The sequence below is a fragment of the Pongo pygmaeus genome, chromosome 5 (genome assembly GCF_028885625.2).
Source record: "Pongo pygmaeus isolate AG05252 chromosome 5, NHGRI_mPonPyg2-v2.0_pri, whole genome shotgun sequence".
Lineage (NCBI taxonomy): Eukaryota > Metazoa > Chordata > Mammalia > Primates > Hominidae > Pongo > Pongo pygmaeus.
Window position 1 is genome coordinate 44,589,805 of NC_072378.2, and position 106,381 is coordinate 44,696,185.

General features: G+C 52.8%; 8 protein-coding genes across 29 annotated transcripts; 4 read left to right on the forward strand and 4 right to left on the reverse strand.

The window, feature by feature from the left end:
- Positions 1–3,584: 3,584 nt before the first annotated feature.
- On the forward strand, positions 3,585–4,892 carry MYMX (myomixer, myoblast fusion factor). Of its 2 annotated transcripts, none has more exons than XM_054493115.1 (2): positions 3,585–3,627; positions 4,108–4,892. In XM_054493115.1, the coding sequence occupies exon 2, from the start codon at positions 4,130–4,132 to the stop codon at positions 4,382–4,384; it is 255 nt and encodes an 84-aa protein (XP_054349090.1). In that variant the 5' UTR covers positions 3,585–3,627; positions 4,108–4,129; the 3' UTR covers positions 4,385–4,892. The 2 variants fall into 2 exon arrangements, with proteins under 2 accessions (XP_054349090.1, XP_063521755.1); XM_063665685.1 differs by lacking the exon at positions 3,585–3,627 and adding an exon at positions 3,898–3,992.
- Positions 4,893–5,947: 1,055 nt separating this feature from the next.
- On the forward strand, positions 5,948–20,717 carry SLC29A1 (solute carrier family 29 member 1 (Augustine blood group)). Of its 12 annotated transcripts, none has more exons than XM_054490189.2 (14): positions 6,224–6,443; positions 8,236–8,335; positions 13,839–13,918; positions 15,965–16,046; positions 16,164–16,366; positions 16,482–16,621; positions 16,922–17,056; positions 17,143–17,240; positions 17,386–17,464; positions 17,940–18,037; positions 18,573–18,681; positions 18,918–19,003; positions 19,381–19,580; positions 19,992–20,717. In XM_054490189.2, the coding sequence occupies exons 1-14, from the start codon at positions 6,358–6,360 to the stop codon at positions 20,101–20,103; spliced, it is 1,608 nt and encodes a 535-aa protein (XP_054346164.2). In that variant the 5' UTR covers positions 6,224–6,357; the 3' UTR covers positions 20,104–20,717. The 12 variants fall into 12 exon arrangements, with proteins under 12 accessions (XP_054346159.2, XP_054346158.2, XP_054346160.2 ...); XM_054490179.2 differs by lacking the exons at positions 6,224–6,443; positions 8,236–8,335 and adding exons at positions 9,586–9,678; positions 12,634–12,740; XM_054490178.2 differs by lacking the exons at positions 6,224–6,443; positions 8,236–8,335 and adding exons at positions 9,601–9,678; positions 12,634–12,740 and having other exon boundaries at positions 13,836–13,918.
- A 12,286-nt stretch (positions 20,718–33,003) lies between these two features.
- On the forward strand, positions 33,004–40,388 carry HSP90AB1 (heat shock protein 90 alpha family class B member 1). The gene is made up of 12 exons (XM_054490192.2): positions 33,004–33,697; positions 35,124–35,270; positions 35,875–36,081; positions 36,180–36,339; positions 36,530–36,663; positions 36,800–37,108; positions 37,540–37,705; positions 37,911–38,101; positions 38,228–38,375; positions 38,490–38,758; positions 39,550–39,883; positions 39,994–40,388. The coding sequence occupies exons 2-12, from the start codon at positions 35,124–35,126 to the stop codon at positions 40,101–40,103; spliced, it is 2,175 nt and encodes a 724-aa protein (XP_054346167.1). The 5' UTR covers positions 33,004–33,697; the 3' UTR covers positions 40,104–40,388.
- A 217-nt stretch (positions 40,389–40,605) lies between these two features.
- On the reverse strand, positions 40,606–44,052 carry SLC35B2 (solute carrier family 35 member B2). 2 transcript variants are annotated; one of them, XM_054490193.2, is made up of 4 exons: positions 43,903–44,052; positions 43,196–43,389; positions 42,841–42,995; positions 40,606–42,153 (listed from the first exon to the last, which is right to left on the reverse strand). In XM_054490193.2, the coding sequence occupies exons 1-4, from the start codon at positions 43,911–43,913 to the stop codon at positions 41,215–41,217; spliced, it is 1,299 nt and encodes a 432-aa protein (XP_054346168.1). In that variant the 5' UTR covers positions 43,914–44,052; the 3' UTR covers positions 40,606–41,214. The 2 variants fall into 2 exon arrangements, with proteins under 2 accessions (XP_054346168.1, XP_054346169.1); XM_054490194.2 differs by lacking the exons at positions 42,841–42,995; positions 43,903–44,052 and having other exon boundaries at positions 43,196–43,276.
- A 1,091-nt stretch (positions 44,053–45,143) lies between these two features.
- On the reverse strand, positions 45,144–52,199 carry NFKBIE (NFKB inhibitor epsilon). The gene is given in 7 exon segments (XM_054490195.2): positions 45,144–45,759; positions 46,520–46,759; positions 46,928–47,016; positions 48,065–48,287; positions 48,996–49,098; positions 51,417–52,111; positions 52,113–52,199. Coding segments are annotated over 7 exon segments (1,503 nt in total). The 3' UTR covers positions 45,144–45,693.
- A 4,607-nt stretch (positions 52,200–56,806) lies between these two features.
- TMEM151B (transmembrane protein 151B) lies at positions 56,807–65,374 on the forward strand. 4 transcript variants are annotated; one of them, XM_054491222.2, is made up of 4 exons: positions 57,294–57,389; positions 57,933–58,086; positions 59,600–60,040; positions 61,908–65,374. In XM_054491222.2, the coding sequence occupies exons 3-4, from the start codon at positions 59,678–59,680 to the stop codon at positions 63,030–63,032; spliced, it is 1,488 nt and encodes a 495-aa protein (XP_054347197.1). In that variant the 5' UTR covers positions 57,294–57,389; positions 57,933–58,086; positions 59,600–59,677; the 3' UTR covers positions 63,033–65,374. The 4 variants fall into 4 exon arrangements, with proteins under 4 accessions (XP_054347196.1, XP_054347197.1, XP_054347198.1 ...); XM_054491221.2 differs by lacking the exon at positions 57,933–58,086 and having other exon boundaries at positions 56,807–57,389; XM_054491223.2 differs by lacking the exons at positions 57,294–57,389; positions 57,933–58,086 and adding an exon at positions 57,650–57,775.
- TCTE1 (t-complex-associated-testis-expressed 1) lies at positions 65,243–85,394 on the reverse strand. Of its 6 annotated transcripts, none has more exons than XM_054491226.2 (5): positions 83,789–85,394; positions 74,047–74,416; positions 72,474–73,042; positions 68,603–69,052; positions 65,243–66,874 (listed from the first exon to the last, which is right to left on the reverse strand). In XM_054491226.2, the coding sequence occupies exons 2-5, from the start codon at positions 74,321–74,323 to the stop codon at positions 66,665–66,667; spliced, it is 1,506 nt and encodes a 501-aa protein (XP_054347201.2). In that variant the 5' UTR covers positions 74,324–74,416; positions 83,789–85,394; the 3' UTR covers positions 65,243–66,664. The 6 variants fall into 6 exon arrangements, with proteins under 6 accessions (XP_054347201.2, XP_054347203.2, XP_054347200.2 ...); XM_054491228.2 differs by having other exon boundaries at positions 83,241–85,394; XM_054491225.2 differs by having other exon boundaries at positions 84,308–84,432.
- Positions 85,395–86,227: 833 nt separating this feature from the next.
- On the reverse strand, positions 86,228–100,072 carry AARS2 (alanyl-tRNA synthetase 2, mitochondrial). Its single transcript, XM_054491219.2, has 22 exons — positions 99,796–100,072; positions 98,788–98,979; positions 98,105–98,250; positions 97,710–97,877; positions 97,011–97,155; positions 93,952–94,097; positions 93,624–93,732; positions 93,195–93,233; positions 92,981–93,092; positions 92,354–92,487; positions 91,759–91,903; positions 91,353–91,525; positions 91,124–91,237; positions 90,885–91,025; positions 89,987–90,124; positions 89,767–89,876; positions 89,501–89,609; positions 89,083–89,205; positions 88,742–88,852; positions 88,059–88,142; positions 87,834–87,944; positions 86,228–87,384 (listed from the first exon to the last, which is right to left on the reverse strand). Exons 1-22 carry the CDS (start codon positions 100,036–100,038, stop codon positions 87,220–87,222), a joined length of 2,958 nt encoding a protein of 985 aa, XP_054347194.2. The 5' UTR covers positions 100,039–100,072; the 3' UTR covers positions 86,228–87,219.
- Between the last annotated feature and the right edge of the window lie 6,309 nt (positions 100,073–106,381).

Below are 106,381 nucleotides of genomic sequence, written 5' to 3' on the forward strand. Positions count from 1 at the left end.
TGGCTGGGTGCCGTGGCTCACGCCTATAATCCCAGCACTTTGGGAGGTGGAGGTGAGTGGATCACGAGGCCAAGAGATTAAGACCATTCTGGCCAACATGATGAAACCCCCTCTACTAAAAAACAATACAAAAATTAGCTGGGCGTGGTGGTGCATGCCTGTAGTCCCAGCTACTCGGGAGGCTGAGGCAGGAGAATTGCTTGAACCCGGGAAGCAGAGGTTGTAGTGAGCTGAGATCACGCCATTGCACTCCAGTGTGGGCAACAAAAAAAGAAAAGAAAAGAATAAAATAAAATAAAAGAGATTGCAAAAGGTTTTTCTTTACCTTTTTTTTTTTTTAGACAGAGTCTCGCTCTGTCACCCAGGCTGGAGCGCAATGGCACGATATCTACTCACTGCAACCTCTGCCTCCCGGGCTCAAGCGATTCTCCTGTCTCAGCCTCCCGAGTAGCTGGGATTACAGGCACCTGCCACCATGCCCAGCTAATTTTTGTATTTTTAGTAGAGACAGGGTTTCATCATATTGGTCAGGCTGCTCGAACTTCTGACCTCAGGTGATCTGCCCGCCTTGGCCTCCCAAAGTGCTGGGATTACAGGCGTGAGCCACTGCGCCCGGTCTCTAGTATTGTTTCATTTATTTTTATTTTTTGTAGAGACAGAGTCTCGCTATGTTGCCCTGGCTGGTCTTGAAATCCTGGGCTGAAAAGTCAGAACCTTTGGCTTTAACTCTGAGTGAGATGTGAGCCATTGGATAATTTGAGCAGGGAAAGGATCAGATTCCGTTCATGTTTTATAAGCGTCATTCAGGCCACTGTGTAGAAAAGAGAAACAGGAACATCAGTTAGGTGGATACTTCAATGATTCTGGCAAGAGATGATGGATGTTCAGATGAGGGAAATCACAATAGTATCAGTGACAAGTGGTGAGATTCTGAAGATTTTGAAATTAGAGCCACCAGGATTGGCTAATATGGGTAGTGATCTATAATAGGAAGAGAGGAGTCAAGAATAACTTCTAAGATTTTAGCCAGAGTAACTAGAAAGATATAAATTGCCACTTAGAGATGGGAAAGACTAGGGAAGGAGAAGGAGCAGGTGTAGAGGAAGATCAGGCTGTTTATCCGCTGTGAGGCTTTAGGTGAGTTGCTTAACCACCCTGATCCCCAGTTTCTTCGTTTGTACAATGGTTATAATAATTGCTCCCCTGCAGAGTGGTGGTGAGAATTTTGTTTGTTCGTTTTTTGAGATGGAGTCTCACTCTGTTGCCCAGACTAGAGTGCAGTGGCATGATCTCGGCTCACGGCCACCTCTGTCTCCCGGGTTCAAGCAATTCTTCTGCCTCAGTCTCCTGAGTAGCTGGGACTATAGGCACATGCCAGCACCCCTGGTTAATTTTTGTATTTTTAGTAGAGATGGGGTTTCACCGTGTTGGCCAGGCTGGTCTTGAACTCCTGACCTCAAATGATCCGCTCACCTTAGCCTCCCAAAATGCTGGGATTACAAGTGTGAGCCACCATGTCTGGCTAGTGGTGAGAACTGAGCAAGATCCTGAACTCAGAAGCTTGGCATATGTGTGTACCCAATGCACCTGTCACCCACAACCCTACGATAGCACATGGTCATCATACCTCCTCAGGAAGCAACTGGAAGGAGAGGAAGACTCTGCCTATGAGTCTATACTCTCTAGCTCCTCTCTTCTGCTTCCTTTAGGTGGAAGTGGGACAGGCCTTTTTGACCTTGTAAGTTTTCTTTCTTTAGGGTCTTACATGCTGATGGAGATGATGATGCTAGTGGTGGCTGGTGGATGATGACAAATGCTCATATTCCCAAGGCCTTGAGGTTTACAAAACACTTCATGGACAGTATCTCATCTGATCCAGCAAGGCAGGAATTATACTTATTTTATGAAGTAGAAGAATGAAGTATTTATAAAACCAAATAGGTTGAGTGCAGTGGCTCACGCCTGTAATCCCAACACTTTGGGAGGTGAAGGTGGGAGGATCTCTTCAGCCCAGGAGTTAGAGACCAGCCTGGGCAACACAGTGAGACTCCTGTCTCTACAAAATAAATTTTAAAAAGTAACCGGGTTTGGTGGCGCCTGCCTGTGGTCCCAGCAACTCAGGAGACTAAGGTGGATCACTTGATCCTGTGAGGTTGAGGCTACAGTGAGACATGATCATGCCATGGCACTCCAGCCTGGGTGACAGAGTGAGACCTTGCCTCAAAAAAATAATATAAATAAAATAAAATAAATAAAAATAAAAAACAGGCTGGGCGTGGTGGCTCACGCCTGTAATCCCAACACTTTGGGAGGCCAAGACGGGTGGAGCACCTGAGGTCAGGAGTTCAAGACCAGCCTGGCCAACATGGTGAAACCCCGTCTCTACTAAAAATACAAAAATTAGCTGGGCGTGGTGGCGGGTACCTGTAATCCCAGCTACTCAGGAGGCTGAGGCAGGAGAATCACTTGAACCTGGGAGGCAGAGGTTGCAGTGAGCCAAGATCATGCCACTGCACTCCAGCCTGGGTGACAGAGCGAGACTCCGTCTCAAATAATAATAATAATAAATAAATAAAAATAAAAAACAACATAAAACCCAGGCTATAAACCCAAAGAGATATACCCAGCTATCTCATAGAATCTCATTTAATCTGAGGGAGGAAAGCAGGTGGAGGAGAAGGTCTTGAAGTAAGCATCCAAGGGGGAATGCCACCCAGCTGTGTCCAGCTGTACCCAGCTAGGAGATAGACTGTGCCTCTACTTTTCTTCCCCCAGGAGAGGGCCCAGAGGGGCCTGCTTGGGTCCTAGTCTCCCTGTCCCAGCCACTCTGAGCATGCCTGGTGTTCAGGTGTGTGTGCGGTCTGCAGACTCACTGCTTCTGAGGTTTAGGCAAGCGGGTCTCATATATTGTCCTGTTCCAGTTACTCCTTCCAGTTACTCCCACTTACTGAGGCTACAGCGGAGAGGACTGGAGCCCAGAAGAGTCAACATTCTTAAGGAAACACAATTAGAAAGTGCAGTCTGGGCCGGGTACGGTGGCTCAGGCCTATAATCTCAGCACTTTGAGAGGTCGAGGCGGGTGGATCACTTGAGCTCAGGAGTTTGAGACCAGCCTGACCAACATGGTGAAACCCCGTCTCTACTACAAATACAAAAAAATTAGCCTGGCATGATGGCACACTCCTATAATCCCAGCTACTTGGGAGGCTGAGGTAGGAGAATCGCTTGAACCCAGGAGGCAGAGGTTGCAGTGAGCCGAGATCCTGCCATTACACTCTAGCCTGGGCAAAAAAGAGCAAAACTCTGTTTCAAAAAAAAAAAAAAAAAGAAGAAGAAGAGAAAGAAAAAAGAAAGTGCAGTCTAAGTTCCAACTCGGAGGGAAATCCTGCATATGTTCCCTTCCCTCTCCTCCCCCTAGACTGGGAAGTGGGGGCCAGCCCAGCTGCCCACTCCCCTCAATATACCAGGTGCCAGAACACAGCTGTTTCTCCATTGTTCCCCAACTCAGGCGGGCTGTAATTGGTGGGGCAGAGCAGGGCGGAGCTACCCCCGTGTTGAATGCAGTGGGGCTATCTCCACTCCCGGCAAATCCAGCCAGAGACTGATTCTGAGCAGCAGTTCTGCCCGGTGAGAGCTGCCACCGATTGGTGGGGGTAGGGGACTGAGAGGTCAGGGAGTGTCAGGTCAGGGTGGATCAGGAGCCCCAAAAGAAAAATTAGAATTGCCTGGAGAAGAACTCCTGCTAGACTGAGGGAGAAGGGTTAGGGAACTCCAGGGGCATAGAGGCTGTGCAAGAGGAGGGGGTGACTAGAGGAAGAGAGGGGCCAGGGAGCAGTAGGAATGCCTAGAGCTGGGAATGGCAAGCTGTAGGTCTTGGTTTACTCTTGCCTTGGTTCAGTCTCCCCATCTATGCTATGGTGAGAACCTTCCTGCCTCAGCTGCCTTAAGAAGAGAAAGCGCTTCATGAAAGCAAAAATGACCTACAAATTGAGGTCAGGAGCAGGAAGGTGTAAACTGAAGGGAGGGGGAACTCCTGCCCACCCCATGTCCTTGCCAGGTGAGGCAGAACCAGGACATGCAAGCCTAAAGTCTGTGTTGTCTTCCCAGGCACTGACTCACTGGCCCTGCCATGCCCGCGCCACTGCTCCCGCTGCTGCTTCGATTGCTGCTGTCCCGCCTGCTGCTGCCTGCTGCCCGCTTGGCCCGCCAATACATCCTGCCCCTGCTGCGCCGATTGGCCCGCCGCCTGGGCTCCCAGGACATGCGAGAGGCTTTGCTGGGCTGTCTGCTGTTCATTCTCAGCCAGCGACACTCGCCAGACGCTGGGGAGGCCTCAAGAGTGGACCGCCTGGAGAGGAGGGAGAGGTTAGGCCCCCAAAAGTGAGGCCACAAGTCCTGGCAGCAGCTGTATCCACAAAATGCTTTCTTTTGGAGTAGAATAATCCTAGCACCAGCACTGACCGAAGCCTGCCCGGTGGACAGAAGATATAGTGAGGGTTGTGCATGAGAGGGATCTGCCACAGACATGCCTCTCCACTCCCAACAGAAATGTCTTTCTGGAAGAATGCCTTGCATCTAGCACAAAACTGATTATTGCCCCTCTGTCCTCCAGCAGTTCCTCCCAAAGACCACTCCTAATCACCTCTGGCCTCAGGTGGGAGGGGAACTAACACCCACCCACCTCTGCCCTCCCTGCAAATGGGAACATCAAGGTTCCCAATGCTTAACTGAGGGACAAGTGACAATTTAGCAGAGAGGGAAGATTTGAATCCAGACTGTCTTCCGGACTCAGGACCTACCTTAAAATAATATCTGAGTTGCCTATGGAGGCAGACCTGCCTGCAAAGCCCAGCACTCAGCAAGTGCTCAATAAATATTTGATTTGAATTCTTTCCATGGCTTTGAAAGTCTAATCACCCAGACTGTTGCTCTGCAAAACAGTTTAACCTGGCCTGGCAGTTGGTGGGGGTGGGGGAGAGGAGAGATGGACAATTGTATAAGAGTTTATTTTGCTACCTATTCCATTATGGTTTCAGTCCTCACAGCCTGGAAGTTGTTTCCCCTGCTTAGTTTCGGTCAGTATGTCACACTGTGACCCAGAAATGGCTTGAGTCCATCTAGGAGGAAGTTTGCCTGGCTAGCTCACAGTAGGGAGGAAAATAGCCTCCAGCGAGTTTGAGGACTTCTCAGCTAGTGGTGGTGGGAAGAGGGGTGATACGTTTGCTAAGAGACTGGGTGGGAGGCCACCCAGGGAGGCAGTGCAGAAATGCATCCCCTTGAGGGTCATCCCACCCTAGAAGAGGCTAGGGGTGGGTGAATGGCCTTAAGAACTGACTTCATCATTTCCTCCTCCCTAGTGGGAGGCCCCTCAGGGGTCAAATAAGAGCCTCAGAAGAGTCAACATGCTTAAGGAAACACAGAAAGTGCAGTCTGGGCTGGGCGCGGTGGCTCACGCCTGTAATCTCAGCACTTTGGGAGGCTGAGGCAGGCGGATCACCTGAGGTCGGGAGTTCGAGACCAGCCTGAACAACATGGAGAAACCCCGTCTCTACTAAAAATGCAAAATTAGCCGGGCGTGGTGGCGTATGCCTGTAATTCCAGCTCCTCCGGAGGCTGAGGCAGGAGAATCGCTTGAATCCGGGAGGCGGAGGTTGCAGTGAACCGAGATCGCGCCATTGCTCTCCAAGCCGGACAACAAGAGCGAAACTCCGTCTTAAAAAAAAAAAAAAAAAAAGAGTTAGACACATTTGCATCCCAGCCTCCGGATAATTTGCTTATTGCTCCCAGGTAATAATCCTCTCTCTCTGGGTGAATGTTGGGCTCTATCTAGGTTCAGAGGAGGACAGTGAGGAGTACCGGACCCAGTTGGGATTCCCGTCCCCTCCCCACACCCGTCAGAAGGCTAGGTTGGGGAAGAAGTGAGCCCCGAGCTATGCGCCCCACCCCCAGCCCTGCGGGGCTTTCTGCCTGCCGCACGCCGTCCCTCCCCACTACCCCATCGGCTTCCTTCGGGAATCTTCAAAGCCAGTGTACGTGCTCCCAGGTCTCAGGGAGGCGACCCAGGGGGAGGGGCAGAGAGAAGGGAGTCCGAGCCGCTGGGCCCCTAACCGCGTCCCTTTCCGAAGTCTCGGGTGCCCAAAGGCGCCCGCCGCCAGTCCCAGGCCCGAAGGGCCCCTCCCACTGAGTCGGCTCTGGTCTCCCCGCCCCTGAGCCGCGAGGACTGGACGCAGCCGGCTGCGGAGCTCTGGGCGGGCGCTGGGGTCGCCTGTTGCAGCCTCTCTTCCGCCCGGCGGCCCACACCGGTCAGGCCCGGCGCGGGCTGCGCTCTCCAGCCGTGGCTATGGCCCCAGCCCCGAGATGAGGAGGGAGAGAACTAGGGGCCCGCAGGCCTGGGAATTTCCGTCCCCCGCCAAATCCGGATGCTCACTCCAAAGTCTCAGCAGGTGCGCGGGGCGGGGCCGGGGGGCCTGGCGGGGTGGGGTGGGGGCGAGGTCTGCGCCGTTCTCACGCTGCCGGGCGGGACAGGGGGCCAGTAGGGGGACCTGCTGGGCTACAGTGTCTTAGGGGAGTCAGAATCTTTGGTTTCTGGATGCGGGGCCACTTTTCTGGGCCTTCGAAGGCCATTATTAGATGACTGCCTCCCCAAACTCCCCAGCCATTTACAGTTGCCCCAGGAACATAGGGTAGGGGGAAGAGGTCTCGAAAATTAGACTAGAAGACCAGCCCAGACCTAGCTGAACAAAGAATTTAGTCTTCTCGAACCCCGAGCCAGTACCCACCCTGTGAACACACCTGTCTTTACTTTAAAAATCTTGATGTTTTATTCATCATGGAGTCTTTTAAAAAAAAAAAACAAAAACCGAGTCTCGCTCTGTTGCTCAGGCTGGAGGGCAGTGGTGCGATCACAGCTTACTGCAGCCTCGACCTCATGGACTCAAGCCATCCTCCCAGCCATCCTCCCACCTCAGCCTCCCAAAATGCCAGGACCACAAGCATGCATCAACATGCTCAGCTAATTTTTTTTTTTTTTTTTTTTTTTAAAGAGATAGAGTCTCCCTGTGTTGCCCAGGCTGGTCTTGAACTCCTAAGCTCAAGTGATTCTTCTACCTTGGCCTCTCAAAGTGCTGGGATGACAGATGTGAGCCACTGCACTTGGCATCATGGAGTCTTGATTTGTAGACATTGCATTAAAACTTATTTTGGTAAGGGCTGGGTGCGGTGGCTCACGCCTGTCATCCCAGTACTTTGGGAGGCCAAGGCGGGCGGATCACAAGGTCAGGAGTTCGAGACCAGCCTGACCAACGTGGTGAAACCCCATCTCTACTAAAAAAAAAAAAAAATACAAAAATTAGCTGGGCGTAGTGGCACGTGCCTGTAATCCCAGCTACTCAGGAGGCTAAGGCAGGAGACTCGCTTGAACCCAGGAGGTGGAGGTTGCAGTGAGCACGCCACTGCACTCCAGCCTGGGTGACAGAGTGAGACTCCGTCTCAAAGAAAAAAAAAAGACTTATTTTGATTACATTAAAATGTATCTTTTTTTGTTTGTTTGTTTGTTTTTTCAGACAAGGTCTTGCTCTGTTGCCCAGGCTGGAGTGCAATGGCAGGATGATGGCTCACTGCAGCCTCCACCTCCCGGGCTCTAGTGAACCTCCCACCTCAGCCTCTGGAGTAGCTGGAACCACAGGCTCGAGCCACCATGCCTGGCTAATTTATTTTAATTTTTTTTGTAGAGATGGGGTCTCACTATGTTGCCCAGGCTAGTCTTGAACTCCTGGGCTCAAGTGATCCTCCCACCTCGGCCTCCAAAAGTGCTGAGATTTCAGGCATGAGCCACCACTCCTGGCCTAAAATTTATCTTAATGAGTTTTTTGGCTCCCCCTTACATTTTACACCCCTGGCAAGTGCCTCACTGGCCTCTCCCTAGTCCCAGCCCTGTCACAAGGCCGTGGAGATACAAACACAACAGAACACAGACAGTCATGAGACATGTGCTGGTTACCAACCCCCAGGCCAAGCAAACACACTTCCAGCAAACACACATGACTTGTTGGTGACAGCTGAGAGGACACACGCCTGGGGAGAGAGAGGGCTGTGTGTGAGGTGGTGAGGCATGCCTGGGGCCTGCCAAGTTGGGGAGGGAGTCTGGGGCAAGCCATGGTCCCATATAGGGTGGTGAATAAGGTGTAGAGTAGAGGTGCAGCAGGACCAACCCTTCCCACCCCACCCCTTCGACAGGGACCTGAGGGAGCTCAGGGAGGGAGAGAGGCCAGAAGACCAGGCAGACACTGAACAGAGCTGGCAAGGCCTGGCTAGAAAAACTCCAGGCAAGGCCTGTGTAAGTTGGGGCTCCCCAGGCTGTCCAGCAGGGGGCCCTGGCACCCAGCAACCTCCTCTGCTTGGCTAGGGGCCCAGCAGGATGGATGCCAGATGGACTTCTCTCCAACAATAACAGCCCTGGCTGTTGCCATCCGCCGAGCTGGCAGGCCCCCAGTGCGGGTGGGGAGAGGAACCAGCTTTTCCCAGTCTGGCCTGAGACCCTCACCACTTCCCTCCAGTTTTCTTCCACCTCCAGCCCCCTTTGTACACAACTGCAGCCACTGGTCACCAGCCTTGCCATGCCTGGCAGATCTTCTGACCACTAGCCCTGCCACCCCCACAGACCCAGAGACCAGGAAAGGAGGGTGGGGAGCGAGGAAGGAGGCCAAGGCAGAGGGGAGAGGAGGGCTACGAGAGGAAGAGAGAGAGACTGGACAAACATGAGGGCAGGAATTAGGGGGCTGTGGACAGACATGAAGCCACTCTCAAGTCATGGGGCTGTGCCTAGAAAAATACCACCCAAACCCATCTTCCTGCCCTCTGGTTAGGGCTGGCGGGGCTGTGGGGGATGGGGGGGTGGGGAGGGTTGGGAAGGAATATGTGTGTCATCTCTGTGGGGCATGGAAACAGAAGGCTGGGGACACCCATTCTGGAGTAGCTTGGGGAGAGCCACTGACCCTAATTAGAAAAGCCACCTCTCTCCTTAGGGCCCTGTCTGTTTCTCTGGGGACAGGGTAGGACTACCTTATCCCTATGATGTGAGGTACTGCCAATTGTTAATCAGTGTCTGTGGCTTCTCTAGGGGACAAGCCCTTCGGGTCAGTGGGCATGGGGTGGGCAGCGTGGGTTGGATTTTCTCTTAGGACCTTTCCAGCCTTAGGATCATCCTCTAGCACTGAGTGCTGCTGGAAGGGCAGGGAGTGCCCCCCACCCCACCCCATTTATTGCCCGACCAAAGAGAGGGCCTCCCTCCCCCTCCCCTGAAGGGACTTGGTGGACCACCCCTCAGCACGCCCACACCTTCCTCCTTAGCTAGTGGAGGACGTGCTTAGCAAGGCTTCCGCCTCTCAGGACGGCTGCGACAATAGGATTCACTCAGGATGTAAGGGTGTTCCTGGCTTTTTCTCTTCCCATTCCCACCTGTGCCTCAGTTTTCCAAAGTGCTGGATTTAGAAAGGGTGAATTATGAGGGAGCTGGAGGGCTTTGCCCCGTCCCCCTCCGCGCGCACACACAAGCACAGGCAGAGGCACACACCCCTTCCAAGTCAAAGTTGTGGGTGGTGTGGTGTTTGCGCGTCTGTGGCTGGGACTGGATGTGTCAGGGATGGGAAAACCCATCATGCTGGTCACAGAAAATGGGAGGTGCGGACAGAAGCAGTTTTGAAAGAAAAGAAGAGGAAGGGGACTGAAAGAAAGAAGGGGCATTGAAAGGGAGGGCGCTGGGAGGAAAAAGGTGCAGTGTGGAGGAAGCGCGGCGTGGGCAGGGCTTGGGAAGAGATAACGGAATATCTGAGGTGGAGTGGGCCGTGGGCGTCGGGGCCGGTCTGAGTAGCGGGTGTGTAAATGGAACAGTCCCGAGATGGATTTTATGGGAGTCTGCGCAGGTCCTTAATGTGTGGCTGTACCCTCCAGCCCCATGTACCCCACACGATGGACAGCCTTGGTGTGGCAGGGCCCAAAGAGGTCCTATCTACCGAAATAACACGACCAGGCGGCCCTGGGGGCGCAGGGGCTCGGGATGGGAGTGGCGGAGCGCGCAAAGTCGCCGCGGGGTGGCAGGGGTGGGCCGGTGGCGGGGCCGCGGGCGTGGGGGAGGTGGCAGTGGGCGTAGGGCGGGGCGGGCTCAGCGGAGGGCGGGTTTGAATGTGCCCCGGCGGGAGCGGGAAGCTGCAGGGAGAGCGCGCGGATCTCAGCGCGGGAGCAGTGCTTCTGCGGCAGGTGCTGCCCGGGGCCGGGGACTGGGGACTGCCAGGGCGGAAGACGCCGCTGCCCGCCTGCCACGGAGGGCAGGGAGGCCGCGCCTGCCGGCTCCGCAGCCCGGAGAAGGGACGCCGGGTGGGGCCCCAGTGCGGAGCGTGCGGAGCCGCGCAGCACGTGGCGCGCACGGGCCAGGGAGCCGGAGGACCCTGCGGGGACCGGGACCCGAGCTGGGCTGGGCGGCCTGGCTCCCGGGCCTAAAACAGGCTGCGGTCACGTTGACCTCCGCAAGGGGCAGGCGAGTGGACGGGTGATCCCGATCACTCTGGTCGGTATCAGGGAGGGGCCGTGCCGCTAACTGCGCTAGCGGAGGGGTATGCGGATGGGGATGGAGGCTCGCGAGCGGAGGTGCAGGGCTATCTCTTTAACTCCGATCTTTTACTGGCTAAACTCGTATCCCTGGCGTCTCCTTCCTGCGCACGTCCTCATTTACTGATTTACTGTGAGGGTATATGAGAGGGCGAAGACACACAGTCCTCGGCTTTGCTTACCAGGAGAGAGCAGTGGTAGGTCAAGGCTGGCTCCAACCCTGCCCTCACACCTCTAGGGGTCTCTCTCCAGCCCTGTGGTAGTCCCTTTGCCTACTCCTCTCGGTGGCCTCCAGACCCTCCAACTTTCCTCCTGCTTGTGTAAGCTCCCCATGCCAGGATGTGTGTGATGGGGCGGGGCTGAGGTGCCTGACACTCAAGTCAGGCTGGGAATGATCTTGGTCTCCACCTCATTTTTCCCTTTAGTTGAATCAGAGTTCCCCCCACCTCCCAGTCTACAGGGCTAGTTGAGAAGCAGCTTTTATACCTCTCTCCATTCCAAAAGGAGCTTGAACATTTAATATGGATTCTAGCTCCTCCACTCACCAGCTCTGTGACTTCAGGCAAGTGACTCAACCCCTCTGAACCTCAGCTGGCCCCATCTATTCAGTGCTAGTACTAGCTTATGGGTGGTTGTGAAGAAAAAACAAGAGATCTGCAGGTAGTGGCTGGCCCCATGTGAGATCCTGGGAGTGGAGAATTGCAGGAGAGGTGTTGGGAGTCTGGAGGCAGGGATGTACTCAATTTGGTGGCTGCTTTCAGGGGCCCACCTCAGCAGGCCAAGGCATAGTTGAAGGGACACCAGATGCTCTGAGCTGGTATCAGATCCCTGTTTGCCGCTGGGCAAAGGCAGACAAGAGCAAAACACGAAGGCTGGCCAGCTGAATGTTAGGATATGGGCAGGAGGAGAGGGCTGGAGTTGAATTGTGCCCAAGACTGGTATGGGGACTCCTGAGAACACAGAGAGCAGGGGTGTAGCAGGGGGACAGGGAAGAAATAAATACTTCTTCTCTAAGCCTAAGCCAGTTTTACCCAGGAGAACAGGAGCTATTCTCCCCACCCCAGGCCCCTATCTGCTTTGAAGCTACACCTGCTCTTAACTGTCAGGAATCTTGCCTGTGGGGTGGAGTACAGGGTATGCGGGTATGAAATAAGAACCTAGAGGAAGAGTCCCTACTACTTAATAGAAAACCTGAGACCTAGGCAGGCTCGGTGGCTCATGCCTGTAATCCCAGCACTTTGGGAAGCCAAGGTGGGTGGATCACCTGAGGTTGGGAGTTCGAAACCAGCCTGGTCAACATGGTGAAACCCCGTCTCTACTAAAAATACAGAAAGCCGGGGGTGGTGGCAGGAGTCTGTATTCCCAGCTACTTGGGAGGCTGAGGCAGGAGAATCACTTGAACCTGGGAGGCAGAATTTGCAGTGAGCCGAGATCATGCCATTGCACCTCAGCCTGGGCAACAGGAGCAAAAACTCCGTCTCAAAAAAAAAAAAAAGAAAAAACCTGAGACCTGAGGGTTTCCCCCACCCCCACCCCAGTAATGCCCTCTTGCCTTCATCTCTCTAGAAAATGTAAATATGATTAGTCACCCCCTGGTGCCCAGGACAGTGCCTGGCTAGCATGCAGAGGTCCTCAGTAAATATTTGTCGAAGGCGTGATTGGAGGAATCCTTCTGCCTCCATCTGGAGGTGTGGGGCTGAAGGGGTGAGGATGACCTCTGAGAGCTTGGAGTTTCCCTGGGGAGGGTTGAGAGGAACTACAGGGAGGTTGGAGAGCCCATGGAAGGTCTCATGGTGCCCAGCTGCTTCTGTTTGTCGAGTGGGGCCAGAAGCAATGCTGCACCTGCGAGAGCTCCCCTGCTGAGACTCCCTGTTCTCTTATCTCCCGAGCGACTAGGGGTGGCTTTTTATCTCCTGGGTGTGCTTCTGCTTCTTTGCTTGCAAGGCTTCTCAGAATGGGGCCCCATGAAGCCTGAGAGACTCTCTCCTGATACGCCCTGTGCCACCTTTTTCATTCTGGATGCGCACCCAGGAGCCTGTGGACAAGGCCCGCTGCCTGAGTCTGAACTAGGAGCACCTTCTAGGGACTACCCAGGCTTGCTCTGCTCTGACCCTTCTGCTGGCCAGTCTGGGCACCTGGTGAGTGCCCAGAAAGGGAGAGAGGGGAAGCTGTCCTTTCACCCCAAACAGCAAGGCCTGGGCCCAGCTAGGCCTGAGTGTGGGGGATGTGTCAGTGCACATCTGCCTGGCTTCCCATGCCATCCAATGGGAAAGCTGTTTAATCTGCTGGTGCCAGGGGGTCTCCCCCTACACAAATGGGGAGCAGGAGAGGGACGCTGAGGGAGAAGGATAGGAGCTTTGGGATCCACCCCTCCAATCTTCTTTTCAAGGTCACTCTTAGAAAGGGGAAGCGGACAGGAGCCTGTGACTGAGAGAGGAACTAAGGGAGGGCTAGGTGACCCTGGGGTTGGGAGGGGGGGAGGGAGAAGGGCGGTGCCCCCACATCCATTATGAAATATTTTCCTGGAAAACCGGCCAGCAACTAGGAAGCCCCTGGGCAGTGGCTGGAAAGAAAGGTTAAGGTGTCAACAGCAGAGAGGCTGGAATCTGGGGTGCCTCCAGGAGAGGACAGCCCCACTCTAGCCATGAATCCAGGGGCTCCCCAGGGAGGGTGGAGAGACCAGACTTGCGGAGAGGGGCCTGAGGAGCTTCTCGTTTGGCCTCAGTCATCATCGATGTTGTCGCAGCTGCTGCAGATCTGCCTGTTCTGTGTCTTTCCTCCTCCTCCCCCGACCTCTTTGCTGTGTCTCCTCCATTTGTCTCCCTCCTTCCCTTGTCATCACTGTCCCTGACCCCTCTCGTCCTCTTGCCTGCCTTCTTTGACTGTCTTTCCCTCCCTCCCATCATCTTTCCTCCTCCTTCCCTCCTGCTCTCCACCCTCCTGTTTCCCAGCTTATAAACTGCTTCGGCTGCTGGATAAAAATAGCGGTGGCAGCGGCCAGGCCGGGAGCCAGGTAGAGTCTGAGCAGGCAGGGGGGCCGCGCGGGACTGGCCTGCTGGGCCAGGGGGCTGGGTGGGGGTCAAGTTGAGTGGTCCTGAGGGGCAGGGTACAGAGGGAGTCTTACTGGACTCCTCGACTGGCCTGTTCTGTCAGCCCTGCCGCCTCTCCCCCTAAGAGCCTGAGGAGGCCTGTGGCAGGGCCAAGACAGGGCCTTACACTGTTCCTGCCCCCAGCAGGCCCCTGAGGGAGGGAGCTGTCAGCCAGGGAAAACCGAGAACACCATCACCATGACAACCAGTCACCAGCCTCAGGACAGGTAAGGGGTAAGGGATAAGGGGCTGGGCTGTGGATCCAGGGAATGGGTTTTCAGGGAGCTGGGTGCGGTGTTCTTTGGAATTGCCACTGCTGGCTGGCCTTCCAGCCAGGTAGCTATGAGTCAGGTCTGCATCAGGGGCGGGGACCCCCTGTGCCTTGGCTGGGTGCTGGCTGGGGTGTCTGCGGGAAGGGCAGGGTGCGTGGGCAGCAGTCCTTCCCTGGCCTGTCTGTGTTTCCACTGTTGCTCTCCAGCCAGTTAGCGGCTTCCGGCTCCTCCCGCCACCACTGTGGGGAGAGGATACTTGGCTGCACCCCTCCTTCCAATGCACATCTGGCAGAACTGCCCTGGGGCCTCTGCCTTAGATGACCTGGCCCACCCTGGTTCTTGATCTGATCTTCCTCTCAATTCCCCGCCTCTGGAGCCTGTGAACTCCCAATCAAGTTAGACTTGCATTTATGACTGTGAATATGTATTTTGGAAGAAGAGGCTGTAGCTTAATTTAATTTCTCAAAGGGATCTGGGACCCAAGAAGGCTGAGGAAGTGATCCCTGAGATCCAAAGCTCCTTCAAAGCGTCAGGCTCTGTCCTTCCCTCCAACTCAGGCCCCAGAAACCCATCACGTCTGCCCTACCCACCCCATCTCCCTCCTGTACCAAAGGCTATGAAACTAGGCCACTTGTGCCTGTGGGGGCTTTGAGCATGTAGCTTAATCTCTCTGGGAGTTTTTTCACCTGTAAAATAGAGCTAAAAGTATCTACTTCCCGGGAAGTGGATCTAGAAGTAAGGGACTTTAAGGAGGCATGGCAGTAAGTCCAGGCCCCAGGGTGCTTCCCTGCCTCCTGTGCTCCATTCCCAGGCTGCCTGCCCATTCTGTCCCCACCTCCGCTCTCCTGTGGGCAGCTCCCTGAAGGCCTCTCCGGCTCCATTTGCCTTATTGCACAGCTCAGTCATTTCCCAGCGCCCCCCCCGCCGCCCTGATCCTCTGTCCTATGTGACTTTGGGAGTTTTTCCTTCCGCTGTGGGCCTCTGAACCAAGCCTTTAGCTTCTCCAAGGGAAGCGTGTATGTGAGGGGGTTGGGGGGCTGCAGTTGCATTCACTCAGACCTGCTCACGTGGTGCGCTCACCACGCCATCCCTGTGTGAGGCCTGCCAGTGGTCCAGGCTCCTGCACTCTGGCCAGGCCTGTCTTCTCACTGCCTTGGGCTTTATCCCTGCCATCTCTGAAGAGAGCTGGTGTTGGCTCTGGGGAGGGTGTGCAAACCCAACTGGAGATCTACATGGGCCGGGTTGGGGTTACTCAGCTTTCAGGCAAGGCCTATCTGGGAGAAGTTGGCGTGACCCGGAAGGGCCTTGAGGTATAGGGCTTGGGGCATTGCCCTGGCCAAAAGTGGGCAGCCCTTATTTACACCCTGAGGCCCAGATGACCTCCGGTGGCCCCATACCTCCTGGCCTGCCCTGTGGTATGAACTACAAAGTTCTGTTTGGCCAGGAAGAAAACAGCTCTAAGGCCCTCTCTTCACAGCGGCCCTGAGGCACCCTGCCTGCCTGCCCCTGTAGGTCCAGAATAGTATGGGAGTTTCTCAACTTCAGAATCCTCTCTGGGGAGCAACACAGTCCCTGACCAGACAGCATAATTACTTCCAGCCTGCCTGGTGGGGGTGGAAGACACTTGCTGCTTGCTTTCTCACTCATCCACCCACCCCCTGCCCTTCGGCAGGATTTCCAAAACCATCTCCGGATGTGTGGGTCACACTGGTTCCCAGCCTGCAGAGTCCCCCGAGCCTTCCAGGGCTGATAACCATGGTCCTGTCAGCCATGCCATTCAGTCCTATGACCCTGACCCCATCCCCACCCCGAATTCCAACGAGCCATGTACCCTTTTCTCCCCCCACACCATAAGAGGACACATGCAAATGGACACAAACACAGACGCCCTGTGCCCTGGGACCTAGAGAGACTGACGATGGACAGGGGCTTCCCTGGGGCGCATCGTGGAGTGGGGCAGGATGGTGCGTCACTTGGCCCCTCTTTCCTCCTCCATTGCAGATACAAAGCTGTCTGGCTTATCTTCTTCATGCTGGGTCTGGGAACGCTGCTCCCGTGGAATTTTTTCATGACGGCCACTCAGGTGAGGCTGGAGGGACTGGGCTCCATGGGGCAGTGCCCACTGTGCCTGCAGGATCTGACTCTGTGCTGGTAGGCACAGGGAGAGAGATTTCAACACTCCTCTCTGCAACCCCTGCAGTATTTCACAAACCGCCTGGACATGTCCCAGAATGTGTCCTTGGTCACTGCTGAACTGAGCAAGGACGCCCAGGCGTCAGCCGCCCCTGCAGCACCCTTGCCTGAGCGGAACCCTCTCAGTGCCATCTTCAACAATGTCATGACCCTATGTGCCATGCTGCCCCTGCTGTTATTCACCTACCTCAACTCCTTCCTGCATCAGAGGTGAGTGCCCACCCCCTCCCCAGCCCCCAGCCTGACCCTCACTGTGTCCTGCACCCCCTTGGCTGAGCCCCAGCTTTGCCCACTTGTCTCTGCCACCCTTGGCCTCTCCCGGCAGGATCCCCCAGTCCGTACGGATCCTGGGCAGCCTGGTGGCCATCCTGCTGGTGTTTCTGATCACTGCCATCCTGGTGAAGGTGCAGCTGGATGCTCTGCCCTTCTTTGTCATCACCATGATCAAGATCGTGCTCATTAATTGTAAGCTGGGCCAGGAGGGGGCCTGTGGGAGGAGGCGTGCCCAACTACCCCCACTCTTTTTTCAGACCCACTGTTAGCCAGAGAGAAGCCCAGCCTCCGCCTGGAGGGAGTGGATGCTGTGAGCAGTTGGGATTCAGAGGCCTGAGTGGGCCTGGACCAGGGCTGGGAGGGGGCAGAGAGAAGGGCAGCTCAGCCTCAAGGCTCACCGAGAGTAAAGTAGGAATGACAGGGACCTGTCTTCTTGGGCACCCCCAACGGCCAGCCCTAGCTCCCCTGCTCATGCCCACCCTGTTTCCCCAGCATTTGGTGCCATCCTGCAGGGCAGCCTGTTTGGTCTGGCTGGCCTTCTGCCTGCCAGCTACACGGCCCCCATCATGAGTGGCCAGGGCCTAGCAGGCTTCTTTGCCTCCGTGGCCATGATCTGCGCTATTGCCAGTAAGTCCGGCTGTCTACCGGCCCTGTGCCCTGGTGTGGTGGGGAGAGGGGATGGGGCTTGTCTCTGATCACTGACACCACCCCAGGTGGCTCGGAGCTATCAGAAAGTGCCTTCGGCTACTTTATCACAGCCTGTGCTGTTATTATTTTGACCATCATCTGTTACCTGGGCCTGCCCCGCCTGGTGAGTAAATGGAGGGAGCTGGGGTTTGGGGTATAGGGGTCTGGGGTTCCAGACCACGGGTGTTCTGAGGACAAAATCTGGAGGAGGCTGGGATTCTGGAGATTCTGCCTCTGAATCCACCTCCCCCGTCTCCCTTACTTGATAGGAATTCTACCGCTACTACCAGCAGCTCAAGCTCGAAGGACCCGGGGAGCAGGAGACCAAGTTGGACCTCATTACCAAAGGTCCGAAGAGCCTGAGGAAGCTGGGGTGGAGGATGGTATACCAGGCGGGGGATAGCATGAGCAAAGAGAACAAAGATGAGTGCACTGTGTTAGCTAGCAGCCCCGAGCCAGAGGAGGACTGAAGGACTAGAGTGGGGAGAGGGGGACAAGAGGAAATAAGGGCCGGCAATGATAAAATGGGGGCAGATCCTAGATGACCTTGAATGCCTGAGGTGTTTGGACTAAAGGCAGTGGGAAGCAATTTCAGATTCTTGAGTGAGGAATAACATGGCCTGAGGCTCCTGGGAGAGGCCAGGCCCCCCGGGACTTGAGCTGTAGGGATTTGGAGGCGAGGTCTGGGTTAGGGTTAGAGTACGGCTGGGACTGGTTAAGGAGGCGTCTACTTTCAAGTAATCCCAGCCATTCTGGGGAATGTTTATGTTGTCTTCTGTTGCTCTGTCCTCCCCACAACTTGGAGATTTCTTCCCCCCCGCAGGAGAGGAGCCAAGAGCAGGCAAAGAGGAGTCCGGAGTTTCAGTCTCCAACTCTCAGCCCACCAACGAAAGCCACTCTATCAAAGCCATCCTGAAAAATGTACTAGGGGAGGTTATCCTACCTTCCACCCCTTGTCCTCTTTCTCTCCTCCTTTTGCTCCCTGCCCCTGCCACCCATCTCCTCCCTTTCTGACCTGAGAGTGGTCACTCCTGGATTCTTTTGTGTGTGTGTGCCTGCATGCTGGGGGTGGGGATTCGTGGTTCCTTTTTTTTTTTTTTTTTTGAGACAGAGTTTCACTCTTGTTGCCCAGGCTGGAGTGCAATGGTGCAATCTCCACTCGCTGCAACCTCCATCTCCCAGGTTCAAGTGATTCTCCTGCCTCAGCCTCCCAAGTAGCTGAGACTACAGGCATATGCCACCATGCCCAGCTAATTTTTTGTATTTAGTAGAGACGGGGTTTCACCAGGTCAAACTGGTCTCAAACTCCTGACCTCAGGGGATCCACCCACCTTGGCCTCCCAAAGTGCTGAGATTACAGGCATGAGCCACCGCGCCTGGCCTCGATTCATGATTCTTTAATGCACGGCCACCGTGAAGACACAGGCACTTGGGTGACTCTACCCCTTCTATCTAGATCTCAGTCCTGGCTTTCTCTGTCTGCTTCATCTTCACTATCACCATTGGGATGTTTCCAGCCGTGACTGTTGAGGTCAAGTCAAGCATCGCAGGCAGCAGCACCTGGGGTGAGGATGCCATAGCTTCCCAGGATGGGAACAGACAGGATCTTGAGTTGGGCTGGAAGTGGGGAAGACAGGGAGCCTGGGTCACCTTCTCCCCGTTTCCTGGGTCCATTTGCCCTTCCCTGGGCTGGAAGCATCTTCTCCATTTTACTTTTGGGGAAGCTGAGGCCCAGTGAAGGTTAGGCTTGCTATACCTGCCTCTGTGAGCCTGATAACCACCCGTTCATCTCCTCTTCCAGAACGTTACTTCATTCCTGTGTCCTGTTTCTTGACTTTCAATATCTTTGACTGGTTGGGCCGGAGCCTCACAGCTGTATTTATGTGGGTAAGTGGAGGAAGAGGGCCCCAGGCCCCTGTGGGAAGTAAGAGTCCAGCCTGGATCCAGAGAGGGAACCCAAGAAAGTATGGTAGTAAGGGGACCATTTGTTTTAAAGTCGAGGCATAATTTATGTATAGTTAAGTACAAGTCTTAAGTGTACAACTTAATGAATATATATATATATACATACCTGCCCAGATTGAGATGTAGAATATTTCCAGCACTCAGAAGGCTCCACCATGCCCCTTTCAAGAGTAACCCCCTAAGGAGAACCAGGCTTTGAGGTTTCAGTTCAGGTCCTGAGGGGCCCCAGATGGATCCTTGGGGGCCTGGCTGTGCCCTGGGGTGGCAGCCTGGGCTGAGGCCCTGCCTGGTGCCCACAGCCTGGGAAGGACAGCCGCTGGCTGCCAAGCCTGGTGCTGGCCCGGCTGGTGTTTGTGCCACTGCTGCTGCTGTGCAACATCAAGCCCCGCCGCTACCTGACTGTGGTCTTCGAGCACGATGCCTGGTTCATCTTCTTCATGGCCGCCTTTGCCTTCTCCAACGGCTACCTCGCCAGCCTCTGCATGTGCTTCGGGCCCAAGTGAGTAGGGCTGGCAGGGAATTTGGTGGCATCAGACAGGATCTAGAGTTCCAGTGGGGGACACTCAGTAGAGGGAGGGCAAAAGGAGAGTCCCTGCTCCCAGAGCTGAGAGGAGAGATGGCTCAGGAGGGGCTCCTAGGCTGAGGGGATAGTGACTGTAGTGGAGGGGGGTGTCCAGGCTTACTTGGGTGGAGGTGGAGACGGGCTCGCAGGAAGGAGTGAAAGACAACCCCACCACACACATTCCCTCAAGGATGAGAAGCCAGGTTGGGGTTAGGCAGCTAGGATGGGTTGATCAGCAGAATGAGGTTCGACAGTCAAGTTGCCCCACCCCACCCCTCCTTCCACCCAGAGGCTGTGGGCTGGGGTACAGCCATTCTGAGGTAGCCTTGCCCTTCCTTCCCCACTTAGGAAAGTGAAGCCGGCTGAGGCAGAGACCGCAGGAGCCATCATGGCCTTCTTCCTGTGTCTGGGTCTGGCACTGGGGGCTGTTTTCTCCTTCCTGTTTCGGGCAATTGTGTGACAAAGGATGGACAGAAGGACTGCCTGCCTCCCTCCCTGTCTGCCTCCTGCCCCTTCCTTCTGCCAGGGGTGATCCTGAGTGGTCTGGCGGTTTTTTCTTCTAACTGACTTCTGCTTTCCATGGCGTGTGCTGGGTCCGGATCTCCAGGCCCTGGGGAGGGAGCCTTTGGACGGACAGTGGGGACATTGTGGGCTTGGGGCTCAGAGTCGAGGGACGGGGTGTAGCCTCGGCATCTGCTTGAGTTTCTCCACTCTTGGCTCTGACTGATCCCTGCTTGTGCAGGCCAGTGGAGGCTCCTGGGCTTGGAGAACACGTGTGTCTCTGTGTATGTGTCTGTGTGTCTGTGTCCGTGTCTGTCAGACTGTCTGCCTGTCCCAGGGTGGCTAGGAGCTGGGTCTGACCGTTGTATGGTTTGACCTGATATACCCCATTCTCCCCTGTGCCTCCTCCTCTATGTTCTCTCCATGTCCCCCTCCCAGCTCCCCATGCCCAGTTCCTACCCATCATGCACCCTGTACAGTTGCCACGTTACTGCCTTTTTTAAAAATATATTTGACAGAAACCAGGTGCCTTCAGAGGCTCTCTGATTTAAATAAACCTTTCTTGTTTTTTTCTCCATGGCTCCCTGTGTCCTCCAGCCGTGGCTTCATGCCCTGGAGTGGGTAGAGGGCTGGCAGCCTGAGTCTGGGAGATGAGCATGACCCAGCTGGGCCCTGGCCAGGACTGGACCGGGGTCCAAGGGGGAGGAGGGTGGAGTAGGCCTCTTGGCCTCAGAGGGGCTGCAGTGCCCCCTGCTGGGGCCACAGGGGAGGGACAGGCCTGGAACCAGAACACCAAGACTGTTAGCCAAGGCAGAAAGAACGGGTTTTTCTTTGCTGCTTCATTCTTTCTTTCGTAGGACAGAGAGGATGGAGATAGCTCCCCATCTTTCCTTTGTCTTCACTGCCAGCCCCTCCACTCTGTCCCCAGCCCCAGCAATGAACTCTACAAAACTGGCCAGCTCCTGGCCGCACTCCCACACCACCAGGCAGGAAGAGGCCGAGGCCTGAGGGTTCTCCCCTACCTGGCACCCAGCCCTGACACCAAAGCTCAACCTGCCAGACTTCCTGGGGAACAAGGGACCTGTGTGTCTGCACAGTGAAACCAACCCTTCTCTTCTCAACACAAACTCTGGCCTAGGGAGGGGTAGGTTGATATGGAACTATGAGAGTGTCTCAGTGGAGAGGGCCCTACCACTGGGACCCCCATCTCAAGAATGACCTGACTGGAAGTGAGACCAGAGCTCTGGCCACAGTGCAGCACCCCTGCAATCTGCACTCCCTACCCTCCCACAAGTCTCAGACTCCTCCCAGAAAGCAGAAGACATTCCTGAATTCTCAGCGCAGGCTGCTCACTCAGCCCAGGCCAGCAGATGGCTACAGAGTTGGCACCTTTATCAGCGCTTCCTTTCTCACTGGAGTTTAATTTAATTGAGAACTTCAGGCCTCATTAAGGGCTGTTAGCGCATTTTTAAGGCTCTTTGATGAGCTCTGAAGCCCTAATGGGGTAGCTAAGTATACCAGGGCACTGGGAACTAAAGTTCATATGCTATTAATCATTTGTCAGACCAGAGTATTTATCTGCGGTGCTGGAAAACAAGGTATTCCTTTTGGATCAGGCTCAAAAGCTGAGGGGTTCCCTGAGTATCCTTCCCCCAGTCTGCAGTACTGTTTGGCAGTGAGTCAAGCTGAACATACAAACCTGAGCTCTTTCTCATCCTCAGTCCTCCCGTTGTACCCAACCCCAAAGAACCCTATTGGTTTCCTTCCTCAGCACGAGCAGTGCCTCAGGATTCTGTATTTCTTCCTGAGATTGCTTTACCACCTCCTGCCTGGCCCACTGGGACTTCCAGGTCTCTTCCAGTCCATCCCACACATGGCCACAAGAATAATCTGAAAGCGAATCTAGCAGGTGCTGCTTGCTCGCTGCAGCATGCACCTGTGTCCTGAGCGTTTTCTGATCCTCCACCACCAACAGCCAGTTTGTGCAATTTCTTTGCACCTCAGAGCTTTCATAATTTTGTGACTTTTCTATCATGTTCTTATCTTACTCCAGCTACCACACGGTCATGTTTTTGAGGTTAAGGTGTACTTTTTACCCCTGTTTTGGCTTTTCAAGCTATGTCATACCTGCCTCCCAGAGGTACTTGGAAAATGTTGGCTTGACAGCATGTGCCTATCCCAAAGCGGAATTCATCTCCATAGTTTTCACATGCCCCACTCCAGCCGTGTGGTAGCATGCCTTGCTTGTGACCCTGGGGTAGAGATGGGGATGTTAAGTAGGTTCCTCTCAACCCCAGCACTGCTTTGAGAGGAAAAACTATTAAGGATACAGTTCCTTTCTCCCTTCCTGTACTTAAATTGATGTTGAAGGAAATTACTAGAATATTTTCTCCCCAAAATTTTAAAACACAAATGCTAAAAAATGTCAGTCTCTTCATTCTCCTGACCTCAGTGTTTTCACAGGTAAACCTGGAAGGGGTGAGGAGGTTAGGAAAAGCAGCTCCTAGGTCTGCTGCCCACCCAGCTGCAGGGATGGCTCCCGACCCCAAGGGGGCGCTCGCAGGCCCCTGCCCTTTGGGGAGCAGGGGCCTCCTCTGGGTCCTCCACTTTCCTGCTAGCACCTTGCTGCCTGTAAGGTAGAAAGGGCTGAGCATGAAAATCCTCCAGGTATCCCTGGCTGCCCTCGCTTGCTGCTGGTCATCACCTTCCATGTCACATTTCTGCTCAAAACAGTCAATATTCAGCTGCTGTCCCTGGAGTGGCTGCCATTGCAACACAGGAATGTCCCTCTTGTTTAATCTTTTATGATGAAATGTTGGGGCTTTAAACAGTTGAAAAGCTAAGAGCCGTAGTAAATCAGCCATCCTGGAAAATAGAAATGAAGCCTCAGGTATAATCTATGAGTCAGAATGTATCTGTATATCTATTTGAGATGAATATGGAAAGACCATGGTGGAGGCAATGTAAAGCCAGGGCTGGGAGAGCATGTGACACGAGAACCCCAATTAAAGTTTTTTTTTTTTTTTTTTTTTTTGGCGGTTGGGGGTGGGATGGAGTTTTCGCTCTTGTTGCTCAGACTGGAGAGCAATGGCACGATCTCAGCTCACCACAACCTCCGCCTCCTGGGTTCAAGCAAGTCTCCTGCCTCAGCCTCCCAAGTAGCTGGGATTACAGGCATGCGTGACCATGCCCAGCTAATTTTGTATTTTTAGTAGAGATGGGGTTTTACCATGTTGGTCAGGCTTGTCTCAAACTGCCGATCTCAGGTGATCCTCCTGCCTTGGCCTCCGAAAGTGCTGGGATTACAGGCGTGAGCCATCGTGCCTGGCCAAAGTTTTTTTTTTTTTTTTGAGATGGAGTATTGCTCTGTCATCCAGGCTGGAGTGCAGTGGCGTGATCTTGGCCCCACCAAGATCTACTGCAGCCTCCACCTCCTGAGTAGCTGGGATTACAGACGTGCACCACCACGCCTGGCTATTTTTTGTATTTTTAGTAGAGATGGGGTTTCACCATATTGGCCAGGCTGGTCTCGAACTCCTGACCTCATGATCCACCCGCCTCTGCCTCCCAAAGTGCTGGGATTACAGACATGACCGCGCCTGGCCTCCAATTAAAGTTTAACTAGAGTTAAACTATGACAGTGATTCAAAATGGATGTAAACAGAAAAATGCAGTCACCTTAAGGAAATAGGCCTGTTTGTCCAGCAAGCCCTGCCTGGAAGCCAAGTCTTCACACACAGGAAGAGTGGCAGTCCCCAGGTCAGCCAGCAGATCTGACTCAGAGGCCAGGTTGACAGTGTCCCCCAAACCGTTGAGGACCAACTGTTTCCTGGGGCAGGTTGGCACTGAGGGTGGAAATGCGCAGAGCCCAACTCCCTCTGGCCCCAACCTCATCAATGGTCCTATGTCCGGGCTGGACCCCTCCAGCCCATCTCGGTATGACTTGGCTTCCTGTGTAGATGCTCTCAGGGAGAGGACGTGCCCCCTCGGAGCCCTCTGCAGCCTTGGCAGTCCTGGTGCTCGCTAGAAGTTAGCAAGCTGGCATTCTGGCAACAGACTGCAGGGTGACCGCTAAATGTGAGTCAGCAGGGCCCCACGAAAGCCTCTGTCCTCTCTCCTGGACTTGCCCCGTACCAGCTGTGATCCCAGATTAGTCACTCCTCCCCTAGGCCCCGCCTCCTCGTCCTTACAAGGGGATGACATACGTGTTGACTTGAGGAAATTAAGTGCGGGAGAGCATGGATGCAGGAGGTGAGGTCCCCAGAGCTACGTGGCGCCATCGGTTACCAGGATAAGCCTCAGGATGGCCCTCCCCGCACCCCACGTTCCCCCACCTAGCCTATTCCAGGCTCCTTCCCACCTGCGTTCATTCCCCTCCCCCGCATCTCCAGTCCCCGGAAGCTTCGAGACCCAAGCCTCATTTCCCCTACTCCAGATATTTCCAGCGTGAGGCACCACGCGGGTCCCTAAGCCCCGCGGACAGCCGAGAACCGTGGGGCTGGGGGGCAGCGAGAGGTGCGACGGGGACCAGGCCCCTGCCCCATCCCGCCGCGAGGAGCGGAGCGGGTGACGTCACCCGGCCCGCGCGCCCCCTGGCGGGCGTCCGGCCCCACTGCTCTGCGCGTCTGCGTCCTGGCGGGTGGGTGACCAGACTGCGTGTCAGACAGACCCACGCCACTGCCCCGTGTCCGGATGACCTTGAGCCAAGCTCTTTCCGTCGCGGCGCCACTCATCTGTAAGGCAGGTATAGTCACACTTGCCCTGACGACCGCGTGGGTCGTGAAACTTGTTATTCACTGAGATAGTGAATAACAACGCTACTTGGTCCAGCCACCCCTGTACTCACTGTCTTACATGGCCTTATCTGATTTCCCAATGACCCTGTAAAGTGATGACTATTGCTATGCTCATTTTACTCCTGAAAATTGAATCTGAAAGGTTAAAGGATTGAAAAACATTCTGTAAGCTGCAAAGCACTAGGTAAACATATTTCTCTCTCTTCTCGCTCTCCCTCCGCTCCCTGTGAGAGTTCCCAGTCAGTGAAGAGAATGGAAAAATACAAGGCATCATGTGGTGTGGCACCATAATGCAAATGTGGTCCACCTTCCTCCCCTATTTTGGACACAACTCTTGTCTTCTCTTTTCACATCCTCGGGGATCCCAAGCCTCCTGGGACATTGACCTCTCATGTAATCTTGCCCAGGTGAAACCAGCAAAGTCCTTCCTGATGTCTAACCTCAGCCCCTCCTGGGTTTGATCTCCTCTCCACCCAGCAGCACTATCACAGTCCCCCCATTCCATCATCTGGGTGGGGTGGAAGTGAGGCCAGTGAATGGCCCAGAAATCCAGCCCATTGAAACCTGCATGCTGAAAAGGAATGACTTCATCCTGGGACAGGCCAGGTGGCAGGCAAAACAGTTAAGTAGATCAGGGTTGTTTGTGGTGCCACCTGCCCCCTGCACTTTCCACTGGCTATAATCTGCTCTGGGATGAACTGATTTGGGGTTAAGTTTTACCTTCTTAGTCAAAAGGGGCCTGGAACACTGAACAATGCCCAAGAGAAAAAGAGATGCCTGGTGGGCATGATGACAGAAGGAGGACAGACATTTTGGACTAGGCTGACAATGGTAGCAAGGTAGGACTTAGGCTGACAATGGTAGCAAGGTAGGACTTAGTCATACCACTTAGGCCACTGATAAATCCTTAAAAAGGTGAGACATAGTCATATGTGTATTAATAGAGCAGTTACTAAATGTCTGATTTACAATTCAGGAGTGTCTTAGACCACAATTTCTGGCCCTTTTCTCACTGCACTCCCTTAAGTGATTTTTGTCCTTGCACATGACTTCAGCCATCAGCATGATGCGTAGATCTGAGACTGCAACCCAGGCCTCTCCTACATACCCCTCTGCCAACTAGATATCTTTCCTTGGTGCCCTACAACATGCTTAAAGCAGACCTCCAACCTAGAGTGGTCCTCCATCCCTGCTTTCCCCCTAAGACCCTACGTTCTAGCATTCTTCCTCAGACAAGGCTTATACTCCTCCTTTTCCCCACCCCTGACTGGTCTCTCTGCCTTCAGCCTCTCTCTTCTCCAAGCTATGTCCTGTGCAGCCTTCAAGTAGGTTATATTTTTCTTGAAAAAAGGGCTGCACTCCAGCCTGGGTGACAGAGTGAGACACTGTCTCAAAAAAAGAGAGAGAAAAAAAGTCTCAAATACAAAAGCATGCAAGTAGTTTTTTGTGTGTTTGTTTTGAACAACACAATTAACAGGTTTGATTTAATAGATTTAACCTGGCTGGGCACAGTGGCTCTTGCCTGTAATCCCAGCACTTTGGGAGGCCGAGGCGGACAGATCACCTGAGGTCAGGAGTTTGAGACCAGCCTGACCAACATGGAGAAACCCCGTCTCTACCAAAAATACAAAATTAGTCGGGCGTGGTGGTGCATGCCTGTAATCCCAGCTACTTGGGAGGATGAGGCAGGAGAATCACTTGAACCCGGGAGGTGGAGGTTGCGGTGAGCCGAGATTGCGCCATTGCACTCCAGCCTGGGCAACTAGAGTGAAACTCTTGTCTTGAAAAAAAAAAAAAAAAAAAATTAACCTAACAACTAGTTTTTTTTTTTTGTCTCAAGCACATATGGAGCATTTAGAGATATTAACCACCTTCTAAAGTTACAAACGAAGTCTCAAATACAGGCCCGGCACAGTGGCTCATGCCTGTCATCATAGCACTTTGGGAGGCTGACGCTGGCAGATCACTTGAGCCCAGGCATTTGAGACCAGTCTGGGTAACATGGCAAAACCCCATCTCTACAAAAAAATATTTAAAAATCAGCCAGGCCTAGTGGCACATGCCTGTAGTTCCAGCTACTTGGGAGGCTGAGGTGGGAGGATCACTTGAGCCCAGGAGGTTGAGGCTGCAGTGGGCCATCAGCATGCCACTGCACTCCAGCCTGGGCAACAGAGTGAGACTCTGTCTCAAAAAAAAAGAGAAAAAAAAGTCTCAAATACAAAAGAGCCAGTAACATACACACCACATTGTATGTCTACAACATAATTAAAGGGTATATAAAAAATAATTGAAAATGTAAAACACTTTTAAATGGGTCAAAGAAGATACCATAAGAAATCAGAAAATCCTTAAAATTGAATTGTAATAAAAATATTGAATATTATTTGAAATTTGTAATATATGGAAATTTGTGGAATATAGCAAACATAGTACATAAGGAGAAATTTGTAGCCTTAAATCTTTATGTTGGAAAAACAGAAAGGCTGAAATTAATGTGTTAAGTACTAAAGTTAAGAAAATAGAACAATAACAACAGAACTAGGCAAGGTATGGTGGCTTACACTTATAATCCCAGCACTTTGGGAGGCTGAGACAGGCAGATCACTTGAGGTCAGGAGTTCCAGACCACCCTGGCCAACATGGTGAAACCCCGTCTCTACTAAAAATACAAAAAAATTGGCCGGGTGTGGTGGTGTGCACACGCACCTGTTGTCCCAGCTACTAGGGAGGCTGAGGCAGGAGAATCACTTGAACCCGGGAGGCGGAGGTTGCAGTGAGCCGAGATCGCATCACTGCACTCCAGCCTGGGTGACAGAGCGAGACTCTGTCTCAAAAAAAAACCCAAAAAAACAGAAATTAAAGAAGTCGAAAACAAATATATAAATATAAATAAGATAAGCAAAACTTTGGTGAAATTGTACAAGAAAAAAGAGATAAGACATGAAAAACAATTTTAGAAATGAAGACATACTTTATTTTTAAATTTTGTTTATTTATTTATTTGAGACAGAGTCTCACTCTGTCACCCAGGCTGGAGTGCAGTGGCGTGATCTTGGCTCACTGCAACCTCCGCCTCCTGGGTTCAAGCGATTCTCCTGCCTCAGCCTCTCTAGTAGCTGGGATTACAGGTGCCTGCCACCATGCCTGGCTAATTTTTGTATTTTTAGTAGAGAAGGGGTTTCACCATTTTGGCCAGGCTGGTCTCAAACTCCTGGCCTCCGCTCACCTTGGCCTCCCAAAGTGGGGATTACAGGTGTTAGCCACCTTGCCTGGCAGAAGATGTACTTTAGATAGAAGAGAAATTGAAAAGATAGTAAGAGTCTGGGCATGGTGTCTCACGCCTGTAATTCCAGCACTTTGGGAACCCAAGGCAGAAGGACTGCTTGAGCCCAGGAATTTGAGACCAGCCTGGGCAACATAGGGAGACCCCGTCTCTACAAAATAAAAAAATTAGCCAGGCATGGTGGTCCCAGTTACTTCAGGGGTTGAAGTGGGAGGATCGCCTGAGTCTGGGATGTTGAGGCTGTAGTGAGCTATGTACCACTGTACTTCAGCCCCCGCAACAGAGCAAGACCCTGGACCCTGTCTCAAAAAAAAAAAAAAAAAAAAAAAAAAAGAAAAAAAGTTCAATGGTGAAATGTTAGAAGCTTTCATTTTCTGATTAGGAATCAGACAGGGATGCCCAGAATCATTATTTCCACTCATCATTGTTCTGCAGGTCCTAGCTGGTGCATTAAAACAAGAAATAAGAGATACAAGAATCAGAAAAGGAGAAACCAAACTGTCATTGTTTTCAGATGATATGGTTGTACCTATAAAACACCAAAACTTTTATAGACAAATTAAGAATTAATAAGCTAGCTTACCAACTCGCTGAATCAATAAACAAAAATTCAATTGTTCAATTGCTTTTTGAACTCTGGGAAACAGAAAATGAACAAAAATTTCCATTTTCTATGGCATAAAAAAAAACAATACTAACAATACAGTGAGCAAAAATTGTGCAAGAGACTTCTCTTGTGTTCTAGTGGAATGTGAAAATGGAGGCAAAGAGATGGAGTCCATGCTGGCTGTGCAGACCTGCCCAATTGTCCAATGCATCTGAATGTCAGGCTCACTAGTATTGGAGGGTGTCAGTTCAGGGTATTCCCTCAGGAATTCAGAGAGCTAAGCCTCATGGAACTGGGAAGGCCCAGAAAGTAACGGGACACACCTGGCAGGCACTGAGCTTAAGAGGCTGCTTGTTCTAGGAGTTCAGGGTCCACAGCTACTCTCCATGCTCATATCTCTGATGTCCTGTTGCCCTCAGTTGTTTTATTCGTCCACTGAGCTTTATTTAACTCCCCTCCGTGGCCTCCGTGAACCCCAGAGACTCTGTCCAGGCTGAGTCTCTGTGCTCCCTGCAAGACTTTGCTGAGTTTTGTGTAGCTTAGGGGTCTGCAAACGTTTTCTGTAAAAGGCAAGAGAGTAAATGTCTTAGGGTTTGCCAGCGTTATGGTCTCTGTCACAACTATCGATTTTGACTTTATGTCACAGAAGCAGTCAAAGACAAGGGCTATGTTTCAACAAAACTTCATTAAAATTGGCCAGGCACGGTGGCTCATGACTGCAATCTCAGCACTTTGGGAGGCTAAGGCGGGCAGATCACCTGAGGTCAGGAGTTCAAAACCAGCCTGGCCGACATGGTGAAACCCGGTCTCTACTAAAAATACAAAAATTAGCCGGGCGTGGTGGCGGGCGCCTGTAATCCCAGCTACTTGGGATGCTCAGGCAGGAGAATCGCTTGAACCCGGGAAGTGGAGGTCGCAGTATGCTGAGATTCTGCCATTGCACCCCAGCCTGGGCGACAAGAGTCAGACTCCGTCTCAAAAAACAAACAAACAAACAAACAACAAAAAAAAACTTCATGAAAACAGAAATTCAAATTTCATATAATTTTCCCATGTCAAAATAATATCTTTCTTTTGATTTTTTTTCAACCATTATAAAGTGTAAAAACCCTTCTTGGCCCACGGGCCATTCAAAAAACAAGCAGCAGGCCCACCAGCTGCAGACCTTAGGTTGTTAATCCCTGCTTTAGCTGGCTACCTTCCAACAGCAGAAGGTTGGGCTGGGCCTAGGAGGTTTCATGGAGGAATAAAAGGGATCTTGGGAACATCAGTGGTTCCAAGGCTGGGAATAAGGCTTCGGAAGATGTAGTTGTTTGTTTGTTTGTTTTGTTTTTGTTTTTGTTTTCAAGACGGAGTCTTGCTCTTATTGCCCAGGTTGGAGTGCAATAGCGCAATCATGGCTCACCGCAACCTCCACCTCCTGGGTTCAAGCGATTCTCCTGCCTCAGCCTCCTCAGTAGCTGGAATTACAGGCATGTGCCACCACACCTAGCTAATTTTGTATTTTTAGTAGAGACGGGGTTTCTCCATGTTGGTCAGGCTGGTCTCAAAACTCCAGACCTCAGGTGATCCGCCCGCCTTGGCCTCCCAAAGGTGTGGGATTACAGGCGTGAGCCACCCGCACCCAGTCTGGAAGACATAGTTTTAAGCCTGTCTTTAATAACCTTCACTTCTCTCACTCTTAAGGTCACAACTTCTTACCAATGGCATTTGCAGCCCTCTGCGACCTAACCCCCATCTGCAGGGCTACTTTCAACTCCTTGTGCTTCCCTTTGGGGTTCCAGAGCTGTGGTTCCTCTAATGGGGCTCTGTTCCTTTCCATGCTTTCCATGTCATGGCCTGCCTAGGCATGGTCCTAAGACTGCTCCCTTTCCCAATCTGAGCTGAGGGCCTCTGCGGCTTCTCCCATCCTCCTATGGTTCACACTTGGCTGCTGCAGCCTCCAGTGGGTTGAGGGCTCCCAGTACTGTGTATGCATCTCTGCATCCCCAGGATCTCCACACAGTGGAGGCTCAGTGAGTGTCAATGAGTGGAAAAGGATGGAGTTTGTCGACACAGGTAGGCGGTCTCCCAAAAGGCTTCCTGGAAGAGAAAGTGGAATTTCTTTCCTTTTTTTTTCTTTTTTGAGACAGAGTTTCACTGTGTCGCCCAGGCTGGAGTGCAGTGGCGTGATCTCGGCTCACTGCAACCTCTGCCACCTGGAGTCAAGTGATTCTCCTGCCTCAGCCTCCCAAGTAGCGGGGACTACAGGCGTGCACTACCACGCCTGGCTAATTTTTGTATTTTTAGTAGAGACAAGGTTTCATCATAGTGGCCAGGCTGGTCTTGAACTCCTGACCTCGTGATCCGCTGGACTTGGCCTCCCAAAGTGCTGGAATTACAGGCATGAGCCACCGTGTCCAGCCCTTTTTTTTTTTTGAGACGGAGTTTCTCTTTTGTTGCCCAGGCTGGAGTGCAATGGCATGGTCTGGGCTCACTGCAGCCTCTGCCTCCAGAGTTCAAGCAATTTTCCTGCCTCAGCCTCCCAAGTAGCTGGGATTACAGGCATGCACCACCACGCCCAGCTAATTTTTAGTAGAGACGAGGTTTTTCACCATGTTGGCCAGGCTGGTTGCGAACTACTGACCTCGGGTGATCCACCCACCTCGGCCTCCCAAAGTGCTGGGATTACAGGTATGAGCCACTGTGCCCAGCAGAGAAAGTGGAATTTCTATGCTGGTGTAACATTTGAGATTTTCCCATTTAGAAAGTCTTCAGGAAGCCGTTGAGTCTTGACACTGAAAGGATCCAGCTCAGGGGAAGCCCATCCACAGGAGTGATTCCTGCTTTGGATTTAGGTTCTAGGGGTGAGATCACATCCCTGCTCCATTTCTGGAGCAGAAAGGCAGCTAGTGCAGCAAGGACTCTGAGTAGAGGGGCCTTGGGAGTCACTGAAGCCACTTCCCTGTTGACAGAATGTGCACACTGACTTTCATCCGCTCACAGGACAGTGAGAGTTTGTGAATGCTCTCTGTGAACTGGGGAGCAGATTTTTAATGAGCTCTGCTTAGAAAGAGAGGGCATGTTAAGGGATCACGCTCCCTCTGGTTTGCGGTTTTGGCCAGGAATAGAGCACCCAACGCCCCTTCTTATAGACTTCTCCCAGCCATAGGCTTTTTGCAGATCATAATGAAAGGGAGAAAGGATATAAAATCGGGATGGTGATGGCAGGCATGGCGAAGTGGACAGGGACAAAGAAGAGGAAAGAAAGGGATATCCTTTGTTCTTTGGTATTCAACACATGAACAAAACTTGTTAACGAATCGTAGACTGGGTAACAACAGGGCTGGTGAGGGAGGACGATGTGGTGGCTGTGGGGAAACTCTTCCCAAGCATCCCAGGGGTGGGCCAGCAAGGGGAGTAGATGAACATCTACAGGGCACAGAGAAGGGAGTGGCTATTCTCTCCTGGAGGGGCTGTGGGTCCAGCAGGCTTTCCGGATGAGGCCTTGGAAAGGCAAGGACAGCTTGCCATCTGGAGGGCAGGCAAAACGGCTGAGCCAGGCCAGACACGGCGTAGCTCACTGGCCAGGGGCATGGCCTAGGGGCTCTGGTGCCAAGGCTGAAGGGGAACAATTTGGCCAGCCGCTCTCTGGCCGGCGTCCTCACGCGGCCTCCAAGAGCTCCGGCTGCCCTGCACTGGTTCCCAGAGACTGCCTCTTTCCCAGGTCCAAATGGCTGCAGGAGGGAAGTGGGCGGAAAAAAAGCGAACCAGCTTGAGAAAGGGCTTGACGTGCCTGCGTAGGGAGGGCGCATGTCCCCGTGCTCCGTGTACGTGGCGGCCGCAGGGGCTAGAGGGGGTCCCTCCCGTAGCGACTCCAGTCTCAGTCTGGAAAAGTGTACGCCCGCAGACCCGCCCCAGGTGCCTGGGTGTTGTGTGATTGACGCGGGGAAGGAGGGGTCAGCCGATCCCTCCCCAGCGCTCCATCCCATCCCTGAGGATTGGGCTGGTACCCGCGTCTCTCGGACAGGTCAGAGCCTGTCGCCGGGTGGGGTCGCTGCAAAAACCCTGCCCCGGCCGCAGCCGGAGAGGCGGAGCCTCGCGGGGAGGAGGCGGGACCGCCGAGACAGGCCTGGAAACTGCTGGAAATGCCGCAGTGCCGCCGCCGCGCCTTCCGCCGCATGCCGGCAAAGAGTCCCCGCCAGCCCCGGCCGGCGCCCTCCTCCTACGCTGAGCTACCCCTCACCGCGAACCCTCCGCCCTTCCTCTGCTCCTGCGAGAGTCGGGATCTGGGGCTACCCAAGGTTGGGTCCCGAATGTCAGTCCCTCTGTCGGGATGCGAGATGTGTAGGGCAGATGCTAGGAAGAAGATTGGGTCTGGGAGCGGCGGTCGGGGTGGTTAGCTGCCTCCGCTCTTTTTAGGTGTGCCCCCCCAGCCCCGCCCTTGGGTGTAGGGACGCCTGCCCCACAAGTGTTTAGGGAGGTCAATGGGTTCCTCGCCCGTAGAGACACCGTTTATGCCAAGTGAGCACTCCTCATCCCCGACCCGCTCTTGATGGGGTCATGTCCTAGACGTGAAGCTATGGGGCTGTGATCACAGGCAAACGTGTGGGCGGATCCGTTGCTTGGGTTCTTCCCCGCCCCCTCCTTTTTTCGGACCATGACGTCAAGGTGGGCTGGTGGCGGCAGGTGCGGGGTTGACAATCATACTCCTTTAAGGCGGAGGGATCCAGAGGAGGGCGGCTGTACTGTGCTTCGCCTTATATAGGGTGACTTGGGGGCACGCAGTAGCTCTCTCGAGTCACTCCGGCGCAGCGTTGGGGCTGCCTGGTTATCAGGAAGCAAGCCCACGTTGCTCACTATTACGTGTAATCCTTTTCTTTTCAAGGTAAGGCTGAGATCTCCGCTAGACTTCTTTCTGTTTAGTGCTGTATTCGTGTTGCTCTTGTTTTTTTCTGTCCTTTAGGGAGTCTTAGCCTAGATGTCGGGGTGGCTTGTGGATAACGCCCCAGATTTTTATAGGGTGAGGGTAGTGGTAGGTGAGGGCTCTTGAGTTTTCCTCGGTTTTCTCTAGTGTGTTTGGGCGGTGGGGCTTTCTCTCGGCGCCTCCTGGCCGTAGCGAGGTGGGCTGTGGGGCTGGGGCAGTGGGCGGCGGGCAGCTGCACGTGGTGGCCGCGCGGCCCGGGACGCTGCCATTTTTGCTCCTCCACTTCCGGACGCGGCTACGGGGCGTCGGAGGGAGACCGCAGGGTGGCGGGGGTGCCCGCTCGGGTGACTCAGCACGGCCTTGTGGGACTGGCTTTGTCACTTCTCTTACCGGACGCGTTGTTAAAGCCTTCTTGGGTGCTTTGTTTCTGTGAGGGTTCATGGTGTGGGAAGAGCGCTTTCGGTCTCCAGCACCCCATACTCCCTCCTTCTAGATCTTTCTTGCAGTCTCGGTGGAGGAGGAGCGGGGAGGGGGCAGGTTCTGGAAGATTCATGGGCTTCCTCCTCCGCCCCTCCTCGAGAGCTGAGATTGTTCTGGAAGCTTCTGGATTCTGGCGCCCCGCCCCAGTGCCCGGATGCTGGGGCGAGGGAGGGTGCACTGCGGCGCCCCCTCCTCGCGTGGTCCTGGCCGACGCATGTCCGGCAGTGACGAGTGTCGGCCTGGTGGCTACGGCCACCATCTTTCTTATGTTGGGTTTGGTCCTGTTCTGTGATTTTGTGCTGTGAAGGGGTTGTGGTGGAGCTTTTGGCTTATCGATTCTTTGTCCGGATTTAATTGCCCCTCCGGCGGGTATCGTTTGGATCCCAGGTTATTCCTCCCTGCCGTGTGGGGCAGGAGTGTCCCGCCCTTGGGCTGGTTTTAGGAAGACACCTCAGGGGGAGCAGTTTAAAGTTAGTACCATTTTTATCTTAAACTAGTCACTTTGACCTCCCCCAAATAAAGAACTGTAGGTAGTGATTTTCACATTTAAATTTGTGTAAGGATTACCTGGGATCTCTAGATACCTGGGTTGGACCAATATTATGACTTTTATGTCATACTACCAGATGATGCTGAGGCTGCTGGTCACCATTCTTTAAGTAGCTGGGTTCTATGACATTTGGTTGAAGAACATTTAGCTTATTTTCTTTTTCTTCTGAATTTTCGGGATGTCTAGCCTGAGATCTTTTTAAGAGAATGCTTTTTTAGTTTCTTGGGAAGGGATAGTACTCAGGTCAAACCAGTCTGAACTCACTCTCTAAGGTCCTAACAAATGAGATGACCTTTAGGATTTTTAAATATGGAGTCTTGGTGTTCTCTTTTGTAATTAATAAGATTTTTATTTTAGATGCCTGAGGAAGTGCACCATGGAGAGGAGGAGGTGGAGACTTTTGCCTTTCAGGCAGAAATTGCCCAACTCATGTCCCTCATCATCAATACCTTCTATTCCAACAAGGAGATTTTCCTTCGGGAGTTGATCTCTAATGCTTCTGATGTAGGTGCTCTGGTTTCCACATTTGGCGTATTTATTTTTTTGATACTCTAGAAGAGGGGAAAGGAGTGGTTTGGCCTTTGTTGGGGACTACTATTGAAGGGGGTAAACTTGCAACTATTCCAAAAAGATGTGTCTTACTCTGGCCATCTTGAAGTTGAAAGGGAAGGGACTATGTCCAGAATAAGTGGGCTCATGTAACTAACTGGTTCTAAAGCCTCAAGATATAGGGGGCAATCAGATTTGAGGCTGAGAGAGGTAAACCAAGATTTTCTTTGAAGATACAGGCTTTAAGAAAGCAAAAGTGGCTGAGCGTGTTGGCTAACACCTGTAATGCCAAGGCAGGAGGATCACTTGAGCCTAGGATTTCGAGGGCAGCCTGGGCAACCGTGAGACCTTGTCTCTGCAAAAAATTAAATATTAGTTGGGCACGGTGGCATGTGCCTGTAGTCCCAGTTACTTGGGAAGCTGGGGTGGGAGGATGGCTCGAACCTGGGAGATCAAGGCTGCAGTGAGCTGTCATCCTTGCCACTGCACTGTAGCTTGGGCAACAGAGCAAGTGTCTGTCTCGGAGAGAGCAAAAGTAAGTTGCTGTTTGTATTTTCAGGCCTTGGACAAGATTCGCTATGAGAGCCTGACAGACCCTTCGAAGTTGGACAGTGGTAAAGAACTGAAAATTGACATCATCCCCAACCCTCAGGAACGTACCCTGACTTTGGTAGACACAGGCATTGGCATGACCAAAGCTGATCTCATAAATAATTTGGGAACCATTGCCAAGTCTGGTACTAAAGCATTCATGGAGGCTCTTCAGGTACTGCAGTTCTGTAGGCACACACCATTCATACTTATCTGTGTTCTTTGGTTTTTTGCTGCTTTAAAACTTGTGATTGACTTTAAACTTGTTGGCAGGCTGGTGCAGACATCTCCATGATTGGGCAGTTTGGTGTTGGCTTTTATTCTGCCTACCTGGTAGCAGAGAAAGTGGTTGTGATCACAAAGCACAATGATGATGAACAGTATGCTTGGGAGTCTTCTGCTGGAGGTTCCTTCACTGTGCGTGCTGACCATGGTAAGTTAGCTTTTCTGTTATAAGGTAGCTGGATTAGGATTTTCTGGGCTCACACCGGTGGCAGAAATTTTGAGCATCCTGTCTGTAAAGCAGTTCTTCACAGCAGTTCTGCTGATACTTTATTAATTTGCTGAAGTCTCAACTGCATATATTTTTTATCCTGTTACACGCTTGTGATTGACTCTTCTAGGTGAGCCCATTGGCAGGGGTACCAAAGTGATCCTCCATCTTAAAGAAGATCAGACAGAGTACTTAGAAGAGAGGCGGGTCAAAGAAGTAGTGAAGAAGCATTCTCAGTTCATAGGCTATCCCATCACCCTTTATGTGAGTATGGACTTTTAAACCTTTTACACTTAACGTGCAGGATGTTTCCTGCTCTGGAGAATCTCATGGTCCCTGGCTTTTGCTTTTCCTGGTAGTGTTTTGTACTCCAAGGCTAACTTCTGTTTTTGTTACTTAGTTGGAGAAGGAACGAGAGAAGGAAATTAGTGATGATGAGGCAGAGGAAGAGAAAGGTGAGAAAGAAGAGGAAGATAAAGATGATGAAGAAAAGCCCAAGATCGAAGATGTGGGTTCAGATGAGGAGGATGACAGCGGTAAGGATAAGAAGAAGAAAACTAAGAAGATCAAAGAGAAATACATTGATCAGGAAGAACTAAACAAGACCAAGCCTATTTGGACCAGAAACCCTGATGACATCACCCAAGAGGAGTATGGAGAATTCTACAAGAGCCTCACCAATGACTGGGAAGACCACTTGGCAGTCAAGGTGAGAAGCCTTTGCATGTTGGCTCAACATGCACATATGGAGAGGAATGAGTAGGTTGGCAGGTAATAGACACACGGAACTTGTCCAGCTGATAACAGAAATGTGAGAGCCATGTGATTTCACTTACTGATCACCCTGTCATAGTGAAGTGCCATCACTTCTAATGACCTCACTGTCTTAAGGAAATCTGGGTAGTGTCTGTTGGCAGCCTTACACATCCAGGGTTCTGATCAGAGGGGACTTTTCTACATACAGCTAGTACCCATCTAGATCGTTGAGGGCATTAAGGCTCAGTTTTCTCGGGAGCTGCTTGTTGTGTGTGCTCTATCCCTTAGGCTTAGGGAGGATCATTGTTCCACTTTTAGATAATTTGGTGTTGGGGCTAAAAGGCCCTCTTTTGAAATGTACCACTTATTTTTGGTTTCTTTCAGCACTTTTCTGTAGAAGGTCAGTTGGAATTTAGGGCATTGCTATTCATTCCTCGTCGGGCTCCCTTTGACCTTTTTGAGAACAAGAAGAAAAAGAACAACATCAAACTCTATGTCCGCCGTGTGTTCATCATGGACAGCTGTGATGAATTGATACCAGAGTATCTCAGTGAGTATCTCCTCGGCCTAATTTAGTTGGGTGAAGTCTTGGGAGGTTTTAGGCATTCTGCTTACGATATCCTAAGGTAACAGTTTTCTGCAATACATAGTAAGTGTAAGGGTTCAGGAGGCTATTAGAGCCTTCTGTTTGAATCTGGGTACCAGGTCTGGTCTAGCTGTTTTTTACTGAGTTTTCTCACCCTGGTTGATGGCAGATTTTATCCGTGGTGTGGTTGACTCTGAGGATCTGCCCCTGAACATCTCCCGAGAAATGCTCCAGCAGAGCAAAATCTTGAAAGTCATTCGCAAAAACATTGTTAAGAAGTGCCTTGAGCTCTTCTCTGAGCTGGCAGAAGACAAGGAGAATTACAAGAAATTCTATGAGGCATTCTCTAAAAATCTCAAGGTAAAAAGGCAAATGCTTATTCCCTTTACCACTTTCTTAGTAATAACAATAAATTCTTCCATTCACATTGAAAGTGAGATTATTGTAGTTAAGTTGGATTGTTTTTTTCTGTTCCCACCTTTCAAGCTTGGAATCCATGAAGACTCCACTAACCGCCGCCGCCTGTCTGAGCTGCTGCGCTATCATACCTCCCAGTCTGGAGATGAGATGACATCTCTGTCAGAGTATGTTTCTCGCATGAAGGAGACACAGAAGTCCATCTATTACATCACTGGTGCGTTGGTTCTGATTGAAGCTTTTTTGGAGGAGTGGGGAGCACAATCAGGGCTTCCTAGGAACTGGCAGTATGAGGCATTTTAGTCACTGAGTTCATTTAATTACCCTACAGGTGAGAGCAAAGAGCAGGTGGCCAACTCAGCTTTTGTGGAGCGAGTGCGGAAACGGGGCTTCGAGGTGGTATATATGACCGAGCCCATTGATGAGTACTGTGTGCAGCAGCTCAAGGAATTTGATGGGAAGAGCCTGGTTTCAGTTACCAAGGAGGGTCTGGAGCTGCCTGAGGATGAAGAGGAGAAGAAGAAGATGGAAGAGAGTAAGGCAAAGTTTGAGAACCTCTGCAAGCTCATGAAAGAAATCTTAGATAAGAAGGTTGAGAAGGTAAGCCATTCTGGGGCTAGGATATATTTTGTAACATACCTTTGAGGTGGTGGACTCCCTCACAAGCATGGTTCTACACAATTAGTGGTTTGAGGCAGCCTATTTACTGTTTGGAGCCTTCTTGCCTCTTGTTCTCTTCCCTAGTCAGGTTTAAGGCTATTTTAGTAAAATTTGGCAGATTAGGCATTGCTTCAGTTAACTTCTGAGAGTAGATAAAATACCATCATTTTTTTTTTTTTCTTTTTGAGATGGGGTCTCACTCTGTCACCCAGGCTGGAGTGCAGTGGCACGATCTCAGCTCATTGCAAGCTCCGCCTCCTGGGTTCACGCCATTCTCCTGCCTTAGCCTCCTGAATAGCTGCCACTACAGGTGCCCGCCACCACACCCGGCTCGTTTTTTGTATTTTTAGTAGAGACGGGGTTTCATCGTGTTAGCCAGGATGGTCTCCATCTCCTGACCTCGTGATTCGCCTGCCTCGGCCTCCCAAAGTGCTGGGATTAACAGGCGCGAGCTACCGCGCCTGGCCGATTTTTTTTTTTTTTTTTTGGACTGGATCTCAGCTCACTGCAAACTCAAGTCTCCTGAGTGGCTGGGATTACAGTTGTGTGCTACCACACCTGGTTAATTTTTTGTAGAGACAGAGTTTTGCCATGTTGGCCAGCCTGGTCTCAAACTCAAGTGATCTGTCCACCTCCTCCCCCTGCTGGAATTAGGCTTGACAGTGCCTGTTTTCTCTTTCAGAGTGGTAATTGATCTAATGTCAATCTAAGGCATTTGTGATTGTCCACAGGTGACCATCTCCAATAGACTTGTGTCTTCACCTTGCTGCATTGTGACCAGCACCTACGGCTGGACAGCCAATATGGAGCGGATCATGAAAGCCCAGGCACTTCGGGACAACTCCACCATGGGCTATATGATGGCCAAAAAGCACCTGGAGATCAACCCTGACCACCCCATTGTGGAGACGCTGCGGCAGAAGGCTGAGGCCGACAAGAATGATAAGGCAGTTAAGGACCTGGTGGTGCTGCTGTTTGAAACCGCCCTGCTATCTTCCGGCTTTTCCCTCGAGGATCCCCAGACCCACTCGAACCGCATCTACCGCATGATCAAGCTAGGTCTAGGTAAGTAGCTTTGGTACTTGGTGTGGCAAGGAATTTGTGCAACTAGTCTCTTCTATGGATTTGACTTAATGCTATTTGGTCAAGTCTCACATGGCTTAATTTTACTTTAGGTATTGATGAAGATGAAGTGGCAGCAGAGGAACCCAGTGCTGCAGTTCCTGATGAGATCCCCCCTCTTGAGGGCGATGAGGATGCGTCTCGCATGGAAGAAGTCGATTAGGTTAGGAGTTCATAGTTGGAAAACTTGTGCCCTTGTATAGTGTCCCCATGGCTCCCACTGCAGCCTCGAGTGCCCCTGTCCCACCTGGCTCCCCCTGCTGGTGTCTAGTGTTTTTTTCCCTCTCCTGTCCTTGTGTTGAAGGCAGGAAACCAAGGGTGTCAAGCCCCATTCCCTCTCTACTCTTGACAGCAGGATTGGATGTTGTGTATTGTGGTTTTATTTTATTTTCTTCATTTTGTTCTGAAATTAAAGTATGCAAAATAAAGAATATGCCGTTTTTATACAGTTCTGCTTTCCCTTGTGAAGTGGATGTTATCCTTCCCTAGCTTCTCTATCCCCCCAGCTCTTGCTGTTTTCATGAGCACAGCAAGTTGAGCTGATTTTGTAGTTAAGATACAGAATACCAGTGAGTCTTAAAGAGTTCACACACTGAAGCTAAAGGCAGTTTGGAAAAACCACCATATAATAATGCCTTTTCAGTCAACCAAAACACAGGACCAAGTCCACTGCAGTAATTTAATTTAATAAAATAAAATTATAAGAGCAAAAAGTTACATTTCTAAAGTACCAAAACCTGCAACAGGCTCATGGAACAGAGCCTAGGGATCCAGGAGCATAGGAGGTGGTGGTGCTGGGCAGGGCTCTGCATCCCCTTTCCTCAGCACAGCACCATCTTCACTTCACCCTCCTGGGAAAGCAGCATTGGAGCCTACACTGCTTGTGCTTTTCTCACCAGGGTAAGAAATGCAGGTATTTGCAGAGGGGAGGGAGTCTGGAAGGTGGCAGAGCACAGCTAGGGCAAGACTTTAGGGAACTTGTGGGAGGGGGAACTGTGGAACCTACCTATGTCCTCTGGACCCCAAACTCCCCAAAACCTCTCACTGAGGATTCTACCCCAGGGCTCAGAATAAACTGCTTACTGGAAGATGGGTGACTTAAGGCAAAAGGGAAGGCTGCCTCCTGGGCTCCCCCACGCCCTGCTGCAGAGCTGGTCTGTGATACCGAGAAAACGCCTGCATTTTGCCCTTTCAGCCAGCTCCCTCAGAGGTTACAGTAGAAGGGGATGGTGAGAGGGTCCTATTTCACTTTACCCCTCAGGCCCTCTCCACCCTCAAACCTTCTGCACAGGAGACTCAACAGGCACAGCCTTCTTTCCCCGTTGCTTTAGACGGCCCCGCGCGTAGACTCTGAGCAGGAGGGCAGCAAAGACCACAGCCACCCCCAGCCCTCCCACCACAGTGACAGTGTGGCCATAGAGAAGACAGGAAAGAAGGATGGCAAAGGCCTGGCGGAGGGTCATGATGATGGTGAAGACAGCAGCCCCAAACTGCCCAATGGTGTAAAAGATGAAGAGCTGGCCACATGCGGAGCAGATGGAGAGTAGCAGGGCATGGGCAGCAAACTCACTGTGTCGCCCCATGAAGCGGGTTCCCTCCAGGAGGGCCCCCTGTTCTAGCAGTGAGCCTACTGTGAAGAGGCAGGAGAAGAAATTGACCCCAAACATCATTTGCACCGATGACATCTTATAGGCAAACAGGGCATCCTGCCAGTTTGAGGTGAAGCTGTCAAAAGCAATATAACCTGCCAGTAAGATGAGGCCTGAGAGTGTGGTGGCTGGGGAGCTGCGGGGCTCCGGTCCGCTGGATAGCAGAAACATGCTAACCCCAATGGAGATGAGGGTGGCTGTCAGGTATTCCCAGTGTTCGTAGCTGCGCCGAGACACAAGCTTTCCCATCAGCATGACAGGGATCACCTTAGAGGCCTTGGCCAGCACCTGGGTGGGGAAGCTGACGAACTTAAGAGCTTCGTATTGGCACCAGCTGCTAAGCACATTGGACAGGCTCGCAAAGGAGTACCGGTACATGGGTGCCCCATGCCGGGGCTGCTTGCAGAGAACACAGGAGAGGCCAGCCACAATCAGTGCCAGCACTCGGTTCATTAGCACCAGGAACTGCGAGTCTGTAAAGCGCTCACCCGGTGATGTGGCTGTGGCCCCATAGCTACGGGTCATCACTCTTTCCTGCAGCACACCCCAAGTCAGATAAGACACCTGTTGGGGGAGGTAGAGACAAAGGAGACAATAAGCAAGATAATGAAAAGGTAGACAAAAATTGACCTCTCCCTCTTCAGGATGATGCCTAAGTGATTCAAAGGAAAATATACACTTTTTGGTTCCTCTGTATAAGTTTCTTCTCCCAAGTCTGGATTCACCTTGTAGGGAATCAACTGTGTGAAAAACCAATTCAGGGAGGCAAGAACTCTCAGAATCGGGTATCTGTAGTTCAACATGATATTCAAGGTGGAACTAGTACCCACTGCAAAATGCCATGGGGTCAGCATCTTAGCACTCTCTCACATGCAGTACTGGGGGAAGGCTGAATGGCTCCCCCACAATTTTATCAGTGGGTTTACAGTATGTGAGACACCAGTGCAGGAAGGAAGTATAACGGCACAGTAGAAATCAGAGAGAATAGGGCAAGAGGAGTCCTCTCTTCTGCACCAGACATCTTGAAATAACAGCATGAACTTTCAGTGACAGTGCTGGATAGGAGAAAAGGAAGAAAGAAAAGAGCATTTCCCCCAAACACTTCAAAGATGGAGGTGCAGTGTGCCCCTGGGAGGAGGACACGAAACACACCAACCAGCAAAGCTCTGGGACTGGTAAAATGGAAATCTTCACAGAATCCCTGCCCACCGGCATCCAACCCAGGAAGAGAGGCTGAGCCCACCTACCCACCTGGAGCCCTGTGGCACAGAAGAGCAGCTTCAGGGCCTGCCACATCGGGGTGGTCTCTGCCGCCTCTGTTCGGGGCGCCAGGGGAACCTCATCAGAGGCCTTGGGCTCATTGCCAAACACACAAGCTTTCACCAGGGGAAAGCAGAGGCCCCTACCTGAAGAAAGCACACAAAGTCAAGCCCCAAATCTTCTCCATAGCACTTCATCTTCCCCAGAGCAGCCAGCCTGCCCTGCTGTCCGGCCTACCGTCCTCCCTACCGTCCTCCCGCCCTCTCCAAGTCATATCCCGTTTGGACTGCTGGCCAAATACCCTCCTTCCCGACCTAGCTCACTTCCCCGCCCTTTCTTCACACACCGGTCTCCAGGTAGTTCTTCCGCCTGAAGTACTGCACCAGGAGGTAGCCAGGTACCATAAAGCTGGCATAGCCAGCAGCATTCACCACAAATCGGAAGAACCATAGCTGGGTCCATGACTCCGGAGGGGCTTCGGGAGTCTCCCCACCTGCCCCTAGGGAGGGGAATGCAGCCAGCACCACCACTGCCCACCACCTGTAAGGAAAGCGGACATAAGGATTAGGGCGCAGCTCCTCATCCCCTCCGCCCTCCAGAGGGGACCACACTGGAGTAGTGCCCGGAGTCTCCTCCCCGCCCCCTCCGCTGCAGCTCCGGCCCGGACAAAGAGCCTCTCTCTCTCTCGGGGAGGGGGTGCGTCGGCGCTGGCCAGGCCGAGCTTCCTCCCTCCCCGGGGGCGGATCCGCCCCTCTGGCCACACAGGTCTCCTCTGTTCCCTCCAGCGTTAGCCGGCTGCTCAGGTCAGAGGCAGCGCCCCTTCCCCCACCCTCCCCTCCACGTTCCGGGGCGTCAGGGTCCCCAGCCCCTCCGCCCGAAGCTCCCCAAGGAGCACAAAACCAAGCCGCACCCCCCATCCCCGCTGGCTCCGGGCAGCGATATGCTGGCCGACGGCCGAGCAGCCGGGACCCCACCCGGCCCCCGTGCCGAGGCGCGGCAGTCACGTGGCCCGGGGGCTCGATCACGTGAGCTCGCCGCTGCCCTAGCCCCCACCTGGCATCCATGGTCCAGGCCGCGTGGGGTGGAGGGGGACCGGGGAATGCGAGTCCCCGGGCCGCGCACCCCCTGCACTCCCGCCGCCGCCTCCAGGAGCGGCCAGCGGAAGTGCCGTGCTCTTCCCGCCTCCCTCCCCGCGGCCCCCTCCGCCCCTGCCGCGACCACGCAGCGCCCCGGGCCGCCGCCGGGCCACAGCGCCCCCGCGCGGCCCGGAGGCAGACGCGGCTCGGGTTCCGGGGACCTGGGCGCGGGGAGCCCCAGCCCTGAAGAGGCGCCCGCCCGGCGCGTCCCCTGTGCTTCGTCATCGCCCTTCAGAGCGTCCCAGAGGTCATGGTGACCATTGCCATCTTGTGGACAGGACATTGAGGCTCTGCATCCCAAGCCCCTCCTCTGTGTTAGTTTCCCCGTTTTCTGATAGGATGAAGGTGTCTCCTTCCTTTGTTGGCTGGGTAGTAATTCTGTCCCACTTCCCATGATCTTCGAGGCTCTACCTGGCCTCGCCCGCGTTCCTCGCCCACTCACTCGCCCGCTGTGAAGCCCCACTGGCTTGCTCTCAGTTCCTCTAATTCACAGGCTTTCCCCCAAATGCTCTGCCTCCATCCCTTTACTCATCCTTACATCCCAGTTGAGATGATACTCCTCAGGCGAGGGTTCCCGGACCACACAAAGTATGACCCTCTACCGACTCCATCCTTTTCCTTCTCACTATTCTTTTCCCTTCATAGCACCCACTGCAACTTATAAGGACATCTTTATTTGGATGTTATGCTTTAAACGGCTGTCTCTCTCACTGGATGAGATGCTCCAAGTGGTCAGCGACTGTGCTGGTTTATCGCCCCATGCTCTTCATGCCAGCATAGGGGTGACCTAGCAGGGCCCTCAAAGGTGAGGAATGGGGGGAAAAACGTGGAGTCAGCTCCCTTGTGCCTAGCCTCCCTGGGTTACCCGTGTCCCCAGGCTCCTCCAGATGGCAACCCCCAGGGCAGTGCTGAGGGCTCCAGGGCGTGTGTCCTCTCATTCTTCCTCCTGTCCCTCCATCCCTCATCATTTCCACAGCAAGGACAAGGGTCTGTGCTGGACACAGAAAGGCCTGGAACTACTGGCCTCTGACCCCACCCAGCAAGGCCCTACTGTGCTCAGGGGACAATTTCCTTCTCTCTGCCTCCACCACAAAGTCACAGGGCAGGCCTGTCTAAAAACCCCAATGCACACAGACATGCATGCGCACAAAACAGCTCTAGAAGGGAAAAACTTTTTTTTAACGTCTCTGCCATTTTAGTGTCATGTTACTGAAACTTCCCTTCCCCAGTGGTTCAGTTCAGAGCCTTCTCTGTGAAGTCTTTAAACAACAGTGTTTCAGGGTCCTCAACAGCAATAAGATGGGACACCTCTCAGGGTTCTGCTTGCTCCTATTTTAGTCTCTTCTCTCTCAGGAGAGTCCATGTTTCCTACTGGTTGGCAGTTTCAGGCTGACCCAACATGGGTAGAAACAAGAGCACCTGCCATTTTCAAGAGAGGCAAACAGGCTTCACCCAGGATACCTGGGGCTTTGGGGGTCTTCCAAGAATCCCTGTCCACCTGGAAAACTCTTCCTTCCAGACTGGCTCTCTTCCACTTGCAGTCCCTCCTCCTCAGCTCAGGACTGTACTGGCTGGCCCCAGGCTCTGGCCACAGCAGTCCCTAGGGCACCAGAAGAGCACACAGCCTGGGCCCAAACTGCAGCAGTTATGACTCCGGCTTCCAGATGGAAAGAGGTGGAGCCCCGAGGATCCCAGACCCTGCCTGGCTTCAGTCGGTACACAGCAGCAGTTTTCCTGAGATCTTCAGGTCATCAAAGGGCAAAAGGACAAGGGACTGAGAAGGAGAATGGAGAGAAGCAAGATCAGAGGACATGGGAAAAGGTGACTTGGGAAAGGGGACCCAGGGAAACCTGTTGGGCCACTCCCTCCCCACCAAATGACAGTTGAAGACCATCAGGGAACAAATCTTCACACGAATCCTCAAAATAGTGGCCCCTCTGGGCTTGGCAGAGCCCTGAGGACTTAGGCAAGCCTTCCTTTTCTAAGATAATGCCAGAATATCCGAGTTAGGAGGGACCTTAGAGGTGATCCAGCCCATGGACCTGGAATTGTTTGTTGTCGTTGGGGGGTGGTGGAGGGGGTGCTGGGTACTCACAGAACATTTAGGTTTCTTTTTTACACTGAACATTTAAAAACAGGAAAGACTGTACAGAAAATCTGAGTTTCACCTCTCAAAAGAGTCCAAGACCAGGAAAAACTGGGCCTACACTCCTGCTCTGTAAGCCTTTGCTGAAGCTGAGTACAGAGACCCTCAGGGATGGCTCTCTGGGTTCTTATAGGCCTCACCACACCATGGTCTCACACCTGGCCAACTTCACTGATTCACTTTAACTGCAGGGCCCCTGTAAGAGTCCAAATTTGGCTCCCTGGTCCTGACCAGCTAAGGAAACAGGCTCAAGTTCCCACAGTTGGTCAGTGGCAGAGTCCTGCTTATACCCCAGGACTCCTGGCTCCCTGGCCCTTTCAGCTAATGACAGAACCTCTCTCTGCTATGGGTGTGTGAGGCCCTGGAGAGCAAAGCATATGCCACTTACTTCCTCAGTCAGGTCCTGGGGCGTCTCATCCTCCACGTTCCGCAGCAGGGAGTCAGCACCCGCCTTGCACAGAGTGGATGAGATGCCCATGAGACCCCGGCCAGCTGCCAGGTGCAGGGGTGTGCACCCGTTCAGCATGCGGGCATCTACCTGGGCACCAGCCTGGAGCAGGAACTGTACCAGGCCCCGCTCTTGGGTTTCCACAGCCAGGTGCAGCGCTGTCTTCCCACTGGTGCCCTCCTGGGGAGGAATAAGGATGTCAGCCAAGGCCCTCAGAGGCAGTGTGCTGGGCCTGGGCTCTGGATAAGGAAGTGAATGCCACCACTTCTGACTGCTGGGCAGGGGACTTGGGGCTGTGTCAGGTGGGGGCAGGCCCTGGGCTGGGCAGTGCTTTGCTGGCTGCCTCACCTGCACATCAATGTCAGCTCCATTCCGAAGCAGCAGTTCCATGAGTGGTTGGTTCTTCTGAAGGGTGGCAATGTGGAGACAAGCCAGACCTGGGATGGGGTGAGGGTGAGGGTGAGGGCTGCTGATCTGCATCTACCAACTCCCTCTCTTCTGGGACCTCCCTACCACTCAGCCCCAAGGGACTCACAGCCCACTCAATGTCTCTAATCACAAGACTGTTAAAATGCAAACCCCAAAACCCCCTCAAAAGTCTAAGGGGAAAGGAACTCAAAGTTTCCACCTTTTCAGAGTCATGTTATTGAAACTTTCATGCTTCAGGGGTCAGGCTGCTGAATGACAGCCCCAAAGAACACCCTCCTCCTATACACAAACTACAACACACACACACACACACATACACACACACACACACACACCCTGCCTTCAAGCCCAGTCTGAAAGCCATCTTTTCTGAAAAGCCACCTAAGATCCTCATGCCCCCAGCCCTTTCTCAGGGGCCACTTCTTTCTGTGCTCCCCTGGCCTTTTTGCTCTCCTTTCTGGTCTGGGCACTCCCGACCTTTGCTTAGTAATAGAGATTTCGATTCAAATTTACATTCTTCACCTCCTTCAAGGCCCTATTCAGATGTCACTGGCTCCATGAGGCCTTCCCGGACCACCCTATTTAACAATCATATCAACTCTCCTACTCCCCACATTCCTTCCTCTCACTCTGCTCTACTTTTTACTACAGCACTTACTTCCTTTTAACATATTACATAGTTCACTTCTTATATTTATTGCTCATCTCAGTCTTTCTCTATTTTGCACACAGATGCAAGTGTAGCTCCTAGGATAAACGTCTGGCACATAGAAAACCCTCAGTACCTTTCTGTTGAATGAATGAATCAGGTCATCTAATCTCTATTAAACTAAGTATCTTAAGGGCAAGATTTAGTTTTCTGCTCAGCAGGCGGTAGGTACTGGTTAAATTCGAAATCAAATCATCCATTCATTCATTTGGCAAAGATGTACTAATATCTATGTGCTTACAGTGGGAGGGGCACCAATGGACAAGCTGGGACCCTCCCTTCCCCAAGAGTGGGGTCCCTATCTCCTATGCCCTCCTCATCCCACAGGCCCTTAAGACTGTCCACACCTTGCCAGTTTTGCAGCTGGAGGTCTAGAGAGTGAGATGTTCCTCTGCCTGGCTCTGGCCGCCCCTCCAGCAGGCAGCGGGCACAGGCCAGGTGCTGGCGCTGGCAGGCCACATGAAGGGCTGTGTCACCATGCCGGTCCTGTAGTGCCCGGCTGGCCCCCTTCAGCACCAGTGCCCGAACTGCGCCCGGTTGGTCCAGATGTACAGCCAGATGGAGTGCTGTCTGGAGGCACAAATAGAGGGTCATGGGGCCACTGCAGCATGCTCCCACCCCTGGGAACATGCTTGGGCTCAAGAATCACCAGCTGCCAGCATCTTCTTTGAAAGCAGCTTATAAAGGCCATAACCTGTTCTTCCAAGGAAATACTACCGAGCCCTTCCCCGTCACACCCCTCCCCTACCAAGCTCTTGGGATCCCAATTCCGGAAGCAAGGTGAAGAAAGTAGCTCCCTGCTTTTCTTGTAAGTCACCTTAGGCCCTGGAGAAAGGACATGTAGGAGAGTCTAGCCCCTCACCCCGTGGGGAGACCTCTGTTACCCCCAGGGGTTAGGCTGCAGGAGGAAAGATAGAGGCACCAGGCAGTCTCTCCCTGGCAAAACTCTCTGTTAAGGCTCCATTCAGATGTCATCTCCTCTGTAAGCCTTCCCTGGCTGCTGCACACAGACACTGGACCCTATAGCAGCTGGTATGTGTCTCTATCACAACTCTTGTCACCAGGCTGTGTATTTAGCTGTTGATACGAGTCCCCCAGCCCAGGATGCAAGCACCTCAGGACAGAGGCCATGTCTTACTTGTGTCTGTCTCCTCAGTTTCTAGCTCAGTGTCTGGCATATGGTTTCCTAAGTGAGCAGCCTTTGGACTGGTGTGGCTGCTGGGGATGGCTGCCAGGGCACAAACAGGTATCTGGACACATCCTTCTCTCGCCACCAACCTGGTAAAGGTTATTTTGAATGTCCAGGACCTCCTGGGGCAGCAAAGCCAGGCAACAGAGCAGCACCGCTGGGGCCTCATGAATCACTGCCAGGTGGACCAGCCTAGGGGAGCAGAGGCGGGGCTTAGAGTTAGGGCCCAGGCCAGAGGGAGTGGGTTGGGGTCTTGGGGTTAGAGGGAACACATCAAACTTTAACTGGCTACCCATAGGGTAGGTCCAGGAAGTGAGAGTGTCGGCCAGGAAGTGAGGGTTGGTGTGGGAAGTCAGGATCCTAGGGTTGGAGCTCCAGGTTCCCACTGCTGGCCTTCAGGAGGGCCTTGGCTGGGTGGGCATGTGGGCAGGGTGCTGACAGGACAACAGCCTTCCTGTCCAGCCTGCCCATACCCACTCCTCTTTGCCCTCAGGGCTCTGCCGAGCCAGCTGCAGCTCAAAGCCAAATTGAAAGCTGCCAAAGTAGTCCAGAGGGGGTTTCCAGGGCTGAGCACCCCACCACCCCAGCACACAGGAAAGAAGGAGACAGTTGCAGGGTCACCCCGTACCCCCAAGCAACTCAGTGTTACACATTCCAAGGGAGAGACACAGAAACTCTTGGAAGAGGAGCAAGGAGACAGTGCAGCATCCTGTCCTGCTGCCCTTCCCTGGGAGTCAAGAGGCACCTCTCAGATAGCACAGACCAGGTCGGGCCTAACAGAGGCCCTCCATTCCTGTGTGCACCTCCGAGAGGAGGTCTTTGTAGTGCAGAAAATGTATTTGTTGAGGGGGCCAAGAACCTTAATCTAGGGGTAATGGGGGCAGTTGGGAGGGGAAGTTCCAGTCTTGGGGTTTCCCCACGTCAGGTGGGGAAAATGAAAGCCAGTGCTGGAGGGTCTAGGCCGGGACAGCTGCCTTGGGGCATTAGTGAGGGGGGTAGATTGGCTAAAAGGCCCGTCTGGGCTGGGGAGGGGGCTGCTTGGGCAGGAGGGTGGTAGGCTTTGGCGGCAGGCAGCAGGAGAGGCCCAGGAGAGTGACGGAGGGAGGGAGGAACTGCTCTGGAAATCCCCTAGGCCAGGGCCTGCTCTCTGGGTCACATTCTTGCAGCCACCTCCCTCTCTCCCCCAGTATCCCCTCCTCCCACTTCCTCTTCCCACTTCCATACCTCCCACAGCCCAGACACCTCCAACAGAGGGAGGAAAGTGCCCCCTCCTCTCTGGGGACTCGCTGGGGAGCCCGGACACTTCTCCCCTCCACACACACACCCAGTCTGGACACAACACCTGCTTCTAACTAGAGATGGAAAAGGCTGGGGCTGAGAGGCTAACAAAAGATGGCAATGTCAAAAGTCCCCTCTCCTTGGATCAAAGGTCATCAGAGGTATCTTGCATGCAGCCCCCAAAACCTTGGGGTTCTGGGCCTGAGGGCTGGTGATCCAGGCAGAGTACAGAAAGGACTGGGTCACTCCTCTCCCACCCACTGGGTCCACCAGCTATCTTTATCAATGGCCACCCAGGATTAGGACCCTGCATCTCCAAAAAGCAGGTTAGGACAGCCACCTCCTGCCTCCCCTACTCCTATTTATATGAGCACCCTCGACCAGGGATTCCAGCCCTCCCAACTCTATTTCTCATCCCCAGTTCCCAAACTTTCCCTCCTCTGTCAATGTTTTCTTCTTTCAGGGGGGCTAAATCCTCAACTGGCCAACCCATCCCACACAACTGCCTTTTACTTCAACTGCGCTCTGGCCCACTCCCACCAAACTCCATCTGGGTCTGGAGGAGGAAGGGTTAAGTGAGGGAGTAAGACACGACAGTTAGTGGGACTCGGGGGGCTATGGAGGTAGAGGATGTCAGGGACGCTGACTCTAGCCCTCACTTCCCCTTTCTTAGCAGAGGAGGAAGTAAGCTGGGGCAGCCAGCCGCCTGTCTGTCTGCTGGGGCAAGAGTGCCCCAGCCTGGCTCACCCCCTCCTCCTGAGGACCAGCCCAAACCTACACCCTGCTGGCACCCCCCATGCCTAGCTTCCTGGCCCCGACTGGCAACCTGTAACTGGCACCTGTTGTTCCTTGGGACAGAGCATTCTAAGGTCAGGAACTGGGAATCCCAGATATTGAGCAAATAAGGATGTCCCCTTCCCCAGCAAGAAGAAACAAACAAACTAGACTTGGTCAGGGGAATTTTCTCTTCCTAAGGGTGGATTATTGGTAGATTTCCAAGATGCTGGCTGGGTTAAGGGTCCTGCCAGCTCTGCCCACCCCGAAATGGGAGGACAGAGATGATTCCATGGCCTGGCTGGACCTCAAAAGTGGGCTGAGAGTTAAGTCTGGAGTTTGGAAGAGCGAATGGGGACTTGAAGGATCTTCACGGGGGAGTGGGGGTGCCCGACCTGTTGCGGCTCTTGGGCAGGCCCAGAGTTTGCATCCCGATTCAGCCTAGCCCCCATACTCACGTGTCTCCGTCCTCGGAGATGTAAGTGAGTGCTTCCAGCTGCTGAGGGCTCAGCGCCCCCACGTGGGGGAGTGGCAGGCGTGGGACCGGGTCTTCAGCCTCAGGGCCCCCCAGCAAGGACAGGGTCTCGGTGAGCGAGGAGGAGCCATAGGTGGAATCAGCCCGCTCCCCATCCGCGTCTTCCTTCTCCTGCGGTTCCTTGGCGGGCCCCGGAGGATGGGTGCAGGGCTGGGGGCTGCCGTCCGAGGGCCCGGAGGCTGGAGCCGAGGTGGACTCGGGTAGGGAGCGCAGAGAGCGCAGAGACTCAATGCCAGAGTCGTACTGGCTCTCGTCCGCCTCGTCCGGCCCCTTCCGCGCCTCCGACATGCCCGCGGCTCTGGCCCGCGGGGGCCGGGTCTGAGCAGGATCCGGCTCCGGGCTCCGCCGCGCCGCCTTTCCGGGTTGCGGGTCCGCTTGGCAGAACGGGCGCCCGGCCCGCGGCGGCCTCCTTCCCGGGCTGTGGGGCTCCGAGGGGCCGGCGCGCAGCGAGGACAAGGTTCGGAGCGCTGGCCAGGTCCACCCAGCGGTTACTGTGGCCAGCCGAACCGCCCAAGCGGGTCCTCCTCCTCGCCCCGCCCCTCCGGACCAACAGGGTCGCCTCACGCGGATTGCCCCGCCCCCTCCCCGCCCCCGGCGGGCGCTTCCGGAAAGAGGGCCCCGCCCCTCCGGAATCCCCCTTCCTGGGCTCTGCGTAGGCTTGGAGTCTGTGGTTCCCGGGCCTTGACTCACTCCTTCGTTGATTCATTCACTCATTCATTCATTCATTCATTCATTCACTCACTCATTCATTCACTCACTCTTTCCCCCTTCCTCCTTCATTAATTAGTTCCACGCATGTACTGTTTCCTTCTTTCGCTTCTATTTCTTAATTCATTTGTTTTATTTTTATTTTTTATTTTTTTGAGACGAAGTCTTGCTCTGTTGCCCAGGCTGGAGTGCAGTGGTCGATCTCGGCTCACTGCAACCTCCGCCTCCTGGGTTCTAGCGATTCTCCTGCCTGAGCCTCTCGAGTAGCTGGGACTACAAGTAGAGACGGTGGGGGGGAGGTCTCGCCACGTTGCCCAGGCTGGTCTCGAACTCCTGGGTTCAAGCGATCTGCCTGCCTCGGACTCCCAAAGTGCTGGGATTACAGGCTGTGAGCCACCGGGCCCGGATCATTCATTTGTTTTCAAAGAAATATCTATTAATTGTCTGTACAAGCTGGCATCTTTGGGGGAGGGCACGTAGGCGATGGGATGGGGAAGCACTGCTTCCTATCCCCTGCCCATTTATCTCAATGTCTCTTGCTTTCTCATCTTTCCCTATCAGTGCCCAGGAGTACGGGTAGGGAAAGGGGACTCCCATTATCTTTAAAGGAGCAGTTCTCCTGGGTCCTGGAAGACAGTCTCCTGTGTTAACGTCCCACATCACATGGAATTGGGCATGAAAATGTTTTTGTGGAAAGAGCGTCTTCTCAGGGAAACTGTTGTCTAAAAAGCAAAGTGGTTGTGGAGTTTCTTCTTCCTCAAAGGGTGAAACCCTGGCCTTGGGTAGTTACAGTTTCTGGTCAACCCCAGCAGTCAAGGAAGTGGGGTCAGGTTGGGGAGGCCCCAGACATGCTGGGGTTGCACTCTGCTCAGGTCCCCAACACAGCCCCAATCTTAGTCCCAAAACATCTTTCCTCTTTCGCTGTCTCTGGGCCTAGGAAGGCCGTGGGAGCACCCCACTACAAGTGAACCCTAAGCCCATGCCCCATGATTTATTCCCTCATTCCTCCCCACTATTCCAAGTGCTATCAGCCTAACGTCAGCAATGCCCTTAGAGGGTTATCCCCAAGGGAATATGTAGCTTTTCCATCTCCAGCATTGGGGAAAGGAAGGTGGATGAGTGTAGACAGCAACGTTTTGCAGGGGGGAGGCCAGCTTTCCCATGGCCCTTCCCCTGCAACCTCATTTTATTCATCCATCATTCACCTACTTGACAAACATGTATGGAAGGTCTCCTGTAATGTCTGACATTGTTCTTTCTACTGGAAGCAAAACTGACTATCACAGTAATAACCAATAACCACCCGCCATGACCAACAAAAAAATCCCATGGTCCTAAAAAAGCTCCTTGGCAATTACAGCTCAGAGTGGTTGGGATAAGACAGAAGTGAGAACAGGGTGTTGTGGGGGCACACAGTGGGGCCAGCTACTCAGTAGGGTGAGAGGCAAGGAAGGTTCCATTTGAACTGAGAATGGGAAGGGAAGAGAGATAGGGAGAGGAGAAGGACCTAGTCTCTGGGGGGTGATTGGAGGCAGAAGAGTTGGGGGAGGGCTGAGGGGAGAAGATGGCCCACTGTTCTTCAACCCCATGTAGGACCAGAGTGGAAGGATGTGATGAGCATGAAGCCCAGTGAGGAGCCACGAGGGGAAAGGCCTGGGAAATTGAAGCATCTCCTTCCCTTGAGTCAGCATGATTTCAGATGTTCTCAGTCTCCTCCTCTGACATGTTCCTCTCCAGTCCTCAAAGTCTGCAGCAAAAGTATAGTAATAATCTCCAGACCCAGACCAACTGGGTTCAAAATTTGGCCGAGCGTGGTGGCTCACACCTGTAATCACGCCTATAAACTTTGGGAGGCTGAGGTGGGTGGATCATTTGAGGTCAGGAGTTCAAGACTGGCCTGGCCAACATGGCGAAACTTCATCTCTACTAAAAATACAAAAATTAGCTGGGCCTGGTGGCACATGCCTGTAACTAATCCCAGCTACTTGGGAGGCTGAGGCAGGAGAATCACTTGAGGGTGGAGGTTGCAGTGAGCCGAGATCGCGCCACTGCACTCCAGCCTGGGCAACAGAGTGAGACTCAGTCTAAAAACAAAAACAAAAACAGAAAAACCCACGCGAAATCTGACACTATCATCCCCATTTTAATGTTGGGAAACTGAGGCCCAGAGAGGTGAGTTGACTTGCTCAAGTTAAAATAGAAAGTGCAGAGTTGGCTTCTGATCTAATCCAAAACTTTTACATATTTTTTAGTGAAACCTTCTTTTCTTTATCAAGATGTAAACCACATAGGGTGGGAGTGTCTGAGCCCTCTGCAAGGACGTAAGAACTCAGGAGTGTGCAAGGACCTCCTTTTTATTCATACAGAGGCTGAATTTAAGGAAAAACCCACTCAACCCAGCCAGGTGTTTGGCCCTGAGCCATAACAGGTGTGTGGCAGTCCCTTTTATGGCCACATGAGGTCAGCATCGAGTCACCCTGGCCCCACTACCAGAGCTTGCACTCTTGACAGGAATCCTTTCCAACACTCCAGGAATGGGGAGGGGGACCGTGGCAGTGTTATCTGAAAGGGTGACCTGGGGACTTTGACTTAGGCCACAGCATGGTTAGGGACCTGACCTCGCCTCCTCAGCTCCAGTATTCTCTGAGGCTGGGCCCCTCGTCTTTCTCTCTGTTGTTTTCTGGTTCCCTTTGTGCCCCCACTCCCCACCTCCACCCACCCCAGCTAGGCTCATCTTCAGGAAACAGGCCTGGTTTCCATGGTGACCAGCCGGTCAGCTGGCTCCTTCCACCGCCCCCTCCTTCACCCCGCTTTCCTGTAGCTTCCAGGGAAGGGTACTGTGTGTGAATGAAGAAGGCAGGGGTAGCCTTTTGTCTCTTGGGAGCTCTAGGGTTGGCCAAAAAGAGCTACACTGTCCCTCCTCCAAAGCCCTTTGAAGTGGAGACAGGAAGGCAGTGGGGGTGGGTGTCAAGAGGAAGATTATGGCGCCTAAATGGGGAGCACGAGAGGATCCTCTGTGGGTTTGGAAAGGCCAAGGTTAAGGGCTCCGCTCTCTGTGGGCAGTGAGGACTGAATTGCGTGGAAGGGGTTGAAACTGGAACACGAGGGGCTGGAGTTAGCTGTGAGGCCAGCTTCCCAAAAAGCATGGGCAGGAGATGCTGGAATGAGTCACCAAGTGAGATTCTGCCTCTGCCAAGGGAATGAACAAGACCCCGCCTCTTCTGTCTGGATAGCTGCCTTCCTCTGGGCAGGGAGAATGGACCCATCAACCTGGAGAGGACCATGCAGACTGGATAGCTCTAAGCAATAGGTGGACAGAGAGCCACCTTCACTTCACCTGGAAAGGGAAGAGTAGTAAAATGAAGGCAGGGCCAGGAGTGGGACTAGAGGGGTGGGAGCAGTGGCTCTCCTGTCCCCAATAAGGGGAAGGAACATCCTGGGCAGATCAGTGTGTTTGTACCCTATCCCCCAAAATCAGACATCGAGGCTTTGCCCCAAACTAACTTCCTACCCACAAATATTCCCCATAGATTTTGAGTGGGAAAGATCTGAATTCTAGGACTAGCTGTGTGAGTGCTAGCAGGTGACCTTGAGTAAGCCATTCACTCTCCCTCTGCCTTGGTTCCCTGTGAGTAATTGGGGAGAACAGTTACTGTTTGTCAAAGACTCTAATGACACATAGTAGGATTCCACAGTGACTGTGTACGCACAAGATTGATCATGCATGGCTTTTATTATATTCTTCATAATGGTTGTTTTCATGTTCTTTTCTCCCCGTTAGAATTTGTGCTCATGTTCTTTTCTCCCCATTAGACTTTGTGCTGCTTGCGGGAAGGAAACTGTGTTTCATTTCTGTACTGGGCACAAAATAGGTACCCAACACCTGTTTACTGAATGGAGACATCCAGGAATGAATGAATGAATAAATGTCAGGGTCCTTTCTGCTGTGCCAGGGGACACAGGGAAAAGCAGTGTGGGGTGGATGGCCTGAAAGGATAGGTTGCCTGCAGTAGCTCAGCCTGGCCTGCTTCCTACACCCACAAGTCAGAGCCTTAGAAATTGTCCAGTCAACTTCCTCACTGCACAGATGAAGAAATTAAGGCTCAGAGAGAGGAAGGCACTTGCCCAAGGTCACATAACTCCTTAATGACAGAGACAGAATTGAGAATTAGAACTCAGGTTTCCTGCCCTCCAGCCTAGGGCATTGCACACACTTCACTGCTTCTCTGGAGCTGTTCTTTTAGGGAAGAAAGATGGTTCAGTGAAGGCCGGTTCCAATGCCCTCCCCTCTGCCCTCTGTTAGTCCTTTCCCACATCTAGCTTCAATCTCTTCCCTTTCCCCCTATTCCATTCCTCTGGAAGTCTAGCTTCTGCCTTAACCCTTCACCACGCAACTGGGAGTAAGGATCTTCCCTAGGGTTCCAAGAATCAATTTCCTCTCCCCACTCCTGTGCCCCGGGAACTTGGGGGAACCAGAGATGTGTGTGTGTGGGGGTGCTGTTGGTTGAACCTCGGGCACCCAGTCCACGGAGAACAGATGGAGAGGGGTTGCGGCATAGATTCTCCCAGGATGGGAGCGCGGGAGGGAGGTGCAGTGAGCAGGGCTGGGAGCGGGGAAGAGGTGTGGGGAGTCCCAGTTGCTTTTACCCCTTCGGGGGGTGGTTATTAGGTAGGCTTGGGAAGGCGGAGTTTGGGGGGCTGGGGGCGGGGCTCGGCTGCGCTGGGAGGAAAGGGGGGGCGCGCTGGCTCCAGCTCGGCTCAGACAAAAGGCGGCGGCGGGAGCGGGCGGGAGGCGGAGCGGCGCCGCGAGGGCCTCAAGGTGACACCCGCCCCCGGCCCCGGCCCCCCCGGCCCGGCCCCCCAGCCTGCCTCCCACCCTCAGTCCCCAGCCCCTTACTCCCGGTGCCCTTTCCGGGCCCCCTCCCCCCGGCGGGGGGTGGGGAGCAGCGAGGGCCCCGCCCCCTCCCGTCCTCTCCCCAGGGCCCGCGCAGGATGCCCCCGGCCCCTGGCAGCCCCCCGGGAGGTCCTGAGCTTGACGCGCCCCCTCTACGCCATGTCCCCCCCTGGCTCGGCCGCGGGAGAGAGCGCCGCCGGCGGCGGCGGCGGCGGTGGCGGCCCCGGAGTCCCGGAGGAGCTCACGGCGGCGGCGGCAGCGGCGGCGGCGGACGAGGGCCCCGCCCGAGAGGAGGTGAGAGTCTAGGGCGCCCCTTCCCCGGGAGCGGCCGCAGCCTGGTCCCCCATCCCCCATCGCACGCGGCCCCCGCTGGTTCCGCCGCAGCGCGGCCGGCGCCCCGCACCCCGAGCCGGCCGCTGCAGCCGCAGTCCGCGCCGCCGCCCCCACCCGGCGGCCGGAGCTGTCCGCGGTGCCGGGGAAGGGGCCGCGCCGGGGGCGGGGCTCAGGGGTCCCGGGCAGGGGGAGGGGCCTAGGGGCGGAGCCTCGCGGACCCTGGGCTTATGAGAGAGGGGGCTATGCTCTACCGGGGTGGGGACGGTGGCGGGGATCCTGTCTTACAGAGGGGGATGCTACCTTGAAGGCCAGGAAGGGCGACTTGTACGGGCTACAGAACGAAGAGGGTACCATGGGGAAGTGGTGGTGTTACCTGATCTGGGACCCTAAGGAGGTCAGAAGTGTACAGGGGGGTCCCGCCTGTGGTCATTGGGAGTGTGTGTGTGGGTGGGGGGGTGTGCACCTCTCTCTCACGAGGCTCCTGCTGCTTCCTCATATCCCTAGTTGGGGTCCCTAGTCCTCAGTCCTCTGAACCTGAAGACAAAGAGACGGAGGAAAGTACCAGGAGCACCCCCAACTCCAGCCTCCCATGCACACTTGTGCACACGCATGCACCCTGTACTAGGGCAGAGGCACACAAGCGGGGACGGGCCTGCAGGTAAAGCCCCTTTCAGAGGTACCCACATGGGGACAAGCACATAACCAGGTAGGCACACGGAGGGGCCCATATGTTCATACCTCCTAAGGACAAGGCTCCCTAAAAGGCGTATGTACCCTAATCTCCTTGTCCACATGTACTGTGTGCTATTTCCTAGCTCGCCTAACTATCCATACTTCTAGATCCAGGGCCCGATGCCTATTACTGTACCCTTCTTTTCTACTCTTTTCCTCTCTTTCCTGGCTGGCCTCTAGGTCAGGCCTGAGGAATTGAGGGGGTAAGTCAGGATCCCAGCAGGAGGTTGTGTGTGTGTGTGTGTGTGTGTGTGTGTGTGTGTGTGTGTGTGTGTGTGGTGGGGGATGGGTTCCTAAAGCTAGACAGCAGAGAGGAGGGGTGGGAAAACAGAAGCCACTACAAGAAATCAAACTCAACACTCAATTAGGATGTGGCTGCTGGGGGCCAGCACCATGGTAGGCACCTAGGATGCAAAGAGAATGAAGCATGGGCCCTCAGGATTACCCAATGTAGTGGGGAGCCAGACATGTAAACAACTCCTGGGCCAACCCTGGGACAGAATGTGCCAGGAGCTTTAACAGACAGGCTCCAGGAGAGTACTAAAAATAATTTTCTCTTGATAAATTGCTGGGCTTCAAACGTCGTCCTCACTACCCTGGTCCCACATCCCCTTTGCCTGTCCTCTCCTCAGCCACATGCCTCTGCCCTTCTGGATACCTCCTCCTGGACTGCCTGCTGCTCAGGGACCCCAGCCCCCTCCCTCCCATCCTAGGACAAAGGGAAGGATGTCAGGGTGCAGGAGGGAGACTCACAGGGGAACCAGGGTCCAGAACATGGGGAATGAGACAGGGCCTGGGGTTCTCTGGAGGCCCTTCTCCAAAGGAGGTGTTAGGCTAATTGTGAGGGTTAGGGAGGTGGATGGGTCAGAGGGGAGTAGCTCCTCTAGAACCTAGGACTGAAAAAAATCTGGAAGTGAGGGCCCCACTTGTTAAGTGGGGAGGTGATGTCAGTGGGTCCCTCCCCCTTTTCTAGAGGACCTGGAAGGGGTCTGGGCTGGGGACCTGCCTTCGCTGATGCCTGTCTGTCTGTCCTCCCCTGTCTTCCCTGTCCACATCTTCTCCTGTTTCATTGCCATCTTTGTGTTTGTCTTTGGATGCTCTCTGGGTACCATCCTATCCATCTGTGTTTGCTCCCTGGGCCTCTATCTCTGGCTCTGATCCTTCTCTGCCTCTTGGGGTGTCTCTCTCTGCACTTTCCTGTACTGGCATTCCGGTCCCCTTTCCTGTCCTCATGGCTTGCTCTGTGTCACTTCTGTTTCTACCTCTGGCCCCTGGCTCCCATCTTGGTCTCACCTTTTCTCTCCATATCCCTGTTTCTCTCTGCCTGTTATCTCTGGTGCTGGCCTCTGCCCCTCCATCCCTGTATCCATCTCTGTGCTGGGTCCTGCCTGCTCTCACTTCCCACTCATCTTGGCCCCTCTCCCTGCCCACCTGAGCAGCAGCGTCCCATCCAGCCCTCTTTCACCAAGTCCCTCTGCCGTGAGTCCCACTGGAAGTGCCTCCTGCTCTCGCTGCTCATGTACGGCTGCCTGGGGGCAGTGGCCTGGTGCCACGTCACCACAGTGACGCGCCTCACCTTCAGCAGCGCCTACCAGGGCAACAGCCTCATGTACCATGATAGTCCCTGCTCCAACGGCTATGTCTACATCCCCCTGGCCTTCCTGCTCATGTTGTACGCCGTCTACCTGGTGGAGTGTTGGCACTGCCAAGCCCGCCATGAGCTGCAGCACCGTGTTGATGTGAGCAGTGTGCGGGAGCGTGTGGGCCGCATGCAGCAAGCCACGCCCTGCATCTGGTGGAAGGCCATCAGCTACCACTATGTCCGCCGCACCCGCCAGGTCACCAGATACCGCAACGGAGACGCCTATACCACCACCCAGGTGAGGAGCTGGTGGGGAGTGCAGGACATTCAACATGGGAGGTGGCACTTACGTGCTGCCTCACTCCCTCGCCACCTCCCTGGGGGGAAGGTGGGAGGAGCAAAAGGCAGCAGCGAGCTCCCATGAGCAATGCAAGAGCAGGGCAATAGCAACAACCATAATCATAACAGCAAAAACCGACCAGGAGCCAGGCTCTGCCCTAAGTATTTTACACACATCAAATCATTTATTTAACCCTCATAACAACCCTGTGAGGTAGGCCTGAAGAGTTTAAGTAACGTGTCTAAGGTCAAATAGGCAGTATGTGGTGGAGATGAGACTTGAACTCAAGCAATCTGGCTCCAGGATCTATATACTGTTTAGTGCTTAATGGATCTATTTAGTGATTAATGGCAGAGTGTGGTGGCTCAGGCCTGTAACTTCAGTACTTTGGTGAGGCAGAAGGATCTCTTGAGCCAGGAGTTTGAGACCAGCCCGCCTGGCGGCAACATAGTAAGACCCCATCTCTATAAATAATAAAAAGAAGTAGCTGGTGTGGTGGTATGCACCTGTAGTCCCGGCTACTCAGGAAACTGAGGTCGGAGAATCGCTTGAGCCTGGGCAGTTGAGGCTGTAGTGAGCTGTGATTGCCACAGTGCAAGACCCCATCTCAAAAAAAAAAAAAAAAAAAAAATAGTGCTTAATGGCTGGAGCTGGCTTCACATGCCCAGTATCATAGCATGCTCTTATCTGTTCAGTGAGGTGACTGCTACCAAGTTCTCTTTCACAGGTATGGACACCTAAACTCAGTGACTTGTCCAAAGTCTGCTGCTCTTAAGTGGTAGTGCTAGGCTCAATCCCAGCTTCCTGGATCTCAAGTTCAAGGGTCTAAGAGGAGGTGGGCGTAGGAAGTCTCACTGAGGGTGGGCAGGTCAATCAGCACTTTGTGGACTCGCCAGGATGAGACATATTGGGGTCCTGGAGGAGACGTTCCCAGATGCAGGCCATCTGTCTCAATATAAGGATCAATAGACAGAAGCCTGGGGCGGGTGAGAAGCAGGAAGGAGGCTGATGATAGCTACAGCGTGAACAGGGAGACTAGAGATAGAGGGGTTCTTTAGGGAGTGCTTCTGGGGAACCCATTTGGAAACAAAATTGTAAAAGGGAAGAAAGAAGAAGAGGAGGCTATTTGTGGTGATGTGGGGGCACTTTGGAAAACAGAGACAGTGGCAAATGGATCAGGCAAGCCAGAGGGGCAGTTCATGGCCAGGGCCTGACCCCTAGAGGAAGCAGGGCTTAGTTAAAATTTAAATGCGCGGCCGGGCGCGGTGGCTTACGCCTGTAATCCCAGCACTTTGGGAGGCTGAGGCGGGTGGATCACGAGGTCAAGAGATCGAGACCATTCTGGCCAACATGGTGAAACCCCGTCTCTACTAAAAATACAAAAAATTAGCCGGGCGTGGTAGCGGGCGCCTGTAGTCCCAGCTACTCGGGAGGCTGAGGCAGGAGAATGGCATGAACCCGGGAGGCGGAGCTTGCAGTGAGCCGAGACGGCGCCACTGCACTCCAGCCTGGGCGACAGAGCCAGACTCCGTCTCAAAAAAAAAAAAAAAAAAAAAGAAAAGAAAAAGAAAGAAAAAAAATTTAAATGCGCACAGGTAGGGCTGGTTCTAGTCCGGTCCTCACCTCTGATTACGCAGAGGGCATCAGTTGCCCTGTAAGTCAGACGGAAAGATCCTAACCAGCTCCAGCCGGCACCTAAACCAAGACAGACTTAGGGTCCGACCAGGCAACCAGAGCATAGATGGGGCGGGAAAGGATGAGTGGGCAGAAGCGGGCACCGCTGACGGGCTCCCCGCGACCCCGCTGCCTGCCCCCCACGCCGCAGGTCTACCACGAACGCGTCAACACGCACGTGGCAGAGGCCGAGTTCGACTACGCGCGCTGCGGCGTTCGCGACGTGTCCAAGACGCTGGTGGGGCTGGAGGGCGCGCCGGCCACGCGGCTGCGCTTCACCAAGTGCTTCAGTTTCGCCAGCGTGGAGGCCGAGAACGCGTACCTGTGCCAGCGCGCGCGCTTCTTCGCAGAGAACGAGGGCCTGGACGACTACATGGAGGCACGCGAGGGCATGCACCTCAAGAACGTGGACTTCCGTGAGTTCATGGTGGCCTTCCCGGACCCGGCCCGGCCGCCCTGGTATGCCTGCTCGTCGGCCTTCTGGGCCGCGGCGCTGCTCACGCTGTCGTGGCCGCTGCGAGTGCTGGCCGAGTACCGCACGGCCTACGCGCACTACCACGTGGAGAAGCTCTTTGGCCTGGAGGGCCCGGGCTCGGCCAGCAGCGCAGGCGGTGGCCTCAGCCCCAGCGACGAGCTGCTGCCCCCGCTCACCCACCGCCTGCCGCGGGTCAACACGGTGGACAGCACGGAGCTCGAGTGGCACATCCGCTCCAACCAGCAGCTGGTGCCCAGCTACTCTGAGGCGGTGCTCATGGACCTGGCGGGGCTCGGGACGCGCTGCGGCGGGGCGGGCGGCGGCTACGCGCCCTCGTGCCGCTACGGCGGGGTAGGAGGCCCGGGCGCGGCGGGCGTGGCTCCCTACCGGCGCAGCTGCGAGCACTGCCAGCGCGCCGTCAGCAGCTCGTCCATCTTCTCGCGCAGCGCCCTAAGCATCTGCGCCAGCCCGCGTGCCGGCCCGGGGCCCGGTGGGGGCGCGGGCTGCGGGGGCAGCCGCTTCTCGCTGGGCCGTCTCTACGGCTCCCGGCGCAGCTGCCTGTGGCGCAGCCGCAGCGGGAGCGTCAACGAGGCCAGCTGCCCCACGGAGCAGACACGGCTGTCCAGCCAGGCCAGCATGGGGGACGACGAGGACGACGACGAGGAGGAGGCCGGGCCGCCGCCGCCCTACCACGACGCCCTCTACTTTCCGGTCCTCATCGTCCACCGGCAGGAGGGGTGTCTGGGCCACAGCCACCGGCCGCTGCACCGCCACGGCTCCTGCGTAGAGACCTCACTGTGACCTCCGGCCCCGGAGTGGCCCGCGCCGTCCTCCTGCCTGCCCCTCGCCGGACTGTGCTCCCTGCGCAACGCAGGGCGAGTCACCACGGTGACTGAGGCCGCGCGGGGGGGCAGGGAAAGGGAGGTGAGGGCCTCAAGACAGACCCGGATGGGGCCGAGACCCCCGCTGTCCCTGTACATAAAGAGACCTATGGGTGGAAGGGGGTCGGCTGCTCCCGGAGATCCCCCTGGCAGAGTCATTCTTCCAGCCCCACCCCTGAGTTCCTAACGGGACACCTCCCTCCTGTCCAGCCCTTCAACAGATCTGCTGTTAGATGACAACCGTGCCGTGGGCCCCGCGTTGGGCCTTGTCTGAAGGGAGAGGCCCTGGCATGCGGATGGGAGATTTAGAGGCTGTGGAGAAGGGAACTTGGGGCTTTCCTTCCTCCGTGGCCTCACTCCCCTGGGGCCTCTCTCTATGGAGGGGGCAATGGTTTGGTGACCAGCAGGCTGGATTCCAACTAGCTAATGCATTCAGCGGGTCTGAGGCTGGGGCCAGGTGTCAGCCCCAAGCCTCCATCCAACACCGTGGAAATGTTGCTGCCCTCTTCTTGGCGCTGACCCCAAGATTGGGGTTTCCTTTCTGCCGCTCCCTCCACTGTTGTTTATCTAACTGGGCCCCCACTCCAGGTCCAGAGAGACTGTGCTCACCGCACAGACATCACTCACTTCCCGCTCCCTGGTCCTGCAGAGCTGTTGCCAGGGTGCAGTGGGGAGGGGAGTGAAATGTGGAGGACTGTGTACCTCAGTCCTCTCTCTAAACTCCGCAGCCTCCCAACAGGGGCCTCCTCACCTGGGTTCTGAGTGTGTACCCCTTTTAGAGAGTGAGATGCCACCCGGGTGGCACTCGTTAAAGCTGGCCAGCACGAGTGACTAAGGGGAGAGAGCATGACATAGACCTGGGTGACAACGGGGACCTCTGGAAGCAGGTGGGAGTAAGAGAGGAGAGGGCAGTGGAGGGTAGAGGAAAAGGACCTCCAGAGGTGGGGTGTCTGTGGGGGCGGCCTTTGCCTCCCTAAACCTGTGTGGAGGAGCGGAGTGTGCTTGTCGCTCAAACACATCTCTGGGGGACTGAGGACGTTGTCACAAGCCCCAACTGGAGAAATAATTCCAGTGGCAGGGTCAGAGGCAAGCATTCTCTAAATCTTGCCCAACCCTTCCATCCTTCCCTATCCTATGAGCTGAAGCCCTGCTGTGTGTCACAGGGTCTTCAAAGGGGCATCCTGCCACCACCCTAGGGCGCTGGCCCCACATCCTGTTCCCCTAAAGCTCTGACACCGCCTTCTCTCCCTGTGCTCCCCCCACCACCTCCACCCTGATGTGCTTCAGTGTGCATGTCTGTGAACAGCCCTCCTGCCCTGCCAACTCCCCTGGCTAAAGTCTCCCCAGCAGATTTAGCACACAGGGATTGAGCTCACATTTCAGACTTGAGAGGATAACCCTTGGGCCACCCACATCTCTCACCCCTGATGCTTCTTACTTTGCCTGAGCCGTCAGAACTCCTCCTTACCCTCCTTCAGCTCCTCTCATCTTCCTCCAGCGCAGCCAGGCCTGCACCACCAACTGTGTGGCCTCCACCTATGCAACATCGCCTCTGGCTCCCCTTCCCTTCTTCCTAGGGGGGAGTGCGAGGGGCCCAAATTGTGGGGATACCATGGCCCATGGCTTCTAAAGGGTTTAGCTTTACTTTCAGGTAGAGATGGCTGAGTGAGGAGGGAGAAGAGGCTAGAGAGAGGGAGGCTTAGGCGGAGGAAACAGCTGCCCACCAGGTTTTCCTCGACGACAGTGCCCACCTGCCTACTAGCACTGAACCTGCCTGGACCCTGAGTCTGTGCTCCTTGGGGGCCTGGCGTTTGGAGCACCCTTCTTTCCTCTGAATGGACATCTGTGAGGTATAGGTGGTGAGCTGCAGCCTCAGGCTCCATTTCTTAGCCAGCTGACACCTGGATGTCATGCTTTGTGTGAGGACAGCCTGGCCACTTCAGGGCTCCAAGGAAGGAGGAACGTGGCTCCTCCTCCCTCAGGCCTGTTCCTGAGACAGAGCCTGGTCTCAGAAGAGGGGAAGGGGGACCTCTATTATTATTTTTGCCTGTATTGACCATTTCTGCCTAGGTCGTCTCAGACAGCCTCATCTCCCACACATGCACAGACTTAGAGAGAAACCAATTCTTTGGTCTATTTTCTTGGTAGCTTTACTGATTGCCAGGGAAAATGAAAACCAGAAAATTAATTAATCTCTAAAATTAAACTTACACTGAATGTTCTTGTTTCTCTAATTAGAACCTCTGCTAGCAGCTGTGGCTATACACACACACACACACACCCTCACACCTACACGTTTGCACTCCGGAACTGTCAGAGGGTGTCAGGCACAGACAGACTCTAGGTTGCCTGGACAGGCACACACATGCAGTCACTCCCAAGCCCCCTTTGGTGCTCTGCTCAGTGCCTGCTTAGCGGAAGGAGTCCCTGGAGAGCAGGCACTCCTGGACTGGGGTTGTAGCCCATGACCTGCCCTTTGGGGACACAGTTCTGGAGGCTCTGGGCCAATCAATCAGCCCGAGGAGGATGGGCAATGGCGCTCAACCTGAATCGGTCAGCTAGGTCTCTTGTGGCCCTGGGGGCTGATGTGATTCCTGTAGGTGTGGCCCCAGGGTGGACAGCTACAGAGTGATTGGGACTCATGGAGGGCACCTGGAAGGCTCCATGTGTCCTGGGGACAAGGGCTTGTGGGGTGGGCTGGGCCTGGCTGGGGAGAAGACAGGTCTCTGTCAATTGGGTGCATCACACTGTGGCCTTTTTGTCGTGGATTTAAGCGCAAAGATTGTACAAATCAAACTGGTGGATAATAAAGTCGTGGATGACTCACTGACTTCCTGTCCCAGTGTGGTACCTCTTTCCCTCCCTCCCAGGGAAGCTCTCTGGGGTGGGTGGCAGGGATTGTGTCATCCTTCCCTGGAAGTCGTCATCTACAGCTGCCTCCCCAGAAGAGTCCACTGGGTCTGAGCCCCTGGTGTCAGCTCGTTGTCCCCTTCCCAGGTTGGGAGTTGGGGAACTAGGGGATGGCGTGGCCTGTAGAACTGGATCACTTGAAGCAGAGTCAAGCAACAGGGAAATGCATCTACAGGGATGAGGGTGGCAGAGAGAGCCAGGCATAGCTCTGCTGTAGCCAGAGGGCGTGTGTGTGTGTGTGTGTGTGTGTGTGTGTGTTTGAAGATCAAGGATCTGTTTGGTAGGGAAGAAAATGGTGGGGAGTCAGGGAGGCAGGCAGCTCCCATGGGAGAATCTGGCAGGTACAGTCCCTCAGACACCTCTCTGACTTCCCTATTCCTGAAAGAAGTTGGTCATTTGTGAGTGCCCAGTAATATCCTTTCCCTGGGCACAAAGGCTGGGTCCCTACTGCATACCCTTTCTTCCCCAATGCCAGGCTCCCTTCCCTGCCTCATGTCTCCATCCATACAACCCTTGATCACTCCAAGGTTATTCACGGTCCCTCTCCAGCTCCCTCTGAACCAGTGTGATACTCTGCAAGCAGGCATGGCAGGGGTATGAAATGAGGGATGGGGCTGGGGCCATGATCCAAGTCAGGTCATTTTATCCCACAGAGTTCTCAGGGCCATTGGTAGTGATGGTTGACATGAAGTGGCTGGGATTCAAGGCCCGCTGGCGGGCTGCTTCTCGGTTTGCGTAGAGGGCCTGGCCAATGAGGTACTCGCTTTCCTGGGCCACATCTGACAGGCGCAAGTCAAATTCCAGGAGGGTCTTGTTGTCTGACATGCCTTCCAGGAGCTGCTTCCCACCATCCTGGGAGAAGGGTGCAAAGGAAGGGGTCACTTACATCACTACCCAGGATCTGACACACATACTACACATTTTCAGGTAGATGTGACTAAAACAAAAGTTTCACAAAACAATACTTAACCTATTTGTGATGCATGTTGACATATTCTGTTCTTTTCCATTTGAAAAATGGTAGCCAATACCCATTAAATTGACTTCTCAACCCTACTAGTTTGAAAAACATGAATCTCTGGCAATGATGATAATTCCATTCCTTTGGTTCAGCCGTGGGCGTGTGGGACAAATCTAATGAGATGTGAGGGGGAAGCTGAGAGAGGGTGGCTTCTGGGAAGGTTCTCCTCACTCCGAAAAGAGAAGAAAAGGGAGCAGGTGTTCTCTTGGTTTCTGCCTCTGGGCATGTCCCTGTATGAGATGTCAGAACTGTGGCAGCCATCTTGGGACTGAGAGAAGCACTAGAGAGGCCTTGGCCGTGAGACTGGGGTGGGCAGAGCAGAGGGTGGCACTGAACCCAGGGGTTTACCAACCCTACAACCCTCTAATTCTGGTTGTGGGAGACACTGAATATTCCTCCTGCTTAAGCCATTTCTGATTAAGCTTTTTATTACTTGCAGTCAACAGCACCCCCTCTAGAAACTGTGTGTGTGTGTGCGTGTGTGCGTGCGCATGTGTGTGCGTGTATGTGCCTGTGTAGGTGAGCAAGGCTGTTCTCATGGGGAGGTTTAGTAGAGGGTTCAGTGACCTAATGGAGGGCCCCGCTCAATGGTCATCACAGCTCCAACCCCTGCTGGGCTGGGTGGGCTAGCCCCAGTGTGAAAGAATTTCATGTTGGGAGGCAGAATGCTACCGTTCTGTGGTTGTGACCCAGTAGTGTGTTGCAAAGTCAATTTAATGGGTCACAGAAGCATTTTAAAAAATGCAATAGAGTGGAATGTAAAGGAAAATATCAGCATATATCACAAGTCATAAATTTCAATATTATGTTTATGTCGGTGTTCATGTAAATTGTATTTTTTTTTTTTTTGAGACGGAGTCTCGCACTGTCACCCAGGCTAGAGTGCAAGGGCACGATCTCGGCTCACTGCAGTCTCCGCCTCCTGGGTTCAAGCAATTCTCCTGCCTCAGCCTCCCAAGTAGCTGGGGTTACAGGCGCATGCCACCACACCGGGCTGATTTTTGTATTTTTAGTAGAGATGGGGTTTCACCATGTTGGCCAGGCTGGTCTCGAACTCCTGGCCTCAGGTGATCCGCCCACCTCAGCCTCCCAAAGTGCTGGGATTACAGGTGTGAGCCACTGTGCTTGGTCGTAAACTGCATTTCTTACTCTCAGACTTGGTTAAGAAAGTTTTAGAGACACAGTCTATCAGAAAGGACTCAGGCTTTCAATCAATCTTGGGTTTGAATCATAGCCTTGCCACTTGCTACTGACTTGATGCCCTTGGGCAATTCACTATCCTCTCTGAGACGTAGTTTTCCATCTAGAAAGTAGGGTTAAATATACTTAGTTATATACTTAAATATATTTAGGTTTAAATACGCTTAGGGTTAATATACAGTTACTTAGGTAACTGTAAGGATTAAAGGAAAAATAATAATCTTTGGGATACACAGTATGTGTGCATACTTGATGCAGTATGTAGTATGTAAAGTCTGTGATCTTCACAATTATCCCACAAGTACCCCTGGCAGTTGGATTCCACACCCACCCTCACAAGCCCAGAATAGGTGGCTCACCAGCCCGATGTGGTTGCAGGACAGGTTGATGCTGGTGAGTGTGGTGTTGATGGCGAGCACCTGTGACAGGAGTGTGGCGGTGGGCTCAGACAGCTCATTGCCACCAAGATGCAGCGTGGTGAGGCACTTGTTGGTCTGCAAGGCATGGGCAAGAGCCTGGCCACCCTCATCCTCGATGCAGTTGAGACGTAGGTTGAGGGAAATGAGGTTGGTGTTGTGTGCCAGAGCGTGAGCCAGGGACTGGGCACCGGGCGCACGCACCTGGTTGTTAGCCAGGTTTAGCACACGCAGGCGGCTGTGGCTCAGCAGCTTGGCGGCACCTCGTGCACCACGGTCCCCAATGAGGTTTTGTGACAAGTCCAGCTCCTCGAGGACTGGGTGGTCCAGAAGGCTTCGAATTATGATGCGTGCCTTGTCATCATCCACCTTGCTTCGGGTCAGCTTGAAGATCTGTGGGCAGGCAGAGGGTCTATAGCACCTGCCAGCCAGGGATAATCAGCCTGCCCAACTAGATCTTTGGCAAACTTGGCTCACCTAGTGTTGGCCACCTGGCTGGGTCTTGGAGGGGGCCAGGCCTACCAGCATGGCAGAGTACTGTAGAATTGGTGGCAGGTAGCAGGGGGAAAGAGATCACTGTTTATTGAGCAATTACTACATGCTGGGTATGCTGTTTGGGTCTTCCTTTTCTCTTTATCTTTTTTTTTTTTTTTTTTTTTGAGACGGAGTCTCGCTTTGTCACCCAGGCTGGAGTGCAGTGGCGTGATCTCAGCTCACTGCAAGCTCCACCTTCCGGGTTCACACCATTCTCCTGCCTCAGCCTCCTGAGTAGCTGGGACTACAGGTGCCCACCATCATGCCTGGCTAATTTTTTGTATTTTTAGTAGAGACGGGGTTTTACTGTGTTAGCCAGGATGGTCTTGATCTCCTGACCTCGTGATCCACCCGCCTCAGCCTCCCAAAGTGCTGGGATTAAAGGCGTGAGCCACCGTGCCCGGCCGCTTGGGTCTTTCATAACCATTATCTCTAACCTTCAGCATCTTGATGAAGAAGAGAAAGTTCTCTCCATTTTACAGATAGAAAATGGAGGCTTACATTATTTCCCCAGAGTAATACAGTGATTGAGGCAGTTGAGACAGGTTTGGAATCCAAGCCTGCCTGAGGCCTCAACCCCTCACTGCATCCTCCTCTCCCAGCCAAGATCCACCAGGGCAAGGAGAGGACCTCTCTGAAGGAGGTTGCCAGGGCAAGAACCAGGGAGACCATGGGGAGGTGGAGAAGCAGGAAAAGGATGAGATAAAGGAATGAAGGAAAGGGGATGGGGCTGGCAGTATGAATATTGTCCATGGGAGCCTCTCCCCCTCACCTTCCCGCTGGCTTGTCCCACCCCTCTCTCTCCCTTGAGACCTCTGAGTGTCTGGCCTCTCTCTCCCTACCCTTCAGTTCACTCCTTTTATACCCCTCTTACCCAGCTGAGTCTTTTGTGTCTCTTCTCTTTTCATTGCGTCTCTCTGGCAAAGCCCTAACCCTGGATCAGCCCCACTCTCTATTTTCTGCATGCCTGTGCGCAAGCAACTGACAAAATAGAAAACATCAGCTGATGGGACTGGTTGCTATCGCTGGAACCACCAATAGGCTTGTAACGCTGCATGCCAATCTAACTATATTTCTCTGGCCAAAATACCCTCTTATAATCTACAACAACTATTTCAGCTTTTTGCAGCCTCCTCAGAATTCAGGGGCCCCCTTGCTGAGCCCCCTCTTTCAGCAGGTGAACTCTCCTCTTGTCTTCTCAGCCATTGAATGGGAACCTGTCATTTTCCTGATACCAAGCACTGACTTATTGGTCTATGAACCCGTGCCTCTCTTCTACATTCATCCCCTTTCTTGCAACTGGATGGAGCCTTACACTGGTTTTAAACATATGTGAGTTATTCTGAAGGAACCCAAAGCTCTCATCTGTTATGGCTGTACCTTTTCCCCTTTGCAGCCAAGTTCCTGAAAAAGCTGATCACCGCCACCCATTCCTCACTTCCCGCTCTCCCCAGAAACCACTGCTATCTGGTCTCTGCTCCTGCCACTCCACTGAAATAGCTCCCCCTCACTGACCTCCACGTTCACTAAATCCAGTCCTCAGCTCTATTCCACCCCATTGCTCACTCCCTCTATTTGAAACATACCCCTCCCTTGACTCTGTGACACAATGCCATGTCCCCCATTTCCTCCTCCCTCTGGCTTCCTGGCAAGCTCTTCTTCTTCCACTAAGACCACATGCCAGGCCTCTTCTTGTCTTCCTTTTGGCTCTCCCCTGTGAGACTCCATCCAAATCCAGGGCTGCAACTGCCACCTTCATGAAGACGGCACACATTTCCACATTCAATTCAGACCTCTCATCTGAGCTTTGGACCCTCTACCCAACTAACGAAATGACCCCTTCTTTGAGATGCCTCAAACTGAAACTTACACTCTTCCCCCTCAAAACTGATCCTCTTCCCACATTCCCTGTCTCTGCAAATGGTCCCTCCAGCCATCCAGCCTCACAAGCCAGAGGTCTTGCACCTCACCTCCTTCTCCTTCCTTCTCCTTCAGATCCTCCCTATGCCAGTGTGGCCAAGTGCATGCCAGACATATGTCTGCCTAAATATGTCTTGACTTTCCACTCCTTTGAGTCTCCACAGACACTACCCTCGCTGAAATGACCCTCACCCTCACCTGGATTTGGCAGTGATCTCCTAGGTAATCTGCATGTCCACTGCTGCCCTGCCCATGCCATCCTCCCTCACAGACGGAGTGACCTTTTCACATGTGAAATCCAGTAATGGTACCTACTTTTTTGCCTAAAACCCTTGGATGGTGTCCCAGAGCTCCTAAGGATAAAGATAGCCTCCTGGACAAAGCCTCCTTCACCCAGCAAGGCTGACCACTTCACACTCTGCGCCAGCCACACAGTCTTCTCTTTCTCTTTGAGCTGGCCATGTTCACTCTGCCCACAGAGCCTGTATGCACTGCTCCCTCTGCCTGGAACGTTCCTCCCTCTGAGACTGTAACTCCTACTCCTCCTTCTAATCTCTATGTAAGTGACATTTGTTCAGGGAAGCCTTCCCTTGCAAGGTCAAACGCTCCTTTATAATCTCTCATAATAGTATCTCTTCTTTATAGCATTCATCCCAATTCAGGGGTACCAGAAAAAAGTACAGGATGCCCAGTTAAAAATAAGTTTCAGATAAATAAGAATGCCCCATGGAATATTCGGGACATATTTATACTAAAAATTATTTGCTGTTTATCTGAAATTCAAAATTTCTGGAGACAGGGTCTCATTTTATAACCCAGGCTGGAGTGCAGTGGTGTGATTGCAGCTCACTGCAGGCTTGAACTCCTAGGCTCAAGGGATTCTCCCACCTCAGCCTCCTCAGTCTCTGGGAGACTACAAGCGTGAGCCACCGTGCCTGGACCTGAAATTCACATTTAACTGGATGTCCTGTATTTCTATTTGTTAAATCTGGCAACCCTATTCTAGTATCAATTTTATGTTTATATGATTGCTGATTAGTGCCTTTATCCCATCAGACTGTTAGCTACAGAGGGCACAAATGACACAATCTTGCTCATCCTTGAATCTTCAGCACCTAGGACAGGGCCTGGAGTGCAGATGTTTGTTCAATAAAACAAACTGGTGAACTGGGAGAGCAGCGCCTTGTTCATCTCTACACCCCCAGAACCGTGTATCTTGGTGCAGGGTGCATTAAAAAACACTTGGCCAATGAAAGAGAAGGAAATAGGAAGAAGGTAATAATAGAGGAGGAAGAGGAGGGGAGAGGGAATCTGAGAGATGCTGAGAAGGGGTGGGAGGAAGGCTGGGAGCAGACAGTACCTTGAGGGTGTGGCATGCCTTGATGGCGGCTGCCAAGGAGTGGCAGTCGCGGTAGGTGAAGAGGAAGAGATTCCACTCGAAATTCATGCCGCAGTCCTTGACATCGTACACCAGGTCCAGCTCCTCCAGGTGGCTCAGGCCAGCTACCAGATCGCCCAGTTGGTAGTGGTCAACGGTGGGCTCCTCCATCTCTCCCTCGCTGCCTGAGTCGGACTGGTCGCCCGGCCGGAGCTGGGCCGGGAGCTGCACCGGCGGAAGGAACTGATCGACGTGGACCCTGCGCACGTAATTCCGGCAGAGCGGCAGCAGGTCGAGGATCACCGCAGGGTCTGTGGTGCCTGGGATAAAGTGCTTTAGCAGGTTCTCCAGGTACCGCTCGAAGAACATGCGTTTCCAGCTGCCGCCATGGTGGGCCACGTGGCACACGGGCCAGCGATGCATGCAGCAGCGGAGCCAGTAGTTCTCACTGTCTATCAGGTTGGCGGTCACAGCCAGTGGTAGGTCAGGGGGCAGGTGGTTCAGGACCCTCTGCTGGTGTTCCGGGAGCATCTGCTTCAGGATAGGGTTTTCTTTGGGAACAGAGGAAGGAACGCAGGGGGTCACAGTATTGGGGGACACCTCAACATGATGCCTCAGGCTGGGCCTGCCTGGGAGCACCAGGCAAAGGGAAGACCCTTCCCTGCTTAGGGGATAGACAGCCTCTGCTCTCAGGGGGGCTCAAACAAAGGGTGGGACACAGCCTTTAGCTTTGGGATGTTCCCTGCCTGAAGGTGGACATCTCAGCGTCTGTTCTCAGGGAGCTCCCAGACTGAGGAAGACTCTCAGTTATCACCTGGTCTGATGGGGGATACAATCCCTGAGGTCAGAGGCTTCCAATCTTATTTGATTCATCCATTTCAAAACAAGAAATTTTTTGAGCACCTACTATGTGCCAGACACTGGAGGTACCACTATGAGAGACTACTATGTCCCACGTGCTGGAGATATAAGAGTAAGCAAAACAGGGCTTTCCCTTTTGGAGTTTACATTCCAGTGAGGGGAGGCTGACAATAAACAAGTAAAATGAATGAGACTGGGTGACGATAGTTGCTGTAGATGAAATAATGGCCCTGTCCTCAGACAGCGCCCCACCTGGTAGGAGAGGCTGGCAATCCCTCTTTGGAAAGGATCAATATTACAGAGCACAAAATATGGAACAAACCAAGAGCCCTTACATGGCATGGAAGACTCCATCAGAGTGGAGGGCGGTTCACTTGGGAAGGCTTTCTGGAGGAGGAAGTAGATATGGCTCAGGCTGGGTTTTGCTGGAGAGAGTGGAAAAGGCAAGGAGAGGGCAGAGGCATGGAGGGTGCAGTGTGGGTGGGAGTCTGGTGGGACCTGCCAGTGGGAACGGAAGGAAAAACTGTCTTGGCCCTGGGTGGAAGGGAAGTGTTGAGTGGGTATGAGGATGCCATACGGGAGAGCAGGGGCTGCCCCAGGACCCAGCTTCTGCAGTCTTGGCTCCAGACAGTCCCTACCCACCTAGCCCCACTCTTGGCCTTCTCCTTCCCACCTAAAGCAGGGACAGACTCACTGTGGAAGTTCCTGATAATGTGCTGAATGCAGAGCTCTGTGAGGAGGGGCACGATGGCCAGTGACCACTCAGGATCCTCAGCAATGATCCGGCGCATGCGACGGAAATTGGCCCCAGGATGTGGGTTCCTGGACTTTGCAGGGACTGGTGTGACTGAAGGCTTTGAGAGCTGTGGGCCTGTGCTTGAAGTGTGTCCTCCAGTGGAGGACTTGTCCTGGGTGGAGACTGAGGAGTGGCTGGGGTCCAACAATGCTGATGTTGTTACAGTATCCTGCATGCTGGAGGCTGGCAATATAGGGGCGGGTGGCCCCTGGATGGCCTTATGACAAGAAGCTTCTCAGACTGGCAGGTCCTTGAAACAGGGAGGGATCTGGAGCAAAAGGAAGAGGGTAGAGGTGTTACTTTGGAGGGTCTTGGTGGGCATTTACTAAGAGAGGTAGTACAGAATAGTGCTTAAGGATCAGTCCCTGGAGTGAAGCAGATCCAGGTTATCTGTGTGGCCTTGGGCAAGTTACTGAAACTCTCTGAATTTCAGATGCTGCCTCTGAGAAATGAAGGTCGCAGTTCCAGTAGGATTATTTGGAGGAGTGGATAAAATAATGCATCCAAAGGGCATAATATAGTATCTGACACATGAAACTAGCAAGGAGCAGTCCCAAATTTTAGATAATAGCTCTACAGCAATTATAGTAATTGCTCTGTGCCAGACAATCTTTTTAGTTCTTTGTGCCTATTAATTCATGTGTCCTCAGAAAAGCCTTTTTCAGAAAAGCCTTTTTCAGATAGGCGCTTGTATTATTCCCATATTTCTGCTGGGAAACTGAAGCACAGAGAGGCTAATTGACTTGCCCAATGTCATGCAGCTTAGAAATATCACAGGTGGGTTTAAATTCAGTCTGCAAATTCATGCTCTGAACCCTACATTGGACTGGCCCTCTGAGGGTGAGGGGTGTATATTGCCAAAAGACAGAGGTATAATAAAGAGCCATTCAGCTCATAACAGGACCCTGCACTAAGTATTTTATAGAACAGCAACTGCCTGATCCGTAGGATGGGGTTGAGAACAGCTCTGGCCAACAGAAATATAATGCAAGCCAAAATGCAAGCCACATATGCTATTTTAACTTCTTTAGTGCCCACATTTTAAAAAGTAAAGAGAAACAAGGCTGGGCGTGGTGGCTCATGCCTGTAATCCCAGCACTTTGGGAGGCCAACATGGGTGGGTCACTTGAGGTCAGGAGTTTGAGACCAGCCTGGCCAACATGGTGAAATCCTGTCTCTACTAAAAATACACAGATTAGCTGGGCATGGTGACAGGCACCTGTAGTCCCAGCTACTCGGAAGGCTGAGGCATGACAATCACTTAAACCTGGGAAGCAAAGGTTGCAGTGAGCCGAGACTGCACTACTGCCCTCCAGCCTGGGTGATAGAGCAAGACTCTGTCTCAAAAAAAAAAAGTAAAGAAAAACAGGTGAAATTAGCTTTTTTTTTTTTTTTTGTCTTGCTCTTGTTGCCCAGGCTGGAGTGCAATGGCACAATTTTGGCTCACTGCAACCTCCGCCTCCAGGATTCAAGTGATTCTCCTGTCTCAGCCTCCCGATTACAGGGATTACAGGTGCCTGCCACTACACCCAGCTAATTTTTGTATTTTTAGTAGAGACGGGGTTTCACCATGTTGGCCAGGCTGGTCTTGAACTCCTGACCTCAGGTGATCCACCCACCTCAGCCTCCCAAAGTGCTGGGATTACAGGCGTGAACCACTGTGCCTGACCATGAAATTAATTTTATATTTAGCCCAGTATGTCTAAAATGTTATTTAAACATATAATCAATATAAAATTATTAATGCGACATTTTATATACTATGTTTTCATATGAAATCTTCAAAATTTGATGGCTCAATGGGCACATTGAGCCTACCGTTTCAATGTGGCTACCGTTTCAGAGAGTGCAGGTTGAGAGAGAAAGGAGAGGGGAACGAGACCCATTCCCTGCCCAGGGTGCCAGCACCCTTCTCTCCTCCTTCCCACTGAGAGCTCAAACTCCAGGTCCCTTCCCTTCCATCTCCCCATCCAGTCTTCCTCTAGCTCTCCCAGCCTCCCAGCATTCCAGACAGCAGTGGGCAAGCGTGGGAGGCGAGAAGGCAGCTAAATCTGGGGCTGAAGACAGAAGATAGAGGATGTGTCTTGGTCCGGGGACCCTCCCCCATTTGCCCATTCCTGCACCCTTGCACTCCTGCCCTAAGATCTGCTGGAGGAAAGCCCAAATGGGGCTGCTGGCACTTAGTTCCTCCTCCAGGCAGTTTCCCATCAGATGTGCACCCTGACGACTCAGTGCACTGGGTAGTGGCCGGTGGGAGGGAACACTCTGAACCAGCAAAGGCGTCCTTGGCAGAGGGAGGGACCAGATGGTGCTTCCCAGCCTGCCAGGCATCTCAAGGAGGAAAAGCCTGGTTGAGAGGCGGGTGGTGGGGAGAGGGATAGTGCGGGAAAGATATCTAGGTATTGTGACATCCCCTATGCAAATAAAATGCAAATTCACACACAGATTGTGTCCAGAATTGTGGAATAACCAGATAGTGCTTTTTGACTAATGGCATCTCAGAGTGTAGGGCTGGAGGGGGTTGCTGCTTAGCGGTACCGGCTGACTTTGCATTTCTGGCTTTGCCAGTTATGTGCTTTGTGACCTTGGCCAAGTTACTTAACCTATCTGAGCTTCAGTTTCCTTATCTGTGAAACTGGATAATAATATCTTCCTACATGGGCTGTAGTGGAGATCCCCCTGAGATAATGGTCACTTAATATTGATCATTGTAAAGAATACAGGGTGTGTGGAGAATGAAGGTACTATGAGGGGCAGGGGTCTGAGGCTGCAGAGACCACATCCAGGAGACCTGCTTCTTGAGTGCTGACCTGAGATGGTATCTTTGGGTGAGTGCAAAGTTTCTGAGGCCCTTCCCTATTTCCAGGAGCAATGTGAAGGGCAAGGAGGCAGGGTGGTGTTGGGGGCTCATAGACAGCACGACAGAGGCAATGGAGGAAGGTCAGAGGCAACAGGCTAGCCCAACTCCTGCTTGGTTTTGGCCTAAAACATTCTATAATTTCCCTTGGTCCCAGATATGTCCCTGGACACCCATGGGCCACACCCAGGGAGCAGGACCAGGCTTGGCAGGGGGAGCCCCAGGTTGCTGGTGTGCATTGCCCTGGAGTTGGCTCTTTAGTCATTCCTCACAGCACCATCCAGCCTCACCATCCTGGCATGCAGTCCCTTCTCCTTCTTCTCCTGGGGAGCCACACCTGGGAAACCCCACCTGGGGCCAGGCGGGATGCCTCTGCAATCAGGTGACTCTAGTCCCACCGTCTAGCACCTCACTTTCAGGACCTGGAGTTCTTCCTACCATCTGGTCCTAATTGCTCTTGCTGCTGTTTCGTGCCTGCAGCCTGCCTCTGGGCATGACACAGCAGGACCCATCGGGGCATGTTCCAGGGCCCTGAACCAACTTCTCAGAAGGAAGGGGCAGGGCCTCGCTCCATATCACACAGCTGCCGTGTGCATGGCTGGTATAAAAATGAGCCCCTACTACCTTCAGCCTTCATAGGAACATCCATACCATAAGGCCTGATGTCATTTTAAGGCAAATGTTGAAAAAATTAACTGCATAAGATCAGAGTTGATAATTTTTAGTTAATCATCTCTTGATTTTTTAAAAATGGATATCACAAAAATATTTTGGCAGGCAAATTATTACCAGACACACAAGATTCTTCTAAGAAGGATTTTAGTTCTAAGTGTTTTAAAAAATCTACTTTTTAAACTAACAAAATAGAAAACAAAGTATATTTAAAAGGATAACGAGCAAAACTAACTCCTTGCTGCCCCACTGTCACTGTTATGAGGAGGATACGGAGTATGGCTCCTCCCTTGGCAGGCCACCTTCTGACCCCTGCCCTTGGGGGACACCCCTTGGAGTGCCACTGTCTTGGCTCTCCTCCTACTTTCCGACCATTCTTTTTCCAAAAGTCTTCACCACAGACTTCTCTCCCTCTGCCCATCCCTCACGTGCCAAGGTCCCTCAGAATTCCGCCATGGTCGTCCACTCATTCCTGCTGATGGGTTCTAGCTTTCACCTCTTCCAGGTGGGGTTTCCCAGTTGTGACGTCCCAGGAGAAGCAGAGGGTACTGTTACCAGGATGGTGAGGCTGGGGGGTGGTGGTGTAATGCCAGACTCTCCTACATCGGCATTCCAGACTCAAGTCCACTGGGATGCTGCCTAGGTCCCTCAAACTCAATCCATCCAGACGCTGGCACCAGAAACCGGGGAGTCACCTCTCTCTCTTTCAAGCCCTCCTGCCCCACCCCACCATCTAGTTACTGATTCAGTTCTGTCTCCCACCCAGGCAGCCTCTCCTTTCCTGCTGCCGCCTTAGCTCAGGGCCCCAGTGTCTGTCTGGATCACAGCTTCAGCTGTTGGGCATGTGGTCTCTGGCATCCAGTCTGGTTCTTTCTTTTTTTTTTTTTTTTATGTGAATTTTATTTTATTTTATTTTTTCAATTTTCTTTTTTTTTCTTTTATTATTATTATTATTATTATTATTATACTTTAGGTTTTATGGTACATGTGCGCAACGTGCAGGTAAGTTACATATGTATACATGGTTCTTTCACATCTAGCCTTCACACAGCCACTGTGGCAGGCTCCATGTAAGCCCTCTAGCGGCTCACCACTGCTCACTGGGTAAAATCCAGCCTCCTCACCTTGGTGTGTAAGGCCCTCCGTGGCTGGACACCTTGTTGGAAATAAGCTCCTCTTTGCATCTGGGACACTGCAGCCCAGTTCATGCTGCCCAGCCCTTGCTCAAGTTGTTCCCTCTGAAATGCCTTTCCCACCATCTCAGCCAGGGAAAGGGACAATCACTGGTCTTCTGAGTCTGAGCTCAAGCACCACTTCCTCTCTGAAGGCGAGGTGCTTCTTTGTCCCTGATACCCCAAAACAACCCCTCCCGTTGTCAGACCCCATCTTTCCAGTACCTGCATCACTCCAGTAACCTGACTGCCCACCCTCTCCCCACACCCACACCAGACTGTGAGCTTCTCGAGGTGTAGGGGCTGTCTCCTCCTCATTTTTCTCTCCAATTTCTAGCCCAGTGGTAGGTCTGCTTTAGGCGAGGTAGCTGGTGTTTGGGGCGGCTCCACTGGCTTCTGATAATAGATTCTGGACAAAAGGAGTATCTATTGGTCAGGGCAACTTGTTCGGGGGTGGCTATCTGATATAAGCCAATCAGAGTCCTTCTTGAGATTTGTCCAAGTGGAGGGAGACAGAAGGACATATGTCCTTGAAGGATCTGGATCTCCTGCTGCTGGAAGTCATTTCTCTCCACACGTACAAGGTCTGTTTGCGGTGGGAGGGAATCAAGCCTGGGGGAGACCAGCAGAAACGATAGACAGAGACAGCATCCTGGTATCTTCAATCCCCATGCCTAGTCCCGGAGGCTCCCAGAGCTGTCTGGCTCTTTGGCAGTGCCTTCAGCTCTCAGAGCTAACTTGGCAGCCTTCTAATAAGCCCCTTTGCCAAAGCTAAGACTTGGGTTTCTACTCCTTTTGACCAAAAGGTCCTGCCCCATTTTGACCAAAAGGCTCACAGTTTGGTGAGTGAAAATATGGGAAAAATCCTAAATCAGTAGATGAAAGAGTTCAATGGGATAGCTGAGAAGGGCCAAAGGCCCCCAGGTTATTACTCACAGGACCTGATTCACTGCTGTGGCCTCTGCCTCTCTTGACTACATTGAGCCTCTAGTCTCACACCCCATCTCTCCAGGGCTGAGACAGTATCAGCACCTTACAACTGTCCAGCACTTAACAGTTACAAGGTCCTTTCAAGGTCCTTTCAGAACTATCCTTTAAAAAAAAAAAAAAAAAAAAGCTGGGTGTGGTGGCTCACACCTGTAATCCTAGAACTTTGGGAGGCCAAGGCGGGAGGATTGCTTGAGGCCAAGAATTCAAGACCAACCTGGCCAACATAGTGAGATGCCGTCTCTAAAAAATAAAAAAAATCTTCTCATGTGACTCTTCAACCACCCTATAATGGAGCTAGGATAGGCTTCCTTATCCCCATTTTACAGATGAAGAAACGAGGAAACAGGAAATGACTGGCCCTGAAACACCTATGAGAGCTGGGGCCAGCGTCTGACGGCAGGTCTCCTACCTCTAGCCACAATACACTACCCCTCCACAGTCACTCAGTATGTCCCCCTCCCCTCACTGTTCCTGCCCTCCACTAGGAAAGAAGAAGCATATTCTTGCTCCTTGGGAAGTGGAGAGGGCCTCCCTGGGCTGAGAGCGCTCCCAGGCCTTTGGCACTCCACTAGGGGAATTTCAGGGCCCTAATGTACAGTTTTCATCCCTGTTACGGTAAATGCATTTTCCCCCTAAATGAAACAAAATTTAATATCAATACTTGTGTGCCTATATCCATATGTTAACCTTGAACTGCTTTTTAAAAACACATCTCATCATTTTAGGTCAAACAAAAGCATAGTAAATCATAAAATGTATACTGACACTAATGTAGCAAACTTTTTTTTTTTTGAGACAGAGTTTCACTCTTGTTGCCCAGGCTGGAGTGCCATGGCGCAATCTCGGCTCACCGCAACCTCTGCATCCCGGATTCAAGTGATTCTCCTGTCTCAGCCTCCCGAGTAGCTGGGATTACAGGCATGCACCACCACGGCTGGCTAATTTTTTATTTTTAGTAGAGACGGGGTTTCTCCATGTTGGTCAGGCTGGTCTTGAACTCTCGACCTCAGGTGATCTGCCCGCCTTGGCCTCCCAAAGTGCTGAGATTACAGGCATGAGCCACTGCACCCAGCCTAATATAGCAAACTTTTTAAAAAGTAGAAGTTGTAATATATTGTTTCTGACAGTTTAAGTGTGCAGAAATTACATATATAATACACATTACTATATATAAGATATCAGGATATATATATTCCACACCTTAGTGTGAATGAGTTTCAGATACAAAAAGCAAAGTTAGAAAGGGGACAAGGGAGGTGGGGTATGGTGGCTCATGCCTGTAATCTCAGCACTTTGGGAGGTCGAGGAGGGTGGATTACCTGAGGTCAAGAGTTCAAGACCAGCCTAATCAACATGGTGAAACCCCGTCTCTACTAAAAATACAAAAATTAGCCAGGCATGATGGCACATGCCTGTAATCCCAGCTACTTGAGAGGCTGAAAGAGGTGGTTTATAAGATAATTAGGGGAAAAAAATGAAGGGTGAACCCAGGAGGCAGAGGTTGCAGTAAGCCGAGATTGTGCCACTACACTCCAGCCTGGGCAATAAGAGCAAAACTCTGTCTCAAAAAAAAATAAAAATAAAAATAAAAAAAAAAGAAAGAAAGAAAAAGAAAGGAGGCAAGGAGAATAACTACAGAGAGGAGAGGAGGTGGGGAGTGGGCACAGGAGAAGAAGACAGGAGTCTGAGAGAGCTCTGCCTGTTTCACAGGTTGGTCTTAGTCTGGCCTGGCAGTCACCAGCCTGCAGCTGAGGGTGCGAGTAGGTGGCACTATCTTCCCTGGGAGCCTGCAGGGATGGGTGGATACCCAATAGCTGGGGGCCCTGGGCACATGGACAGTCCCCAAGGACCCACAGACGGCAGTCCTGGAGATGGCTGAAGAGTCACCTTCCTCTCTGGAGCTTTCTTTCCCTGGGTAACCTGTCGGGCCAGTCAGAGAATCCCAGAGTTTGAAGACCAGGAGCACTTTCAAGACTCCAGTCTTGAATATGGGCAGGGCAGGAATCCTGACATTCTAGAGAGGTCAGGGCCACCAGGAGTGGGTACGTCTTGTGCCACCACCTGGTGTCTCCATCCAAGGATGTGCTATGCTCTCAGAGGGGGAAAGCGGGAGAGTGGGGACACATGCAGTGGACTTTCACTTCTCTGGGGCCTGCCTCACCAGCTTGTTTGGCTTCACATGGTTGTGTCTCTAACCCGGGACCACAGTCCCTAGGGAAAGGCCAATCCTCCTCCCCTGGGCCCCTACTCTGCATCCTCAGGACCAGGGTCCAGGGTCCTGAAATCACACACAGGGAACAACGTCCATACCAGGCCATTAACTCAAAGGACTGGGTGTGAAGGACTGCTCTTTCCATGCCCAAGCACAGGTAATAGAAAGTGACAAGATGCTCCAGTTTGGCCAGGGTTGTCCTCATTTCTGATGGCTTGAATCTGGTGGACAGGTGTTCTGGGAACCATACCCTTGGCTATATATAGCTATGATTTATTGAGAGCTCTAGGCCTTCAATAGCATATACATAGCAGGAGGCAGGACAGCAGCTGGCTAAGTACTCAGGAGTTGTGCTGCTGCCTCAAGTCAAATCTCCACGGTGCCCCCCAGTATCTGTGCAACCTTGGGCAGGTCCCCACTTGCCTCAGTTTCTTCATCTATAACGTGTGGACAGTACTTAATAGTATCTATTTCATAGGATTACCCAGAAGATTAAGGAGCTAATGTGTGTGAGACATTTCATATAGGGCTGGGCCCAGAGCCAGCACTCAAAATGTGTGTTAGATATTGTAGTGAAGATGCTAGATGCCTTACTACATAATTTTTATTAAATTCTCAAATTAATTATTGAGGATTATTATTTAACACTATTGTCCCCATTTCACAAATGAGGAAACTGAAACTTAGAAAGCTTAAGTAACTTACTAAATGTCACTAGCTAGTAAGTGGAGAAGCTGAGGTTTTAGTTTGTGTCTGTCTAATGCTCTTACTTCCATGAGATGCTGGGGTTGCTTATAAATTGCTCCCAACTCAGTCATTCACAGCACTTTTCCAGTGGGTCTCCCACTTTCTCCAGCTCATGAGCTCTCTTGTTCACCAATATGGAGCCCAGGGTTATCCCCTTGGTGCTGACCTAAATAGTCCAGGCTCACTCTCCCAGTTCACTGCTGGGCATAGGAGACTTCCGCAAGGCTGGACCACTGCCTGCATCCTTTGGAGGGCGCAAGGAGCCCAACAGAGTGCTGCAGAGTGGTGCTCTCCTGCCCCTGGCACATTCCCTCCACAGGAAGTCTTGGGTCTTCTCCATCCTTCCTCAGGTCCCCAGCTAAATCTAACCATTCTGGGCAGGAGCTCCTTCCACCTGCCCTAATGGGAACACGAGGAAGATGCTGTAGGGTTACATTCTCACCTTCTTGTGCATCACAGTTCTGGTCCTCAACTGTCCCCTCCTCCCTTCCTCTTAGCGGAGAAGTGGAGACACCCAGCCCTCTTTGGGCAGAGAGCGCCTCTGTGCCTGGGACACTTCCCCAGGAGCTGGCTTTGCACCCACTGCTCTGACTGCCTTCTCAGCCGCTCCCACCCCAGATCCCTTCAGGAGAGCCCTCCTCTGTTCTCAGGGCTCTGGGCTTTTGTCTACACCCACCTCCACATCCTTCATGCCCACCATGTCTTACTTTGGGGTAAGTCACTCCCAAGTTGGGAATTCCACTTGTGGAAGGGCAAAAAACTTTCTCCAACTGAGCCTCGGCCTGCGTGCTTGGACTTGGGCTGGGTGAAACCGCCAGGTCACTTACCACAGCCCCTGGGCTAGCCTCCTCCCAACTCCTGACCACTCAGGTCTGTTGTCTCAAAAGGGACTCCAGCGGGTCTGCTCCCACCCCTCCTCCCTACCTTCAGCTCAGGCACCCCAGCAGGGAAGCTCAGCTCCAAAGGCCAGGAGTCCCTCCCCCATCCTACCTGGGGGTGTAGAGGCGCTGGCTTCTCCTTGGTAACCCAGGGAAACCGGCAGTGCAGTGGGAGGTAGGGAGATGAGGAAGCTTCCGGACCCGCGGGAGGGCGGGAGGGATTACAGCCCTCGGGTGATGGGAACGGGCGGCCTTTGGGAGAAGCCTGGGGCCCCAGGGCTTGGGACCGCTGTCCTCCATGCCCTACGGATGCCCCACTTTCCCCCTCTTCTTCCCATAGTCCCTCCCCTCGCCTCACTCGGATCCCCAGCCCCGGGCCAGACGGTTTGCAGACAGTGACTGTGGTGGGGAGGAGGCGCGGGGCGTCCTCGCGTGGAGGGCTTGGGGTCTCTCGTGGGTACGGACCGGCGCTTCCCCGCCACGGAAAACGCAACCCAGGCAATGGCCGCCTGTGGGCTTCGGGCCAGTGTGGGCAGAGGACGCTAGAGGGGATCCCGGGCCCAGCTGGCCTGAGGGGGCCCCGATAAGGGAGACCGGGGCTGGGTGTCCCCACTCCCGGAGGTTGCCTCACCCGCTCCGGGAGCCCCGGCGCTCGTCTCACGCAGAGTCCCGCGCGCCGGCCCCGGTCTTTGTCGTTGGGGACGCCCCGCGTTGCTAGGAGCGGGCCGGGCTGGGAGGACGAGCGCGCCGCGGCTCGGACGAGGGGGCGCTGCTGCTTCCTCGGCTGCCGCTGCGCGCCAGGCACGCGGCTCATTCGCGCGCAGGGTGGCCAGGCCCGGCCTCAGGACTGTTCCGTGGAAGCGGCCGCTTTGGGGCTGGTGGGACTGTGGCCTTGCGCTATGCCCTGTGCTTCCGTGGGACGTGTCTAGGAACGGGTGGGCTTTCTGCGGGAGGCGGGGGTCGGGCAGGGCTGCTGATCTGGAGTGCTTGTGCTCTTTTGGTAGCTTTTGTGTGGCAATGGACAGGGAGCTGGTCCAGGAAAGGCGTCTGTGGAAGATGAGGAGGGTGGACGCACCTTCTACAAGGCACCTGTAGAAGTCACTGGAACTCCCGTGAGGCCTCCTGTTGACCTTAGGCCCTGCGGGAGGGCACCTTCCACCTTTCCCCCAGCTGAAGGTCTGGTACCAGACGCAGGAAGGTTCCAGCCAACACAGCGCTCCTTTACACAGTCCATGCCCTGTGCCAAACTCCCTTCCAGCCCTGGCGCGACAAGATGTGGTTGGGGCCCCAGATCTCCTGGAGGGCGAGAAGGACAGACCAGAGAGACGGCTAGTAAAAAAAAGAAATTGGCCTTCAGGAAGGGACAGGCAGCCAGGGTGGCGGGGGTTTCAAAGGGTAGCTTTGATTTCAGCTCTGCCGAGGACTGCTAGTTGGTTACCCAGGATGAACATCTCGAAGCTCTGTTAACTCATCAATAAATCAGGGGTGCCACAACTCATCTTGGCGCCCGCGGAAGAGCTTGAACCTGGGCCTATGGTGAGCACTGCTGAACAGAGGCTACTGCCCCAGTGGCCAGGATGCTGCTTTGCAAGCAGTGAGGGGCCAGGCACCGGGGATTGGGTCCCTTCAAGCCCTCACCAGTGCCTTACCAGCAAATCATCAGTGCCTTAATTAGAATGAGAAACTGCAGAAAATGATGCCAGGCGGGCCCACGCTGCTCGAATAATTTTTACTAGACAGAATTTGGTAGCCAGGGAGCCCTTGATTTGAAGATGGGTCCCCTGAGGCCCTTTCCTTCATCTAGCAACAGAGATCTAGGAACAGAGGCAGAGGTCCAAAGTCTGGCTGTCTGAGGTGGACTCATTCTGGTAGGGAAGGAGGGCTTTCCTCCATCTCTTGGCTTCCTCCTGCTTTGAGGTGCCAATTTTCAGCTTCAGTTGAGGCTTGAGGCAGGTGCTGTACAATTTGTTTTAATAAGTATATTGTTTGTCTGACCCCGCTCTCCAACCTCATCACCTGCCCCTATCCCAGCTCACTGCGCAGTGGCACTGGCCACCTCACGGCCTCTGCGTTGATTGTTCCCTCAGGCTGGAATGCTTTTCCCTCAGATTTCCACATGGGTCACATCCTCACCTCCCAGCTCCCTGCTCACATGTCACCTCTTGGTGAGGGAATGCCACCATCCACACTCCTGATCCCCATTCTCTATTTTCCCCCCAGACCTCATCACCATCTGACACTTTCTCCCTTCTTTTTTTAAGACAGGGTCTCACTCTGTTGCCTGGAGTGCAGTGGTGCAATCACAGCTCACTGTGGCCTTAAATTCCTGGGCAAAATGATTTTCCCACCTCAGCCTCCCAAGTAGCTGGGACCAAGGTGTGGGTAGTCTCAGCTACCTGGAAGGCTGAGGCAGGAAGATCACTTCTTTTTTTTTTTTTGTAGACAGGGTCTTGCTGTGTTTGCGCAGGCTTGTCTTGCACTTCTGGCCTCAAGCAATTCTCCAACCTCAGCCTCCTAAAATGCCAGGATTATAAGCATGAGCCACCAAGCCTGACCCTCTTCTTCTGCTTTATTTCCTGTTTCCTCCACATGAAGCAGGCTCCATGAAGGAACTGTCAGTTTAGTGCCCGCCACGTTCTCAGTTGCTCAATTCATCAACAAACCAGCAGGGCCCAATTTTAATTAGAGGTCATTGTTAATGAAAGAAGTGATAGCAAAGAAGGTCTCCACTGCTGAAATGATTTTCACAGGATGGTTCTGTATCTTCCCAGTAGCCAGGGAGCCCTTTGTCGGTGCCCACTGTTTCCTGGCACGCAGTCTGTCTGAGCACTCATGGCAATGAAGATGGCCCGATTTGGATCCTGGGTGGCCTTTCAGACAGTGTGAGTTCAGACTGGTGTTAGGGCACCCATACCAGGTTGCTGGGAGGGGCAAAACTACTCTTTTTTAAAGGTAATAGAACCTTCTGGAGCTTGCTATCCTCTGTGAAATTATTTGAGACAGAGTCTCGCTGTCACCCAGGCTGGAGTGCAGTGGTGCGATCTTGGCCCACGGCAACCTCTGCCTCCCAGGTTCAAGCGATTCTTCTGCCTCAGCCTCCCGAGTAGCTGGGACTACAGGCGTGTGCCCCCACATCCGGCTAATTTTTTGTATTTTTAATAGAGATGGGGTTTCACCGTGTTAGCCAAGATGGTTTTGATCTGCTGACCTCATGATCTGCCTGCCTCGGCCTCCCAAAGTGCTTGGATTACAGGTGTGAACCACCACACCCGGCCAGTGAAATAATTTCTAATGTGCAGTCACAGCCATAATTGTCCATGTCTTCTCTTTCACCAAGGGGGTGTTTGTCTTTGGGCCCAGTTCTGCCTTCCCTAGCCCATGTCTCCTTGTGTCATGTAGGCCCTGGCCCAGGTGATCCTCTTTGGCTCAGCTGCTTGGCCTCCAGCCCCTAGTCCTCGCTTCAGCGTGTGGGAAGGTTCTGCTGGCTCCTTCAGGGCTCCTGGCATTGCCTTTAGTCCATGTGGGTCCCTGGGCAGACCTGGCTCAGAGCTGGCTGAGGGCATAGGTTCGGGCTATACTGAGGGCAGCTTCCAGGTCAGTAGTGCTTCCGGTGCCTTGGGCCACCACTCGCGAGCCCCACGCCTTGCCCCCTATGTGGCTGCACACTGCCAGTGCCCAGGCCTCTGCTGTGAAGGTGGGCGTGGCACCCTAGGAAAAGAATCAGAAGGGGAAACGATGCAGAGTGGCCCTCCCTGCCAGCATCCACTCAAGGTATCCTCAAGAGTGGAGCTGAAGGTGATCAGTGCCCCCTTCCCAGCTGGGCACATGGTGGGGCAGTCAGGTGATGAGCCAGAGAAGGTTTGGGCTGGAAATGTGTGTGGGGAGGTGTATGAATGTGAACATCTGCTACTTGTTTACAAGGGATGTGAGGCCTGGGAGGGGTTGGTAATTAAGGAATCTCTTGGTGCTTTCTGGGGTGGGGAGGGGCTGTTTTTAGGAACAAGGAGATTCCCCTATCTCTGTCCCGGAGTATCCTCATAGATACCTCCACCCAGCCTTGGCCCCTTTGTCTGGGAGGAATTAAAGGTGTAAAATCAGAGAGCTGGACCAGGATGGGTATTAATGGGGGTGGTGGGCTGCTCTCCCACTTCCCTCACCTGGGCCACCTGACAGGCACACAGCACCTTCCCCACAGGCTGGGGGCTGAGTAGGAGCACAGACGTGCTGGGGGCCTGCTCACACAGCTGCCGTACCACCTTCACCAGCACCTGGACCACGAAAGACAGATGGTGAGCCCATAGCTTCCCAGACCCCTAGCTACCTCGTGGTCAGGACTTTGCTCTCCCCAGACCCTGGGGCAGCCCCACTTGGCTAGCACTCACTGAGAGAGACTCAGCAGAGACTGTGTCCACAATCAGAGGCCCCTTTGAGTGCCGCTCCAGCAGCTCTTGGGTTTTCTTTGCAGCCTATGGGGCAGGAAGGACAAGCAGAGGGATCAGGCTGAGAGGCAGGTTTCCAATTAGCCCCAACTTCTGAACTGAGCCCCAGCTGAGCAATCCCCTGCTTCCCCCACCCACCCCAAAGGTCATCAGCTCTAGGCAGACGTGGCAGGGACTCTGCCTAGGGTGGCCTTCTTTTCGGGTCCCACATGTGTCCTTCCTCACTTCCCTCGCCACTTCCCTTTCATCATAGCTTCAAGCCCCTACAAATAGGTCGCTGAAGGTGAAAGGAGGAAGGTCAGAGCACAGATGGACCAGGAGTGGGGGGGAGAAAGGGGGATCCACAGTGGAGGTGCAATCAGGGCTGAATGGCACTAATCAAGTCAGCAGGCTTCCGGGGGAATCTGAGCCAGACTTGGGAGTTGGGGGAGAAACACAGTTTGAAAGAGACAGAAGTGAGGGAATGGCCTGGGTGATGGTTCTCAGCTGGCAGGAGAAGGAAGAAGCTGCCACCACCCTGTCCTTGCACAGCCTCTGACTCACCCCCATGCCCCAGCCCTTGAGACTTCTCAGTGTATGTGCTGGAGTGTCTCTGGGCACATGGGTACAGCCAAACCTCCTCTCACCTGTCCCATTTGCAGCTTACGGATGGCAGTGTTGGCACGCCGCTGCAGCATCTTCACTGTGGCCAGCAGCTCCCGCCGCTGCCACTGGGGCATCACAGCAGTTTCCACAGCCTATGGCCAGAAGCAGTGCATCACCCCTGCCCCTCCCTGAGCCATAGTCTCTGAGGTAGGGACCAGCAGGGCCAGGGAAGACACCCACCCTGCAGACAAACATCTGGGCCAGCTGGAGCCCAACCCGACTGGAGTGCTAGGGAGAGTCTGGAGGGGTCCAGGGAGGAATAGGGGAGGGAATAGGGCTAGGAGAGGGTGGGGAACAGCTCCACGGTAGGCGTGGCCCTCACTTCAATGAGTCGTCCTATGTCCTTGGACAGCCTCAGTGCCTCCGCCACATCCCGGCTCCCCTGACTCAGCCGCTCAGTAGCTGCTTTCACTTCCTGGGCCAGGCTCTGGCCTAGCTCTCGGGCCTGCAGAGAGGGGACAGGAGGGTCAGGGCCACCAGGTACATTCATCTCCCCAGGACAAGGCCTCTCAACTCATTACTGGTCAGGGACAAATAAGATTTAACAATTAGGACCAATCAAGGCACCAGCACCAAATAATCAAAACACATGCCAGCTGCCAATAGCTGATATGGCCACATTGGTGTGCAAGTATGAACACTGGCTCTGCTGCTGGGCACCCCTGAGCCTGAGCATGTCACCTGCATGTGTCCCATGCACCCACTCAACCCAGAAGTCCCAGGCCTACTGGCATGCTGACCTGCTGGGCCTGCTCCCCAGTGATGGCCAGCAGGCGGGTAGTGCCCTTGGAAAGCTGGCGGTCCCCGATGATAACCAGGTCCCCTACAGCCCCTGTACGTAACAGGTGCCTGTGGGAGGAAGGAGGGAACAGAAAGTCAAGGGGCATGACAGTAGAGAAGGGAGAAGCCAGAGTGCATCTCCCATTAAGGGCTGATGGCTCCAAAGACCAAGGGAAGGGCAACGATCCGGGGCCCCTGGGCCAGGCAGCACAAAGGAGTGACTCACGTCCCACAGCATAGCTCCACAGAGGTCTGCAGTGCGGCTTGGGAGGCTGGGTCCAATGCATGGGCCACGGGCACCCCCACTGACACCACCCGCACAGGGTCTGGGTAAACCTGAGGTCAAGAGGGGACAGGCCCGTTAACTGCCAAAGGAGAAGGGTAAAGCCTCCGGGTATGCCTGAAGGAGGCCCCCGATCTCCACCAAAAGGGCTTCCCCAACTCACCTCATCCAGAGAGCGCAGGCCAGGGACCTGGGCAGTGAGTGCCAGGGGCACCTCCTCCATGTACACAGCCTCATCCTGCCCCACGGCCTCCTGCACAGTGTTCTCCACCGCCCGGAGCTGCTCTGGGGTCAATGGGGTCTGGAGGGGTGGGGAGGAAATGGAAAGACCAACACACAGTCAGCTCCACACCTGTAACTGATGCATTGAAACACAGTCAATGTTTACTGAGCTATCCCTGGGTTCTAGAATAGTGGCTAGCACATAATAGGTGCTCAATAAACACTACCTGAGCAGACAATTATTTTCCTTAGAAAGCTATCTGGGAGTTGGGCCTATTGGAAGCTCCAGGCCTTTCACCAGGCATCAAAAGTTGAAGAAACAGAAAAAGGAGGCTGTATCCACATGGAGCTTACAAGGGGTAGCCCAATGGAAGAGAGAACTACAGGATGGGGGGATGCAGGAGTAGGGAATAAGCAGGTGGGATGGGGATTAGCCAGCAAGTACTTCCTGGAGAAAGGATTTAAGCCAGATGCATAAGAAGGGCAAGGAGACAGGGTGGCAGCAGAGGGAGAGGGCAGCCCAGTTTGAGCAAGAATGGCTTGGGTGACAGTAGAAACAAGGAAGGGGAGCGGCTGGAGGTGAAGGGAAGGCCCCTGCTGGAGGGCCTTCAGAATCCCACAACATCAGAGCTAGGCGAGGCCCCAGACACTCTGTAGCCTGACTCTTCACTGCTGCACAAGGAGCCCAAGGGGAAAGGACTTGCCCAGGGTCCCATAGTGATTGGGCGGCCGTGCTGGGCCTAGAGCCCAGGCCTCTAAGGGCAACCCGCTCACAGCAGGCTGTCTCTCTTTTAAGCCTGTCACCTCACATGAAGCCTGTCTTTCTGTGCCGGGCTCACCTGGGTGGTCACATCCAAGCGCAGCTGCTCAGGACTGAGATGGGAGCCCTGCTGCTCTGTGCCAGGGCCCAGGGTCTGCCTCAGTGCCCAGTTCAGCAGGTGGGTGGCCGTGTGCTTCGCCATGCAGCCTAGACGCCAGGCCTGAAATACTTTTGTCACCCAGCATCCTGGGTGAAGGCAGGGGGTTGGGAGGGTGAAGGGGCTGCAGGGTATTGGGAACAGTTAGGGAGGATCCTTACCTTATCCACATGGAGCTGCACCTGGTCCCCTATCTGCAGGCACTCAGGGGCTACTGCCTCATGCAGGATGAAACCCCCACAGACCTGGGCCCGGGCTACTGGGAACAGCACGTCCTGAGGGAGGGTAGTTAGTGGTCAAGGTGCCTGTAGCCTTTCCCTCCCCTCGGCTCCCACTCAGGCTTGGGTCTGCCGCCCACAGAAATCAGCCTGGGTTGTGGTGGAGACTCACCTCTTGCCCTGCCCGCACCAGGTAGCCACGGTCTGAAGCCTGGCCCCCCTGTTCTGCGTAGAAGTTGGTCCTGTCCAAGAGGAGGCCACAGCGCTGGCCTTTCCCCACGGAGGCCACTGCGGTCCCGTCCTCTGTATACAGTTGCAACACCTGGGCTTCACAGGTGCCAAACTCTGCCAGGGCACAGAATGGTTACTAGTGGTGGGCAGGGGCTGGGGATGTGAAGGTGGGTCTGTGCCTGGAGGCCAACAGGCACCCCCGCTGGCAGGGGCACTTCCAGCTTGGGGCCACAGAGACCCCTGGTGGCCATCCTGGGGAATACATAGGGGCTAGCAGCAACCATCTTGGACATTCTTAGTCATGGTCAGGCAAGCTTGTGGCGGCAGGCCTCGGTCCAGGTTCTCACCATAACTTCCGCTGGGTTGCAGGGAGTAGTTGTACTTGGGGCTGTCGTCAGTTGGGGGCACTCCTTGGCGCTGCAGCTCCCCAAGCGCATGGACATCAAGCCACAATCCCTGCTTCTTAACTGGCTCAGCCTGCCGTGCCCGGTGCTGCAGGATGGGCATAGGCATGGAAGAAGTGCATGGAGAATGAAAGTGGGACTTCAGCCTCGCAGGGCCCTGTCCCTGCCACACAGCTGTGGACTCTGCAGCCCTTCTGGAATAAGAACTCAGGGCTTGGCTGGCTGCTAGAGCCCCTGGGCTGGTTGGTGAACCATCCATCATGTCGGCTCCCCGGGATTAGGCCTTCCTGCCCACTGCTGCCCCTGGAGGGCCCCTCTCCAGGAGGCTGTGCTGGCTTCTGCTCCTGTGTTTAGCCCATTGGCTACTGTTGCTTTCTACGGGTTGTGGCCTGAGGTTTTAGAAACCTCCCAGGTGAGGGGACAGATCCTATCTCAGCCTCTGGATTCCTCTCAATATCCACAGCTCCTCTCCCAGGAGCTCAGGGCTGGGGAAGGGGTGTCCCAACAGAACCCAGCATGGGGGTGCCACAGCTTGTACCTGGGCCTCCTCTTGGGCCAACCGCTCTAGTCCAGCAGAGTCCAGCTGGACCCCTTTCTCCTCCAGCATCAGCTCTACCATGTCCAAGGGGAGCCCCAGGTCTCCACATAGTGACAAGGACCAGGCCACTTCAGCTTTGAGAGAGAAAGACAAAGAATGTTGAGGAGGGGAGGGATTAGACGAAGAAGGGGAGAAAAATAAGGTCCAGGGCCCTTCTAACCACGCAGAAGCCACCAGATGCCAAACACAAATACCCCTTCCATACTGGGTAGCCTCAGAAGAGGGGTTACATTCAGACTTCATGCCTCAAGGCCAGAGCTGGGGGTAGTCCAGGGTACTCCCTGGACACACATCATTTCAAGGGAGGAGGGAAGCTCAGTCTATGCATGAAGCCAACCTAGGAAAGCAGGAGGCAGGGCTAGCTGGGCAGTGTGGGCATGGGGAGAGGCAGGGTGGTATTCCTGCTGCGGGGGCGTCTGGGTATGGAAGGAGAGTCCAGGGAGAGAGGAACATTGGGAAGAGGTCAGGGGTGGATATGAGGCATGGGGCTGGCCCAGAGCTCCCTCCTCTGCCCACCCTGGTGAGTCTCAGCGAGCCCCTTGTGCATGGGCTAGGTATCCCGCTTACCAGGGAACATATCTGAAGGCCCCAGGGTCCTCAGAGTCCGATCAATGATCCGCCTACCCCGCTCCAGGGAGGCCAGGAAGGCTGCCTCATCCTCTGACACCAGGTTGGCGATCTGAACCAGGCAGAGCAGAAGTGGAGCTGGGTCTGCTTGGAAGGAGGGTCTCTCTCCACAACTCTCCCATCAACCCCTTTCTCTCCCGCTGGAATCCAGTACCTGGGCTGAGTTCCTTTGCAGTTCTGGATAAGCATCTCCCTGGGGGAGGTGGAGAGGGCTGAGGAGGTGTGAAAGGCAACCAGCCCACCCCCACCTCCCCACCCTGGGCCTCCCTGAGGACACCTGCCCTGGAGTCTCAGACGCATTGAGGGGCTAGGAGAGGGACTCAAATGGGGAACTGGTTTCCCTGTAGGGTGGCAGAAGGGGGTCCTGAGGTCAAAGGCTCAGCAGTTTGGGCAAGGAGCCTCCTCAAGTTTTCCTGCTTCTTGTAAGCAAGGACAGCTTTCTTAGCTTGCTGATAGGATGCTGGGCTTGATATTTAGGCTGGGGACCTCCGGGCACCCAGGCTGGGGGCACTGTCTAGGCTCAGTGGTAGGCTCCCCAAAGTGCCCAGGGAGGCCCACAGTGAAAAAGAAGCTCTGTCTTTACCAATGTCTCCACCACTACAGGTACCAGGCTGCCTAGGAAGCCAGGTGGTGCCTTTAAGATCTCCACGGAGAAACGCACAGCTCGACGGAGGATCCGACGAAGAACCAGCCTAAAGGGGTTCAGAGCCCAGACATGAACCCCCAGTGGCTCATGGTCAGCAATATGGGGAGTGGGAAGGACAAGGTCCACAGTGTGTGCTCCCACCTCAAAGCTCTCCCTCTCCCCATTCCTCCTACTGGCTCAACCAGACCCATCTCTCCTCTTCCTTCCCTCCTCCACCTGAGACCCCCAGCAGCCCCTGTCCTATCTGTAGCCCTTCCAGACTCACGGGGGACCTGACATCCCAGGGAAGACGCCATCAGAGATGCAGACACTGAGTGTGCGGATGTGGTCAGCCACCACGCGGTACGCTGTGTCTGTGCGCCCCTCGTCTGCCACCCCTACTCGGCCCAAGTAAGGGGGTGCCCTGCAGCCCTGGGAAGCAGAAGAGAAAGAGTCAGCCAGTGACCCTGCCTAACCTGGCCCAGGTGGGTGCTCTTTATCGCCTCTAGAGCATCTGCCTTCAGCCCTAAAGCCAACCACATCCAGAATGGCCTTGCCAGTCCAGTCCTGGGCTGAGATGCCTCATGGATGAGCAGGAGCCAGGCCCTGCCCTCACAGGGCTCATATTTGGTGCTACACGAGAACATATCTGTGACCATTTACTGAATTTCTACTATCAGAACTGGGTGAGTACTTGAACAACGTGACCTCGAATCCCCAAAACAGCCCATTCCAGGAGGTATTAGTATCCTTGCTTTAAAGAAGATGCTGAGGCTCAGAGGAACTCAGTGACACAAGGCTACCCAGCTCTCGAGGAGCAGGTCTGAGATCTCAGCCGGGCCTGTTGGACTCCAGGTGCTCTCCACTACCTGTTCTTGCCTCTCCCATCTTTTGTGGGGGTGGGCAGGGAGGCAGAGTGTAAGCTACACACACGGAAATGCTCCAAAGCAGGGAGCTTGATTCACTTACCTCCAAACCTCTCTCTTCCCCAAGCTTCTTCATCTAACAGTCATGCCATTCACTGTGTTGCTCAAGTCAATAGCCTGGGAGCCATCTTTGAATTCTTTTTCCCCTACCCATCGTAATCCATCAGTGGGTCCTTTTGCTCCTACCTCCATGAGATCTCTCAAATCAATCTACTTGTCTCTACTTCCACTGCTATTAGCCAAAGCATGCCCTGTGGTCCTTGCCTGGACCGGTAATAGCCTCCCAACTGATTCCTAAGTTTCTGCTCTCATCTCCCTCCAGCTCATCCTCCACACAGCAACAGGAGTAGCCTTTTAAAGGTGTACATCAGGCTGGGCGCGGTGGCTCACACCTGTAATCTCAACACTTTGGGAGGCTGAGGCAGGTGGAACACCCGAAGTCAGGAGTTTGAGACCAGCCTGGCCAACTTGGTGAAACCCCATCTGTACTAAAAATTCAAAAATTAGTCAGGTGTGGTGGCGGGTGCCTGTAATCCCAGCTACTCTGGAGGCTGAGGCACAAGAATCGCTTGAGCCCTGGAGGCAGAGGTTGCAGTGAGCCGAGATCATGCCACTGCACTCCAGCCTGGACAACAGAGCAAGACTCTCTCAAAAAAAAAGAAGGGTTCTCAGTGGGGAGTGTGGCATGATCTGATGTACACTTTTATTTATTTATTTATTTTTTTTTTTGAGATGCAGTCTCACTCTGTTGCCCAGGTTGGAGTGCAGTAGCACGATCTCAGCTTACTGCAACCTCCACCTCCTGGGTTGAAGAGATTCTCCTGCCTCAGCCTCCCAAGTGGCTGGGACTACAGGTGTGTGCCACCATGCCTGGCTGATTTTTCTATTTTTTTAGTAGAGACAGGGTTTTGCCATGTTGGCCAGGCTGGTCTGTAACTCCTGACCTCAAGCGATCCACCTCCCTCTGACTCCCTAAGTGCTGGGATTACAGGAGTGAGCCACTGTGCCCAGCCCTGAGAACCCTTCTCACCACTCTGAGAATCAAGGCCCCACTTTGGACTTCGAGGCCCACAAGACTGGATTCTGCCTTCTTCTCTGTGGTAGACTGTTCTCAGAAATGGCCCTTTCCTAGGCATATGCCACTTTAAAATGGGACTTTACAGCTGTTTCCCATCAAGGGACAGAATCTATTTCTCCATCCCCTGAATCTGTGCTGGCTTTGTGACTTGCTTTGGCCCATAGAATACAGTGGAAACAACACTGTTCTGAGCCTATGTGTCTGCTCTCTGTCTTGGAACCTTGCTGAGCTGTGCTGTGGACAAGCCCAGACTAGCCAGCTACGTGATGACAGACACATGGCCCAGTCACCCCTACTGCCCCCAAACTGACAGCCAGCCAAGCCCCAGAGGAGCTGCTGCCTCTCAGCTGACCACAGATGGATGAGTGAGCTCACGCAAGACCAAAAAATGAACCAGCTAAGCCCAGCCTAAACGCTAGCTCACAGACTCAGGGGGCAGATACATGGTTGTTGGTTAAGCCACAGAGCATTAGGGTGGTTTGTTATACAGTAAAAGTTAACTGACACATGTTCCTACTATATCCCATGGGATTCTCCTTTAGCTGGCTGGCCACCTTTTAGTTTTTGGCACATGTCAAGCCCTTTCTTGGGGGGCAAGGAGGGAGGGTATAAGCTACACACACATGGAAATGCTCCAAAGCAGGGAGCTTGATTCACCTAGCTCCAAACCTCTCTCTTCCCCAAGCTTCTTCATCTCAGTAAACAGTCATGCCATTCACTGTGTTGCTCAAGCCAATAGCCTGGGAGCCATCCTTGATTTCTCTTTCCCCTCCCCATCTAATCCATCAGTACCAAGGCCTTTGGTACCTGCTGTCCCCTCTGCCTGGAAAGAGCTTCCTGTGGCTGACTCCTCCTCCTTTGGGGCTCAGCTGAAAGGTCATCTTCTTGGTGAGCCTTCCCCAAGCACCTTATCTAAGATTCCTCTGTACCCCTCCTTCTTCCTAGTTACTCTCACCCATGTTTACTGCCTGTTCACAATCTGTAAGCCATTACCTTGTTCTTTAACACATTTATTGATTGTCTATCTCTCATGCTAGCGTATAAGCTCCATGATCTCTTTCCTGCTTACTGCTGTGTCTTCTGTACCAAACACAAAAGATTTCACATAAAGTAAGCACTCAACACGTATTTTCTGAATAAATGAAAGAGGTAAGGAGTTAGGAGGAACATCAGGTAATAAGTAATAAATCCTAGTGTCTTGCCTGACGTCTTGGAATTCTTGGTTGGTTATTGTCCTCAGATGCTGAGAACACTCTGAGTTCTCAACAAAGATGGAATGCAATGGGGCTGAGGGCTGTGAAGAGCAGGTTAGAGGGCTTCTCGAAGGGAAGAGGCACTCACCTGCTGTATGGCGTTGAGCAGCGGGGAAAAGAGGTCAGTGTCATAGGTGGAGTGTTTGCCTTGCAGCACAGCCACCAGCCTTTCCAGGCCCATTCCTGTGTCCACATGCCGTTGGGGCAGGGGCTGCAGGCTTCCATCTGCCTCTCTGGCCAGGGAAGGTGTGCAAGGTGAGGCCCCACCCAGGATTACAGGTGTGAGACAGATGCCCAAGTGGAGTAGAGAAATGGGGGGGGGGGGGCCCAAGGGAGCTAACAGTGGGAGGAACCAGACAATCAGTATCTTCCCCTGCCACCCTGCAATAGCAGATGATGATGGCCTTGGGATCCCGTCCTTCCTCATATAGGGCTATCTCCACTGTCACCCCTGCTTGGGCCCTTGCCTGGGCACCAGACATCCCATCTTGGGACAGAATTCTTTGCCCCTAGAAAGACATGTCAAGGCTAGAAGAAAATCTGAGATCATCAAGTTCAACTCGTTGATCATCAAGTTCAACAGAGAACAGCAGTGACTTGTTTAAGCTGTCACAGGCAAAGACTACAATTAAATCAGTTATTATCTATAAGGTGTTGAGAATTGTGCCTGACACATGGTAAGCACCATTTACGTGTTTGTTTTTATATGAAACAGATCAAAGTCTTCTAATTGCCACCTTTTCCACTTCTAGCCAGGGATTCTCATCCTGCTTCAGCACCCCATTACCTGTTGTGTTGCATGAAGACCAGGTTCCAAAGCTCTACCAGCTGGGGGGCTCCCACCCCACCAGCAAGGTCATAGTGGATCTCAGTACAGGGCCCACAAGGGCCAGTATCCCCCATCTCCCAGAAGTTCTCTTGTGGTCCAAAGGAAAGCACACGGCTAGCAGGCACCCTGGGGAGAAAAGCAGGTGAGTGGTGGGAGACAGACAGACCCAGAAGCTGGGACTCTCTCTGCCATGAGAGCCCCTCCCTCAAGTCACAGCTCAGCAAGAGGAGGAACAGGGCTGACCCACAGTATCCTGGAATGAAATGCTGAGATTCTGAGGACTGGTGCTGGTAGTCTCCATTTTCCAGTCCTTCTGACCTCCAGGAATGAACATAAGGAGGGGGTTGACTTACCCTAAGCTCAGCCAGATGTCCCTGGTCTCCAGGTCTGGGTCCAGCCCTGCCTTGGGGTCACCATCAAAGTAGGAGACCCAGAGCCTTTCCTCAGGGATCCCATAGACCTGAGTCAGCAGTTCCCAGGCCATGTTACAAGCTTCCTCCTGCAGCAGAAACCAGCATGGGGTGGGGGGAGGAAGATGGGTGAGAGGGAGACCCCACTGAAGTAATCAAGCCACATGAGTTTAGCCCCCGACTTAAGACAAAAGCATTTCTGCTGCCATCTTGTTCCCAGAATAAGCCATGAACCATTACTGCCCCTGAGTGCTTTCCTGCCCAGAAAGTTTCCCCCTTCTTCTAAATCCTATCTTCTTTCAAGTCCCAGAACAAGTCCCACTTTCACATGAAATTCTCTGCCTACTCTAGCCTGGAGTGATCTTTGACTCCAGTAAGCACCTTAGCATTGCTGTTTGACCATTTATTCAAACAACAATTTTTGAGTAATCATTAGGCAGGAAGTACAGTCTCTGCCCTTCAGGGACTTATAATCCAATCAGGGAAGTGAGATCATTCCTGTTACACCTGCTCAACTAGCACTTTGCCTCCACATCTGGTATGAGGCCCTGCCTAAGCAGACAGTACAATGGAATCAGGACAAATTGACTCCCTTCTTGGCTGATCACTGATCCCCAGAGACTCACCTTAAAATATTCACCCCCAAAGGCCCAATTGCCAAGCATTTCAAAGAAGGTATGATGGGAAAGGTCTTGACCCACATCTTCCAGGTCGTTATGGTGTCCTCCAGCTCTCACACATTTCTGGCTGTTGGCCACACGTCGGAAGCCTGCCATCTCGCTTCGTGGATCCACGGTGCCCAGAAAGATTGGCTTGAACTGGAAGCACACAGAGTGGGGAGGGGGAGAGGGATATCCAATTTCTCAGTAGAAGGGAAATGTGGGGAGTGGGGATAGGGATGGCTATTCAGACCGAAGGCTGACTGTGTCCCTGAGAGTGCAGTGTAATCTTGGTCTAGGAGGACAACCTAGGAGCCTGGGGACAGCCATCTCTGGTGTGTGGGGAGCAGAGAAGAGGTAAATAAATCATGAACCGGAGACCCTCTGCTAGTAAAATAGGCAAGGTAAAAGAAGGAGGAATGTGTTGGGAGCTGGAAACGGGGCGCTGAAAGGTGGCATCCTCCGTCTCAGCTTCTTCAACCACACCCAATAACTTCAGGGTACAAAACTGAGACTCATTTAGTAGGGAGCCCAGACGGCCTCTAAGGTTAACTTATGCCGCCCCTATTTTACAGATGAGGACAATGAAGTCTAGAAAAGGTGAGTGGTTGATAAAAATCAAAAGCTTAGAGAATAGTACTCAGCAAACAATAGGTGATCAACAAACATTTAATGAAAGCCTTATCTTTATTTAAATAACGAATAAATGAAATCAGACTTCTCCCTCGGGATTCCACTCCAGCCATTTCTGGACCTAATACTCAAATCCAATCCAGAAGTTCCCAGCTCAAGCCCTTCCCAAGCCCTCCCTATACTCTGAGCGCCGTACCCCCATCACTTTACTCAACCAAGCACCGCCCTCTTTCCCCAAAAGCTACGAACTCCGCCTCTCGCTTCTTTTGCCCAATCCTGCAGCGTCTTTCTCACCGGAAAACTCACAAACTCCGCTCCCTATCAGTATGGTTCTGCCCTCACCTGGTTCATGCCCGCATTGACAAAAAGCAAACTGGGGTCGCCGCGGGGCCGCACGGAAGCGGAGGGCACCAGCCGGTGGCCATGGCGGTCCCGAAAGAAGTTCAGAAAGGCGGCCCTCACGGCCGAGGCCTTGGCTGCAGGGGGCTCCGATGAGAGCGGCCGATGGCTGGGGCCCCGCCATGCGGGCGACCTTCGAATGGCCCGCCGCAGCCGCCGGGCTGCAGCTGCCACTGACGCTGCCATCGTAGCTCCGGGCAGTGACTTTACGGGGTCAAAGAGTGACGAGGGAAGGAAGCCAGGCGTTTCCTACAGCGGCCCCTGGCGGTAGGAGGACTCAGGGGGCGGCCTCTGCCGCCGGGGTGGAAGCGATCGACTGGGTCGCTGGCAGAAGTCCGTCTAGCACAGTGCCTGGCGCATAGTAGGCTCTTAATTCATTCGGCATTAAGCAAATATTCATTGAGAGCCTACTATGTGCTAGGCATTGTTTTGGGCTTTTAGGGTACAAAATTAACAAAATGCCCTGCCCACTGAAATCCGTATTCTAACAGTAATTGCTGTTGTGCTTATTAGTTTTGCAAAGTTACAAATGGGGTTGCAATAAACAGGTGTGGATTCAACTTCGTGTGTGTGTGTGTTTTGTGTGTGTTTTTCCAGGCTGAGGGAAGAAGGCAGAGAGTGACGGGGAGTATCAGCATTCATTCAAGAGGTATTCAACAAATATTTATTGAAGACCTAGTATGTGCTAGGCACTGTTCTAGGCATTTGCCAGTTCCCTTGGACCTTGGCATCAGACACGGCCATTTTTGCCCTTGAAGCAGGAGTCTATAGGAGAACACAGAAGCCAAACAGCATCTGCCTATTATTATTTGCCTAACATTTGGTCTTCTCATTTGCCTGGGGATCAGAGAGAATCCAGGTCGTCAAGGCAGGGGGAAGCTGTTGGCTAATAGCTGCGGAGATTTCACTCTCTAAGCCTTCTAATGCCCTAAGGTTTTGTGTGTTTTCGTTTAGGGTAAGAAATATACCTGTTCTACCTCTCCCTTCCATAGTAACAGCTGTGACCCTGAAGCCAACAGGCCCTTGTGGATGCAATCAGGGTGCTCATGGGGCGTCTCATGATGCCCTTGGCTTGGGAAATCAAACAGATTGGGAAGAGAAAAGAGAATCTGCCAAAGCTAAAACTCAATAGAGGTTCCAGAGCTGAGGTCAGTGTAATAACTGAGAAGGCCTTAGCCATCAGGGTGTTCTCTTTTAGCCACGATTCTGTGTGTGTTAAGTTATTTGGGGTCTTTGGATTAAGTTATTTGGGGTCTTTGTATACATAGTTTCTCTGCGGAATCTACATTGGACTTGAATTTCTATAGTGATAGTAAATTCTCAACTTTGTATTCTGACAGCACCTATAACTCCTATTCCATGATCCCCTTTTTCTCCCTTTGCCCACATAGATTAAAGGTGTTGTTTTGAAAGTGTGTTTGGCCTGTTTTGGTTTTTCCAGTGTTTCTGGAACAGAAAGCTAAAGCCAGCTGGGGATTTCTGTGCGATTGATGACTTTTCTTTTTCTGAGATGGAGTTTCGCTCTTGTTGCCCAGGCTGGAGTGCAATAGCACAATCTCGGCTCACTGCAACCTCTGTCTCCCGGGTTCAAGCAATTATCCTGTCTTAGCCTCCTGAGTAGCTGGGATTACAGGCATGCATCACCACGCCTGGCTAATTTTATATTTTTAGTAGAGATGGGGTTTCTCCATGTTGGTCAGGCTGGTCTTGAACTCCCGACCTCAGGTGATCTGCCTACCTCAGCCTTCCGAAGTGCTGGGATTACAGGCATGCACCACTGCGCCCAGCTGAGATTGATGGTCTTTAGACAAGACTGTGAAATTATTTCCCAAACTGAGATGGGAGTGTTTTGCCATACAAACCTGGCAGGGCCTCTACTCAGTACTGACATCAACTTTTTTTTTTTTTCAGATTTTGCCCAGAAAGTCATTGTGTTATATTAGAAACTCCAAACATGGATCTAGTGTGGAGCCATATAATTTTTTTAAAACAGCTTTATTGAAATATAATTTACATACTATACAATTCACCCATTTAAATAAAGTATACAGTTCAATGCCTTTTAGTATATTTACATAGAGATGCCCATCCATCACCACAATCGCTTTTAGAACATTTTCATTACTTCCAAATAAAACCTCAAATCCTTTAGCCATTAACCCCCAATCGTCTCATCCTTCCTAGCCCTTGGCAACCACTAATCTACCTTCTGTCTCTACAGACTTGTATATTCTGGACATTTCATGTAAATGGAATCATATAATATGTGGTTCTTTGTAACTGGCTTCTTTCACATAAAATAATGTTTTCAAGGTTCATCCGTGTTGTAGCATGTATCATGGATTTTTAGAAAAATGTTTTTAGTTGTTTTCTGTTTGAAGTAGGTTGTTCTCTCATCTTATGTTGTCTTTGCCACTAAAAATGATAATTTTCTTTTCTTTAAATATGGTGCTCTTTGGTGAATCATTAGGTCCTTTTTAATATTTCCCAGTGAAGCAAAGTGGTTCATCTAGGATTGGGATGTGTCTGTTCTGGTTTGCAACTGTCATCTGATGAGGAAGTTAAATTGAAGGCCTGCAGCTTCCCAAGATAGTTGGAGGTGGAGAAAACTCATCAGACAGGGAAGTTACCAATCCTGGGAACTTCTCAGAAGGGTACTGATCCACTGTCTTAGCATTTGTGGGAATTTCATTTTGAGGTTTAACATGCAAATGGGGTCTGCTTTTTGCAAGTTACTCAGCTGGGTTTTGTGAGCAACATTTGGGGTGCTCCTTTCATTGTTTAAGACAGTGGTGCTTTATCTTCCCTGGAGTTGGGATTTTCCCTTATGTTGCCATTTGACCTACTTATTTTGTTAGGTTCAAGGCATCCAGCCATTCTTTGTGCTCTCCCTTTCACCTTGTTTAAAAGATGTAACACTCTTATTCTAGGAGTAGAAAGTGTCCTTTCTGATTTCCCCATTGGCTTTGAGAGCAGGACCCCAAGATCAGTGAGACATTCTGTCCTGGATTGATGGTCAGGGAAGACAAAAGGGAATTTTCACTCTTACTGAGCATGGGGAACTCAACTTTGGGAATTTCCTCTTATAAATAATAAAAACAGTCTTTTAGCGTCTAGGTTAAAAGTCAACCTGCAAGAGGTATTTCTGATTTGATGTGTTTATTTATGACATTGGCTTATCTGGATTATGAAAGCAACCAACGCTTGCCAAACATTAATATGCATATGGATCTCCTGTGATCTTGTTAAATATGCAGACTATGATTCGGTAGGTCTGGAGTGGGTGAAATTCTGCATTTCTAGCAGGCTCCCGGTGATGCTGCTGCTGCTGCTAGTCTACTAGACCATACCTTGAGTGACAAGGGTGTAGTAAAGGACTTGTGAGGGGAGTTTGGACACAGGCTTTAGGAAACGTTCTTTTGCCTGGTCCTGGGGCCTAAGACTCAGGTGCCCTTAGGTTCTCCCTTTCTCCTGGGAGGGGTGCTCACCCAGAGTAGGTGGGTGTAGCTGGGAGCTCATCGTGTGCAAGAGCGCTCGCCCCCTTCCTTCCCCCAGCTTCTTAGGGAAGTGAGGGTGGTGATTGTGTCCGCCTGTGGCTTAGAGACGTAGAAGTTAATGTGGACCAGGGTGGAAGGGGAGCGGTTACCATGGGAATCTGGCAAAGTCATCAGGGCACGCCGATGGCTGGTGGAGCCCCCGGATCAGGAATTCAAGTATTGATGGACCCTTGAGGGCCTCAATTCTAGAGGTTTATCCTTATGCATTAAAAAAAATACTGTAGTTACATTTTATTTATTTTTATTTTTATTATTTTTGAAAGAGATAGGGTTTCGCTATGTTGCCCAGGCTAGTTTTGAACTCCTGGTGTCAAGCATTCCTCATGCCTCGATCTCCAAGATAAACATTTTAATTGGTTATAGAAATACCTACATAACAACTTCGATTTTGCCTCTTGGTCTGGAAAGCCTAAAATATTTAATATGTGGCCCTTTTCAAAAAAAGTTTGCCAAACACTGCAATAGAGATTTTTAAAAAATTACACCGTAAAACATAGATGCAGAAAATCAACCAAAACAAATGTTGACTTGTTTCAATGTTGTTGATTCAAAGGCACACATCTTTGTATCCACCACCCAGGTCTTGAAATAGAACTTTGCAGCCACCCCAGGGCCCCTCCATGGATTCTGCCCTGTTCCCAACCACCTTCCTTCTCCCGAAGGTGACCATTACCCTGACTTTCATAGTAACCACTGCATTTTTTTTTTTTTGAAACAGAGTTTCAGTCTTGTTGCCCAGGCTGGAGTGCAATGGTGCAATCTTGGCTCACTGCAACCTCCGCCTCCCAGGTTCAAGCAATTCTCTTGCATCAGCCTCCTGAGTAGCTGAGATTACAGGCACCCACCATCACGCTTGGCTAATTTTTGTATTTTTAGTAGAGATGGGGTTTCACCATGTTGGCCAGGCTGGTCTCGAACTCCTGACCTCAGGTGATCCACCCACCTCGGCCTCCCAAAGTGCTGGGATTACTGGCGTGAGCCACCAAGTTCGGCCTGCATTGCATTTCTTTATAGTTTATCACCCAAATGTACATCCTTAGATGTTATAGTCTTGCACATTTTTTAAAAAAGCATATAGACTTGATATTTTAAGTCTTTTTATCAATAGGTTCCATTTCCATCCTTTTCCTTACAGTGTGTCTACTGCATAGCTACGGAGATTTGTTCTGTGGTTTCCCACAGTCTAAGTTTTTGCTAACTGCATATTCGACATTCAACTCACATTCAACATGTTCCTCTGTCTTCTCTATTTCATGCAAATTAGCACCTGGATGTAGAGATTTGATTAGACAGAATTTTGAATCTCTTTGGCAAGACCATAGATGCTCCTTCACCAGAGGGTACATCAATGTTTGGTTATCTGTATTTCTGTGATCTTAGCAGCCCCTGATAACATAATACCTATATCTGTTAACTCACTGGAAGGTGCAACATGGTGATATGTCAATTCTATCATCTTTTTCATTTATTAATCGGAGTCTTTTTATGAAGAGGTGCTTCCCCTAATCAATTATTTGTTAATCAGTGGTATAGTTAATGTAGAAAAGGCTACATGCTTGATTTTGCCCCCTTCAGTTATCAGTGTTCAAGATAATGAATTTGTTGCTATCACTCTCCAAAAATGAGCTATTATTATATTTTCAGCATCATTGTGAACTCATGGATTTCAGCCTATTTGATGGTTCCAATCCATTGCAATTACAGTGCTGTGTCCATTAAAGCTCAAAGTGTCCCATCTTTGGTTAGTGGGAAACTTTTTGATTTGCCTTCTGAGTCCCTTTGACATGACTCTAGTAATCTTTGATAGATTCCTTGCTTTCTGTTATGGCAAGATATTTCTGGCTCATTTTGTCCATTTTTTGCCCCAGTCCTGGAATCAGCCATTTACAAGAGTCCCAGCTACTTTTAATATTAGGGAGAAGGTAATTCAACACTACAATCTAGGTGCTAGGGATACTTATTGCTACTGGGTCAGTCATTGTTTCCAGATTTTTATAGAGGACAGAGACAGGAGGAATATACATTTACAGATAAAACGGTTCATTAGAGGATTTTAAGCAGGGGAGCGACATGATCTGATTTATGCTTTTGAAAGATCCTTCCACTGAGGGAGAGTTGACTATGGGGGTCATTGTGGAAGCAACAATGCCTATTAGGCATTGTTGCTGATGTTGTCCAGGAGACAGATGATGGACAGGATTGCAGCTGTGAAGATGAGAAATGGTTAGATTCAGGCTGCATGTGCGGGTAGGGCTATATTTGCTGATGGATGGGATGCAGAGAAAGGGAGAGAAGACTCATTTCTAAGTTTATGACCTGAATAACAGGGTGGGTGGTGGTGCCATTCACTGAGACGGGAAAGCCTGGAGAAGGAGCAGGTCTGTGGAAGGGAAATAAAAAGTCTGCTTTGGTCATGTTAAGTTTGAAATTAGACATCTACATGGAGAGGTCATTCAGTGTTCGATATGAAAGTCCAGGCTGGAGTGCAGTGGCATGATCTCGGCTCACTGCAACGTCCGCCTCCCAGGTTCAGGTCATTCTCCTGCCTCAGCCTCCCGAGTAGCTGGGATTACAGGTGCCTACCACCACTCCCAGCTAATTTTTGTATTTTTAGTAGAGATGGGGTTTCACCATGTTGGCTAGGCTGGTCTTGAACTCCTGACCTCAGGTGATCCACCCGCCTCGGCCTCCCAAAGTGCTGGGATTACAGGTATGAGCCACTGTGCATGGCTTGTTTATTTATTTTTAAGAACAGCAACATTTGGCTTGTTTGTATGTAGATAGAAGTGATTTGGTACAGAGAAGAAGCTGATAAAGCAAGAAAATGAAAGGATTATTGCAGGAACAAAGTTTTAAAGTATTTGAAAAGATAAAATTCAGTACAAAATAGAGGGATAGGCCATTGCCATGTGCAGGAACACTTGTTCCATTATAATAAGAGAAGGATGTAATTCCAGCACTTTGGGAGGCCA

Bases quoted from the DNA above. Each gene is read 5' to 3' on its own strand.
- TCTE1 (XM_054491226.2), bottom strand. From the start codon at position 74,323: ATGCAGGATACTGTAACAACATCAGCATTGTTGGACCCCAGCCACTCC. The intron at 73,043-74,046 runs GTGAGTCTGTCC...CTGTTCCCAAAG, and splicing joins CATTATCAGGAACTTCCACA to AAAACCCTATCCTGAAGCAG. The intron at 66,875-68,602 runs GTGAGCCACCTA...CCCTTCTCCCAG, and splicing joins CCTGCAACCACATCGGGCTG to GATGGTGGGAAGCAGCTCCT.
- SLC29A1 (XM_054490189.2), top strand. From the start codon at position 6,358: ATGAGGAGGGAGAGAACTAGGGGCCCGCAGGCCTGGGAATTTCCGTCC. The intron at 16,047-16,163 runs GTGAGGCTGGAG...CAACCCCTGCAG, and splicing joins TTTTCATGACGGCCACTCAG to TATTTCACAAACCGCCTGGA. The intron at 17,057-17,142 runs GTAAGTCCGGCT...ACACCACCCCAG, and splicing joins CATGATCTGCGCTATTGCCA to GTGGCTCGGAGCTATCAGAA.
- MYMX (XM_054493115.1), top strand. From the start codon at position 4,130: ATGCCCGCGCCACTGCTCCCGCTGCTGCTTCGATTGCTGCTGTCCCGC.
- AARS2 (XM_054491219.2), bottom strand. From the start codon at position 100,038: ATGGCAGCGTCAGTGGCAGCTGCAGCCCGGCGGCTGCGGCGGGCCATT. The intron at 94,098-97,010 runs GTGAGTGCCTCT...TCTGCTTCCCAG, and splicing joins TGCTCAACGCCATACAGCAG to GGCTGCAGGGCACCCCCTTA. The intron at 89,206-89,500 runs GTCAGCATGCCA...CCCTCTCTGCAG, and splicing joins CTGGGGAGCAGGCCCAGCAG to GCCCGAGAGCTAGGCCAGAG.
- SLC35B2 (XM_054490193.2), bottom strand. The intron at 42,996-43,195 runs GTGTGTGAAGAA...TGCTTTCTTCAG, and splicing joins GAAGAACTACCTGGAGACCG to GTAGGGGCCTCTGCTTTCCC. The intron at 42,154-42,840 runs GTGGGTAGGTGG...CTCCCCCAACAG, and splicing joins TCTGTGCCACAGGGCTCCAG to GTGTCTTATCTGACTTGGGG.
- HSP90AB1 (XM_054490192.2), top strand. From the start codon at position 35,124: ATGCCTGAGGAAGTGCACCATGGAGAGGAGGAGGTGGAGACTTTTGCC. The intron at 36,082-36,179 runs GTACTGCAGTTC...ACTTGTTGGCAG, and splicing joins CATTCATGGAGGCTCTTCAG to GCTGGTGCAGACATCTCCAT. The intron at 37,109-37,539 runs GTGAGAAGCCTT...GGTTTCTTTCAG, and splicing joins AAGACCACTTGGCAGTCAAG to CACTTTTCTGTAGAAGGTCA.
- TMEM151B (XM_054491220.2), top strand. From the start codon at position 59,105: ATGTCAGTGGGTCCCTCCCCCTTTTCTAGAGGACCTGGAAGGGGTCTG. The intron at 60,041-61,907 runs GTGAGGAGCTGG...CCCACGCCGCAG, and splicing joins ACGCCTATACCACCACCCAG to GTCTACCACGAACGCGTCAA.